The sequence below is a fragment of the Coregonus clupeaformis genome, chromosome 12 (genome assembly GCF_020615455.1).
Source record: "Coregonus clupeaformis isolate EN_2021a chromosome 12, ASM2061545v1, whole genome shotgun sequence".
NCBI lineage: Eukaryota > Metazoa > Chordata > Actinopteri > Salmoniformes > Salmonidae > Coregonus > Coregonus clupeaformis.
The window spans coordinates 5,891,118-6,035,296 of NC_059203.1; the positions used below are offsets into that span (position 1 = coordinate 5,891,118).

Below are 144,179 nucleotides of genomic sequence, written 5' to 3' on the forward strand. Positions count from 1 at the left end.
CAACAATATTCAAACATTTATTGAACTTAGTAAGAAATCAACTAAATCTATTCAACTTGTTAGAAAACGCATTCATTTGCCCAAGTCAATCATAAGACATGAACAAAATGCATCAGTGATTCGTATTTCCATGAACTTTCTGAAACGGCACAGGAATGCCCCTGTCTGTGTGCATGTGTGCGGTGCGCGCGTATGTCTACACTTTGTGTAGCCGTTAGCGATGATGCTAATGATAACCTTCTTCTGGTAGGGAAGGAATGGCTTTCCCCAAAACCTTCGCAAGTAAATGTTAACTACAAAGTAGCCTATGCCTGCATGGCAGAATTATACCGTGATCATTTGCATCACTCCAGTTGCCATTTGTTCTACAGCAACACCGCTTAACCAAACAAAGGTCTCTTCCTGGTGCATGCTTGCATTTAAGGGTAACTACACCCCAACATCTAAATGTCTTAAATTTTTTCCAGACCTCACAAATGGTCACCTGATAGGGTTTAAACATTGTTGTGGACATAGAACATCCAATTGTGCTGTTTTGCTATTAAAAAGGTGTACTTTTGAGAGCGAAAACCTGCCAAAACAGGGACAAACAGTCAACGGGGAAATCTAAACGGAGAAAAGGGAACTTGGGAGTTAACGGAATCAGGCAAAACATTGAAGGGATTGTATAGTGCCCTAATGGATTACAGACATTGACTGTCTCCTAGACTAAAAACAAAGGCTGCATGTACTGCCTATATTTTGAGGGAAACGCACTGTCCATTATTTGATTTGATTTGATCAGGGCAGGGCAGCACACAAACTGCATTTAGTCCAATAACAATCCATGATATTATTAGGGTGATAAATAAAAAGCAGTTGCTCCATGACACAAGAGCACGCTCTACTGGGACAAAAGCTTACAGCACCTGGTATTCCCAGGCGGTCTCCCATCCAAGTACTAACCAGGCCCGACCCTGCTTAGCTTCCGAGATCGGACGAGATCGGGCATATTCAGGCTGGTATGGCCGTAAGCGAGGGAACAACTCTTGGTACACTATATAAAGTCAATGTGTCACTCACTCTGAAAGGGACACAGAAACGTATCCACTTTGTGACACAAACTGAAGAAGCTCAACCCCTGCTTACATTTCCAATATATATATATATATATTTGAGTCTTGTTGGGGGGGGGGGAAGAGGGCATATCCTATGTTGATTTATGACAAGTTCATTGACTAGGGCCCTATAAAATAGGCGTTGCGGACCGAATCACGGAATCCAGACATTAAACCGAAATTCAACAATATTCAAACATTTATTGAACTTAGTAAGAAATCAACTAAATCTATTCAACTTGTTAGAAAACGCATTAATTTGCCCAAGTCAATCATAAGACATGAACAAAATGCATCAGTGATTCGTATTTCCATGAACTTTCTGAAACGGCACAGGAATGCCCCTGTCTGTGTGCATGTGTGCGGTGCGCGCGTATGTCTACACTTTGTGTAGCCGTTAGCGATGATGCTAATGATAACCTTCTTCTGGTAGGGAAGGAATGGCTTTCCCCAAAACCTTCGCAAGTAAATGTTAACTACAAAGTAGCCTATGCCTGCCTGGCAGAATTATACCGTGATCATTTGCATCACTCCAGTTGCCATTTGTTCTACAGCAACACCGCTTAACCAAACAAAGGTCTCTTCCTGGTGCATGCTTGCATTTAAGGGTAACTACACCCCAACATCTAAATGTCTTACATTTTTCCCAGACCTCACAAATGGTCACCTGATAGGGTTTAAACATTGTTGTGGACATAGAACATCCAATTGTGCTGTTTTGCTATTAAAAAGGTGTACTTTTGAGAGCGAAAACCTGCCAAAACAGGGACAAACGGTCAACGGGGAAATCTAAACGGAGAAAAGGGAACTTGGGAATTAACGGAATCAGGCAAAACATTGAAGGGATTGTATAGTGCCCTAATGGACTACAGACATTGACTGTCTCCTAGACTAAAAACAAAGGCTGCATGTACTGCCTATATTTTGAGGGAAACGCACTGTCCATTATATGATTTGATTTGATCAGGGCAGGGCAGCACACAAACTGCATTTAGTCCAATAACAATCCATGATATTATTAGGGTGATAAATAAAAAGCAGTTGCTCCATGACACAAGAGCAAGCTCTACTGGGACAAAAAGCTTACAGCACCTGGTATTCCCAGGCGGTCTCCCATCCAAGTACTAACCAGGCCCGACCCTGCTTAGCTTCCGAGATCGGACGAGATCGGGCGTATTCAGGCTGGTATGGCCGTAAGCGAGGGAACAACTCTTGGTACACTATATAAAGTCAATGTGTCACTCACTCTGAAAGGGACACAGAAATGTATCCACTTTGTGACACAAACTGAAGAAGCTCAACCCCTGCTTACATTTCCAATATATATATATATATATTTGAGTCTTGTTGGGGGGAAGAGGGCATATCCTATGTTGATTTATGACAAGTTCATTGAATAGGGCCCTATAAAATAGGCGTTGCGGACCGAATCACGGAATCCAGACATTAAACCGAAATTCAACAATATTCAAACATTTATTGAACTTAGTAAGAAATCAACTAAATCTATTCAACTTGTTAGAAAACGCATTCATTTGCCCAAGTCAATCATAAGACATGAACAAAATGCATCAGTGATTCGTATTTCCATGAACTTTCTGAAACGGCACAGGAATGCCCCTGTCTGTGTGCATGTGTGCGGTGCGCGCGTATGTCTACACTTTGTGTAGCCGTTAGCGATGATGCTAATGATAACCTTCTTCTGGTAGGGAAGGAATGGCTTTCCCCAAAACCTTCGCAAGTAAATGTTAACTACAAAGTAGCCTATGCCTGCATGGCAGAATTATACCGTGATCATTTGCATCACTCCAGTTGCCATTTGTTCTACAGCAACACCGCTTAACCAAACAAAGGTCTCTTCCTGGTGCATGCTTGCATTTAAGGGTAACTACACCCCAACATCTAAATGTCTTACATTTTTCCCAGACCTCACAAATGGTCACCTGATAGGGTTTAAACATTGTTGTGGACATAGAACATCCAATTGTGCTGTTTTGCTATTAAAAAAGGTGTACTTTTGAGAGCGAAAACCTGCCAAAACAGGGACAAACGGTCAACGGGGAAATCTAAACGGAGAAAAGGGAACTTGGGAATTAACGGAATCAGGCAAAACATTGAAGGGATTGTATAGTGCCCTAATGGACTACAGACATTGACTGTCTCCTAGACTAAAAACAAAGGCTGCATGTACTGCCTATATTTTGAGGGAAACGCACTGTCCATTATTTGATTTGATTTGATCAGGGCAGGGCAGCACACAAACTGCATTTAGTCCAATAACAATCCATGATATTATTAGGGTGATAAATAAAAAGCAGTTGCTCCATGACACAAGAGCACGCTCTACTGGGACAAAAGCTTACAGCACCTGGTATTCCCAGGCGGTCTCCCATCCAAGTACTAACCAGGCCCGACCCTGCTTAGCTTCCGAGATCGGACGAGATCGGGCGTATTCAGGCTGGTATGGCCGTAAGCAAGGGAACAACTCTTGGTACACTATATAAAGTCAATGTGTCACTCACTCTGAAAGGGACACAGAAACGTATCCACTTTGTGACACAAACTGAAGAAGCTCAACCCCTGCTTACATTTCCAATATATATATATATATATTTGAGTCTTGTTGGGGGGAAGAGGGCATATCCTATGTTGATTTATGACAAGTTCATTGACTAGGGCCCTATAAAATAGGCGTTACGGACCGAATCACGGAATCCAGACATTAAACCGAAATACAACAATATTCAAACATTTATTGAACTTAGTAAGAAATCAACTAAATCTATTCAAATCAAATCAAATCAAATCAAATTTTATTGGTCACATGCGCCGAATACAACAGGTGCAGACATTACAGTGAAATGCTTACTTACAGCCCTTAACCAACAGTGCATTTATTTTAAACAAAAAGTAAGAATAAAACAACAACAAAAAAGTGTTGAGAAAAAAGAGCAGAAGTAAAAATAAAGTGACAGTAGGGAGGCTATATATACAATAGAATAAAGTGACAGTAGGGGAGGCTATATATACAGGGGGTACCGTTGCATAGTCAATGTGCGGGGGCACCGGCTAGTTGAGGTAGTTGAGGTAATATGTACATGTGGGTAGAGTTAAAGTGACTATGCATAAATACTTAACAGAGTAGCAGCAGCGTAAAAGTATGGGGTGGGGGGGGCAGTGCAAATAGTCCGGGTAGCCATGATTAGCTGTTCAGGAGTCTTATGGCTTGGGGGTAGAAGCTGTTGAGAAGTCTTTTGGACCTAGACTTGGCACTCCGGTACCGCTTGCCGTGCGGTAGCAGAGAGAACAGTCTATGACTAGGGTGACTGGAGTCTTTGACAATTTTGAGGGCCTTCCTCTGACACCGCCTGGTATAGAGGTCCTGGATGGCAGGGAGCTTTGCCCCTGTGATGTACTGGGCCGTACGCACTACCCTCTGTAGTGCCTTGCGGTCAGAGGCCAAGCAGTTGCCATACCAGGCGGTGATGCAACCAGTCAGGATGCTCTCGATGGTGCAGCTGTAGAATTTTTGAGGATCTGAGGACCCATGCCAAATCTTTTTAGTCTCCTGAGGGGGAATAGGCTTTGTCGTGCCCTCTTCACGACTGTCTTGGTGTGTTTGGACCATGATAGTTCGTTGGTGATGTGGACACCAAGGAACTTGAAGCTCTCAACCTGTTCCACTACAGCCCCGTCGATGAGAATGGGGCGTGCTCAGTCCTCTTTTTTTTCCTGTAGTCCACAATCATCTCCTTTGTCTTGGTCACGTTGAGGGAGAGGTTGTTGTCCTGGCACCACACGGCCAGATCTCTGACCTCCTCCCTATAGGCTGTCTCATCGTTGTCGGTGATCAGGCCTACCACTGTTGTGTCGTCGGCAAACTTAATGATGGTGTTGGAGTCGTGCCTGGCCATGCAGTCATGGGTGAACAGAGAGTACAGGAGGGGGGACTGAGCACGCACCCCTGAGGGGTCCCCGTGTTGAGGATCAGTGTGGCAGATGTGTTGTTACCTACCCTTACCAGCTGGGGGCGGCCCGTCAGGAAGTCCAGGATCCAGTTGCAGAGGGAGGTGTTTAGTCCCAGGATCCTTAGCTTAGTGATGAGCTTTGAGGGCACTATGGTGTTGAATGCTGAGCTGTAGTCAATGAATAGCATTCTCACGTAGGTGTTCCTCTTGTCCAGGTGGGAAAGGGCAGTGTGGAGTGCGATAGAGATTGCATCATCTGTGGATCTGTTGGGGCGGTATGCAAATTGGAGTGGGTCTAGGGTTTCTGGGATTATGCTGTTGATGTGAGCCATGACCAGTCTTTCAAAGCACTTCATGGCTACAGACGTCAGTGCCACGGGTCGGTAGTCATTTAGGCAGGTTATCTTAGAGTTCTTGGGCACGGGACTATGGTGGTCTGCTTGAAACATGTTGGTATTACAGACTCAGTCAGGGACATGTTGAAAATGTCAGTGAAGACACTTGCCAGTTGGTCAGCACATGCTCGGAAGTACACGTCCTGGTAATCCGTCTGGCCCTGCGGCCTTGTGAATGTTGACCTGCTTAAAAGTCTTACTCACATCGGCTACGGAGAGCGTGATCACATAGTCGTCCGGAACAGCTGGTGCTCTCATGCATGCTTCAGTGTTGCTTGCCTCGAAGCGAGCATAGAAGTGGTTTAGCTCGTCTGGTAGGCTTGTGTCACTGGGCAGCTCGCGGCTGTGCTTCCCTTTGTAGTCTGTAATAGTTTTCAAGCCCTGCCACATCCGACGAGCGTCAGAGCCAGTGTAGTATGATTCAATCTTAGACCTGTATTGACTCTTTGCCTGTTTGATGGTTCGTCGGAGGTCATAGCGGGATTTCTTATAAGCGTCCGGGTTAGAGTCCCGTTCGCTTGAAAGCGGCAGCTCTACCCTTTAGCTCAGTGCGGATGTTTCCTGTAATCCATGGCTTCTGGTTGGGGTATGTACGTACGGTCACTATGGGGGACGACATCATCGATGCACTTATTGATGAAGCCAGTGACTGATGTGGTGTACTCCCCTCAATGCTGTCTGAAGAATCCCGAACATGTTCCAGTCTGTGCTAGCAAAACAGTCCTGTAGCTTAGCATCTCGCGTCATCTGACCACTTTTTATTAGCCGAATCACTGGTGCTTCCTGCTTCAGTTTTTGCTTATAAGCAGGAATCAGGAGGATAGAGTTATGGTCAGATTTGCCAAATGGAGGGCGAGGGAGAGCTTTGTATGCGTCTCTGTGTGTGGAGTAAAGGTGGTCTAGAGTTTTTTCCCCTCTGGTTGCACATTTAACATGCTGGTAGAAATTAGGTAGAACGGATTTAAGTTTCCCTGCATTAAAGTCCCCTGTGTGGACAACTACAAATATCTAGGTGTCTGGTTAGACTGTAAACTCTCCTTCCAGACTCACATTAAGAATCTCCAATCCAAAGTTAAATCTAGAATCGGTTTCCTATTTCGCAACAAAGCCTCCTTCACTCATGCTGCCAAACATGCCCTTGTAAAACTGACTATCCTACCGATCCTTGACTTCGGCGATGTCATTTACAAAATAGCCTCAACACTCTACTCAGCAAATTGGATGTTGTCTATCACAGTGCCATCCGTTTTGTCTCCAAAGCCCCATATAATACCCACCACTGTGACCTGTACGCTCTTGTTGGCTGGTCCTCACTACATATTCGTCGCCAAACCCACTGGCTCCAGGCCATCTATAAATCACTGCTAGGCAAATCCCCGCCTTATCTTAGCTCATTGGTCACCATAGCAACACCCACCCGTAGTCTGCGCTCCAGCGGGTATATCTCACTGGTCATCCCCAAAGCCAACACCTCCTTTGGCCGCAATTCCTTCCAGTTCTCTGCTGCCAATGACTGGAACAAACTGCAAAAATCTCTGAAGCTGGAGACGCTTATCTCCCTCACTAACTTTAGGCATCAGTTGTCAGAGCACTTACCGATCACTGCACCTGTACACAGCCCATCTGAAATTAGCCCGCCCAACTACCTCATCCCTATATTGTTATTTATTTTGCTCATCTGTACCCCAGTATCTCTATTTGCACATCATCTCTTGCACATCATTCCAGTGTTAATACTAAATTGTAATTATTTTGCACTATAGCCTATTTTATTGCCTTACCTCCATAACTTGCTAAATTTGCACACTGTATATTAATTGTATTTCTGTTGTATTTTTTTGATTTTTGTTTTGTTTTACCCCATATGTAACTCTGTGTTGTTGTTTTTATCGCACTGCTATGCTTTATCTTGGCCAGGTCGCAGTTGTAAATGAGAACTTGTTCTCAACTGGTTTACCTGGTTAAATAAAGGTGAAATAAATAAAAAATTAAGAAGGAAATAAATTCCACAAATTAACTTTTAAGAAGGCACACCTGTTAATTGAAATGCATTCCAGGTGACTACCTCATGGAGCTGGTTGAGAGAATGACAAGAGTGTGCAAAGCTATCATCAAGGCAAAGGGTGGCTATTTGAAGAATCTTAAATATAAAACATATTTTGATTTGTTTAACACTTTTTTTGGTTACTACATGATTCCATATGTGTTATTTCATAGTTGTGATGTCTTCACTATTATTCTACAATGTAAAAAATAGTAAAAATAAAGAAAAACCCTTGAATGAGCAGGTGTTGCCAAACTCTTGACTGGTAGTGTACATACTTCACTCTAACTTGTAAAATAATAAAAACTCTAGTTTTCCAACTTTTTTCCTGCTTCAGACGTGCTTGTCATTTAGAAATCCCACAAAGACACACCATTCTGACGGGTAAAGACGGTCACAGAAGCACCAACTCATATTTCCAAGCCATGCAGTGACATGGTGGGGTGTATGTGTGTGATCTCAGGGAACTGGCGGGGGCTGCACAAAGCCAAGGCCAGCCATGCCAGCGAGGCCCAGGAGGATGCTTTGAGCAGGGAGACCCAGGCCAAGGAGGAGCTGGCTCTGACCCTTGTGAAGTCCCAGGAGGAGGCCCGCATACAGCAGGATGCTCTGGTCAATCAGGTGGCTGATCTACGGCTGGCTCTGCAGAGGGCTGAACAGCAGCAGGCCAGGAAAGAAGACTACCTGAGGGAGGAGATCAGTGACCACCCGCAGGTAGGAGACACTCACACATGCCTGTTCTCTTCATTACTTCTTTGGAGTTGACTGTAAGGCGCAGCCATGCTTGTGTGATAGGGGTCAAAGGTTACACACTGATGTGTTTACCGGTTGTGTCTATAGAGACTGCAGGGGGCGGAGACCAGGAACCAGGAGCTGAGTCAGATTGTTACCTTGGCAACACGGCCCCTGCTCAGACAGATCGAGAACCTGCAGGCTTCGCTGGGGAGCCAGACGGCGTCATGGGAGGAGCTAGAGAAGAGCATTTCAGATCGACTAGGTGAGAACAGATGTCTCTGATGTCAAAAGTTACTTTAGTTTGTAACAACAGCTTTCTAAGTCTTGTCAGGACCAGATTGCTCCCACCCTTTAACTCAACAGTGGAGGCACAGGCCCAGCTGGCCATTGCCTTGGAAAAGGAGCGAACAGCAACTGAGGAGCTTCTGGCCATTAAGGCCCAGCTGGTCTCACTGGAGTCCCAGAATTCCCTGCTTCGCCAGGAGAAAGGGCGTCTCCACGGTCAGCTGGACGCAGAGAAGATCAGGCGGGAGAAACTGGATGACAGAAGCAGGTAGTGGAGGTCTTCCTGAATACAAAGTGATATGTTTGGAGCAAATCCTATACAACCCATTACTGAGTACCACTCTCCATATTTTCAAGCATACAATGCCTTGCAAAAGTATTATCCCCTTTGTAGTTTTTTATTTTGTTGCATTACAACCTGTAATTTAAATGGATTTTTATTTGGATTTCATGTAATGGACATACACAAAATAGTCCAAATTGGCGAAGTGAAATTTAAAAAATAACTTGTTTCAAAAAATTCTAAAACATCAATAATGGAAAAGTGGTGTGTGCATATGTATTCACCCCCTTTGCTATGAAGCCCCTAAATAAGATCTGGTGCAACCAGTTACCTTCAGAAGTCACATAGTTAGTTAAATAAAGTCCACCTGTGTGCAATCTAAGTGTCACATGATCTGTCACATGATCTCAGTGGTATATATACACCTGTTCTGAAAGGCCCCCAGAGTCTGCAACACCACTAAGCAAGGGGCACCACCAAGCAAGCGGCACCATGAAGACCAAGGAGCTCTCCAAACAGGTCAGGGACAAAGTTGTGGAGAAGTACAGATCAGAGTTGGGTTATACAACAATATCCAAAACTTTGAACATCCCACGGAGCACCATTAAATCATTATAAAAAAAATTGAAAGAATATGGCACCACAACAAACCTTCCAAGAGAGGGCCGCCCACCAAAACTCACGGACCAGGCAAGGAGGGCATTAATCAGAGGCAACAAAGAGACCAAAGATAACCCTGAAGGAGCTGCAAAGCTTCACAGCGGAGATTGGAGTATCTGTCCATAGGACCACTTTAAGCCGTACACTCCACAGAGCTGGGCTTTACGGAAGAGTGGGCAGAAAAAAGCCATTGCTTAAAGAAATAAATATGCAAACGTTTGGTGTTCGCCAAAAGCCATGTGGGAGACTCCCCAAACATATGGAAGAAGGTACTCTGGTCAGATGAGACTAAAACTGAGCTTTTTGGCCATCAAGGAAAATGCTATGTCTGGCGCAAACCCAACACCTCTCATCACCCCGAGAACAACATCCCCATAGTGAAGCATGTCACTGGTGGCTGCATCATGTTATGGGTATGTTTGTAATCATTAAGGACTGGAGTTTTTCAGGATGAAAAAGAAACGGAATGGAGCTAAACACAGGCAAAATCCTGAAATAAAACCTTTTTCAGTCTGCTTTCCACCAGACACTGGGAGACGAATTCACCTTTGAGCAGGACAATAACCTAAAACCCAAATCCAAATCTACACTGGATTTGCTAACAAAGAAGACAGTGAACGCTCCGGAGTGGCCGAATTGCTTGAAAATCTATGACAAGACTTGAAAATGGTTGTCTAGCAATGATCAACAACCAATTTGACAGAGCTTGAAGAATTTTGAAAAGAATAATGGGCAAATATTGTACAATCCAGGTGTGCAAAGCTCTTAGACACTTACCCAGAAAGACACAGCTGTAATCGCTGCCAATGGAGATTCTAACATGTATTGACTCAGGGATGTGAATACTTTTGTATATGAGATATTTCTGTATTTCATTTTCAATAAATTTGCTAAAATTTCTAAAAACATGTTTTCACTTTGTCATTATGGGGAATTGTGTGTAGATGGGTGAGATGTTGTATTTATTTAATCAATTTTGAATTCACGCTGTAACACAACAAAAGGTGGAATAAGTCAAGGGGTATGAATACAAAGCTTTGAAGCCTTTCCATTAATGGCCATTTTTTGTAATCCTGATGGTGTAGGGAGCATGTGGAGCTGGAGAATCTGAGGGGAGAGCACATTCGAACACAGAAGGAGGCCAAGAAGGAGAAGGTATGTTCCTTCCCCTGCCCTACTCACCCTGCAGTAACGTAACAACACTCCTCACACATCCTCAGAGCCTGGTTTCTTCCTAGTTTCCTGCCTTTATAGGGAGTTTTTCCTAGCCACTGTGCTTCTATATCTGCATTGTTTGGGGTTTTAGGTTGGGTTTCTGTATAGCACTTTGTGACATCTGCTGATGTAAAAAGGGCTTTATAAATACATTTGATTTGATTTAACCTCCTCTGTTCCTCCCACCAGCTACTCCTGACCAATCAGCTGGAGATGGAAAAAATGAAGGTGGAGCAAAAGAAGAAATGCTATCTAGCACAAGAGGCCCTCAAGGAAAAGATAGATCTATTTATTGATTTATGTTCTATATCAATGACCAGCCTTGTATGTCTGTTCTTAAATCAGTCTGTGTTGAAAGAAAATGACATGATGTGTATGTTTCTCTGTCATAAGGAGCGGAAGTCATTAGTTCAGTCTGTGGGTGAGCCCCCAGCCTTATCTACCCCCTCCCTGTCCCATTCCAGCTCCATCAGTGGGGTAGACCACACCTGCCTGCACTCCTCCTTCCCTCAGGTACTCGCCACAGGCACACTGTTTACCCTTTCGCACCCAGCCAACCTCCCATTTTTTGCCCAGAATTAGGGCTGGTGACCTCAGTAAAATGAATAGGGAACTTATGGCAAAGGGCCTAATCAGAACTAGTTTGCATATTTGTCTCTCTTGAGGTTGGATGGTTAACAAGAGAGACCTGTTTTGTATTTATAATAATAAATATATTGTATTTCATCAGCAGGACTCTCTGGATCAGTCATTGGGGACGATGACCATGTCCATGTCTTTGAGTGGGACCAACCTGTATGAGACGGCTCGGCTCAGTGGAGGCTCCAACATCATCGAGAACCTGCAGTCCCAGCTTAAACTCAGAGAGGGAGAGAGCGCAGCTACAGGTACCAGCTGCCTGCCTGACACTGCTTTGACATTGCTTTGAGGACTACCATTGGAAGAGTGTCCTACGTGCATTTCTTCAAATGCCTTCTAGTTTTCGATTAAGTGTCTGATTTACAAATATACTTTCTGATGGTTGTTGAAAAACTATGCTTGCCAGGATCTTACCTCTTTCTTTCCCTCGCTCTCTTTCTTTCTCTCTCGTCACCCCCCTCAGCTGGAGATCTCTAGTCTGGAGAGGACTCGCTCTTCCATGGCTGAGGAGATGGTCAGATTGACCAATCAGATTGAGGAGATGGAGGTCAGTGCGAAGGAGAACCCCAAACTGAAAGTGCAACTTCAGGTGAGGAGAGGATAAATTCATACAAGTACCACTAAGCCAGTTGAATCGTATTAGGGTAAATCCCTGTTGTGATTATTTAGCTTAAAACCAAGATGTTATGTGAGAACTAACATCTCACAAGATAAATTGCTGGCCAGAGATTTATAATCATCTAGTCACAGATGAAGGAAAGTCCACTAGAGTAAACCTTCTTGAGACTAGAGATCTAGTGTTGACCTCTGAGCCTGTGTTGTGTGACTGACTGTGTTTTAGGAGCTGGAGCAGAGACACAACACCATCCTCCAGATGTATGGAGAGAAGGCTGAGGAGGCAGAGGAGCTGAGTCTTGACCTGGAGGACGTCAAGAACATGTACAAAACCCAGATTGACAAACTGCTCAAAAAACAGAAATAGACTGATCTATCTATTTAGCGTCCATACACTAGAGACAGATACAATAAACTGATTTTTGTAGAAGTGCATTCACTGTAAAGGATGGGAAAATAGGAGTTCATGCCCCTTTTAGTTTTGATTAAAGAATAGTATTTTTTTTATTACATTCCATCGCTGTTTTTAAATGAAATGGGATTTGAGAATCTGTGATTTATTGTATTATTTTAATGATCCAAATCTAAGTATTTAAGAAGGAAATTATGAGAACATGTGTAACAAATAAATATCTTAACATTTATTTCTCCTTAACTCCAGCATCCTAATTGGCATCAGTATGTACCGGTATTTTTCTGAATACTGTACATCTTACATCAGGATGAAGGAACAGAAATGGTAGTAAAGATAGTATTTATTGCTTGCTTGCGTTTTTCTTCAGAGGTATTACATGTTGACAACCAAACCCTGCCCTTGGTGTTACTGTGTATGACTGGACTAGGAAATCTGTTGAATTGAAAGTTGTGTTGAGAGGCATTGCAAAGGTCACATGCAGATATCTCAGATGAGGCATTTTCCTTGGAATTAAAAAAGAAAGCTATGATTTCATCTCATGTAAACATGAATAATTTACAAGATGCTTCAATACCTATTTGGGGTTTAACATTTCTAACGAAATAAAATGTATTGGGATAGGTGGTGATTTATTGTTATTTTTTCAGAATTGAATGCAAAACCAACTGCAGATACTGCACTTCTCCAAGTCGGAACTACATCCTACAACTCCACCTTGTGACTAATAATATACTGCATGCCGGTGTTACCGGTGTTTCCGATGTTATGGCGACCTGGAGCGTCTATATTTTAGTTTGCAGAAGGTAAGCGCCAGGTTTAATAAATGTGCAGGTTATTCTTCCGATCGACCACAAACTTTTTATTATTCCCGATAAGTTTATTTTCGAAGTTAGAACCTTCAAACACTCACTTTTCTCGGAATGCATTTTACTGTATACCAGCCAAAGCAGTGCCACCAAAAAGTTACAACTGATATCTGGGAAGCCGGGCCGGGATGATTTGTCGACAAATGCGAAGCTACTAATCCAGAAATTGTATTAGGGGCGATTTGTAATGGTCGTGTAATAACATTGGTGCAACTTCGTAAGGAGCTCTAGAGCAGTGATAGTCGTACCCCGTAAGCTACAGATAATTATATATTGGTGAACTAGTGAAAATCGGACAATGTGTCAGTCACTGCGCGTATGGGCCATAGCGTGGGTTACATTGTAGCAATCAATAGAACTAGTGTGTTGTGGAAGCAGCAATTTATTTATTTGATACAGTAGCCGGCCTGGTACCGGAACACCCTGAGAAAAAAGGTGTCAAACGCAAAGTAGCAGCCAAGTAGCCTACTATCTATGGTGGTGAAACGGACAGCACTCTCAAGGTGCTAATTAGGGGTTTACACAAGTGCGAATTTCTTATAGCCTAATTTTCTAGACATCAATGTACAGCAACATTTTTAGACGACACTGCAGAACACCCACCATATGCACACATACTCAGCTGTGGGGTTTACAAGACCCGAATTTCATATAATTTTCAAGACATCAATGTAGCAGTAGAACAAATATCACCATATCGGAATATAACGTCAAATAAAATAAGTCAATGTAGGCTACAGCAGAACACGTATGAGAATATACACTGCTCAAAAAAATAAAGGGAACACTTAAAAAACACATCCTAGATCTGAATGAATGAAATAATCTTATGAAATAGTTTTTTCTTTACATAGTTGAATGTGCTGACAACAAAATCACACAAAAATTATCAATGGAAATCAAATTTATCAACCCATGGAGGTCTGGATTTGGAGTCACCCTCAAAATTAAAAAGTGGAAAACCACACTACAGGCTGATCCAACTTTGATGTAATGTCCTTAAAACAAGTCAAAATTAGGCTCAGTAGTGTGTGTGGCCTCCACGTGCCTGTATGACCTCCCTACAACGCCTGGGCATGCTCCTGATGAGGTGGTGGATGGTCTCCTGAGGGATCTCCTCCCAGACCTGGACTAAAGCATCCGCCAACTCCTGGACAGTCTGTGGTGCAACGTGGCGTTGGTGGATGGAGCGTGACATGATGTCCCAGATGTGCTCAATTGGATTCAGGTCTGGGGAACGGGCGGGCCAGTCCATAGCATCAATGCCTTCCTCTTGCAGGAACTGCTGACACACTCCAGCCACATGAGGTCTAGCATTGTCTTGCATTAGGAGGAACCCAGGGCCAACCGCACCAGCATATGGTCTTACAAGGGGTCTGAGGATCTCATCTCGGTACCTAATGGCAGTCAGGCTACCTCTGGCGAGCACATGGAGGGCTGTGCGGCCCCCCAAAGAAATGCCACCCCACACCATGACTGACCCACTGCCAAAACGGTCATGCTGGAGGATGTTGCAGGCAGCAGAACGTTCTCCACGGCGTCTCCAGACTCTATCACGTCTGTCACGTGCTCAGTGTGAACCTGCTTTCATCTGTGAAGAGCACAGGGTGCCAGTGGCGAATTTGCCAATCTTGGTGTTCTCTGGCAAATGCCAAACGTCCTGCACGGTGTTGGGCTGTAAGCACAACCCCCACCTGTGGACGTCGGGCCCTCATACCACCCTCATGGAGTCTGTTTCTGACCGTTTGAGCAGACACATTCACATTTGTGGGCTGCTGGAGGTCATTTTGCAGGGCTCTGGCAGTGCTCCTCCTGCTCCTCCTTGCACAAAGGCGGAGGTAGCAGTCCTGCTGCTGGGTTGTTGCCCTCCTACAGCCTCCACGTCTCCTGATGTACTGGTCTGTCTCCTGGTAGCGCCTCCATGCTCTGGACACTACGCTGACAGACACAGCAAACCTTCTTGCCACAGCTCGCATTGATGTGCCATCCTGGATGAGCTGCACTACCTGAGCCACTTGTGTGGGTTGTAGACTCCGTCTCATGCTACCACTAGAGTGAAAGCACCGCCAGCATTCAAAAGTGACCAAAACATCAGCCAGGAAGCATAGGAACTGAGAAGTGGTCTGTGGTCACCACCTGCAGAACCACTTCTTTATTGGGGGTGTCTTGCTAATTGCCTATAATTTCCACCTGTTGTCTATTCCATTTGCACAACAGCATGTGACATTTATTGTCAATCAGTGTTGCTTCCTAAGTGGACAGTTTGATTTCACAAAAGTGTGATTGACTTGGAGTTACATTGTGTTGTTTAAGTGTTCCCTTTATTTTTTTGAGCAGTGTACATTATAAGCCTCCTGCCTATGTGATAGTATGAAGCACATATTCAGATTACCAGAAAAAAAATCCTACCTTGGTTTTCAAAACATCCCACAATGACTCTCCCCATGTCAAGTCCATTTAACTCCTGAGAGTCAACTTTTTGCTCAAAGCCAGGAGCGGGACTGTGGCTGTGATGTTTAGCCTCCTTCTAAGGCTGTTCTGAAGACTGGCTGTAGTGTCTGTTATTATAATTTTCTTGAGTGTTAACCTGGGTGTCCTCTTTAGCCTTGTCTACGAGGCTTGCTGCCACCAAATACGCCTTTTTTTTTTTAGGGCTCGTTGTTGTTGTTTTTTGCGTCTGATGCATAGGATGTTAATTTACTGTACATTCCACCCACTCTTTTGCTAGTTTAATCCCTCCAGTCCTTTCTAGACCCAAGCTCCCTACCTTTTTGCATGTTGTATAGCCCAATTTTGAATTCAGCATGACAAACTAGGGTTATACGTTTGCTTGTTCTTGAACTGCAAGTTGCACCTGCTCCAATCACTTCGTAGGTGGATGCACTGTCCCCCTCCCCCCCAGCTCCCCATCTCCCTCTCCCGCTGAGTCTGAGTCGCTAGAAGGCCTACTAGCTAGTGGAGGTGCCGGTGGTGATGTTGAACTGGCGGGATTAGCATCGCCATCAGGAACAGTTTGCCCCTCACTCCTCTCCTCCATCACTGACAGTTCTCTGGCTCGTTCTGGGTTCGATTCACCATCTTTCTCTGGATTTTTGGACTTTAAATGAAAAAGGTCACTAATATTTCCTGCAACAGGACTACTACTATATGGAGTTCAGATCTGCCTCAAGGCAGGTTCCCACACTACAGTGGGGAAAAAAAAGTATTTAGTCAGCCACCAATTGTGCAAGTTCTCCCACTTAAAAAGATGAGAGACCTGTAATTTTCATCATAGGTACATGTCAACTATTTTGTTTCTGGTGTCCTTTGACAGCTCTTTGGTCTTGGCCATAGTGGAGTTTGGAGTGTGACTGTTTGAGGTTGTGGACAGGTGTCTTTTATACTGATAACAAGTTCAAACAGGTGCCATTAATACAGGTAACGAGTGGAGGACAGAGGAAATCTTGCTTGTTTGTAGGTGACCAAATACTTATTTTCCACCATAATTTGCAAATAAATTCATAAAAAAATCCTACAATGTGATTTTCTGGATTTTTTTTTCTCAATTTGTCTGTCATAGTTGACGTGTACCTATGATGAAAATTACAGGCCTCTCATCTTTTTAAGTGGGAGAACTTGCACAATTGGTGGCTGACTAAATACTTTTTTCCCCCACTGTATAGTCTATACCCACACACTTGTAAACTGCGGTATCCATCTCTTACCCTAGATTACAGGACTACTACTATATGGAGTTCAGATCTGCCTCAAGGCAGGTTCCCACACTATAGTCTATACCGACACACTTGTAAACTGTGCTATCCATCTCTTACCCTAGATTACAGTGTGTAGTAGTCCTGTAATCTAGGGTAAGAGATGGATACCGCAGTTTACAAGTGTGTGGGTATAGACTATAGTGTGGGAACCTGCCTTGAGGCAGATCTGAACTCCATAAAGTAGTAGTCCTCTTGCAGGAAATATTAGTGACCTTTTTCCTACCATTGTTAGAGCAATCATGGCTGGTATAGGGGAAATTGACATAAAAAAACAAGTGCAGGACCAGTATGACCAGTGCTTAATTTGAGCCGGATCCTGCCGGAACTGGATTCGGCACCTCTCAGATTTGACTTTGTTTGTTCCGGCACCTACAGTTGAAGTCCCTCCCTCCCTCCCTCCCTCCCTCCACAGAGTTTGCGCTGTGCTGTGAGGTAAGCCAAGGCTGGTAGAACTGACTATGCTGCGGCTGGTAGCACTGGTCATGGTCTGTACTTACACTGTGGTAGCTGCTGAGGAAGCTGAGAACACCAGCCACAGACCACCACTCCACTACAGCAGCCTCATGCTGCCACAGCACCATATCTCCTACTTCCTCCACAATAACAAGAGAGTGGCCAGGCTCTGTCGAGAGGACCCGCGCTGCCCTTTAAAGTAAGAACTGTACTTTCATTGGTTTTTAATAATACACGGTGAGTGTTATTATTAATTGTACCCGCCTACCTGTCAGACCTACTCTACCCCTATGAACCTCCACGCACCCCACGTTCAAGCCACGCAAAACTCATCCATGGGGGACTGTGCCTTTTCCTCCAATGCACCACACCTATGGAACTCCCATCCTTATAATCTCAGCGCTGTTCAGACTATTGTTTTTTTAAAAGCAGGCCTTAAAACTAATCTCTATTGGCTGGCCTACCATTATGTCCTTCCTCCTAGACTTTGAATGTTGCTTTCATGATATGGTTAGATATACTGTATTTATTTTGTTTTTTAAACTGTTTTTATGTTTCTATTTTATTTTATGCACTTTGGGATTATTCTTGTATAATGAAAGTGATTTGCAAATGTAATATATTATTATTATTAATGTCAGTAATAGGGCCCTTAGACTACCATGTTGGTTATCGTCATACACAGTGTGGAGGGGGATTAGCTCATTTTAACACTTGAATTTTCGTCAAGGTAAATGTCTTGGCTAAGCAGCCATAGTCTTGTGGACAGAAAGTAACACTTAATTTTAGAGCTTAAGTCTAAAACAATTGAAGCTTCCTGTGTTGGACAGTGACCACGTAATTATGTTTTGTGTGTCACGGTGGTACAAGAAAGCTGTTTTTAGTGGGGTCTTTTAAGTTCCATCCAAGTGTTTAGCACATCTTTAGTTTTTGCCTCCCCCTTCCCCACCCTTTAATGTTTTACAACAGGATGCTCTGCTGGATGTGTCGGCCTGCTGGGGGTATGAGAAGAACTGTGCCCCAGAGAACTGCTTTGGCTATCCTCTCTGCACACGGGTTGACTCCGGATGGTACAATACAATCCCCCTCTCTGCATTCACTAACAAGAATATTGTTTCCTTTTATTCATTAGCATAATGTGTCAAGCTCTTGTCATACATGTGGATGTGCATAATTTATTTCTGCCACTGGTTTGGCCTAACAGAGCTCTTCGTCCTCCCTATGGCCAGCTCATTGGAGGTAGCCCAGGAGCTGTTCTGGAAACAGGCAGACTTTGGTTACGTCAGGGAGCGCCTCAGTGAGATGAAGACTCTCTGCAAGGTCACCAATTCTGTAAGCCTTTCCTCTAGTGCAGCTGCACACAGGACTCATGAATCCACACAGATAAACAGAAAAGGCATTTGCTAAACGCTCACATTTTATTTCTAGGGAGACTCGTCTCTGAAATGCACCAGCCACACTCGCTTCTGCAGGGCAACCAATCTGTACTTGGACCTGCGGAACCCTCGCAGGGGTCATGTGAGGTCAGTGCACCCTGGGGGACACGTCTTGTCTAGAGCCCCATCTGGGTTCCTTGTTTTCCTGTGTGGGAAGAATCCTAGTAGTTTAGTTTTTATTGGGTCTTTCTTTAGTGTTTCTTACATTTGCTTGTCTCTTCATCGTCATTGACCTGAAAGGCGGGATAGGTGAAAGCAGTATGACAGACCCTCTTGGCCTAATGAAATAAATTATGATAAAATGAGAACTGTGGGACTCACCTGTGTTTTCTCTGCAGGTATAAGGAGGACTTTCTCCAGGAGGGGGAGATTGGGGGGCGTTGCAGTCTGAACAGCCGAGCGCTGGCTGCAGAAGGAGAGCACAAGAGCCCTCTGCAGTCCTGGTGAGACAAAACATAGACTCCTTATGACCCTCCCTGAACTGTCTGATTCATATCAAGGTTTCTTCTTACTAAGGACATTTCTCTCTGTAACAAAAGTAAAAAGGTTCAATTTGATTGATTGATGGTCACGTCTGTGAATATGAATAACACAGGCATGATATACAATGAAACACACTTGTTTTCCCTCCCAAGGTATGCTGAACTACAGACATAGCTGAACTTCAACCCCACAGGTGAAGAGCACTGTGACATCATCTTTGAGAAACCTACTGTATTCATGAAGCTTGATGCAGGTGGGCACGGTCTTCATGCCTTTTTAGTACAATGTCAAATAACACATTTTGTTTGTGTACAGTGTAGTGACAATATAGATAAAATAAATAGAACATGCTTGGAACCCTGGCAATTTGACTGGAAACTCATGGGTACACTCGCAATGGCTGCCTGGTATTGTGATGCAATAATTTCCATGATATTTTGGAATGTTCTATCAACTGATGCTGGATTGCCAAGGTAATGTAGAATGTTCATTCAAATGATGCTAACTGTTGTGGCTTATGCAATGGAATGTATTTTTTGCCATGTCAGTTGAGTTGTCTCAACAAATCACAGCACAGATTGAAGGGTAAACTTCCAGCTTTTACTTTCTGGCATGGGTCTAGGTTGAAGATTGAGAAGGTTAAGACAATGTAATATTTCCATGCAGAAGCGTTCTGAAATAAACAAATTCATTGGACCAGCACCGGAGCGAAAATAACTGGAAGTGAATGTTAGCAGTACAGAAAGTTTGCCATGAAAGTGGAAAATACACACAATCGTAGTGAATTTCAGCCAACTAGTCAGCAAACACATAGCCTAACTGTTTTAATGTCGTTCTATTTAAATGTCTTTCAAATGATCTACAGCCACTTTATTAATTGATTTCCCGACCGCATGTAATGTTTTCAATGCTAATCCTGTAGTATTAGCAATGGCACTGGTTCAATTAATGTGTTTATTTTCTAACGCTGATGAATTAAATTATAACGTTGTCTTAACCTGTATTGTTTCGACCTAGGAATGGGTACACTCAAAATGGCTGCCAGTCCACCCATTATGCCATCATTGACTTGAATGGAGATGGCCTATCTATTCATTCTATTGCTATTGTAGTGACACAGGAAAGCCGAGGTCACACGAAGCAATCTGGACAGTTGATGTTGTTGCATCTGGGTTGCTCCGTGTGTCACCCCCCAAACAATAGCCTGCAACTTAGTTGCATTGCATCGCAAGAGATGGAATCAATCCTATTTCACGCAACTGACTTTATACAATGTCCAATCAGTGAGCAGAAAAAAGTTGACATGACTTGTCAAATTGTTCCGTTCAGAACTTCGACCCAGTTGTCATGTCAACACAGCTGTCAGTGCTGCTGCAAACTGCGACAAAAGAGACATGCCAAATGGGAAATGCATAAAAAATTATAGATATCATGACTAGTCATGTATATGGTCTGCCAGTCAATAAACATTTTAAAAAGTGAACCCAGACCTTTCTCTGTCTAGTTTCAACTGAAATTGTCCAACATTAACTGCATTATCTAGCTAGCTTATTAGCTTGTCGCTAGCTTGGTTAGCTATCTAGCTAGCTTGGTAAAACTTGGTTGGAAAATAGGCAACCTTTTGCTAGCTAGGTAAATTGTACAGCCAGCATTTTGTCTATGTCGATGCTGTTACAATTAACAAACGTTTGGATAAACAAATCATTTATGAAACCGTGATGTATGACAGGATTGGATGTTGCATGCAATTTCAATTACGTTTGAATTGCTTTGTGTATCTGCAAACCTGCCTGAGATGATGTCACTTGCAACTTGCATCTGCAACAGAAATTGCATCCAAATTGCTTCGGGTGACACAGCCTTAATAGAGGTACTGACTGAGATGTGATGAGGCAACCTGAATGTGTCTTTTTGGCAGGAGTTAACATGTACCATCATTTCTGTGACTTTGTCAACCTGTACATCTCCCAGCACATCAACAACTCCTTCAGCAGAGACATCAACATCCTCATGTGGGACACGGTAAGTACAATATTCTGCAGCCCATCTCCATTTCACTGATCTGAGACGACTGAATAAGTGCAAGACATATGGTGATGGCTTAGCTGGGCCCTCCAATAGGCTACTTAAAGATTCCACCATGTTGCTGTCACCTCGCAAGCTGAATGTTTTGTCCAAAGCTGTTTGTACAAAAAGAAGCAAGAGTATGGTTGTTTACCAGTGTTGTGTATCGATGTGTTGTGTTTCACATTTGACCACTTGCTTGCGGAGGGGATTAAGGTGAAGCAGTAGGTGTAAAACAGAATGATTTATGGGAAACCTTATCCTGTCCAGTGTTCCCACCTCTGTCTGTGGAGGTGAAGGATAAGGGTAAAGAAAAAGGGGGAGAGAGAGAAAATGACAGCGAGAAGGAAAGGAATGGCCTTTCATCTGACAATAGTGTTGAGCGAGGTCTGTTCGGTTTCGGTTCGCACATTTTTGTTTTATCACGGTTTTCGATTTCGGTTTAGATTATTTTTTTAAACATTAAATGCACTGTGCATTATGTGGGTTGAATGCTGTAACAACACAGAATAAAACAATAATATTAAGTCCCGTGATGATAAGTGGTGGTAGTGATTGCCCATTACTGCTTATCAATTATTAACCATAAATTATTCACATTACTTTACTTTAATAAAATATTTCAGTTGTTGTGTATATTACATTTGTTTTCTTTGATGACCTTATTATTTCATTCCAAGTTATCATCTCATCTAGAGAACTGCTGCCTATGCTGTCTGACAAAATAACTTTTTTAGTAGTTCTTCAAAGTAAATAAGGCATACTTTTATGACTGCTGAATACCAAATATCAATCACTTAGATCATGTCTTTTCAGGTAGAGATACTTTTGTAAATATATAGTGTATGTGGACACCCCTTCAAATGAGTGGATTCGGCTATTTCATCCACACCCGTTGCTGACCGGTGTATAAAATCGAGCACACAGCCATGCAATCTCAATAGACAAACATTGGCGGTAGAATGGCCTTACTGAAGAGCTCAGTGACTTTCAATGTGGCACCGTCATACGATGCCACCTTTCCAACAAGTCAGTTTGTCAAATTTCTGCCCTGCTAGAGCTGCCCCGGTCAACTGTAAGTGCTGTTATTGTGAAGTGGAAACCTTTAGGAGCAACAACGGCTCAGCCGCGAAGTGGTAGGCCACACAAGCTCACAGAACGGGACCACAGAGTGCTGAAGCGCGTACCGTGTAAAAATTGTCTGTCCTCGGTTGCAACACTCACTACCGAGTTCCAAACTGCCTCTGGAAGCAACGTCAGCACAAGAACTGTTCGTCGGGAGCTTCATGAAATGGGTTTCCATGGCCGAGGAGTCTAAGATCACCATGCGCAATGCCAAGCGTCGGCTGGAGTGGTGTAAAGCTCGCCGCCATTGGACTCTGGAGCAGTGGAAACGAGTTCTCTGGAGTGATAAATCACGCTTCACCATCTGGCAGTCCGAATGACGAATCTGGGTTTGGCATATTCCAGGAGAACGCTACCTGCCGAATGCATAGTGCCAACTGGAAAGTTTGGTGGAGGAGGAATAATGGTCTGGGGCTGTTTTTCATGGTTTGGGCTAGACCCCTTAGTTCCAGTGAAGGGAAATCTTCACGCTACAGCATACATTGACATTCTAGACGATTCTGTGCTTCCAACTTTGTGACAACAGTTTGGGGAAGGCCCTTTCCTGTTTCTGCATGACAATGCCCCCGTGCACAAAGCCAGGTCCATACAGAAATGATTTGTTGAGATCATTGTGGAAGAACTTGACTGGCCTGCACAGAGCCCTGGCCTCAACCCCTTCTAACAACTTTGTGATGAATTGGAATGCTGACTGCGAACCAGGCCTTATTGCCCAACATCAGTACCCGACCTAATTAATGCTATTTTAGCAAGTCCCACAGCAATGTTCCAACATCTAGTGGAAAGCCTTCCCAGAAGTGTGGAGGCTGTTATAGCAGCAAAGGGGGGACCAACTCCATATTAATGCCCATGATTTTGGAATGAGATGTTCGATGAACAGGTGTCCGTGTACTTTTGGTCATGTAGTGTACCTTGTGAAGCAACTGCTCTCAATTCCTCTCAATCTCACATTCCACTAGAAGAGAGTTCTAAACCTCTCTGCCAATAACAGCTAATTTTCAGTTTTCCCCTCCCCTCTCAGACCACTCACAGAAAGTCTTAGCAAAATTCTTGCTTGATAATTTGCTCTTTGCTAAGAAGCTATTTTTGTTTCTTTTTGACAATTTTAATTTAAAACAACCACAGTAAGGTACTTAATAGTTACCCAGAAATTATTTGATATTCAGATAAAATCGGGTGCATTAGACCTTTAAACAAGTGGCTGACTGTTGGTCAAGTACAGTTCTAATGAAACATATACCATAATACAAACAGTGTTTCGTAATACTCTCCATGAAATCTGAAATTAAGTTTAGCCAGTTCGATGAAACAACTCAATTTCAAAGTAATCTTTCTGATGTATTTTTCTTGGATGGATCTGTTCAGTGAGACCTGGAAGGCTTGCTCTGACTATGACATCATCCATCTGAAAACTTTTGACACTAAAAGGGTAAGAGTGTGTGTGTGGCCGTACATGGTTGTATAACGTATCCATTACCTTGAAACAGGTGTGCTTCAAAGATGTCGTGTTCTCCCTGCTCCCCAGGATGAGATATGGGTTGTTCTATAACACACCTTTGGTTCGTATTCTGTCTATCTCTTTATGTGTAATGGAAATATAGAGATAGGATTGCGCCGCCTATGAGGAAATCTGAATCCATTTGAACTGCTTGGGATGTCCCTGCCTTTCTGACTCCATGCCTTTTCTAATTTTGATCACACAGGCTTTATGTCCGTGTTTTCTTTTCATGCTTCTCGCCTCATCATGCCGTTTTCCTTTATCATCTGATATCCAGCTTGGTCATGACTCAAAACATGCCATTTGGGTCAAATATTTATGCTATGTACTCATCATGTCCAGCTCTTAAGTTATTTAAATGATCATTTCAATGAGATTTATGTAAAGATGGTATCATTTAAATACGTAGGTCTAGGGGGTCAGCCTTGAGGTGTGAAATATTGATAGGTTAGCCTCATATCTGATGCCTTGGATTGCTCCTGCTGCTTATATCATGTTTATATTCATGTGCTTATATTTATGACTGCTGTGCTCTGGCCTGTAGGAGTGAATCGTAGACTTGTGCTAGGCATGGATTTAAATTATGTGTCTTTCCATGTGGGTATGGAATGTGTTTGGATTTGGCAGAGTTATATCAAATTACGATTTTCACTGTGTGTGTGTACGTGCGTGTGTGTGAGGAACATTGAGTGTGTGTGCGTGCGTGGGTCAGACAGATAGAACTGATGGATTTTTCTTGGTGTGTTAATGGCAGATATCTGACTGCCACAGTGAAGGGTTGTTCAGGGCCTTCTCCCAGCATGTTCTATATCGACTCAGCATTCCACAGGATGGACCCAAGGTAAGGAATACTTACCACACACATGCACACACACCTTTCCTCATTGGTCTGTAACTCACCGATACAGGCTTTACTGGTCTTTACGACCCCAGACTAAGTACATTTGGCTATATCTTTACGACCACTGAAGGCGGTTGCGAGGATGCAGCTCATTGTGTATTCACGGCTGATGCTAAGAATATGCTAACAGCCTTCCTGTGAGATGGCAGTGCTTGCGATACCGTCTCCCAGCTGAATAAGAGGTGTGCCCGGCCCTGACCGCCTCTCAGCTCCTCTCCTCCTTTCATCCCTCTGATTAATGGTTCAGGGAGACACCAGTCTGCTCCTCTCTGCCATTGTGTTCTACTCATCAGAATATCAGCTCTCCTTATGTACACACTGCTGTTTCATGTCATCCATCTAATATGCTTTTATAGTTGGGTAAATGCATTTATTTGGCATTATGTGGTGGAGTGTTCCCTCTGGGTTTCTCCTGACAGTCTGTGTGGCTTGTGATTGACCACTTCCACAGATTCTCTGTTTTTAGCATTAGGAGTTGTCTTCCTCAGGCTATTTTCAACTCAGATGGTACAATGCCAGTGAGACTGAAAGGGAGTTTTGTAGGACTTTTAGCCACTAGATGGTGATGCTGTATAGTATATTTGCTCTCTCACTTGTTATATCAACCCTCTGTGCTGTAGCTCAATCATCAAACAATATTTGTAAAAAATGTAGGGAGCCTGCCCCTTATTGGTCGTGGTCGTTTTCTACAAGTACATAACGTTGAGATTAAGGTCCTTGAAAAGCTATGGATGGGTTTACAGTTTTTCTCAATCATGTAAAAGCATCTTTGGGATCTGTGTTGAAACGTGTCTATAGCAGCAATGATCAAATGCTCAAATACTTTTACAGATCATTTTCTTGCCTTTGTACCTGAGTTGCATATCTTAGACCCACTTTTGCTCAACTTTAAATACAAATGTCATCATTGAATACAACATTGTTTTAATTGGAAGAGAAATGTGTGCAATTGTGTTCACTGTTTCCAGCAATCAGTGTCATACCATGTACTAGGGAAAGATCTAGGCAATGGGGACTAAGTTATATGATTTTTTACAATATTGTGGACATGCAAATATTCCCAATGGTGGAACAAGCTCCCCCACGATGCCAGGACAGCGGAGTCACTGACCAACTTCCAGAGACACTTGAAACCCTACCTCTTTAAGGAATACCTGGAATAGTATAACAGTAATCCTTCTACCCCCCTCCCCCACCCCCATAAATATTTTTTTTTTAAAGGTGGTTGTCCCGCTGGCTGTCCTAAGTTCAATGCACCAATTTGTAAGTTGCTCTGGATAAGAGCGTCTGCTAAATGACTTAAAAATGCAAAGATGGGACCTTCCATTATAGAGCTTTGATGTGGATTGAGGCCTATACATTCATATCAGCTGTGTTCTTCTGTTGTATTCACCTTTTCTTATTTCTATTGTGGATTGTGTTTCTGTGCGCCAATGAAAAGTCTACAAAACAATGAGCAAACCAACCTTTTGTATTGAATACATGGAATTGGATTGTGATAATACCGATGGATGAATCCTGCACACAATGTGCTTATTCTTTTCCACTTTTTATCAGGAATAATATTTGATTTGATTTATATGAAATTGTTTAGTCAAATATGCATAAAAGGAGAGTAATTGCCCATAATTCTACACCTTTGGATAGTTGTATTTCCAATGTTGATCATCATGATTAAGTGACTGCAAATAAAATGTATTGATCTATTGGGATTCTAAAAAGACAGACTAACTTTCTGTTTTGTGTGCTTGGACTCAAGAGATCTTTTTTCAGGCAGTCGTGTTCTTTTTATTAATGTATTTGCAGTTTTGATGGTGGGATATAATTTTTATGAATGTACTGTATTCATGTTTTGAGAAGGCAACTACATTTTGAAAGTGCATTTACTGTTTTGCAAAAGGACACAGAGTTCTGTGTCTTGTCGACTCTGTTTTGAAAATCAACAAAATTGTTCCAAGAAATGCTTGTACGCGATTGAAAAAAACGGTATTATGTGAAATGCTGGAGTTCATCTTCTGCAATTCCTGTTAATGGACCATATTCAATATACATGTCATATTTATATAATGTCAAGTATCGTAAGTATCATCTCACTACACCTGATCCTTATGCTCCTGTTTTCAGGAGGGGAGGATTCGTGTCACATTGTTGGCACGCAGCACAGACTACCGTAAGATATTAAACCAGGAGGAGGTGAGTCCAGTCTGAGGCAGCACTGCCCACTCTCTGCTCCTTTCCTTCCTCCCTCCCTCCATTGATTTACTGCCTCCTCCAGCTCTTAACTGGCCATTTAAAATCTTATTTCAACTGGCGGAGTAAAATACCTGTGATTTATGCGGCCAGTGTCTGTGTTTGTTCCTCTCATTGATCAGAGAATCCATCTCACTGTGTTCATACAGCTCATAAATGCCCTGAAGACCGTGCCTTTACTCGAGGTCAGAGTGGTGGATTACAAATACAAGTGAGTGTGAACAGTTTGTATTCTTTAGACGCATATAAAGGGGAGTATTGGTGGAGGAATCATATGGTACTGCTGGAGGACCTAAGGCTGCAGCACAAAGGGAATTGAGTAACAGGTGTATTTTATTGTCTGACACCTCTATTAGAGTGGGGTAAATATTGAATGTACAGTGAATGGTATAGTATGTTGGAGTGAAGTCAGTAGGGGCATTATGAGTTAAGTAGTAAGTTAAATAATTTAGCATTTGATGTGAGGGCTGCAGGTGCTAGGTGTGTGACATCTATCTATCAGTCTATCTGTCTTTTCTTGTCTTGTCTGTAGGGATGTCCCGTTCCTGGAACAGCTCAGGATTACCCACAACTCTGACATCTTCATCGGGATTCATGGGGCGGGACTTACTCACCTGCTCTTCCTCCCTGATTGGGCCGTCATCTTTGAGCTGTGAGTGACACTGTTCAGTCTGCCTGTGTGTGTCTAAAACAGCTTTATGTCTTTGGGTTTTTCTGTGTCTGTGTATCTGTCTGTTCCACTGGATCCTTGTCTGTCTGTCCCTCCATGCTCTGTGGACGGTGTAGTACGGGCGAACAGGGCAGAGCGCTCCCTGTGCCGTTTGTGCTGGATATAGTGATATCTGTGTGATGGGTCTGGCAGCGTGCTGTGCTCTGTAAGAGCTGTTAGCCCTTAGCCATTAAGTGCAGCAGTGAAATACGGCCTAATTAAACAGGCATTCCTCAGGCAGGGCCAGGCAGGGCTGGGAGGCATACTGAGAGAAGAGAGCAAGAGCAGGAGATAAAGTGTCTGCAGCTGTTCTCCACAGATATAACTGTCAGGATGAGAGCTGCTATCGAGATCTGGCTCGGCTGCGGGGGATCCAATATGCGACTTGGCAAAAAAGGGACAAAGTGCTCCCAGAAGATAAGGTGGGAAACTCTAGTGCCGCTCCTGCCACCTCCACCTAACTCACTGCCCCAGATCCCCAGAGACACCTTACCAATCCTCACCTGTAGCTGCAGCATGTATCACCAGACTCATCTGTCATTTTTATTTTAGTATATACACTCACGTTGCCTCGCACACACACTCACAAATCGCAGACCTGCAGTTCCCCCCCCCACACACACCTCACACACAGGGTCACCATCCCTCCCTGGGGGAGCATCCTAAGTTCACCAACTACTCCTTTGACGTGGAGGACTTCATGCGTCTGGTGCTGGAAGCAGCAGACTACGTCCTGAACCACCCCAAGTGGAAGCCCCAGCCCAGGCGTGATGAACTGTAAGCCCCAGCAGCAGAAGGAACACAGGACAGTCAAACCCCGGACTCAAACACAGCCATCTTAGAAATCTAAAAGTAAATTTGAACACTTAAGATGTTGAATATTGTCAAGGTTAAATGTAAGTTTACAACATCGCTTTTCAGTTATTTATTATCTGCCAACACAGCCCAGGGTACATCTCAATAGCGATAATAAGGACAAATCAAATGGCCTTGGCAAACCTTGTTAGAGAAACGTATGCACTCCTTACAACAATTGCCTATTTGTATTACATGCTGCCACTGGTATGGTTGCCAGAAAGATAATTTGTTTCATTTCTAAACAATGTGCTTATTTTCTGCATTTTCTGTTCAAAGTTATGTGTTGTAGACAGGCAGGGATGGAACTTTCAGCATGTTGTGTATGTGCCAATTTGATCAACACTTCAGAATCGTCTTTGCAAGTATTTTGTAGACACTGTCGCACATAAACTATCGAATGAATCTAAAGCTTGATGTTTTATTTATGAGAAAGGGAGTCAGACCTTTTGGTCAATGTTTTGCAAAGACTTGTAAGTCATTTTATATTTCAAGGCCATGGAAACATTTTGAATAAATATTTTCAAAAAAGCTGACACATCTCTTTTTTGTGTGCAATTTAACCCTAAAAGTGGCAACATATTTTTAGCTTAAAAGCACCAACTGGGGTCATTTTTGATGACCAAATTGGTAATGATTGCAAAGAAACACTGTCTGTCAAGCTGTAAAAAAATTATAAAAATGTAACCATTTGTAACACACTTAGATGGTTTTAATTCTGCAAAACAAGCATATATTTGACATTTTTCACACATTTATAGTCAAGTTTTATGTTTAAAAATATGTTTTTGTGTGTTTTCTATGTTTTTAACAGTTATTTTGATACATTTCACCCATAGCAACTGAACATGTTTCTGTTATTAATTCAAAGTGTTGTGTTTCTGTGATATTCGATGGCTGAGAAATTGCAGATTGAGCCAATCTGACATACCGGTATGACCTAAAATGGCAGCCGATATGGGCGATATGATCCGAATTTTTGGAAAGCTATGGGCTATCAACTCAGTTCCAATTGCATCTGAAAGATGAGACTCTCACCTTGGTATAGAGACATTGACTGGAAGCTAAATATGTATTTAAAAAAGTTAAAGTGACATTTTTGACATGTGTTTTTCTGGATTTTTTTGTTGTTCTGTCTCTCGCTGTTCAGGTGAGCCTACCATTAGAATTGTGGACTGGTTGTTTCTTTGTCGGTGGGCAGGTGTGCAGAATCAGCAGGGGATCAAATGCTTTTTTCCCTCACTGTATTTTTTTCTGTGATATTAATGACTTCTGCTGGAAGGTCAACGTGAAGCTTATGAATGTCTGCTGCTATTCCCATTAACCCTGAGGAGCTAAGGGACAGACACTGTTCATCCAATTTGTATGTCGCTCTGGATAAGAGCGTCTGCTAAATGACTTAAATGTAAATGTCAAATTTTAAATTTTTCTGTTTTAGTGACTGCCACTCCCCCCAGGGGCCAAATCTGGGGTGGCTCCATATCTATATATTTTCAGGGTACATGCATCTACTTCTGTGCTAAATGTGATGCTTTTATGACAAAGTGCGCACTTGAGTCAGATATATTTTTTTTATTTCTTCCATATTAACACAGAAATCATAGTAAATTGTGTTTATTTTTGTCGGTAACTAGTTGCTTGACAAAGTCTTACAGTTTCGGAAGGTTTCGAAATTATGATGTTTTTGACACTTGGGGTCAAAATGTACTCGTGGGCGCTATGCAACAGTGATTTTATTAATCACAATTTGAAGAATCTTTGATGGTGACCATGAACAGAAACACTCTTAACTTTTCCAAAATAATTGCTGATCTCAAACAGTTATTTTCTGTGGGTTTCATTGTTTTTGTTAGCTGGGGACTGGGGAGGAATGGCTCCCCACAAAGGGGCACTGGTTCAGATCTTTCTGTAATAATCATACATCTGGCTGACCTCAAAACCACCACGGCTGTGCTGTCGGTGACACCTGTTCACCGCTAGATGGCAGTAGAACACCACACATCTTTATATAGTCTGTTAAAATCCTGTGTAATCTGGGTCAGGTTTTATTCAGTTGATGCATCATATGAGAATGATAGATATGCTAGCTCTTAAATATGAAGCAGGCTACATAGCTAATGTTCTAAAGAGTTGTCAGCAGTTGTACCCCATTCAAAACACTACCACAGCAAATATCATGTAGGCAGGCCTATCTGAGCTGCTCTTGGCAGATGTTGTGGCTGAACTTTCCCAATATTGACAGACTGTCTGGGATGGACACTATTTATGGGTCGGCTCAGGTTACAGCCAGTGACCTCAAATAATATAAGAATCTCTATGCAGGGGATCAAAAGTAGCGAAACCAAGATGTCTTCCCTCATTAACCTTCATCGCAGCAGAGAGCAGAGGGGTTTCCTGTGAAGCTAGCTAGATCTACTCAGGGTTTTCTAAAGCTAACCAGCTTCAGTTAGCTTCACACTCAAGCACAGTCTTCATCTGCCTACGATGATGGGGTTATTGCTCCTCCACCTGCCACTAACTCTAGCAGGCTTGGAACTGCATGTACATGTCGCATGGCTAATCGAATGTGAACTCTTCATTGAGGGAATGTTGAAACATCAATCCATGGGCGAGTCAGTGCCACATTTTCATTTGTGCTGAAAAAAAGAAAGTTGTCTTGCAAATTCAACAGGCTATATGATGTGAAATAGGATTTTAGAAGTGCTGTCTTTATTTTATTAGTATATGAACATGGGAAAACAAAGTACCAAGAGCTATTGCAATTGATTGTCAATTAACTCAGAAAGTCAAAAATATCAGTAGTGTGTGTGTGTGTGTGTGTGAGAGAGAGAGAGCGAGCTCTGCCCCTTGGAAACCTGCGGTGGTCCATTCAGTGAGTAGTGTGTGTGTGCCCACCTCCTGTGTGTAATTAGGAAGGAAGCATGTGCTGGGTGATTTATGGTCTTACGGTCCAGTTGTGTCCCCAATCGTTATCTATGAGCTTTAGCCATTAGCGCTTATGACAGCAACTTTTGGATCTTTTCTTCAGGTGTCCCACGTGGTGCTTTCTAAACAGGGCTGCTTGGGTGGCCTTATTTCGTGTTAGAAGTAATGGTGTGTGTCTACCCTGGAGGTGTTGAATTATGGCCTCTTCTGTCGCTCTTAATGTGCGCCATATGGGGGGAGAAATGAGCTTGAAATATGCAAGGAGAGGGAGTGCTCCTTCAAAGAGAGCCTATGGCTTAATCATGGTGAAGTGTGATGGGCGTAAAGTCATTACGGCACATCTCATCCAGTGATTCAGACTAGATTAGGGAGAATTATTAAATTGCAGCTTTTGAGGATTGTGGTTTCACTGCCAATGCAAGGGAAATACACTATCTATACAAAAGTATGTGGACTCCCCTTCAAATTAGTGGGTTTGGCTATTTCAGCCACACCCGTTGCTGACAGGTGTATAAAATCAAGCACACATCCATGCAATCTCGATAGACAAACATTGGCAGTAGAATGGCCTTACTGAAGAACTCAGTAACTTTCAACGTGGCACCGTCATAGGATGGCACCTTTTCAATAAGTCAGTTCATCAAATATCTGCCCTGCTAGAGCTGCCCCGGTCAACTGTAAGTGCTGTTATTGTGAAGTGGAAACCTCTAGGAGCAACAACGGCTCAGCCGCGAACTGATAGGCCACACAAGCTCACAGAACGGGACCACCTTGTGCTGAACCGCGTAGTGCGTAAAAATTGTCTGTCCTCTGTTGCAACACTCACTACCGAGTTCCAAACTGCCTCTGGAAGCAACGTCAGCACAAGAACTGTTCGTCTGGAGCTTCATGAAGTGGGTTTCCATGACTGAGCAGCCACTCACAAGCCTAAGATCACCATGTGCAATGCCAAGCGTCGGCTGGAGTTGTGTAAACCTCGCCGCTATTGGACTTTGGAGCAGTGGAAACGCTTTCTATGAAGTGATGAATCCAGTGGAGGCTGCTGAGGGGAGAACGGCTCACAATAATGGCTGGAACGGAGCCAATGGAATGGCATCAAACCATGTGTTTGATGTATTTGATGCCATTCTACAGATTCCGCTCCAGCTATTACCACGAGCCCGTCCTCTCCAATTAAGGTGCCACCAACCTCCTGTGAATGAATCACGCTTCACCATCTGTCAGTCCGATGGATGAATCTGGATTTGGCAGATGCCAGGAGAACGCTACCTGCCCCAATTTGCATAGTGCCAAGTGTAAAGTTTGGTGGAGGAGGAATAATGGTGTGTGGCTGTTTTTTATGGTTCAGGCTAGGCCCCTTAGTTCCAGTGAATGGAAATCTTAACGCTACAGCATACAATGACATTCTAGACGATTCTGTGCTTCCAACTTTGTGGCAACAGTTTGGGGAAGGCCCTTTCCTGTTTCTTCATGACAATGCCTCCGTGCACAAAGCGAGGTCCATACAGAAATGGTTTGTCGAGTTCGGTGTGAAAAAACTTGACTTGCCTGCAGAGAGCCCTGACCTCGACCCCATCAAACACATTTGGGATGAATTGGAACACCGACTGCGAGCCAGGCCTAATTGCCCAGCATCAGTGCCTGACCTCACTAATGCTCTTGTGGTTAAATGGAAGCAAGTCCCACAGCAATGTTTCAACATCTGGTGGAAAGCCTTCCCAGAAGAGTGGAGGCTGTTATAGCAGCAAAGGAGGGACCAACTCCATATTAATGCCCATTATTTTGGAATGAGATGTTCGTAGAGCAGGTGTCCACATACTTTTGGTCATGTAGTGTGTATAGGCCTAATGCCACCCTAGTTCTCATTGCAGTTCAAACTTTATGCACAGAGATCATTAAAATAATCGGCATTGCATCCCTTGTTTTGCCAGTTAACTTGTCATATCATCCTCATGTCTTTTCTACCCAGGCCATAGATTTGATTTAGTCTTCATCATCTATCTCCTCTCTCATCCATTTCCCCTGGTCTTTTTGCACAATATCCATCAAATGTATGTTATAAAAAATATGTCTCACCACTGAATGGAGATAAATCATTTACAGTGTGCTCAACTTACATCACCACTTCTACAGGCGTCCAACAAAGCAGGAAAACCTTCTCTTTCAGGGGATAAATGTGGAAATATTGATTGAGTGGGAAGAAATATTCTTCAAGTTATGACCAGATATTTCCATCATGTTTCTCTCTCCGAGGCAACGATTATGGGGGGAAATAGTTCCAGAAGGGATCCTATTAACCCGAGACGTCTGGCCCTTTACTCCAATCTTACCCATTCAGCAGAATTTCCTCCATAAACCCTGGCATGCCAAATGAGATATTTGAAGTTGAAAGATATTATAAATATAAAACATGTGTCTTTATGATAACCTTGGCTTGGTCTCTTTGAAAATCACTGCTCTGGCTGAAAATACCCGTTTGTCTACCGCGCCATGCACCAAGACGACATAGGCCTAAATTGAATTTCACATTTAACCTCATACCTTGATGCCCAGCAAAGTTTGTTTTCCTCTCAAATTGGTTTGTTCCAATACAACCTGGCCGTTTGCGGAAGATGAGATAAGTGCTTTTGATGAAATAATATTAACGGAATGGTCAGCAGTTCGAAATGAACCCATTAGCCGTTTTCACACTTGTGCTAAAAGGCCCCACATCCACATCGCTGAACGCTGGGTTCATATTCCTCAAATCACATTAGCTCTCCCGTGGAGTTTCACACATTTATGTCAAAATATCTTGACATCATCCAGCTGGAGTTCACGTGGTTCTACTCTTACAACCGTTTCAGTTGAATCAAACAACATTTGGCGGCTGATCTGATCTGATCTGACAACTGAGCCAACGCAAACAACAGCGGGTTTGGAGTGTTCACGCGGGAGCTGTCCATGGTGCTGAAGTCCTATCGCGCGCCTCTGTCCTTTTCCGCGTTCCTAAATTCGGTTCATTTCTGTAGGCTGCCTCTGTTGGAAGTAGTAGAGCCAGCCCTCTGTTGAGTCAGTGAGGCAAAACTGCAACATTAGCTGACAAATCAACCATTTGAAGCTTGTAGTGTTTGGTGTTTCAGCACTTCCCATGGTTATTTTCAAAGTAGCACATGCTATATCTTCTTAGGCATATCGAAAATTATATTTTATGGAGACAGGTAGATTCATAAATGTAGGCCTAGTTTTAGTCCAGGTTAGCCTATAACCTCATCAGACCGAGATAATAAGTGGCCATGAGACAATTAGTGATCATGAGACTAGGTGATATGTGAAGACAGAGATAGCCTACACGTTGCTTCAACTGCAACCTTACAGCTCACATTCTAGATAAATGTCTGGGCAGGGGATGTGTAGACTACTCGATGATGGAAAGTAATCCCCACGAGAGAGAGATTGTACTGGCTGAATTGCACCGGCCGGGCCTAGCCACGTGTTTATCTGAGCACACTCAAAACATATTTTATTTCATGCTCTCTCCATCAAAGCTTCAGAATTGCAACATACAGTGCCTTGCAAAAGTATTCATCCCCCTTGACGTTTTTCCTATTTTGTTGCATTACAGCCTGTAATTTAAATTGATTTTTATTTGGATTTCATGTAACGGACATACACAAAATAGTCCAAATTGGTGAAGTGAAATAAAAAAAATAAGAAGACACAGTGAACAGATAGACAAGGCCCTCCATATATGATATGCCCTCGAATCCCTGACATGTGGAAAACATCTGAACACATCAGATCCTGCAGCCGATCCTCCTCACCTTGGGTCGTTTCGGACATCAACCTGTCCAAAGCCTAATGACTATAAATACTGCGCTAAGCAATCAATCGCAAAGCCTTCATAGAATATTCTTTGGGATCAAATAATTGATAAAATATGCCTATATCTTGGAGCATATCTGTGAGACGGAGGTGATTGAGTTTTTTAACATCACCTTGGGGGGTTACATTTACACACCTACGCACTTGGGCACAGAATCAAGTAGGCCTAGGCTGTTGATATTTATGCACCGTTTGTAATATGATGATCGAAGTGTAATCGATTCAATCGGTCAGTTGAGCAGCTGCCAATCTGTCTAAAACGGTTAGAGAGACTTTTGGATCGCATTCATCTTGTCATCGTCTCTTGCCTCTTGGTTTTCTCCTTGGACTTGCCGATGCATTTCAGCACATCCCTCACTTGGCTAATTGTAAACTATGACATCACTGAACGTAGACTTCAGACATGGCAAATGGGGCGGGTGCAGCGCAAGTGTTCAGAATGGGGAAGACTGCCTCACAATTCTCATGTCAAATCGATCCCAGCTCCGGAGGAGCGCGCGGGGGGAGCGCAACTATCATTCTACCATCACCATCACTCTCGCATCTCCAGCCGCTAGCGGACCCGTCTGACGGGCATTGGCGGGTGACCATTGCCAATAACACAATTAACTTGTGTGGAACGTTTAGAAAACAAGAGTCTGTGTTAGAGTCTTTGGATTTAATCACTTTTGATGACTTTTTTTTTATGCCATGAATGAGTTACCTTCCCATGTCTATGCCACTGTCCTCTTTTGGTTCTCTCTATTATGGGACTCAGTATGATAACTAGAGGCTGGATCCAGTCGATAACCAAACTCAGACAGCTCACCCGGCACCGGTGCGGTGGCACCCCGGCTTTAACCCACTCCGCTGCCCGAGTGTGGCCGGCTCCGCTAGATGGACAGGGAGCTGGAAGGATTGCCTAGTAGTCGGAAACCGGATTCAGTGGAGGGAAGAAAAAGCAATACACAGCAAGCGTGCTATCCCGGATTCCTAAACAATTTGATTATGCCATCGGTTTTATAGATATAGGTAAGGTGGTATTTTTCATTCTTAATTCCTTGCATTGATTTGAATAGATTACCTGCTTTCCTGTTTGTTCCGTGACTGTTCCATGGACTCGGACGCACACGGTCAATGATACACTAATGAAATAGGACCAGGGTCAGGAGAAGACTTTGCTTTTAGAAGGTGTAGGCACTATGCAGGCTACCATTTTTCATGCAGCACAGAGGAGGGTTGGTGACTGGTAAGGGGAAAATAACTTTGATGTTCTCGGTCTCTACAGTGTGGCCAATTTGTCAAATGACCACTCCGTGAGAGGACGTTTTAAAGAAAAGTACAGGAATTAAACAAATTATCCTCAATCTCTGACCATCAAAGTCACTTTGGATGGCTGTTTTCTTTAGATTGCTTAATCTAAATCGTTGCACTGAATTGCAATAGACTGTCTTAAATTAAAACGAGGGACCTTCAGAAAAATCCAATCCACTGTTCTTTGAATGTGTTCTCATTAAGGGCAGAGGGTGCGAGACGGAGAAGATTGAGGTGAGACTGATGCAGTGTTCACTGCAAGGTTAAATAAGCGATTGGTCGGGTCTTTGTGCTGCTTAGCACCTATTGAGTGGTCCGCGAGGCTGATCCGCTGATCTGGCTCTTTTACACGGGGCTACGAATGGATCCTGATCAGGTGGGAATAAAGAGGGGGCAGAGACCCGAACGGGCAGGGAGAATGCGCTGCTGAGTGCTGTCTACTCACAGCAAGGCTGGATTGAAGTGAGAGATATGTGCAGAAACAGACATCCTGCAACAGAGAAGAAATATTGAAATATTATTCACACACACACACACACACTCTCTCTCTCTCTCTCTCTCTCTCTCTCTCTCTCTCTCTCTCTCTCTCTCTCTCTCTCTCTCTCTCTCTTACACAAACACACACAGACACACACACACACACACACACACACACACACTAAGAGGAAAATGACTTGGTGCATGTTAATAGGAGCAGTAATGAGAGCCAACCCCTATTATGTTGTAATTGATAGTCATCCCACCCTCCTCCCCCCACCACCTCCTCTCCACTCTTCTCTCTCTTCTGCTCTGCAATTTGTACAGTATAGACAGTGTAATTATTTCCCCATTGTTTCTCTGTGCGGTAGTGGCACTCTGCAGAGACCGTGTCATTAGTGCAGAGCAGAGGATGAGATGGAGAGGGCCCCAGAGAGAGGAAAGGTTTGGGGACTTAATTCTCATTGACAGTGGATGGCCTGTCTCCCTGCCTCCCTGCCTGCAGCACACTCTTAATGTGCAGCACTCTCTTAATGTGCAGCACTCTCTTAATGTGCAGCACTTTCTTAATGTGCAGCACTCTCTTAATCTCTTAGTGATCTCAAGGAGATTACTCTAGCAAACCTGGCCTCCTCTTTCACTGAACCGTCATCAACACACCACACACACACACACACACACACACGCACGCACGTACGCACGCACACAGACACACACACACACACACACACAAGTTGTATCATTTCCTTGAGGGAAAGCGATACAATGAGGATTCTTACCAGCATATCTCCATGCTCCTTGCAGTGTGTGGCTTCCCCTCTGTCTCTATCAGCCTCTGTGGTCCCATTTCATCTTTTAAACCCCCTCCCCAAACCACCTCCCACATCCAGACTCATCACCGCCCTCTCAGGACCCCCACCAGACAGGGATAAGGCCTACACACACACCCCCATCCTTTCCCTGCAGGGGATTTATCTGGCTGAGTGATTGTGAATGATGAGGAGTGTATTGTGTGCATTTGTGATGAGTACAAGGCTGAGCAGGCAGGGAGGGAGACAGGCCATCCACTCCTGGATGATCCGCTAGATAAATAACACAGGAATCATGGGTAGCAGTGCGACATATCTGAGATCAGCTCTACACTGGCATTAGCAGATTCACTGTGAGCCCCTGTGATTGATGCAGTGCAATCCAGAGAGGAGGAGAGGAGGAGAGGAGAGATCATCCCAGCAGGAAGGCAGAAAGAGAGAGTGAGAGCGGGAGGCCTCTCATTTGTAAGTGAGATTGGTCCTGATGGCCATTCATCCTTTCCTCTTCTGCCCGAACTATACCATACTGTACTGGGTAGACTCCAGAGAGAGATCAGAGTCAAGCACAGCCTAATGCAGAACAGGAGCTGCACAAAACCTTCCATTAGAGTTTCCATAGAGGCCAGGCTGAGATGGAGGGTGCAGCCAGAGAGCAGTGTCACCTCTGGAGGAAGGTAGGACAGGGCAGATTAACATTAGAGGAAGTCTTTGTGCCTGTGCCATGAGCAGCAGGAGGCAGAGGAGGACACAATCCCTGTCATGAAGAGGGGCCATGGTAAGGGTAAAGGTCAAAGGGTACAGCAGTCAGAAGAAGCCTTGTTAACTGTGCACCAGGGTGACTGTGTCGTGTCCAGCAGTGTGATGTGTGAGTTAGAGTGAATAGTTAAGGAATCCAGTTGAAGAAAGATTGAATCCCCTGTGTTCTCTCCTCTCTCTCTCTCTCTCTGCTACTATCTCTCCTTATCTTCCCCCTCTCTCTTTCTTTCTGTCTCTCTCTCTCTCTGCTACTATCTCCCCTTATCTCCCCCCCTCTCTCTCCCTCTCTCTCTCTTTCTCTCTCTCTCTCTCTCTCTCTCTCTCTCTCTCTCTCTCTCTCTCTACTACTCTCTCTCCCCTTATATCCCTCCCCCTCTCGCTCTCTGCTATTCTCTGTCTCTGTGCCCCAGGAGGCTGCAGTAATACAGTTAGGGAGATGAAAATGTGTGGTGTGCAACAGCTTAGAAAATAAGTGTGTGAATGAGGAAGGCGAGCCCTGGAGGACAGAGGCAGAACAGAGGGAGGAGAGAGATATTGCACCGTGGTCCATTGAGCTGGTTCTCCTTCGTTTCTCCTGCATGTGTTCCACTTCTTCCCAGGGTTCTGTGTCTGCCCTCACACTACATAATGGAGTCGGAGGTGCTGTTGTCTCAGGCAGGGCTGTTTGGCTCAGGCCAATCTAACAGGGCTGGCCTTGATTTAGAAAAAGAAAGCACGAAGGTAGATTTGTTTGTGCAGGTAATGTATTTTGGTAAGTGTGAGTTTTGAGGTTGAAAGAAAATAACAACTTCCTAAATGTATTCAGTCCAGATCTTGGCTGATCACAGAATCAACCCACTTCCCTCAACATTTTCTCCACAAATCTCACATTGGTACAGACTTTCTTATCAGCAAAGTCTATGAAAGTCTTTCTCTGTAATTTCACATCTCCCTCAGAAAATAGCACAAATTTCATCGTATTATACTTTTTTGGACTCAAAGTAAAAAAAATATCCTTGTGCACTGATAACATTCATTGTGATGATGACAGATCCCCTGTAATGATTATAATTGAACAGACACAGCTTCTACCCATGGTGCAGTATATATCACCCAGGATGCAATCTGCCGCTGTGGCAGCTGGCAGATGTGCAGGTACGCGTGAGCGACATTGTGTGTGTGGGTGATTATTAAAGGCTCCCAGTGTAGGCCTACCACGGGGCCACTGTGAAGGGCTGCAGAGCAGACTAACTCCACTGGTAGTCAGCCACAACAGCACCCAGAGTAACACTACATGCTGTTGGGGGATTTAGCTCTGTGGGACTAAAGACTGAAATGGAAAGATGGAGGGTGGTTTATTCTTCCTCTGTTGGTGAGTATGTGTGCGTGTGAGAGAATGTGATGGGTGTTGTCTATTGTGTGTGCATGCATGAAGGAGGTTGGTACTGTATGTGTGCGTGTGTGTGTGTGTGTGTGAGAGTGAGTGCATGAGAAGGAGATTCGTTTTTGTGTGCGCGTCTCACTCTCTCTCTCTCTCTAGAGATCTCTCTGAGTATTGCGGCAGTGTGTTTGAAGTGATGGCTTTGTAATGAGAGCTCCAGACTGCCACTGGTCAGGAGACTGTCTCTGAGGAGGACTGATGTCACTCACAGGATCAGTGGACAATGCCCTGCTCGGGGGATGTTAGAGGATGAGACGTAATTTAATGTGTTTGTGTTTGTGTGTGGTGTTTTTGTTTCTGTGTGTGTGTGTTTGTGTGTTGTGTTTCTGTCTCTGGATGTGTGTGTGTGTGTGTGTGTTAGCATACACAATGTGTATGTGTATGAGTGTGAGGGTTAGCGGCCTCTTGTCTCGAGGGGAACAGAGCAATATGGTGTCATGCTCTGGAGACCCACAGACAAATTAATTCACTTATTGACACCACTGACATGTCTCAGTGACTTTGTAAAATGAAGATTGATCAGTCTCTCTCTCTTTCTCTCTCCAACCCCCCCTCCCCTCTCTCTCTCTCTCTCTTTTTTCTCTTTCTCGCTCCCCCCCCTTTCTCTCTATCTCTCTCCTATCTCTTTCTCCCCCCAACTCTCCACGCCTCTCTCCGACCTCTCTCTCTCCCTGGCCCGCCCATTTGCACGCGTGGCACGTTTGGTCATTAATATAATTATGTGCTAGCCGGCACCAGCCTGGTCATTAGCAGCAGAGGGGCCTGAAATAATCCGGATGTTGGCCGTGTGTGTGAGGGCTTAAGGCCGAGGACTCAGCCCCCTCTCCTCTCTCCATGAGACGAGGCCCATTGATTGGTCTGGTCCATAGGCATACAGCACGTAGCCAGCTGGGTGGAGGAGTCAATGAGCCCAGTGCTTTCCTCACCGCTAAAGACCCAGGATTAGCTCAACTTCAGAGGGGCTGTGGTGCCGCGCATAGAAAATCAAACCTAGCTCCACATCAAGGTTGTTTATTTTCCATTAATCATAATTTGGACACAAAGCACAATGAATTGCCGTGGTTCTTGGGCGATTTGCCTGTCAGGGCTTCTTTTGGCTTTGTTTTCTCTGAAGTTGCTCGATGTACTGCGGAAGACTGACTCTCTCTCTCTGTCTTTTTCCCTTTCTTGATCTCTCTCTCTCTCTCTGTCTTTCTCACTCTCTCTCTCCGAGGTGTTGGAACAGCGATCAGTGATTCAATGACTAATTGTTGAACATTCTCTCTGTATCTTTCATCACACCCTCCGTAACTACCGCTGCTCGCTGTATAGTGTAGTTCACTGCCTCTCTCAGAACTTCTAGACCTTTGGATCCTTCACCTCCATGGGGTGAAACCATATAGAAGAGATGAGACGAGAGATATAGAAAAAGAGAGAGAAAAGAGATAGATAAATATATAGAAAAAGAGAGATAGAGAGGGAAAGTCAAAGACAGAGAGAGGAGAGGGAGAACAAATAGAGAGAGAGATAAAAAGAAAGGAGGAAGGGAGAGAAGGAAGGATGTAAATATGTAAAGAAGGGCAGGAGGGAGAGAAGGAAGGAGGTGTCTCAGGGAAGACAGACAGAGTAGTCAGAATGAGTCAGAAAGCAGCACTGTGAGGACATAAATACTGTTCTTTCACTACAGTGTTGAATCACTGTGCTTACCAGAATGTACAATCACTGCCTTTGGCAGGAAAAGAAAGAGTTGCAAATCAAATGTTATTTGTCACATGCTTCATAAACAACAGGCGTTGACTAACAGTGAAATGCTTACTAGCAAAGACAGACAAAGATTTCAGATGTTTATACAGTCTCCCAGCTGTCTACAGTATAGTGGATGCATCTAAAGTAGCAACATAAGGATGGGAGTCTGGTGTTTGGACCCAGTGTTTGTCTCCCATCCATATCTGTGTCCTAAGGGACGCTGACTTTTAATGGTCTTTTATTGCTTTATTAGAGAGTGCTGGATTTATGTCGTGGGCCGTAACTCTGTCTGTCGGAGCGCTGTAGGAGCTGCTCTGATCTATGTCAGGCCACACTGGCTGTCTGGGTTTAAAATGACGCCCTCGTAAAGAACACAGCAGTGGAGCTGGGTACGGCTGGGCTGAGCTGGATACGGCTGGGCTGAGCTGGGTATGGCTGGGCTGAGCTGGGTATGGCTGGGCTGAGCTGGGTATGGCTGGGCTGAGCTGGGTATGGGGCTGCAGGCATGTTGGCTCCGTAAACTAATGTTTATTAGCCTGTTAGTGTCTGTTGTTCCATAAAGCATGGAGCAGGAGGAATCCAACTATCCCACTCTCAACTGGAGAAGACTTTCCCTTACTCCCAGCTAGCTGCTTTCTGATGGATGATTGTTGGCCTCTGAAATGGACTGTCATGTCCAACCAGGGAAAGATACATGAAGGATGTTGTACACACACTCTCTCTATGCATGTGTAGTTTGTGTGTGTGTGTTTGTGTGTGTGTGTGTTGGCAGGGTGTCCAGACTCCCTAGAGCTGCCGGTAACCTGAATGGACACATGAAACACACTAAGGGACTCTGGTCACGTCTGCTTTTCATCCTTGGTGCAGAAAAAGGAGGAGGGTGAAAAAAATAGAAAACCATAAGAATAAAAACACAAAGACACACATCTGGTCGAGTCACCGGATCTGGGGGACGGAGTCTCTGGTCTGTGCAACAGGGTCTGGATTGGACTTAAGTGCAGGCCGATCAATTGTGCTGTAATGGTACCTTACCACCACCGCCATCTCTGAGCCCTGCAGTCAATACCTGGAGGGGGGCACTGCAGGTAATGGCTCTGGTAATGGCCATTCTCTCCTTGTTCTGAGACATTTCTTCACAGCCAGAGGGTGATCCTAAATTAATAGCTTGTAAGTGTGAGGGAATGCCTGCCAGCGATGCCCTTTGACCTCTCTGGCAGCCTACACACAGCACAGACCAAGCCATCTGACTGAGGGAAGTTTTATACTCCATTTAAATGAGCAGAGTAGAGGTCTCTCTCTCTCTCTCTCTCTCTCTCTCTCTCTCTCTCTCTCTCTCTCACACACACACACACACACACACACACACACACACACACACACACACACACACACACACACACACACACACACACACACACACACACACACACACACACACACACACACACACAGGAACCTAGGAAGGAGGCAGAAAAATTGTTCTGCCATGATTAGGAATACCAGTGGAGAGATATTGAGTTTGAAGCAGACGGAAAACAGTGGGAGAGGCAGAAATACTCAGCACACAGATAGAGAGAGAGAAAGGAAGAGAGAGGAATGAGAGAGATAGAGAGACAGAGAAAGGAGGAGGAGAGGAGAGATGGAGAGAGAGATAGAGAGGAGGAGTAGAAAAGTATATAGACAGGGACAGAGAGAGGAGAGGAGAAGAGCGAGAGAGGGAGAGAAAGATAGGAAAAGAAAAGAGCAAGGAAAATGGGACAGAGTGAGGAAAGATTGTGAGCGAAAGAGAGAGAAAGAAAGAGGAAAGGAGAGAGGAGGAGGTCATGGTTCATAAATGCCTGTTGTCCAGAAAATGCCTGTTGTGTTGGGCTCTATGTGTGATCCGGAGGAAATGGAAGAGAACAGCATGTTGTAATGGGCTTGTTTCAGAGGCAGATAAATGCAGATAAAATATGTTTAATATTGTGCACATCTGCACACTTTTAAGAAGCTTGTATCAGGCTCTGTCTCTGTTCAGTTCATTTTCCATGTCTCTATGGCTGTGGGAACACCCAGTTGTCTTTCACAGATAAGGTTTTGTGTGCTCTGTTTGTGTCCAGACTCGTAAAACCAGCACTGATATGTCTCTGGACAATGTAGTCTTAGAGCTGCTGTAGAAGAACATGGAGAATATTTAACTTTATATTATCATGAACGTTGTTGATTTATATTCTTTTTTACAACAACCATGTATTTCGCAATGGATAGGTGACATTTGAAGCTTTATTTGTAGAGAAACAACAACCTTTCAAATTTCCCCAGCTGCTGCTTTACAATCCTGTTCAGAATGAATATGGGAGGAGAGGGATATTGCCCGTGTATAGTGTTTATGTTCAATACACTGACGTATAATACTCTCCTCTCTCCATCCACTGGGAGTACAGGGCTCTGTACCAATGCAAAGCCAAAAGGCCCCAGGATAGGATCTATGTGTCCAATACCTGGAGGGTGTATGTCACCGTTAGTAGGTCGACACACACTCCTCACCACTCACTTCATCTACATTCACACCCACTATCATAACGGGAAGATTGTGGCACACAGATTTCTTCTAGGTGCAATATCTTGTTCTAGGTGCAGTATTTGTTATTCAAATGTGTTGCTTGTGTGTGATGTGTGCTGTTTATGTGTGCAGTGGCGTAGCGCAATTCTACACATTTTTGCCATGAGGCAGAGAGAAATATGCAGTTTTATAGCTAATCTCATGCCTATTTTACCCATTTTGCAATGAGGCTGAAAGAACATTTTGCGGTTTTAAATCATTTTGCCATGGCTTATGGCTTGTTCATATGCTATCTGGGGGGGCCCAAAATCTTTTGGTTGGGGGCACCCTAAAGCTCAGGGGGCACCCTGTCTCACGGGGCTGCAGGTGTGCGTCCTACGCCACTGTGTGTGTGTGCCGTGTGTGTGTGTGTGTGTGTGCCGTGTGTGTGTGTGTTTTTGTGTTCAGGGAGTGCTGACAGATGATGGCCTTTGGATACAAGGCACACAGATACATTTCTGACAGAGGTGGGATTTGTCTCACTGCATGTCAATGAGGCCCTTGTGTCACTCCTGTGTGATTACAGCATAAGCCAACGCAAATCAACAAAATCTCTTCTTCAGCCCAGAGAGAGACAGAGAGGTTTGAGAGAAACAAAGAGAAAGAGAGCGATAAAGAGAGAGAAAGGGCTGATCCCTCTTCAGATAATCCTGAACTCTGCTGTGTGTTTACGTATGAATGTGTGTGTGTTCCTGAGGGTTCCTGTGTGTCCCTCTGTTGCCTTAAGAGTCTTCACTATGCACTGCCAAACATAACAGTCCTCAAAAGCTGATGCATGTAGCTGTGACCTGCTACATCTGCCTCATCTGCCCCAGGACATCTAATGTGTGTGTGTATGTGTGTGTGTGTGTGTGTGTGTGTGTGAGTGTTTGTGCTGATGGATCCATCTTAAATGTGTATGCGCACACGTTGTGTTTGTACAGTATAAACTGTGTGTGTCTATGTGTTTGTTGAGAGATTAACTTTGAGTGTTATAAGAGACAGCAGGGGGTTGTCAGTGTGACTGACAGTACTCATTGTCCCTGTAGTCCCGAGGACAATGAGGTACATCTGGAGAAAGGGACAATGCCAAACACACATGCACACACACACACACACACACACACACACACACACACACACACGCACACACACAAACACACACACGCACAAACACACACACAGCATTGTGCTCTTTTAATGAACGTGTCAGAGAACAAAGCTGATAAAAAATGCACACCATGGACCTGCCAGAAAGTGAATAAGAATAGACCGGAAATGTGCTACTGTGCTGTGGTGCAGCATGCATAATCAGCTCTCGCACACTACATATACACTAAGCACACACACACACACTCTCACGCATCTCTCACACACACATACACATGCTTACACACACACACACTGTCCTGTACATGGAGATACACACATAATGCTCATGCAGCTGTAGCCTCTGTGTACACACATACAAGGACACCCACGTTTCCAAGTGTGTGCAAAAAATATTTGTAGGCATACTTTCCACAACATCTATTCCCTATATATATGAAGTTTACATATACAGTATATATTCTTGAAATCCTCCTTATTGACTGACCTTCATGTCTTAAAGTAATGATGGACTGTTGTTTCTCTTTGCTTATTTGAGCTGTTCTTGCCATAATATGGACTTTTACCAAATAGGGCTATCTTCTGTATACCCCCCCCCCACACACACACACACCTTGTCACAACACAACTGATTGGCTCAAACACATTAAACATTTAAGAAGGCACACCTGTTAATTAAAATGCATTCCAGGTGACTACCTCATGAAGCTGGTTGAAAGAATGCCAAGAGTGTGCAAAGCTGTCATCAAGGCAAAGGGTGGCTATTTGAAGAATCTCAAATATAGAATATATATTTTGATTTGTTTAACACTTTTTTGGTTACTACATGATTCCAAATGTGTTATTTAATAGTTTTGATGTTTTCACTATTATTCTACAATATTCTACACTTTTGACCGGTACTGTATATACAGATCATGTTTTTTTGTGTGAAATAGTTTGACATATTCACGGATCATGGTTTTATTTGTGAAACATTTGAATGTATTCACAGATCATGTTTTTATTAGTGAAATCTTTTGATATATTCACAGATCACGGTTTTATTTGTGAGTTATGGTAAATGTACACATGGATCGTGGGACATTATACTGAATATTTACTACAAAATATTTAGACTATTCTGGCCCCATACAGTCGGGGCCGAGTCACCGTCTTTGTTCGCTCGCAGTAATGGTCTCTATTCACCAACAACAGTATCTGCTTGTGTGCTACTTTTGACTGGTAGTGTACATATACATAGTCAGAGCTACAGTTATACAATCCTGTCATTTCTGGGTGACTGATCTCTTCACCACTCATCCCCCCCTCTTTCTTTCTCTCTCTCTCTCTCTCTCTCTCTCTCTCTCTCTCTCTCTCTCTCTCTCTCTCTCTCTTCCCTCCCTCTTCTCCTCTTTCTCTTCTCTTCCCTTCCCCTGGCTTTCTTTGTACCTCTATTGTTTCTGTATCCTCAACCCCTTCTTTTCCCATCCCTGCTTAACTAATTGAAGCATTTTCATTGTTAGTTTACACCTGTTGTTTACAAAGCATGTGACAAATAAAATATGAATTGATTAGAATTTCCATCCTCTCTCTTGTTCTCTCTCTCTTGTTCTCTCTCTCTCTCTCTCTCTCTCTCTCTCTCTCTCTCTCTCTCTCTCTCTCTCTCTCTCTCTCTCTCTCTCTCTCTCTCTCTCTCTCTCTCACTCTCTCTGTCTCTCTCTGTCTCTCTCCCCCTCAACCTAGATCCATATTTTCTCTCCTTATCTCTGTTTTTCTCCCACTTTTCTGTCCTTGCCCCTCTCTCTCACACTCTATCACTTCTTTTCTCTCTTCAGTGACTTGTGTTATCAGTGGTTTTTCTCTGGTCTTATCGCTAATGACTTGCACTAACAGAACAGCGTTTTATTGTCTGGTTTTATTCTACCACAGAGAAGGTCTCAAATAATACCACCAGGGGGCAGAAGCATCACATTCAATGGCTCACAGGAGAGATTATCGTTTCAGGGGGTGAATACTTGTCTACCTAACATAGCGTACACAATATTCCAGAAGTCCTCAAAAGAATAGTAAAACAAGGAAAATTCGGACAAGGAAAAAGGCTATTTTAGGCTTAGGGGTTAGGTTTAGTGTTAGGGTTATAATTAGGTTTAGGGTTAAGAGTTAGGTTTAGGGTTATGGTTAGGCTTAGGGTTAGGGGTTTGGGGTTAAGGTTAAGTTAAGGGTTATGTTAAGGGTTAGGGAAAATAGGATTTTGAATGAGAATGAATTGTTTGGTGCCCACAAGGATAGTAAAACTAACATGTTTGTGTGTGTGTGTGTGTGTATGTTTGTGTGTACAGATACAGGCATTTTATAGATTTATTTTTATTTATTTTTATTTCACCTTTATTTAACCAGGTAGGCCAGTTGAGAACAAGTTCTCATTTACAGATACAGGCATATAGGAGGCTGTCACTCAGCTGTAATTAGAGGTAGTCTCCTGCTGTCCTCCAGTACCCAACCAACAGTGTGTTTTTGTGTGCGTGTGTTTTGGCTTGTTTTATCTGACTGTTAGAATCTGTTCCTGCATCTATTAATGATGATATGTTTTTGGTGTGTAGTGTATATGTCAAGGTGACGTGTATGTGGGAAACGAAGTCAAGCGCAGGACACCGAACTACTGGCAGAACGTACTTTACTAAACACAGTAAAGAAAGTACAAAACAAAACTCCAAACAGGGAGGAACAATAAATGCATACAACCAGCACTGCCGACCTGACGGAAAACAATCACACACAATAACCAATGAGAGACAGGGGGTTATAAAGGGAATACAATATAACATAATGGGAAACAGGTGAAAACAATCAGGACAAACTAGACAAACACCGAAACATAGATCGGTGGCAGCTAGTACTCCGGGGACGACGAACGCCGAAGCCTGCCCAAGCAAGGAGGAGGGGCAGCCTCGGCTGATTCCGTGACAGTACCCCCTTGACGCGTGGCTCCAGCCGTGCGCCGACCCCGGCCTCGGGGACGGCCAGGAGGACGCGGAGCAGGGCGAGTCGGATGACTCCGGTGGAAGTCCCTCAACATGGAGCGATCTAGGATGTCCCTCCTAGGGACCCAGCACCGTTCCTCCGGACCGTACCCCTCCCACTCCACGAGGTACTGCAGGCCCCCCATCCGATGCCTCGAATCCAAGATGGAACAGACTGAGTACGCCGGAGCCCCCTCGATGTCCAACGGGGGCGGAGGAGCCTCTCGTATCTCACGCTCCTGGAGTGGACCAGCCACCACCGGCCTGAGGAGAGACACATGGAACGAGGGGTTAATGTGGTAATTAATGGGCAGTTGTAACCATTAGCATACCTCGTTCAATCTCCTCAGGACTTTAAATGGCCCCACAAACCGCCGACCCAGCTTCCGGCAGGGCAGGCGAAGGGGCAGGTTTCGGGTCAAGAGCCAGACCCGATCTCCCGGTGCATACACCGGAGCCTCACTGCGGTGGCGATCGGCGCTCGCCTTTTGCCGCCTGATAGCCCGCTGCAGATGGACATGCGCAGCGTTCCAGGTTCCTTCAGAGCGCCGAAACCACTCGTCCACCGCAGGGGCTTCGATCTGGCTCTGATGCCAAGGTGCCAGGACCGGCTGATAACCTAGCACACACTGGGAAGGCGTAAGGTTAGTGAAGGAGTGGCGGAGTGAGTTTTGGGCTATCTCTGCCCAGGGAATATATCCTGACCACTCCTCCTGCCGGTCCTGGCAATAGGACCTCAGAAACCTACCCACATCCTGGTTCACTCTCTCCACCTGCCCGTTACTCTCGGGTGAAAACCTGAGGTAAGGCTAATCGAGACCCCCAGACATTCCAGAAACGCCCTCCAGACTCTAGAGGTGAACTGGGGACCCCGATCAGACACTATATCCTCAGGCACCCCGTAGTGCCGGAAAACGTGTGTAAACAGGGCGTCAGCAGTTTGTAGGGCAGTAGGGAGACCTGGCATAGGAATGAGACGGCAGGCCTTCGAAAACCGATCCACAACGACCAAGATCGTCGTGTTCCCCTGGGAGGGGGGAAGGTCCGTGACAAAATCCACCGATAGGTGAGACCACAGCCGTTGTGGAACGGGTAGGTTTTGTAACTTCCCTCTGAGCAGGTGTCTAGGCGCCTTACACTGGGCGCACACCGAGCAGGAGGAAACATAAACCCTCACGTCCTTAGCTAAAGTGGGCCACCAGTACTTCCCACTAAGGCAGTGCACTGTCCGACCAATACCAGGATGACCAGAGGAGGGTGACATGTGAGCCCAATATATAAATCGATCGCGAACCTCGAGTGGCACGTACCTCCGACCCTCTGGACACTGTGGGGGAGTAGGATCGGTACGTAACGCCCGCTCGATGTCCGCATCAACCTCCCACACCACCGGTGCCACCAGACAAGACTCCGGGAGTATGGGAGTGGGCTCAATGGACCTCTCCTCTGTGTCATATAGTCGGGACAGGGTGTCTGCCTTAGCGTTCTGTGACCCTGGTCTATAGGTGAGCTTAAATACAAATCGGGAGAGAAACATAGACCACCTTGCCTGGCGAGGGTTCAGCCTCCTCGCTGCCCGGATGTACTCCAGGTTACGATGGTCAGTCAGAATGAGAAAAGGGTGTTTAGCCCCCTCAAGCCAATGCCTCCACACCTTCAGGGCCTGAACCACAGCCAACAGCTCCCTGTCCCCCACGTCATAATTGTGCTCCGCGGGACTGAGTTTTTTTAGAATAGAAAGCACAGGGGCGGAGTTTTGGTGGCGTACCCGAGCGCTGAGACAGCACAGCGCCGATCTCAGCCTCGGACGCATCCACCTCAACTTGGAACGCCAAAGAGGGATCCGGATGTGCCAGCACCGGAGCCGAGGTAAACAGGTCCTTCAGCTGTCTAAACGCCCTGTCCGCCTCAGCCGACCACTGCAGACGCACCGGACCCCCCTTTAGCAGGGGAGGTAATGGGAGCTGCTACCAGTCCAAAGCCCCAGATAAACCTCCGGTAGTAATTGGCAAAACCCAAGAACCACTGCACTTCCTTCACCGTGGTGGGAGTCTGCCATCTCCCAGGAAGGAGATGGACTCCTGGAAGAACAGACATTTCTCCGCCTTCGCATACAGGTCATGCTCTAACAGTCTACCAAGCACTCGACGCACCATGGACACATGCTCGGCTCGTGTAGCGGAGTATATTAGAATGTCATCAATATACACCACTACACCCTGTCCATGCAAGTCCTGGAAAATCTCGTCCACAAATGATTGGAAGACTGAAGGAGCATTCATTAAACCGTATGGCATGACGAGGTACTCATAGTGACCCGAGGTGGTACTGAATGCTGTCTTCCACTCATCTCCCTCCCTAATGCGCACCAGGTTGTACGCGCTCCTGAGATCCAATTTTGTGAAGAATCGCGCCCCGTGTAATGACTCCGTCATACTAGCAATCAGAGGGAGAGGATAGCTGTATTTGATGGTGATCTGATTGAGACCATGGTAATCAATACACGGGCGTAAACCCCCATCCTTCTTCTTCACAAAAAAGAAACTTGAGGACGCAGGGGAAGTGGACGGCCGTATGTATCCATAGCCGCCGTCTCCTCCTGAGACAGAGGATACACATGACTACGCTGAAGCGCAGCGCCTACTTGGAGGTCTATCGCACAATCCCCCTGTCGATGAGGTGGTAATTCAGTCGCCTTCTTTTTACAGAAGGTGAGTGCCAAATCGGCATACTCAGGTGGAATGTGCATGGTGGGAACTTGGTTCGGGCTTTCCACCGTTGTTGCCCCTACGGAAACATCTACACACCGCCCAAAACACTGATCAGACCATCCCTTGAGAGCCCTCTGTTGCCATGAAATATTGGGGTCATGAGATGTTAACCAGGGAAGCCCCAACACCACGGGAAACGCAAGAGAATCAATCAAATACAAACATAGTACCTCCTCATGACCCTCCTGCGTTTTCATCCTGAGCGGCGCTGTGACTTCCCTAATCAATCCTGACCCCAAAGGGCGGCTATCTAGGGCATGGATGGGGAAGGGCACATCAACAGGTACAATAGGAATCCCTAACTTATAGGTGAATTGGCGATCGATAAAATTCCCAGCTGCGCCTGAATCTACTAGCGCCTTATGCTGGGAGTGAGGAGAAACCTTGGGAAACACAACTTTAATACACATATGCGCAACAGAGAGCTCTTGGTGAGTTGGGTGCCTACTCACCTGGAATGACTCATCAGTGCACTGCCTACCGCCTCGATTCCTAGGAGACCCTCCTGGTCTCTCTCCTGGTCTCCCTAGCACCAGCACCCCCGAGCTCCATAGGGGTCGGCTCGGAAGTGCTGGGGGATGGAATGGACGGCCCTGAATCCGGACGTCCGCGGGTAGCCAACAGGGTATCCAGGCGAATGGACATGTCCACCAGTTGGTCGAAGCTGAGGTTGGTGTCCCTGCAGGCCAATTCCAGACGCACGTCCTCCCTCAGGCTGCATCTGTAGTGGTGGATGAGGGCCCTCTCATTCCATCCCGCGTTGGCAGCCAGCGTCCGGAAGTCCAGCGCGAACTCCTGTGCGCTCCTCCTCCCCTGTCTAAGGTGGAATAGACGCTCACCCGCCGCTTTACCCTCTGGTGGATGATCGAATACTGCCCTGAAGCGGCGGGTGAACTCCGCATAGTTGACAGTAGCGGCATCTATTCCCCCCCACTCTGCATTGGCCCACTCCAGTGCCTTGCCGGACAGACAGGAGATGAGGGCGGACACGCTCTCGTATCCCGAGGGCCCCGGGTGGATGGTTGCTAGGTAGAGTTCAACCTGGAGCAGGAAACCCTGACACCTGGCCGCTGTGCCATCATAAGCTCTCGGGAGCGAGAGCCGAATCCCACTGGACCCCGGAGGTGAAGCGATGGGCATGGCCGATGGGCATCGCCGATGGTGGTGGTATCGTTGGAGAAGGCGTAGGCAGACCCTCTCTTTCCCATCGCCCAATAGTGCTCACCACCTGTTCCATGGCGGTGCCGAGAGCCTGGATCATGGCCGCTTGGTGTTCGACGCGTTCCTCCATTGATCCAGTTGGCACCACCGCTCCTGCTGACTCCATGAGTGGTGTGTGATTCTGTCAAGGTGACGTGTATGCGGGAAACGAAGTCAAGCGCAGGACACCGAACTACTGGCAGAACGTACTTTACTAAACACAGTAAAGAAAGTACAAAACAAAACTCCAAACAGGGAGGAACAATAAACGCATACAACCAGCACTGCCGACCTGACGGAAAACAATCACACACAATAACCAATGAGAGACAGGGGGTTATAAAGGGAATACAATATAACATAATGGGAAACAGGTGAAAACAATCAGGACAAACTAGACAAACACCGAACATAGATCGGTGGCAGCTAGTACTCCGGGGACGACGAACGCCGAAGCCTGCCCGAGCAAGGAGAAGGGGCAGCCTCGGCTGATTCCGTGACAGTATAAATGCAAGTGTGCATATTCTTGTTTGGTGTAGGTGTATGGGATTCTCTGTGCTTTTGTGTGTTTCTTATGTGTAATTTAGTTATTGTGTCTGTGATATTCTGAGTTTGTATGTGGCGTGATACTCTCTCTCTTTGTGTGTGTGTGTGTGTGGTGTGTTTCTCTCTGTGTGTGAGTGTGTGTGTGTGTTTGTGTGGTGTGTTTGAGCTTGCTGCCTGCCTCTCTGCTGGATTCTTCTCTCTGAAGCTGTGTGTGATGTAGAGGGGATCACGTAGAGCCTGGGGGTAGGTGAGCCCACTGTAAACAATGAATCTGTGACAGAACCCTGTCCCTCACATCTCCTCTCCAGCAGGGTCTGGAGACAGGGCTAGGGGACACACACACACACACAAGGGCCACTAGGAGCCACCTTAGGGACTCTCCCTCTGACCACCCCCTCTGTTTCCCCAGGGGCCGGCGCTGTGTGAGAGGAGGAAGAGGAGGTGCAGGGGGAAGAGGAAGAGAAGGAGGACGTGTGTGCAGTCATGACAGTGACCCTCATCCCATAGAGCATCCTGCTCAGATCAAGACTGACCAGAAAGGAGAAGAACAGACAGGACAGGTAGGTAAGACTGGTTCTATTTCATTGTCTCTTCCTTTTTGAAGACCCCTCTCCTCTCTTACATTTCCAAAAAGAGGAAAAACTATTGTTTTACTTTTTCCCTATCTCTCTCTCTCTCTCTCTCTCTCTCTCTCTCTCTCTCTCTCTCTCTCTCTCTCTCTCTCTCTCTCTCTCTCTCTCTCTCTCTCTCTCTCTCTCTCTCTCTCTCTCTCTCTCTCTCTCTATCTCTATCTCTCTCTCTCCCTGTCTCTCTGTCTCTCTTTCTCCCTGTCTATCTCTCAGGATGAAGCTGTGGGGGATGTCAGCTTGGCCGTTGCAGGTGGCCTTCCTTGTCGCCGTGGTGATGTTCTGCAGTCGCCCGGTGTCTTCTGGCACCCGTAACCATCGGGGACAGGCAGGTACAGTAGTCCCTGCTCTCGCCCTAAACAACACATGAGGTTAATTAGGTTTTCACTGACGCCACATGTGTGCTATGTGTCTGTCATTAAGCATGCCTCCTCAGTGACACTTCATTTGTCCCCATGACAGCACACTGGGATCTAGGACCTGTTTTTGAGGCTTGCGTGCAAACATCACTTCATTGGATAACACAGCCCACAGCAAATAATATTTTAACTGTCATCTGCCAACTATCACAAATTAATGAGTTTGTGATCTGAGATCCATTCAGGGTTGATAGACGAGGCTATTCCTACACCATTTCCCTTTGCTTGACTCATAGATTGTTTAGTGCTACTGCAGTACATATATACTTACAGTATGTAGTGATGCCTGCCTTAGTAGGAGAGTGTGAAAACTGGCCCAGTAATAAGTATATTAATATGCATGACTTAAACTGATACAGTAATACGTTCTCCTCCCAGAACTGACCCCACCCACCTTATTTCCATTATCACTCCCCTCAGAGAAAGATCCTGGCCAGGGCTAAAACATGTCCGCCACCCAACACTAATTGACACCCACAAGCTAAGGCGTTGTGATTTGCATAATTCATTACCATGGTTCCCCTTGTGGCCACAAAAGTGACCAACACAACCCCATCAATATTTCAGAATGCCAGGGGGTCGCCATGGGGACAGTAATGCTGAGTCATAGCCTCCCGCGGCATGCCCGGGCCTAGCGCCCTCCTAGCACCCTACACCTCCCCCAGGGTTACTGTTTCTCACTTAATTAGGACTATTTATTTAATTATCCCTTGCCATTTTTTCTCTCTTCCTCAAGTTTTTGCCTGGGATCCAAGGTAACCTTTAGCTGGCACAGAAATTCCACCAGCATCCAGTGGTGGTGACTGATGCAGGCACTGGCGAGGCAGTTTTTTTGGTGGCAGGGCAAGCGCAGCTCTAATTGCAATCCCAGTCTGTTGTGAAGGTCAGCTGGGGTCTCCTCTCCCCTCTGAATTTGCACGTTGCTTTCATTCCCCAACAACAGCAGCCAGAAGATTCAGTTCCTACACTGCAGCGATTCGTTAGAGCTTTTCTACTAATTGGGAGAAGTTTAGGACTTGTTTGCTGTAATGCTGCATGTTATACAGAAAGGAGTTCTAAGAGAGAAAAATAATTGGTCTGGCCTACAGCAAAAAGTATTTTCACTGTCATCTGCCATGCATTTGTTTTCCTCTGTTTTTCACTTAGTTTCACTGTTATGTAGTATTGTAGGCTGTGCCGTCCTGTCCAATCACATGTGGCCACATGGTGGTTCTGGAGGTCAAAAAATACCTCACTGAAGGGCTGCTGTTTTTTCCCTTAGGCTCATTTACTCAATGTCATTCACAGTGGCACTCTGTCATTTTGAAGGTTCTCACCAGGAAACAGTAACACTAATAGGAACGGAGAGACTAAATCTCATCTAACCATGGAGGGCAGCTTTGACTAACAGGAAGAATAGATATGAAACATAACAGCAGCTTTTTTTTCTTGCTTCCTGTTAATGTTTGCAGGGCCATGAAAGACAGTTATATGGGGGCAGAATAGTCTCAATATTTTGTCCGTATAATGTCCCAGGATCCGTGTGTACATTCACCATAAGTCACAAATAAAACATGATCTGTGAATATCTAAAAATACTTCCCAAATAAAACCATGATCTGTGAATACATTAAAATGTTTCACAAATAAAACCATGATCCATGAATATGTCAAAATATTTCACAAATAAAACCATGATCCATATATTCAGCATAAATCACATAAATAATCCATGATCTGTAAATATATTCAACATACAGTAGCTCACAAATAAAACCACAATTTGAACAAATGTAGAATGATTTGTGAGCAAATACCTAACATCTAAAACTGTGGAATGTGCATTTGCGCATCAAAATGTGTGTCTGGATCTCTATTCTTTGTTTACAGAATTGTAAGACTCTTTTTCCACTGGAAAAATCTGCAAGATCAACAAATGTGTTGCTTCAGATGATAGTCCAGCCAGCCAATCACGTAACATGCAGTGTGATGATGTAATGTATTATTGGATTGAACCAGAGTTGGGTTGAACCAGAGAGGAAGAGGTGAAGAGGAAGTAATTTCTGCAAAGTATTAGGTATTCCTCAGCCTGAAGTAATAGAATAAACTCTACTTGAAGGTAAGCGTTTCGTTTATATGTGTAGGGTCTAATTAGCCCCTCCACCCTCCATAATTTCCACTTCCTCAGCTTTGGGACACTTGTGTGAAGGCGTGTGTGACGGTGTGTGTGAACGCGCAAACGAGGGCCGAGGGGTGAGGGGATGGGGAGATAATACACCCCATGTATTCACCTAAGATTGTACTTTTCTACGTATCGTATGACTGTGTACAGAATCAAAATGACCTTATATTTGTGCATACAAAGTCTGCCAATGTTAATACTTGATATAATTGCAACACAGAACTCAAATACATTCTGACTCTACATAGAGAGCTGTATTTGTGTGAATTCTCAGAAAACGAGTTATTCTAGGGCAAATCGAAAAAAGTAGTTACTTGAAACCAGGTTTCTCTGGAAGCATAATATTAAGTTATACGTATCCTCAGAGGGTGAAAGGTGACCTGTATCATTGATTTTGACCAGATAGACAGATAATCTGCAGAGAAGGAGCACCTTATATACTCGCCTATAGTTATAACAGGTTCTAACTAGGTATGACCGTGTACAAAATAAAAATGCCTTCAGAAAGTATTCATACCCCTTGACTTATTCCACATTTTGTTGTGTTTCAGCCTGAATTCAAAATTGATTAAAATGTTTTTTTTTGTCTACAATACCCCATAACAACAAAGTGAAAACATGTTTTTAGAAATGTTTGCAAGTGTATTGAAAATTAAATACAGAACTATCTAATTTACAAAAGTATTCACACCCCTGAGTCAATACATGTTAGAATCACCTTTGGCAGCGATTTCAGCTGTAAGTCGTAAGTCTCTAAGAGCTTTGCACACCTGGATTGTACAATATTTGCACATTATTCTTTAAAGAAAATATTCAAGCTCTGTCAAGTTGGTTGTTGATCATTGCTAGACAGCCAAGTCTTGCCATATATTTTCAAGCCAATTTTAGTCAAAACTGTAACTAGGCCACTCAGAAACATTCAATGTCTCTTGGTAAGCAACTCCAGTGTATATTTGGCCTTGTGTTTTAGGTCATTGTCCTGCTGAAACTTGCATTTGTCTTCCAGTGTCTGTTGGAAAGCAGACTGAACCAGGTTTTCCTCTAGGATTTTGCCTGTGCTTTGCTCTATTCCATTTATTTTTATCCTAAAAAACTCCCTAGTCCTTGCCGATGACAAGCATACCCATAACATGATGCAGCCACTACCATGCTTGAAAATATGAAGAGTGGTACTCAGTGATGTGTTGTGTTGGATTTGCCCCAAACATAACGCTTTCTATTCAGGACATAAAGTTACATTCTTTGCAACATTTTTTGCAGTTTTACTTTAGAATATTTTGATTCTGTACAGGGTTCCTTCTTTTTACTCTGTCAATTAGGTTAGTATTGTGGAGTAACTACTGTCACGCCCTGGCTCTGGGGACTCTTATATGTTGAGCCAGGGTGTGGATTTTCTATGTGTGATTTTCTATGTTTTGTTCTAGTTCGTGTTTTCTATGTTGGCCAGGGTGGTTCCCAATCAGAGGCAGCTGATTCTCGTTGTCTCTGATTGGGAACCATACTTAGGCAGCCTGTTGGCACTAGTTATTTGTGGGATCTTGTTCCATAAGGTTTGTTTTGGTGTATTAACCTAGGACTTCACGTATCGTTTGGTTTGTTGTTTTGTTCGTGTGTACACTAGAAATAAAAGATGTACGCTTACCACGCTGCGCCTTGGTCTGCTGTTTATAACGATCGTGACAGAAGATCCCACCTCGACTGGATCAAGCAGCGTGACGAGGAGAGAGGATGGACCTGGGAGGAGATGAGTGAGAGTCTGGCAAGAGGGATGGAGGCCATGAGCACGGGGGAGAGACAAGCCCCCGAAATTTTTTTGGGGGGGCTCACGCCGTGGACGACGAGGCAGCAGGAGGCCGCGATAGAGCGGTTCAGCCGGTTAGCAGAGGAGGCCGCTAGGTTACGGGGGTCACTGGTCATGAGGGAGAAGGAGAGTGTGGAGGCACGGCGAGAGGAACTGAGTAGGCAGCAGAGGGAGCGGAGGTTTAAGAGGAAACCCAGTCCCGCTCCTCGCACCAAGCAAGTGGTGTGTGTCACCAGTCCAGTCCGGCCCGTTCCTGATTCTCGCACAAGGCCAGTGGTGTGTGTTCCCAGTACGGTCAGGCCCGTTCCTGCTCCCCGCACTAAGCCTGTGGTGCGAGTCGCCAGCCCGGTCCGGCCTGTTCCTGCTTCCCGCACCAAGCCAGTGGTGCGCGTCGCCAGCCCGGTCCGGCCTGTTCCTGCTCCCCGCACCAAGCCAGTGGTGCGCGTCGCCAGCCCGGTCCGGCCTGTTCCTGCTCCCCGCACCAAGCCAGTGGTGCGCGTCGCCAGCTCGGTCCGGCCTGTTCCTGCTCCCCGCACCAAGCCAGTGGTGCGCGTCGCCAGCCCGGTCCGGCCTGTTCCTGCTCCCCGCACCAAGCCAGTGGTGCGCGTCGCCAGCCCGGTCCGGCCTGTTCCTGCTCCCCGCACCAAGCCAGTGGTGCGCGTCGCCAGCCCGGTCCGGCCTGTTCCTGCTCCCCGCACCAAGCCAGTGGTGCGCGTCGTCAGCCCGGTCCGGCCCGTTCCTGCTCCCTGCACCAAGCCAGTGGTGCGCGTCGTCAGTCCGGCACGGTCCGTGCCTGTTCTACCGGTGCCTGGTCCGGCACCGGTCAGCTGCTCCACACCGGAGCCAAAGCAATCCGCTCCACCGATGTCCAGTCCAGCTCCGGCCAGCGGGACCAGACCGGGGGCGCTGCGGGGGGGGGTAGGGAGAGAGTGGTGGTCACGCCCGGCCCCTACCCTATTGTGTTTGGTTGGCGCGGTCGCAGTCCGCGCCTTTGGGGGGGGGTACTGTTACGCCCTGGCTCTGGGGACTCTTATATGTTGAGCCAGGGTGTGGATTTTCTATGTGTGATTTTCTATGTTTTGTTCTAGTTCGTGTTTTCTATGTTGGCCAGGGTGGTTCCCAATCAGAGGCAGCTGATTCTCGTTGTCTCTGATTGGGAACCATACTTAGGCAGCCTGTTGGCACTAGTTATTTGTGGGATCTTGTTCCGTAAGGTTTGTTTTGGTGTATTAACCTAGGACTTCACGTATCGTTTGGTTTGTTGTTTTGTTCGTGTGTACACTAGAAATAAAAGATGTACGCTTACCACGCTGCGCCTTGGTCCGCTGTTTATAACGATCGTGACAACTACAATGTTGTCGATTCATTCTCAGTTTTCTCCTATCCATGAGCGGTTTCCATCCTCTCTGGCAACTGAGTTAGGAAGGTAGCCTGTATCTTTGTAGTGACTGGGTGTATTGATACACCATCCAAAGTGTAATTAATAGCTTCACCATGCTCAAAGGGTATATTCAATGTCTGCCTTTTGAATTTTTTACCCATCTACCAATAGGTGCCCTTCTTTGCAAGGTAATGTAAAACCTCCCTGGTCTTTGTGGTTTAATCTGTGTTTGAGATTCACTGCTCGACTGAGGGACCTTCTTTTTTTTTTGTCATTTAGCAGACGCTCTTATCCAGAGCGACTTACAGTTAGTGAGTGCATACATATCTTTTTTCATACCTTACAGATAATTGTATGTGTGGGGTACAGAGATGAGGAAGTCATTCAAAAATCAAGTTAAACACTATTATTGCACACAGAGTGAGTCCACGCAACTCATTATGTGACTTGTTAAGCCCATTTTTACTCCTGAAGTTATTTAGGCTTGCCATAAGAAAGGGGTTGAATACTTATTGACTCAAGACATTTAAGCTTTTCATTTTTTATTAATTTGCTAAAATGTCTAAAAACATAATTCCACTTTCACATTATTGGGTATTGTGTGTAGGCCAGTGACACAAAATCTCAATTTAATCAATTTTAAATTCAGAATGTAACACAACAAAATTTGGAAAAAGTCAAGGGGTGTGAATACTTTCTGAAGGCCCTGTACTTAGTGTAGTTGCAGTCAAAACAGCTCATAAAAGTCTGTCAGTGGTATGAATACTTGGTAGAACTGTAATGCAGAAACCAGCTACCCTCTAAATGTACACACAGTGATGTATTGGTGTGTATTCTCTGAAAAATAGTTATTCTATCAGAAATTCACATAATATCCACCAATATTCTATATGTGCAACTTGTTATGGTATTTGGGTTGCTATAACATTTGGTTTAAAGTTACTTTGAGGATTTGGGCATGCTTTTTGAAGAATCCTGCCATAGGTCCTACCACTCCCATTGTTTCAATAGCAGCGATGCTGGCAGTGGGGTAAGTAAATAAATAAAACTGAGCCATATTCTTTGTTATTTTGTCTCAGGATCAATGGATGAATCCGTTTTTGTCAATAAAATTAAGTATAAAATCTAATCAGGGTAAATCAACTGTTAAGTACTTGTATGGATTGTAATTTGGAAAAAAGCTGCACATTATTTAAGATATTTTATTTTATTTTCATTTGACAGAATATGCAAATTTGCTGTAATTTTGCTAAAATAGCATTCTGTTTTTTGTTTGTTCAGATAACATTATTTACATGTCTAATGATGTTTTGATAAGAATGAAGTTGCTATTTTGCTATGATTGTTGCTTTTTCCAATAGTTTCTTATTGGGGTCAAAATGACCCCAGTTGGTCATCCATATATGTAAAATATGTTGGTAGTATGAGGGTTAAGTTACTATAGTAGTTAGTAAAAATATGAAGACCAACAGTCTATGAAAAAGTTACATTCTTTTGTAACCTAACTATAATTAACATGCGTAGTTTGTACATAGCTTTATTGCATTTGACTTTAAAAATCATAAAGGACTTGGGTTGATGCATCTGAACATTAGGAGCTTACATCCTAAACTGGATTACATCAATATCTGGGCTATGCAGACGAATCCAGACATTCTGGTATTGACTGAAACTTGGATCTCTGGGGACATTCTGGACTCTGATCTTAATATTGAAGGTTATAATTGTGTTCTGAGCTGATAGACAGGGTAGAGGTGGTGAAGTGGCCATTCTTATAAAAAATAATTTATCTGTCTCTTTACTGAAATCAATTTCCCTTGCCAACAAACTTGAGCTATGTATCCTTAGCTGTCGACCGTCCTCCCTCAGCTAACCTTTGTGCACTCAAGGAGTTAACTAGTTTGTTGTCTTCTTTTACTAAATCAGAAGTTATTATCCTGGGTGACCTAAATTATGATTGGGCTTCAGACAATCTAAAATACATATTTAATGATCTAAACCTAACCCAGCTGGTGACTAAGCCTACATGGCCAACTCTAAAGATCCTTCAAAGTCAACTCTCATGGATCTTATTTTAACGAATACACCAGATAAATATGTTTCTACTGGTGTTTTCACCCAAGATATTAGTGACCATTGCCCAGTTGTTTGTGTTAGAGATGTGGGAATACAAAAATCTAAGCCTCATGTAATCACAAAGAGGAACTTTAAAAACTTCAGTGAACAGACTTTTTTACATGATCTTTATTTTAGTGATCTTAATTGTATTTCAGCTATCCCTGAACCATTGAGCCTTTTTGCAGATGTCTTCAATACTATTGTTGTTAATCATGCTCCCTTCAAAAAATTAAGCATTAAAGGTAGATTGAATGCCTGATACCCTCCAAAATCATTCATAAAAGAGATGATTCTTGGGTCAAGGCCTGGAACACAGGCTTAGGCATGGACTGGCAAGCTTTTAAGCAACTGAGGAATCATTATGTAAGACAAATCAGAAAGGCTAAATCTGATTATCATGTAACCACTCTTTCGGATTGTAATGGGAACCCGGCTAAATTCTAGAAACTGTCAAATCCCTGAAGCGTTCCACTTCCTCCTCTCTGCCACAACAAATTAATTCAGACACGGGCCTCATTACAGATGCATTTAATCATCTCTTTGAAATAACTTCTAAGCCTATTCACAATGATATTGGGCTGGATGCTGATAGGGGAAACTTGCTGAATGATCAGAGAAAGGATAGTCAAAGCATTTCTTTTCAAGGCATCTTATCTAGTTAAGATTCTTGAATCCTTGGTATACAGTGCATTCGGAAAGTATTCAGACCCCTTGACTTTTTCCACATTTTGTTACGTTACAGCCTTATTCTAAAATTGATTAAATTGTTTTCTTTCCTCATCAATCTACACACAATACCCCATAATGACAAAGCAAAAACAGGTTTTTAGACATTTTTTGCAAATATGTTTAAAACAAAAACTGAAATATCACATTTACATAAGTATTCAGAACCTTTACTCATTACTTTGTTGAAGCACCTTTGGATTAAAGCCTTGAGTCTTCTTGGGTATGACGCTACAAGCTTGGCACACCTGTATTTGGGGATTTTCTCCCATTCTTCTCTGCAGATCCTCTCAGGCGCTGTCAGGTTGGATGGGGAGCGTCGCTGCACAGCTATTTTCAGGTCTCTCCGGAGATCGGGTTTAAGTCTGGGCTATGCCTGGCCACTCAAGGACATTCAGAGACTTGTCCCGAAGCCACTCCTGTGTTGTCTTAGCTGTGTGCTTAGGGTTGTTGTCCTGTTGGAAGGTGAACCGTTGCCCCAGTCTGAGGTCCTGAGCGCTCTGGAGCAGGTTTTCATCAAGGAAATCTCTGTACTCTGCTCCGTTCATCTTTCCCTCGACCTTCAGTGCTGCCACCACCATGCTTCACCGTAGGGATGGTGCCAGATTTCCTCCAGACATGTCTCTTGGCATTCAGGCAAAAGAGTTCAATCTTGGTTTCATCAGACCAGAGAATCTTGTTTCTCATGGTCTGAGAGTCTTTAGGTGCCTTTTGGCACACTCCAAGCGGGCTGTCATGTGTCTTTTACCCTCAGTGGCTTCCGTCTGGCCACTCTACCATAAAGGCCTGATTGGTGGTGCTGCAGAGATGGTTGTCCTTCTGGAAGGTTCTCCCATCTCCACAGAGGAACTCTGGAGCTCTGTCAGAGTGACCATTGGGTTGTTGGTCACCTCACTGACCAAGGCCCTTCTCCCTCGATTGCTCAGTTTGACCGGAAGAGTCTTGGTGGTTCCAAACTTCTTGCATTTAATGATGGAGGCCACTATGGTCTTGGGGACCTTCAATGCTGCAGAAATATTTTGGTACACTTCCCCAGATCTGTGCCTTGACACAATCCTGTCTCGGAGCTCTACGGACAATTCCTTCGACCTCATGACTAGGTTTTTGCTATGACATGTAGTGTCAACTGTGGGACCTTATATAGACAGGTGAGTGCCTTTCCAAATCATGCCCAATCAATTGAATTGACCACAGGTGGACTCCAATCAAGAAACATCTCAAGGATGTGGCACAGTGGTCTAAGGCACTGCATCGCAGTGCTAGCTGTGCCACTAGAGATCCTGGTTCTAATCCAGGCTCTGTCGTAGCCGGCCGTGAGACCCATGGGGTGGCGCACAATTGGCCCAGAGTCGTCCAGGGTAGGGGAGGGAATGGCCGGCAGTGATGTAGCTCAGTTGGTAGAGCATGGCGTTTGCAACGCCAGGGTTGTGGGTTCGATTTCCACTGGGGGGGGCAGTATAAAAATAAAAATAAATAAAAACATTAATAATGTATGCACTCACTAACTGTAAGTTGCTCTGGATAAGAGCGTCTGCTAAATGACAAAAAATGTAAAAAATGGAGATGATAAATGGAAACACCTGAGCAGGATGCACCTGAGCTTAATATCGAGTCTCATAGCAAAGGGTCTGAATACTTATGTAAATGTCATATTTCCATGTTTTATTTGTAATACATTCGCAGAAATTTCTAAAAAACAGTTTTTACTTTGTCATTATGGGGTATTTTGTGTAGATTGATGAGGGGGAAAAACAATTTAATCCATTTTAGAATATGGCTTTAATGTAACAAAATTCAAGAGGTCTGAATACTTTCCGAATGCACTGTATGCACTCACAACTTTGCTCTTTTTTATATGAGAAATGTATATTGAATGTAAACCAATTAGGGTTTAGGCCTGGGCATAGCACTGTTACAGCAACCACTTTAGATGTTAATGATCTTGTCAATGCTTTAGGCATTAAAATGAAATGTGCTCCTCGATAGGCCTGAGCTCTGATGCCTGTTCATGGTTTCATGATTATTTTAGTGACAGAACAAAGGCCATCGTGACTGACGGAGTTAAGTCCACATTTCTTGAAGTACATAAAGGTGTTCCACAGGGGTCGATACTAGGACCTGTTCTTTTCACTATTAATATAAATGTTATACATCAATCTGTTAAACATTTTACATTTCATCTGTATGCGGATGATACCATTATGTATGCAATTGCCCCAACTGCTGACCTGGCTGTGACAAGGCTATAGTCCAATTTTGCGGTTGTGCAGGAAGCCCTTACTGATTTAAAACTCATACTTAATACGGGCAAAACTAAATACATGTTGTTTTCAAGTTCTCTGAAGATTGTCTCAGATGGATTACATCTTTACTGATCAGATGGTTCTATAATTAAACAAGTCCCTGCGTACAAATATCTTGGTATTTGGATCGACAATTATTTACTGTTTAAAAAACATATGACTGAGCTTGTTAAGAAAGTGGGCATTTTTCACAGAAACAGATCTTGTCTCTCTCTAGTCAGCAGGAAGCAGATCACGCAGTCAACCTTTCTACCTGTTCTTGATTATGGTGATACTATTTCTCAAAGTGATTAATAGTAGCTGCCTCTACTCTTAAACACTTGGATGCTGTTTTTCATAGCGCCCTTCGTTTTATCACTGTATTTTTACCAAAAGGTTGGCTGGATCTCTTTGAAGTCACCTAAATCACATCATTAGACATCACTGTTAAGATTTAAAATGACAAGTTATTAAACCCGTTCACAGGGTTGGTTATTCCTGGAGACTCCTTTGGTGTCTAGAGAGTTAGGTAAATCAGCTTTTAATTTCCTTGCACCTTACGTGTGGAATGATTTACAATACACTTGAAAATAGGTGGAATTGGTGCCACTAGGGCATTTCAGACGGTTGTTATGGGACCTTTTTACTGAAGAATGTGTCTGTTTTTTATGATTGTGTTTTGCTTTTTGTGTATTGTTGTGTATAATAATGTCAATTCTTTTGTGTATATGAATGTCTAGTTTAATGTGTTTATTGTATTTTGATGTGTGTCGTGGTGCTATACAGGGCTCATCTGGAAAAGACACCTTGGTCTCACCATTGACTCCATGTCAAAGTAAAGGTTAAATAATAAATCAATAAAAATGTGTCATCCCCCAAATATGGCCATTGGAAGCCTTGATAGTTGCATCCCTCCTCAGGGAACGGCCTGCTGACAGCTGACAACAGGGTGGCATTTTTTAAATGTGCTGCTCTAGAGTTCCATGGCCCAGTAGACTCACCTGGGGACAGGGGGAAGTACACGCTAGTTTTTATTAAAGTCTGGGAGACTTTTAGAGGGAGGAGAGAGCATGAGTTTTGAAGTGAGTACAGTCAATCCAATCCAATCAGTGACCCCTGATAATATGCTATATGATAACCACTTTGACCGAGCCAGCAATTCTGCCGGCTTCAGAGCGAAGTGGAATCCCATTAGGCACCGCATTATTTTTGAGTTTGCATTTCACACAAAATAATGGAAAGGAGTGCGTAATTATATGCCACGTGCACTTGTTTATGTCGAATTTTGAGACTTGACACATGTAAAATTAAATGTTTAACTGTTACTGAGGTTTATATCTTGTAAAACGACAGGGGGGATTTGTTAATGGGAATTTCATGCTCATTTTATTGTTTAAAAGTGGAACATGAATTACATCATTCAAGTCACGAGTATGTCCTGAAGTTGATGGGTTTATTGATCCCCTCGCCACTCTCTGAAAGTCAACCTCAGAGTTTCATCAGCAACACGTTACAACGGTGGTTTGGGATAACCCATTGCAGATTTTTCCAGCTGAAAAATAATCTAATATTTCTGAAGACATGCACATTTTGATGCGGACACACATTCCACAGTTGTAGATGTTAGAAATTTCTGAACATTTGCTCACAAATCATTCTATATTTGTTTAAATTGTGGATTTATTTGTGAGCTATGTTGAATATATTTACGGATCATGGATTTATTTGTGACTTATGCTGAATATACAGTACCAGTCAAAAGTTTGGACACACCTACTCATTCAATGGTTTCTCTTTATTTTAAATATTTTCTACATTGTAGAATAGTAGTGAAGACATCAAAACTATGAAATAACACATATGGAATCATGTAGTAACCAAAAAAGTGTTAAACAAATCAAAATATATTTTATATTTGAGATTCTTCAAAGTAGCCTCCCTTTGCCTTGATGACAGCTTTGCACACTCTTGGCATTCTCTCAACCAGCTTCATGAGGTAGTCACCTGGAATGCATTTCAATTAACAGGTGTGCCTTCTTAAAAGTTAATTTGTGGACTTTCTTTCCTTCTTAATGCCTTTGAGCCAATCAGTTGTGTTGTGATAAGGTAGGGGGGTATACAGAAGATCGCCCTATTTGGTAAAAGACCAAGTCCATATTATGGCAAGAACAGCTCAAATAAGCAACTCATCCCAAACCATCTAAATTTGGTTGAGGTCGGGTGATTGTGGAGGCCAGGTCATTTGATGCAGCACTCCATCACTCTCCTTGGTCACATAGCCCTTACGCAGCCTGGATGTGTGCTTTAAGGTCATTGTCCTGTTGAAAAACAAATGATAGTCCCACTAAGCCCAAACCAGATGGGATGGCGTATCACTGCAGAATGCTGTGGTAGCCATGCTGGTTAAGTGTGCCTTGAATTCTAAATAAATCACAGACAGTGTCACCAGCAAAGCACCCCCACACCATAACACCTCCTACTCCATGTTTATGGTGGGAAATACACATGCGGAGATCATCCGTTGACCACACCGCGTCTCACAAAGCCATGGCGGTTGGAACCAAAAATCTCAAATTTGGACTCATCAGGCCAAAGGACAAATTTACACCGGTCTAATGTCCATTGCTCATGTTTCTTAGCCCAAGCAAGTCTCGTCTTCTTATTGGTGTCATTCAGTAGTGGTTTCTTTGTAGCAATTCAACCATGAAGGCCTGATTCACACAGTATCATCTGAACAGTTGATGTTTAGATGTGTCTATTACTTGAACTCTATGAAGCATTTATTTGCGCTGCAATTTCTGAGGCTGGTAACTCTAATGAACTTATCCTTTGCAGCAGAGGTTACTCTGGGTCTTCCATTCCTGTGGCGGTCCTCATGATAGCCAGTTTCATCATAGCGCTTGAAGGTTTTTGCGACTGCACTTGAAGAAATGTTCCGTATTGATTGACCTTCATGTCTTAAAGTAATGATGGACTGTCGTTTCTCTTTGCTTATTTGAGCTGTTCTTGCCATCATATGAACTTGGTCTTTTACCAAATAGGGCGATCTTCTGTATACCCCCCTACCTTATCACAACACAACTGATTGGCTTCCTCATTAAGCTGGTTGAGAGAATGCCAAGAGTGTGCAAAGCTGTCATCAAGGCAAAGGGTGGCTTTTTTGGTTATTCCATGATTCCATATGTGTTATTTCATAGTTTTTATATCTTCACTATTACTCTACAATGTAAATAATAGTAAAAATAAAGAAAAACCCTGGAATGAGTAGGTGTGTCCAAACTTTTGACTGGTACTGTATATTGGTAATAACAGTGGTCATCTCCCTCTTATAAGCAGGACTCATATTGCATCTCTTATGTAATGACCATAGTAAAAGATAATGTCCGAGCTCAGGGAGCTCACAACTGATACTATATCAAACTCCATGGCTGTTCTTTCAATACTAGTTGTCTGTCACAAGCTGCATAAACATTGTTATTGTATGAATAGCACACGTTGGTCTTTGTTCAAAGTGTCTGTTATTGTAACACATTGAACTGTGCCCAGGTAGCTGCTACAGTTATGATACCAGGGCATTATTCAAGCCACAATTAACAGAAACAGACAAAAAGAGAGGATTTGTGTTAGAATGAGAAGTGTTTCTCTGTGCTTGAGCGTAAGCGTGTGTGTACGTATGTGAGAGAGTGTGTTTTTTCCTCCTTGACAAACACTGATTTGCGGTCACAGTGAGTGGGTTTTATTGGGGATAGATTTGCGTATAAATGAGGTCCCTGCATAGGACCACTCAGCAGTACAAACAACCTGTTAAATTAGAATACATCTGTGGACAGGGCCTGATTTGGGCCTGTTAAACACAGATAATGTCAACCTGATTGATGGGCTGTGCAGGATAGGACCGTTCACAGCCGAGTTGGAGAGAGAATGGAGAGGAAGAGTGGGAGTGCAGGATAAGAAGGTAGGGTGTGATGGGAGTGGGGGAGAGGAAGGTAGGGTGTGATGGGAGTGGGGGAGAGGAAGCGAGAGTAGGGTTGAGGATGGGGATGGGGAGAAGAATAGTGCAGGGATGGGAGGGGACGAATGGGTAGATGGAAAACAAGGGAGATGGTAGAGAGGGGTTAGAGGTGTGGAAGAGGAGGATGTGGATGTGACGGGGGAATGGGGAAGATAATAATATTTACTCAAACAGGGTTAGTTCATATGGAAGACAAGGTAAACATGTGTGAGGCAGTGGAGCCATTTTGTGATGTTCCTCCATTTTACAAGAGCAAATATATCCAGACTTATTATGTTTATTCTTAGTCATTCAGATTTTATGAATTAAAGTCCTTATCGGTTCAATTCTGTAATTGTCTTGGATGGAGCTCATGTTGTTGTTGTGCTGTGGCTGCAGTCTGTGTCTGTCCCCGGCATCGACTGAGCTCCCTCAGACAGAGACAGCAAATGTTTGGCCTTTCGTAGCAGACATGCTAGTCAGTTATTGACAGGGTAAAGACAGACTTTTTTATAAATTGCACATGGTCCGGGCCGCTTCTGTCTGTCAGAATACATCAGTCGGCTGGCTGCTCCATCAGTTCAAGTTAGTGCTGCTTAGTTTGCCGCCCAGCAAACACTTGCTTGGCTGCCACAGGAATAGAATCCCTTAGCCATGCTTGAAATTTATTTTTCTTTCAGCCTGAGCTGAGGTTTATTACGTTAATACTGCCATAACACCACTTTAAGATCCTGAACAAGACGGTTCAAGCAGAGCGCTGGGATATTAGTTCCAATGCTCTCAGATACTGCTGTGACTTCTCTGACTCAAGCCACTGTCCCAGAATCATCCTTACAGATCAGGGACAGTCAAGACAAGAGGTTACTTTATAGTTACAGCAGTAGTTCTTAAAAAGATATGCATACATTATGGAATACTCTACTTTGCCTCTACACCCTGGTAACACTCAGAAGTTCAGGTTTACTTTCCTCTCCTATGGTCGGATTTAGACTCGTGCAGTATAGATTGGTGGATGAGTAAAATACTGTAGAGAGAAAAATGAATGGATAAGAGAGAGAGAGAGAGAGAGAGAGAGAGAGAGAGAGAGAGAGAGAGAGAGAGAGAGAGAGAGAGAGATGCTGCTCTGACCCTGTGACCTCATTATGCCACCAGGAGGCAGTGTGCTCTTTGTTCTCCTTACTGCCTGTGACAGATCCCCCCACCCCCAGCTCCCTGCATCACACACGCACACACACACATCGTCTCTCTCTCTCTGCTTCACTTTGCTCGTGGTAGCATCACACTAACAAGATGCTTGTTTTTTGGATGGGGGCACTAGCTATCCCTGTCTTTACCCAGGCATTGGTATGCAGACTGTGGTACAGGATGCCACACTAACAAGGGGATGGTTTTTGAAGGGAATTTTGTTTTTGAGATAGATGGAAGAAATTGGATGGTGTGTGTGTGTGACTGCATTATTAAGTAGATAGTGCATACTGACAAAGACGCCCTCACTATTGACTAGATTTCTTTGTCTCAGCAGCATTCCTTATTTCTTCAATTTCTCCATGCTCCAAGTATGGTTTCTTTTTTTTCCCTGCCTGGGATATATATATGTGTGTGTGTGTGTGTGTGTGTGCATGTGTAGGGATAATCCACCAGCTCCCTGTGCCACTGCGGAAATGAAAACAGGGGGATGAGGCGGAGAAGTGCCCTGTGAGAGCGAGGGATCATTGAGAGGGCTCTCTGAAGAAGAGAACAAGCAAACTTTAAATCAGGAAGGATGAGAGGGGCCTCGGCCTGCCGAAGCGTGTGTGTGTGTGTGTGTGTGTGTGTGTGTGTGTGTGTGTGTGTGTGTGTGTGTGTGTGTGTGTGTGTGTGTGTGTGTGTGTGTGTGTGTGTGGTTAGCCTACTAATGTCATTCAACTTAGGATTGAGCATGAAAAGTTTGGAACTTTTAATCAAGTCTGACTTTACAGTAGATGTAACATACTGTAAGTGGGTTTCTTTGGAACATTTACAGAGTTTGCATCCCACAGTCAAACATATGCCTCTTGTGTTGTCCCACAAATGCATGTTTAAACATATTGAGTGCGGACTACTATAAACCCACACAAGACATCTGTGTAGAAATGAAAACTGCTGAAAGTTACATTCATCAATAAGAAATAGCCACCAGGGAATTAAATCCATGGAGTTAAACAGAAGAGTAAAACTGTTGAGCTTCATTATGTGGAGGTTGGTGTATTGTGTTGTTCCAAGATGCTTTGGGTGGAACTCCAGCAGAGAGCAGCACAGAGCTCCAGATGCTTGTTAAATGCTGCCTCATGCAATATGGATGCTGCTTCTCTACTGCTATCAGGTGGTTAATTATGACTAAGAGAATTCCACTGAAAACTAAGCTTTTGTTTGTTTATTTACTTATTTAAATAACGTTAATGGGATTTTCTTTACAAGATAACCCTGCACACAATGAAAGGGCAGGCTTTTAACGTTAATGATGCCATGGAGCTGAGAAAGGATCAAAATGTTGGCATAAATGTATAGTCTTGTATTGAAAGTGAAACTGTCTGCATCTTTAGAATAATTCCTGGTGTTTATACAACTATAAATAATTCAGCAGTTTTTTTCTATTGTATAAACTCTGAATTCTCAAGTGTGGCTTTTTCCTTTCTTGTATTTTAAGAAGCTGCTGTTTTTAAATGCATATATTGAAATACCACTGTACTACTGCAACCACATTGAATACTACAACCTCTCTCTCTCTCTGTCTCTCTCTCTCTCTCTGTCTCCCTCCCTCTCTCTGTCTCTCAGCCTCCTACCAGGTGAAGCAGGGGACCTGTGAGGTGGTGGCCATCCACCGCTGTTGTAATAAGAACAAGATTGAGGAGCGCTCTCAGACGGTCAAGTGCTCCTGTTTCCCAGGCCAGGTCGCTGGCACAACCAGAGCCAGGCCCTCCTGTGTGGAAGGTAAACTTACATTGTGTGTGATCTGAAGAAGATCCTTGCAGGATCGAAACGTTGTTTGTTTATTAATAAAGGTACGTGGTGGAGGCTATGAGTGTGCGGGCTATATTTCTTTCATACCGGCCCTGCACCCCACTAAAGGCAGCGCACAATTGGCCCAGCGTCGTCCGGGTTTGGCCGTTGTAGGTCGTCATTGTAAATAATAATTTGTTCTTAACTGACTTGCCTAGTTAAATAAAGGTTAAATAAATAAATAAATAAAAATAAAAAGGATATGCGTGTGATCACGCTTGACTACTGTGTGTGTGTGTGTGTGTGTGTGTGTGTGTGTGTGCATGTGTGCATGTGTGCATGTGTGCATCTGGCACAGGAGGTTGGTGGCACCTTAATTGGGGAGGACAGGCTTGTGGTAACGGCTGGAGCGAATACAGTGTAATGGTATCAAATACATCTAACACATGGTTTCCATTTGTTTGATGCCATTCCATTTGCTCCGTTCCAGCCATTATTTTGAGCCGTCCTCCCCTCAGCTGCCTCCCCTTGCATGTGGGTGTCATTTATTTTAATTTTTTTGTACATGGATATATCCAATGTATACCAATGTAGTTTTAGAAGCTGCTCTGATAGCTGTGTTTGAAGGACTTGTTGAAATATTTACCACACAGCCAGACATAGCCACTTCCTGCACGGACAGGAAGCTGGCACAAGCTCTAATAGTCTCACAAAGTGCTTCATGATAAAGTGGGTGTGGATTTCTCTGTGGTGCAGTCTGTCCTGTTTATAGTAGATTGTGTAACATTAAAGGTTAGGGCCACATCAGACTAATGCAGGTAATGGAGGATCACTCTGCAGTGTCACCTTCCTTCTCTTATCCTCTAGAGGAATATGAAAGGAGAGGGAAATATACTACATCTGGCAGCCTCTGAAGGTTTGGCCCAAGGCCTGAAATAGAAAAAACACAATTTAAAAGGGATTATTTCATTTGGGAAAGCATTCCATTTCACATCTATTCAGGCCTTTCGACCATATATCAGATGGTAATATATATATATATATATATATATATATTTTTTTTTTTTTGTTCCCTCGCACTTTGTCATATCTCTAGACTCAACATTGTTGAATCAGGTTTCCACAAATAAAACCCTTAGTAAAATAGATTATATTTCATTATAAAAAAGATTGTGGGTGTTTGTGTGTGTGTATGTGAGAGAGACAGAGAGAGAGAGAGAGAAAGAGAGAGAGAAAGATGGAGAAATGGAGCAAGAGAGTGCAAGGCCAGGCGTTATGAAGGGGATGGTGTTGTCTTAGCGACGATAGAGAGAGAAAACCCAGGAGTCATTTTGATCGACTTTACATTGCCTGTCCGCTCAGGATGGAGAGACAGAGCCTCTGAGTGTCAACTGACCCTCATCAGACAGGCCTCCCCTTCTCCCTTCTCCCTATCCTCTGACACACACACACACACACACACTCCAGATGAATCAAATAGAACAGAGACAGACCTGCAGGGACTGGTGAAGTAACCTCAGGCTCAAGCTTTAATTTCTCTGTTTAGCTGCTTCCATGTCTCTCTCTCCTGTTCTTTCGTTTCTAAGAAATAGGTTGTTCTGCGCTGGTCAGTGCAGACTGAACTTCCAGTCACAGAGCTGCTTTATGTCTCAGATACAGATGTGGAGACCTTGGATGGCATTGTACTATATAAGAATAACAAAAGTATAGTAATGATGGGAGATTTTTACAGTGAAGCAACTTACAGTAAAGTACAGTTGTTATTTGTACATTATGTACTTTTTTATGACAAACTACCATAACATTGTCAATGTTCAACATAAACTATTGCATAGGGACCACACTATGTATGTGGTCATATGAATGCATTTTCTCAGAGTGTCTGCTAAATGACTACAATGTCAATGTATCCATTTTCACTCACCTTAAACCAGTGCTTCTCAATTATTTTCTGTTACGCCCCCCCTAGGAAGAAGTAAACATTTCGCGCCCCCCAACTCTCCGCCGCGACTGTAAATAGTATCATTTGTCTATAAAATTGTTATAAGTACACCTCTGCATAACATTGTATCCTTATTAACATTAAAGAAAACAAAAAAAGAAAAAATAAAGAAATATAGATCAACTTACAACAAAGAATAACTTTATTAACATTGTTTTTTAGTCTGTAACCGAAAAGACTTAAAGTGCATCAATTTGCCTGAAATTAAAAAAAAATGTAAATCCTTATTTAAACTGTAAACATTTTTTGACCATTTGATACTGAAAAATAAAATTCAATATAATCAAGAAATAATAATACATTCAAATTGATCAGCAACATTAACTCAAGAGCACAATATATGAAACACTTTGACCTATAAAACAAAAATGAATAAAGCAATTTGTGCTGATTTAAAAAAAATAAAAATGAGGAAGTCAGGATTAATGGCTACAATGAGCACGTTTTGCAGTGCACAGCTTTTCGAAGCGGGGTTTGAAGCATGATACTGGAACTCTCAGCTCCTGCTAAATGTTTAGCTGGGACCTGTACTTGATCTTCAGTGCAGCAACAGCAGAGAAGCCAGTCTCACAAAGATAAGATGTTGCAAAAGGAAGAAGAATGCCCATGGCCCTCTGCCCTAAGAGTGGATACTGCCTCTCTACATTCAGCCAGAATTCACTCAGTGTCTGTGATGTGAACCTCAGTCTCAACGTGGAGTCAGACGTCATATCAATGAACTGGCGCATTGAAAAGATCTCTCACCCAGTCATATTGGGAACTGTTTTCAGGGAAGTACTTTTTAAAGAATCCCATCAGTGATGAAATATGCTCCTTAATTTATGGAATCACTGAGGTGGCATCATAGTCAGTAGTGTCAACAAATTCATGCAGGTTCTCGAATGAATCAGTATTTCCTTCATCAAGTCGCTTGCCCCACATTGCAAGCTTTCGAGTGAAAGAGCTGATCTTGTCTGTGACCTGAGGGAGGTGTTTATCTTTCCCTCGAAGCTGTAGATTTAGTTCATTTAGCTTTCCAAATATGTCACTCAGGTAGGACAGTTTTGCCAGGAAGTTCTCATCACTAAATTTGTCTGCGAGGTCATACTTGTGCTCCTGCTCCAAAAACATTATTATCTGCTCTCTGAGCTCAAAAACTCGGGACAATACTTTTCCTCATGACAGCCACCTCGCTTCACTGTGAAACAGCACAGCTTGATGTTCAGCTCCCATCTCCTCACAGATAGCAGAGAAGACTCTTGTTTTTAGTGGTCTGGTCTTTATAAAATTGACTACACCTACAATGTCTGTCATAACCTCACTTAATTCAGAGGAAAGGTGCCTTGATGCCAGTGCTTCTCTGTGTATAACACAGTGTGTCCACTCAGCATTAGGTGAGGCCTTCTTGATGAGTGCCCAAAGTCCTTTTCTCATCCCTGCCATGGTCTGTGCACCATCACTGCAAACACCAATGCAGTTCTCCCACTTTAGCCCATTCTCAGTCAGGAAGCAGTCCAGCATTTTGAATAGCTCTTCAGCTGTGGCTCTGTCTGTGACATATTTACAAAAAAGTAGATCCTCACACAGGGAGTTTGTCATGTCAAAACGTACATAAGCGATAAACAAACAGTCTTTGTTGCTGTCAGTTGCTTCATCGAACTGTAAGGCAAAACGTTTGTCTTTGAGTTTATCTACCAGTTGTTCTTTAAGATCGTTAGCAATGTCATTTATATTTATCATTGGACAGAGGGATAGTTTTTATTTTTGCAGCACTTGCGTCATCCAGCATGACAGAGACCATGTCTAATGCTGCAGGCAGTATCAGCTCCTCTGCTATGGAGTGGGGCTTTTTGCACTGAGCAATTTGGTACGCCACCTTATATGATGCTAACAGTGCTCGCTGGTTTACTGAAGTAGCATTCACAAAGCGGGACGATTGTTGGCAATATTCGGCACGTTTTCGCTGAAAAAACTCAAGCAGCTTATCAGCGTGATTGGGGTGTAATGTCTTTAAGTGACACCTTAATTTATTTGGCTTCATGCTGTCTGCTGCCAACATTTTTAGACACAGTAAATACCGGTCTTTCCTCGTCTCCCACCGTAGTCACAGTGAAGCCAAGCGCTACATACGCTTCGTCATATTTCCTCGTCTTAGCTTTCGGGAGACTTACGTTTGTCTCATTATCTCCGTCTCTCTCCACCTTTCTTTTCATCCCTGTTAAATATTTTTCCATGGTGTCTCTTAAGGGTGCTGTGTGCTCTTGTTCGGTGCAAAAAAAACCTACTCCCTGCGGCAAAAAAAAGCATGTTCCCCGGGGTCACACGCGCCCCCCCTGGCATCGCTCCGAGCCCCCCCAGGGGGGCGCGCCCCACTATTTGAGAAGGGCTGCCTTAAACACATGAGATACAGTTCCTGTGACTGACCAATAGAGGGCACTGTTCACCAGTCATGTGTCTTATAGGAGCCTGCTAGTACCTAAGGCTAGGGAGCAGCCAGAGTTTTCTCATGTATCTTTCGGGGGGGTTTCTGATAGGAAACATAATAAATATAAATAATATAACTATTTTTTTAAAAGTATCTTAGATATTGGTTTAGAACCAAAGCCTACAAAAAGGAGAATTCTGGAGAAAGCTGCAAAGCCCTGAAAAAATACACATACAGTACATTCAACACACAGAAAAGCCCTTACCCCTCACTACATCCCACATGTCTAACCCTCCTAACATAAAAAAATGCCCTAGAGAGCTATTCCACTGCAGACATATCTATTAAAACGTCATTAGAGTACTGCGAGGCACTGTGTCCTCTCAGGCAATGGACAGAGAGAGGTTCTTTCCAGTATCCTCCATTTTGTTCTGGTTTAGTCCCTCTGGGGTAGCTCTCTCTATGAGGGAGCTGACTGGACTGAAGAGGAGCCCTGAGGACTCTACTGTGCTGCTGTGTTTAACGCTGACCCTCAGGTGGGGTCAGGGGTCTCAGAGAGAGCCTTCTGGGGGCCATCTGCCCACTGAATAATGCACTGTTGCAACAACAATTTACAAACTGCAAAATAGCCATAGACATGTAACAGTGCAAGTCTTTTTTTTTATCTCTCAATCTCATTCCCTCCCTAAATGTATGTAGGCCTATATGGTTAGATAGATAATGACTGTAAAGGTGAAGAGCAGTAAAAATATGTCTTGTTTACCACATTCACAATGTAGATACTGTCTCCACTGGGTGAGTGGCACATCACTCACAATCACAGTCCTGGCCTAAAAGCTCAGAGCTATAAAGTATCCAGGCAGAATGATGTCCCTACTGTCACCAGCCAGATGGCCATTCCTCCCCTTTTATTTTAATACCAGTGATGAGTGTGGTAAGGTTTAGATGAGGGACATCTCCATTGACCATAAAATACATCAATTTCCAACAGCTCTTCATTGCAAAGACATTCTGAAAAAACATATTATTGAGAGAGGTGTGATGAGTCACAGCACCCAGTAATGGAGCAGACCATTCATCACACCTCTCTCTATAATATGTATTTTGAGAATGTATATTATACAGAGTCCAGTGAATGGAACGACCTGATTTCAGTCTTAACTCAATTTTGACCAAAAGTGTAGTTACTGCCTTTTGCCTTTGTAGGGCAGAATGTTGTGCTCCATTACTGGGTATTGTGAAGTCATTATCATTATCATAAAGACCAATGGCTGACATTTTCCTGGATTACTGCATCAGCATCTCACTGCTTTTTCCCTCTCCTCTTTTCGTCTCTTTTTCGGTAGAGGTTCATCTTGAAGCACATTCCCTTCAGGCTTTATATGGGAATTACTGGAGATTGTCTTTAGCTGTGTGATGGATAATAAAGGCTGTGTTGGAGTTAGAAGCAGAGAGTGGAACGTCCCCTGATGACTTCCTTCTTGCTGTGCAGCTCTTAGATTCAGTCTGTGGAGTGGAATTCATAATGGCCAATAAGCAGTGGGGATGTCCACGTGGAGAGGTGGGCGCTCGGTGCCTGCACTGGATTATACTGCATTATTATACAACATTAACCTGTGTCAATGTCAGCTTTACCAACCTGAGTCAATATGGGTCTAAATCAGGCCATTTCAGGCGGTGCAGGGTGGGATAGGAGAGGCAGGCATAATCTAACAGAACGGCGTAAATGGATTTAAATTGTTATTGCTGAGTTTGGCCTCCGATGGGGGGGAACTCGTCTTAAGGTGCTGTGTTATTGAGCTCTCCACTGGAGTGGGGTTAATTCAACTGGATAGGCTGTGCGACAGAGTTAGAGTTAGAGTGTGTTTGTTTCTGTGTGTGTGTGGTGTTGTGAGTGTAAATCTGAGCAAGCATCTACTTTCTATACCCATGTGAGGTGCTATCTTTTTCTGTGTTGTGTTTGCTGTTTTCTTGCTAATACTGTATGTTAAGTTCATCTTGATATCTGGCAAGTATATTGTTCAGGTGTGTGTGTGTGTGTCTGTGTGTGTGTGTGTGTGTGTGTGTGTGTGTCTGTGTGTGTGTGTGTGTGTGTGTGTCTGTGTGTGTGTGTGTGTCTGTGTGTGTGTATGTCTACGTGCTTGCGTGAGTGCTCGGTGCGTGTGTGTGACACTTGAACACAGATAGGTTTTTACTTAATCATTTCTGAAAGAGATGGATGCTCCTTTTCTGCTACGACTATGCAGTGAGTCCAGTGAAAGGAACGACTTGTACGCCAGGGGGGCTTCTGCTGCTGAATCCTATTTTGGAAGTCAGCCAGTTGTCAATTAAATCCATGCCCTCCGTGTGTGTGTGCATGTGTGCGTCCGTGTGTGTTTGAGCATACAGGTACTCCATATTGCCTTTAAATGTTAATGATGTGGAACGACATAGAACCGTTAGTGTAAAGCTTAGACATCCAACATGTATAGTGCCTCCCACATGCATGCACTGCTCACATATAGTACACATGGGGACTGCTTACATACAATACACATGGGGACTGCTCACATACAGTACACATGGGGACTGCTCACATACAATACAAATGGGGACTGCTCACATACAATACACATGGGGACTGCTCACATACAATACACATGGGGACTGCTCACATACAGTACAGTGCACATGGGGACTGCTCACATACAGTACAGTGCACATGGGGACTGCTCACATACAGTACAGTACATGGGGACTGCCGATGTAAATTAGCTGTCAGTTAAATCTGGTGTAACACATCACTTCTCAAATTCTGAGATGTATGTTTTGTTGTACATTGTCCCTACCAAACAAACGCAATAGATAAAACATGTGAACCCCTTGTCCACCCACAAACACACACTCACACATGCACAGACGCAAGCGCGCATAAACACACAGTGGAGGCTGGTGGGAGGAGCTATAGGAGGACGGGCTCATTGTAATGGCTTGAATGGAATAATGGAACGGAGTCAAACATGTGGTTACCATATGTTTGATGTGTTTGATATCGTTCCATTTATTCCATTCCAACCATTACAATGAGCCCGTCCTCCTATAGCTCCTCCCACCAGCCTCCACACACACACACACACACACACACAAAAACACGCGCACACACACACACACAAACACGCGCACACACACGCTCGCACACACACACACATCACACACACACACACACACACACACACACACACACACACACACACACACACACACACACACACACACATACACACAATACATCTACCCCACTGCCACCACATACTCCCTAGGCCTGTGATGACATATAGACATGCATAATATTACATCATTGTACTCACAGTTCTACCACAGCATTTGTTAAGTATTAATTGATGAACACTCTAAAAGCCTCATGCTTGGTTGCATTTTGTATCATGCCTTTGCAGTCCATTGGGATCAAATTTAGTCAATGTAGCCTTCAGGAAAATACCTAGAATAATATGACTTGTCTGCTGTTATGTTTACAAGACATATAGACGAAAGGGGAGAGGTTGAATAACTCTAACTGAAGTTGAATTGTAAATGATATATTGCTATTTGTATTTTTATTAAATGCATTACATTACTCAGGTCAAGTAGCCTACATTAGATTTGAATGAACAGAAACATCATGTATTATGTCATGCACATTTTGTTTTGTTTGTGGTAAAAACTAATTATCACACATTATAACTGGAACACAGACGGAAACAGGCCCACTAGCAGCAGATGGGCAACTGTTGTTCTTCCATTCTTTCACCAATAAAGGCCTGTTAGCAGCTAGCAGACAGTAATGAGACAGCCTATATGACAGTGTGTGTGTGTGTGTGTGTGTGTGTGTGTGTGTACCTTCAGAGAACAATGTCTTGTGAGACTCTCATTTTGTGGCTGTTAACATGTTGTTAGCACAGTGTAACACAAAACACATCAGTTAGGATAGTTTAATCTATGTTGCCATGGGTGATGCTTGTTGTATTTAAAAATATATATATTTTGTAACTTTTTTGGGGGGGTAAATGAGCTTTAAAATTGCAGTTAGATTTTAACTTCCATCAATGTAATTGTCTGCATCACTTCCAATCCCCCATATGTTTTTTTATCTCGCAAATATTTCCCTTTATTACTTTCCAACCCCACTACCCCTTCCCTAATTGGAGTAAACTAGTGAACAACAACGCTTAGGCCTCTACTTCCAGCTTATACATACTATATACATTTTATGAACACAGTCAATTTTTACAAGCATTATATTTTGTTTGTTTTTACTCCTGAACTTCCTCTACCCTCAACCTCTCTGATCATTGTCATGATGTCCATCCGGTTTGCTTCTATATGCCATATCTCTCCAACTGTGCTCCTTCACAAAAGCTCTCAACCTATAACCTATATACTTATTATGGACACAGCATGCCCTACATTAGTTATCTTACTGTTATTAGTTGTTGTTAGTTGTTATTAGTCCTATCCTTCAACTCCATTCAACACCTCCCATCTATCTCTTAACACCATCCATATTGGATTTCTATTTGCCATATATTTTTCAACTGTACTGTGATGTTTCACAATAGTTCTGAACCCTTCTATTCTCATTGTTTCTACAGATTGTAAATTGAAAATAAACATTTTTGCTAAAAGTATTATTATATTATTGATCGATTGACAATGACTTTTCAGATCACCCAGTAGTGCTATCTGCAGGGTTAGCTCCAGGTAAATATTCCAATCCTTCAGCCATTCTTGGACCTGTGACCAAAAACAAGCCACAAATGGACAGTACCAAAACAAATTATCAAATGATTTGGTCTCTTCGCAGCAAAATCTGCAGAGCTGGGAAGATTGTATCCCCCATATAACTAACATTCTATTGGTAGCAAGAATTTTGTATAATAATTTAAACAGAAAAATTCAATGTTTTGAATCTGGCGTCGTTTTGCGTATCAGTTCATAAACACTATGCCATGGAATCGGTACGTCAAAAATCTCTTCCCAACTATTTTGCAATCTATATGGGACGGCTGTCAATCCTTTGGTCCTTAAATGAAACTGGTATACTTTTTTATTTATCACAATTTTCTTTAACCAATTATGTTCTTTAATGCAGGGCCAACAGACGAGTTCCTTACTTTTTCCCCCTTCCACTTTCCTCTTCCATTTTTGCGGTAATGCTGCAATTATTTGGTTGTAATTTTGGGTAGAGCAGACATTTCCATATGTTTTTGTTAGCTGCATGTGCGACGTAACTCCACCAGTCCTACCGATGATATCATATACAAGATTATACCTTTTTAAAACATTTTTTATCAATTAGTATATTTGAGTTTAACAACAATATTTGTTGCATTATTTGTTCTGTCATTTCTGGAGGATTCAATTGAAATTGCAACCAACTTTCTATGGCTTGTTTTTTAAATAGTGATATTTGGGAGATTATTTCCTTTTCAAATAACTGGAAGTGAGAGGTTGTAATCTGAATATAGGGGAAAAGGCCATTATTAAACATGGGGTGAGATAATTTTTACATTACATTTACATTTACGTCATTTAGCAGACGCTCTTATCTTACCAATTTGCTAGAGAACCAGTTCGGATTTAAGTATAACTTTTGTATGTCAACTAATAGTCTTGGAAGGATCCTGCTTGATTCTGTAAGTGGAATTGTTTTAACTTGTAAACTGTGTTAGTTCTGTCTGTCTGTCATAGTTAGTAAGCTACCCAGTCTGCTTAAGAAGCGATTGCTACCCATTCACACTGGACGCAGGTCCAGCCACTTCTTTTGTTCTCTGCAGGTTACAACTCAATAGGAGAGGGAGTGGCTACACTTGTGCTAGGCAATTAGCTTAGTGTTATTAGCACAACCTCTTTGTTCAGCGGCAGCTGTCCCCAAAACAAAAACTATCCCTGAAACAAAGACAGTTCTGCCAAGTTGTTCTGCGGGAGTTAGTCGAGGGAGGCCCTGCTCTCTCGCTTCCCCAGATGTTTAGTTAATTTCATTCCGATCTCTTTTGCATTATTGTAGCCTTTTCTGTAGCCTGTCAACTATGTGTCTGTCTATCCCTGTTCTCTCCTCTCTGCACAGGCCATACAAACGCTTCACACCACGTGGCTTCTACCACTCTAATCTGGTGGTCCCTGCGCGCACGACCCACGTGGAATTCCAGGTCTCCGGCAGCCTCTGGAACTGGCGTTCTGCGGCCAACAAGGCAGAGTTCATCTCAGCCTATGCAACCCTCCAGTCTCTCGACTTCTTGGCGCTGACGGAAACATGGATTACCACAGAAAACACTGCTACTCCTACTGCTCTTTCCTCGTCTGATCATGTGTTCTCGCATCCTCATCTCTCCCAAGTGGACATTCTCTCTTTTCCCCCTGACCCATCTGTCTATCTCCTCATTTGAATTCCATGCTGTCACAGTCACTAGCCCATTCAAGCTTAACATCCTTGTCATTTATCGCCCTCCAGGTTCCCTTGGAGAGTTCATCAATGAGCTTGACGCCTTGATAAGTTCCTTTCCTGAGGATGGCTCACCCCTCACAGTTCTGGGTGACTTTAACCTGCCGACGTCTGCCTTCGACTCATTTCTCTCTGCCTCCTTCTTTCCACTCCTTTCCTCTTTTGACCTCACCCTCTCACCGTCCGCCCCTACTCACAAGGCAGGCAATACGCTTGACCTCATCTTTACTAGATGCTGTACTTCTACTAATCTCACTGCAACTCCCCTCCAAGTCTCCGACCACTACTTTGTATCCTTTTCTCTCTCGCTCTCCTCCAACACTACTCACTCTGCCCCTACTCAGATGGTAATGCGCCGTCGCAACCTTCGCTCTCTCTCTCCCGCTACTCTCTTCTCTTCCATCCTATCATCTCTTCCCTCTGCTAAATCCTTCTCCCTCCGGTCTCCTGATTCTGCCTCCTCAACCCTCCTCTCCTCCCTTTTTGCATCTTTTGACTCTCTATGTCCCCTATCCTCCCGGCCGGCTTGGTCCTCCCCTCCTGCTCCGTGGCTTGACGACTCATTGCGAGCTCACAGAACAGGGCTCCGGGCAGCTGAGCGGAAAATGGAGGAAAACTAGACTCCCTGCGGACCTGTCATCTTTTCACTCCCTCCTCTCTACTTTTTCTTCCTCTGTTTCTGCTGCTAAAGCCACTTTCTACCACTCTAAATTTTAAGCCTCTGCCTCTAACCCTAGGAAGCTCTTTGCCACCTTCTCCTCCCTGCTGAATCCTCCTCCTCCTCCCCCTCCCTCCTCCCTCTCTGTGGATGACTTCGTCAACCATTTTGAAAAGAAGGTTGAAGACATATGATCCTCATTTATTAAGTCAAATGACACCGCTGGTCCTGCTCACACTGCCCTACCCTATGCTTTGACTTCTTTCTCCCCTCTCTCTCCAGATGAAATCTTGCGACTTGTGACGGCCGCCGTCTAACAACCTGCCCGCTTGACTGTATCCCCTCCTTTCTTCTCCAGACCATTTCCGGAGGCCATTCTCTCTTACCTCACCTTGCTCATCCTTGACTGCTGGCTATGTCCTTTCCGTCTTCAAGAGGGCGAGAGTTGCACCCCTCCTCAAAAAACCTACACTCGATCCTTCCGATGTCAACAACTACAGACCAGTATCCCTTCTTTCTTTTCTCTCCAAAACTCTTGAGCGTGCCGTCTCTAGCCAACTCTCCTGCTATCTCTCTCAGAATGACCTTCTTGATCCTAACCAGTCAGGTTTCAAGACTGGTCATTCAACTGAGACTGCTCTTCTCTGTGTCGCAGAGGCTCTCCACACTGCCAAAGCTAACTCTCTCTCCTCTGCTCTTATCCTCCTAGACCTATCTGCTGCCTTTGATACTGTGAACCATCAGATCCTCCTCTCCACCCTCTTCGAGTTGGGCATCTCCGGCGCTGCTCACTCTTGGATTGCGTCCTACCTGACAGGTCGCTCCTACCAGGTGGCGTGGCGAGAATCTGTCTCTGCACCACGTGCTCTCACCATTGGTGTCCCCCAGGGCTCAGTTCTAGGCCCTCTCCTATTCTCTCTATACACCAAATCACTTGGCTCTGTCATATCCTCACATGGTCTCTCCTATCATTGCTACGCAGACAACACACAATTAATTTTCTCCTTTCCCCCTTCTGATAACCAGGTGGCAAATAGTATCTCTGCATGTCTGGCAGACATAGCAGTGTGGATGTCGGATCACCACCTCAAGCTGAACCTCGGCAAGACGGAGCTGCTCTTCCTCCCGGGGAAGGACTGCCCGCTCCATGATCTCTCCATCACGGTTGACAACTCCATTGTGTCCTCCTCCCAGAGTGCAAAGAACCTTTGCCCTGGACAACACCCTGTCGTTCTCTGCTAACATCAAAGCGGTGACCCGATCCTGCAGGTTCATGCTCTACAACATTCACAGAGTACGACCCTACCTTACACAGAAAGCGGCACATGTCCTAATCCAGGGACTTGTCATCTCCCGTCTGGATTACTGCAACTCGCTGTTGGCTGGGCTCCCTGCCTGTGCCATTAAACCCCTGCAACTTATCCAGAATGCTGCAGCCCGTCTGGTGTTCAACCTTCCCAAGTTCTCTCACATCACCCCGCTCCTCCGCACACTCCACTGGCTTCCAGTTGAAGCTCGCATCTAGTACAAAACCATGGTGCTTGCCTACGGAGCTGTGAGGGGAATGGCACCTCCTTACCTTCAGGCTCTGATCAGACCCTACACCCAAACGAGGGCACTACGTTCATCCACCTCTGGCCTGCTAGCCCCCCTACCTCTACGGAAGCACAGTTCCCGCTCAGCCCAGTCAAAGCTATTCGCTTCTCTGGCACCCCAATGGTGGAACAAGCTCCCCCACGACACCAGAACTGCGGAGTCACTGACCACCTTCTGGAGACACTTGAAACCCTACCTCTTTAAGGAATACCTGGAATAGTATAATAGTAATCCTTCCACCCCCCATTTACTACCACTGTCTTTTGTCTAAACTAACACCTGACTTATTTCACCTGCTAGCACTGACTTGTTTAAAGAAATGTACTTATTGTGATCGAGATGTAGTTGTCCCTGATTGCACTGACTTTGCTCACAGCTGCTTGTTTGAAGAAGTGTACTTACTGTGATCAAGATGTGGTTGTCCCACTGGCTATCCTAAGTTGAATGCACCAATTTGTAAGTCACTTTGGATAAGAGCGTCTGCTAAATGACTTAAATGTAAATGTATGACTGAAGCCTTTACTGATAGGTCTAATGCTTTAATATTTAATAATTTATGTCCTCCGAATTCATATTCATTATATAAATAGGCCTGTTTAATTTTGTCTGGCTTGCCCTTCCAAATAAAATTGAATATTTTTTCTCATATAATTTAAAAAACTGTTCGCTAGGCGTAGGCAAGACCATAAGCAAATAGGTAAACTGGGATAATACTAAAGAGTTAATCAGGGTGATTTTTCCACAAATAGACAGGTAGTTACCTTTCCATGGTAGCAAGATCTTATCTATTTTTGCTAACTTTCGATTAAAATGTATTGGAGTGAGATCATTTATTTCATTTGGGATATGTATTCCGAATACATCCACATCACCATCAGACCATTTTATTGGTAAACTACATGGTAATGTAAACATTTTATTTTTTAGTGATCCAATACGTAATATAATACATTTATCATCATTTGGTTATAATCTAGAGAGGTTAGAAAATGTATCTAGATCCTCTATGAGGCTGTGGAGGGATTCACGTTGTGGATTTAAAAGAAAACATGAATCATCAGCGTACAATGACACCTTTGTTTTTAAGCCCTGGAATTCTAATCCCTTGATGTTAATGTTGGATCTGATTTTAATAGCTCACATTTCAATGTCCATAATAAATAGATATGCCGATAGTGGACAACCATGGGTGATACTTCGGTAGGAGAACAGAAAAGAGCAGCTGCAGTTTCATCTTTGTCCACATGATGTCAGAAACATTTCAACACCAATGCTGGCTGGAGTCATGGAAACAAACAGGGACAAAGGAAAGTGTGGTACGATCCAGCTCTGGGTGCTGACGCACGCACGCAGGCACACACACAAACACACACACACATTCTTAACCTGATGTTTTGACAGGCAGTATATTCACAGACTGATTGAATCTGTTGTGAGCTGTGACGTGTCAGTGCTGCGGTGGATTGGCATCATCTCTGTCTAATCCTCTAGGCAGCCTTTAGGCATGGCTCCCCACATACCTTATTTAGAAACACCCCCTGAGACAAGCAACAAAGCTAGGGATTTGAGAAGACAACACTAACTTGCTCATTGTCATGGCATTCACAGAAGTCTCTATTACAATACAATTTGATTTGACTTAATAACAACTGCTCTCAACAGACATAGTGATATTTCCTGGAGAAGTTTAGACTAATTTCTGAGTGAAGCTTCAGTAGTCAGATGTTTCATGACACGTGGATTATGGCTTCTGGATGGTAGCTAGCTATAGTAGCGACACACTGCTCTCTGTGAAATAATGGTGGTCATTCTGTCGATAGACTATCAGACTCATCACCAACTGCTGATGAAGAGAGATGGATCTCAGTCACACCTGTCTGTCTCTGGGAGAAGAGATTCTGAAAAATGTGGTTCATATTTCCAGACAGACCCCAAATTAAGTTGCTTTATTTGCACACATCACTGACATGATACATGGATGAGTAAGTGCAGTGCACCTTATGTGGTAGCCTATGATGAACAGATAGGCTATTTGACCCTGCTGGTCATCTACGAACATTTGAACATCTTGAAGAACAATCTTGCCTTAATGGCCATGAACTCTTATCATCTCTACCGGGCTCAACCAGAAGAGGACAGGCCACCCCTCAGAGCCTGGTTCCTCTCTAGGTTTCTTCCTAGGTTCCTGCCTTACTAGGGAGTTTTCTTAGCCACTGTGCTTCTACATCTGCATGGCTTGATCTTTGGGGTTTTAGGCTGGGTTTCTGTAAATGCACTTTGTGTGAACTGCTGATGTAAAACAGGCTTTATAAATAAATTGGATTGATTGATTGAATTAATGACTAGTCCATGTCAGCACCTCTCAGGACTTACCTTTATTACCGTAGTTCATCAGCGCTCCTCTAGGTGTTCTGTTGTTGCTATCCATCCAACAGCCACTGACTGTACCATGACATCATAAGGTATTAGCCACTCCTGTCCATTCTGCAGAATGACAGGCAGGTCTGCGATGTCACAGGACGTGAGATGAAGTCTCTGAGAACTCCAACTCTAATGGCTCTTCTTCAGGCCATGCTCATTAGCTCTAAATAACATGGTGGTAGCGTAAAGCACCACGGCAGACACCATAATGGCAACATTAACGACCATTACACAGTCATTGGTTTTTAGAACCCTTTACTGCCACCGAGCTCGTGCGTCATAACAGCATGTTCTCTGGAGTGCCCTGCCAGGCTAAGCGTAATTTATGGAGGGGACTCTTAGTCTTCATGAAAGGTATCGTCCTCTCGCTCCCTCGTTTATGCTCTCTCTGTTTCTCTTTCTTTCTCTCTGCATCTATCTCTTCCGCTCTTTCACCCTCAATTTCTCTCTCTCTCTCTCTCTCTCTCTCTCTCTCTCTCTCTCTCTCTCTCTCTCTCACTTACTCACTCTCTCTCTTTTGTTCTCTCTCTTTCTTTCTCTCTTTCTTTCTGTGCATTCATTCACTCCCTCACTCATTGGAAAGAAGCAGTCTTGGTGAACTCCTCCAGTCATCTCTATCTCTCTCAGTCGGGGGTTCTTACACGACGCTTGAGAGGATTTGCTCATGACTTTTGCATAATTCCATTTAAATCCCATTTTGCTGCAGATTTCACCCCCTTCTCTTCCCTTTGTGAGGAACAATGTGCTGTAAAACAGGACTCGATGGGAGACTCCCTCTAAACCACAATAATTTGCCTCTTCTAATTGATTGGCTTATCAAAGTTGGATTCGTACTCGAGAGTACACACCATGACTCCCTCATTCCCCCATCGCAGTAGTGAAGAAGGAAGAATAGCTAGATGGATGGAAACAGATCTTCCTGCCTGGTTTTAGCCGTCTAGCCATCTAGATAGGAGGTCAGATGGGATGGATCACTGATTGGCCTGAGAGGCTGGACAGTACAAGGCAGAGCAGTATGAGTAGACAATCAGATTGAGAGGAAAAAGGTCTTTGCATAGAAGTAAAGATCTGTGTCAGTGCCTATTGTGCTGATATTTATAGGTTAACCTCTTAAGGATCGGACCCTTTCTTTCAATTTTAGCCTAAAATGACATACCCAAATCTAACTGCCTGTAGCTCAGGACCTGAAGCAAGGATATGCATATTCGTGATACCATTTGAAAGGAAACGCTTTGAAGTTTGTGGAAATGTGAAATTAATGTAGGAGAATATAACACATTAGATCTGGTAAAAGATAATACCATTATTTATTTATTTTTTTCATCTTTGAAATGCAAGAGAAAGGCCACAATATAATATTGCTGTTTAGGCGCAATTTAGATTTTGGCCACTAGATTGCAGCAGTGTGTTTGCAAAGTTTCAGATTGATCCAGTGAAGCATTGCAATACTGGTGTCACGCCCTGGCTCTGGGGACTCTTATATGTTGAGCCAGGATGTTAGTTTCTATGTTTAGTGTTCTATGTTCATGTTCTAGTTCATGTGTTTCTTTGTTGGCCGGGGTGGTTCCCAATCAGAGGCAGCTGTGGCTTGTTGTCTCTGATTGGGAACCATACGTAGGCAGCCTGTTTTGCACTTGTCATTTGTGGGATCTTGTTCCGGAGAGGTTTGTGTTTTGTTAACCTTAGGACTTCACGTATCGTTTTGTTGTTTTGTTGTAGTGTATAAAGTACTCATTAAAAGATGTACGCATATCATGCTGCGCCTTGGTCCGTTGCTTACGACGAGCGTGACAGAAGATCCCACCAATTAAGGACCAAGCAGCGTGTCCAGGAGCAAACGCCGGAGGTAACGCTAGTGGATGTCCTCCTCGGTTGGGGGAAGATCACCGAGGAGGATGCCGTCCGCTACCGGAGGGCGATGAGGGAGGATGTCCAGGCAGGAGAGGAGAAGCGGCGCCAACCGGGCCGTCGTCGGACAGGCGAGAGGCAACCCCAAGAAAATTATTTGGGGGGGCAAACGGCATGGACGACGGGGCTGCTGGAGGCAGCTACAGGGCGAGTTTGTGGACTAGGAGAGGAGGCCACCAGGTTACGGGGGCCATTGGTCAGGAGGGAGAAGGAGAGTGTGGAGGCACGGCGAGAGGAACTGAGTAGGCAGCAGAGGGAGCGGAGGTTTATGAGGAAACCCAGTCCCGCTCCTCACACCAAGCAAGTGGTGTGTGTCACCAGTCCGGTCCGGCCCGTTCCTGATTCCCGCACAAGGCCAGTGGTGTGTGTTCCCAGTACGGTCAGGCCCTTTCCTGCTCCCCGCACTAAGTTAGTGGTGCGTGTTCCCAGTACGGCCCAACCCGTTCCTGCTCCCCGCACTAAGTTAGTGGTGCGTGTTCCCAGTACGGCCCAACCCGTTCCTGCTCCCCGCACTAAGTTAGTGGTGCGTGTTCCCAGTCCGGCCCGACCCGTTCCGCTCCCGCACTAAGTTAGTGGTGCGTGTTCCCAGTCCGGCCCGACCCGTTCCTGCTCCCCGCACTAAGTTATTGGTGCGTGTTCCCAGTACGGCCCAACCCGGTTCTGCTCCCCGCACTAAGTTAGTGGTGCGTGTTCCCAGTACGGCCCAACCCGTTCCCGCTCCCCGCATTAAGTTAGTGGTGCGTGTTCTCAGTACGGCCCAACCCGTTCCTGCTCCCCGCACTAAGTTAGTGGTGCGTGTTCCCAGGCCGGCCCAACCCGTTCCTGCTCCCCGCACTAAGTTAGTGGTGCGTGTTCCCAGTACGGCCCATCCCGTTGCTGCTCCCCGCACTAAGTTAATGGTGCGTGTTCCCAGTACGGCCCAACCCGTTCCTGCTCCCCGCACTAAGTTAGTGGTGCGTGTTCCCAGTACGGCCCAACCCGTTCCTGCTCCCCGCAATAAGTTAGTGGTGCGCGTTCCCAGGCCGGCCCAACCCGTTCCTGCTCCCCGCACTAAGTTAGTGGTGCGTGTTCCCAGTCACGGCCCATCCCGTTGCTGCTCCCCGCACTAAGTTAATGGTGCGTGTTCCCAGTACGGCCCAACCCGTTCCTGCTCCCCGCACTAAGTTAGTGGTGCGTGTTCCCAGTACGGCCCAACCCGTTCCTGCTCCCCGCAATAAGTTAGTGGTGCGCGTCGCCAGCCCGGTCCGGCCTGTTCCTGCTCCCCGCACCAAGCCAGTGGTGCGCGTCGTCAGCCCGGTCCGGCCTGTTCCTGCTCCCCGCACCAAGCCAGGGGGTGCGGCGTCGCCAGCCCGGTCCGGCCCGTTCCTGCTCCCCGCACCAAGCCAGTGGTGCGCGTCGCCAGCCCGGTCCGGCCCGTTCCTGCTCCCCGCACCAAGCCAGTGGTGCGTGTCGCCAGCCCGGTCCGGCCTGTTCCTGCTCCCCGCACCAAGCCAGTGGTGCGCGTCGCCAGCCCGGCCCGGCCTGTTCCTGCCCCTCGCACCAAGCCTGTTGTGCACGTCGCCAGCCCGGCCCGGCCTGTTCCTGCCCCTCGCACCAAGCCTGTGGTGCGCGTCGCCAGCCCGGCCCGGCCTGTTCCTGCCCCTCGCACCAAGCCTGTGGTGCGAGTCGCCAGCCCGGCCCGGCCTGTACCTGCTCCCCGCACCAAGCCAGTGGTGCGCGTTGCCAGCCCGGTCCGGCCTATTCCTGCTCCCCGCACCAAGCCAGTGGTGCGCGTCGCTAGCCCGGTCCGGCCTGTTCCTGCTCCCCGCACCAAGCCAGTGGTGCGCGTCGCCAGCCCGGTCCGGCCTGTTCCTGCTCCCCGCACCAAGCCAGTGGTGCGCATCACCAACCCGGTCCGGCCTGTTCCTGCTCCCCGCACAAAGCCAGTGGTGCGCGTCGTCAGTCCGGCACAGCCCGTGCCTGTTCCACCGGTGCCTGGTCAGGTACCGGTCAGCTGCTCCACACCGGAGCCTAAGCAATCCGCTCCACCGATGTCCAGTCCAGCTCCAGCCAGCGGGACCAGACCAGGGGCGCTATGGGGGGGTAGCTAGAGAGTGGTGGTCACGCCCGGAGCCGGATCCGCCTCCGAGGCGGAATGCCCACCGGCCCCTCCCCTGTTGGATTTAGTTGGCGCGGTCGCAGTCCGCGCCTTTGGGGGGGGTACTGTCACGCCCTGGCTCTGGGGACTCTTATATGTTGAGCCAGGGTGTTAGTTTCTATGTTTAGTGTTCTATGTTCATGTTCTAGTTCATGTGTTTCTATGTTGGCCGGGGTGGTTCCCAATCAGAGGCAGCTGTGGCTTGTTGTCTCTGATTGGGAACCATACTTAGGCAGCCTGTTTTGCTCTTGTCATTTGTGGGATCTTGTTCCGGAGAGGTTTGTGTTTTGTTAACCTTAGGACTTCACGTATCGTTTTGTTGTTTTGTTGTAGTGTATAAAGTACTCATTAAAAGATGTACGCATATCACGCTGCGCCTTGGTCCGTTGCTTACGACGAGCGTGACAACTGGACTATTTTGTATCAAGACTGCCCAAATGTGCCAAATTGGTCAACTGAATGTAAGTACATTATTTACCTTCAGAGGTAAATGTACCAAACCAGTTGCCGTGATACGTTTTATGTTGTTGTGCACTCTCCTCAAACAATAGCATGGTCTTTTTTCACTGTAATAGCTACTGCAAATTGGACAGTGCAGTTAGATTAACAAGAATTTAAGCTTTCTACCCAAATAAGACATGTCTATGTCCTGGAAAGTTTGCTGTTAATGACAACAGTCATGCTAATCACGTTATCGCACGTTAGCTCAACCGTCCCGTAAACGGGACACCGATCCTGTAGAGGTTAAAGGAGAAGTTCATATTTTATATAACCAAATCTCTATTTTGGTTGATTTCACTTGGTTTTGAGAAACCTACCCCAACCAGCAATAAACTTCCTCATGCTCGTTCTGCAGTACCAGGGTGTGGATAAAACATGAACAAAAGCTGCAAAAACACCCAAATATGTCCTTTTAGAAATGGCAACGCTTTCAGTATAGGGATGCAGGTCTTTAGATGTTGTACACATGAAATTGTGTCATTCCAAACTTTATCCGCAATGGTATGTTCTATTTTGTGCCACTCTAGCAGTTTACCCTATCAATCTGTGATACTTCTCTGTATAGCACGTGCCTGCGCATACAAAAAAGAATGGCTCGAGTTGCACAAAATGGAATATAACGTTGTGGATAAAGTTCGGAATCACACAATTTAATGTGTACAACATCTAAAGACCTGCATCACTATACTGAGAGCGCAGCCAATTCTAAAAGGACGCATTTGGGTGTTTTTTTAAGCTTTAGCTCATGTTTTATCCACGCCCTGGCACTGCAAAAGGAGCATATGAACTTCTCCTTTAAAATCTAACATGTCATACACATACTGTTTTTTTGGTGTGAAGACAAATCTGTTTGTTTGTCTATGAATGTTGTTGGAACTGTGCGTGTGTGTTTGTGTGTTTGTGTATGTGTGTGTGTTTGCTTCATTGTATTTGAGAAAAGTGATTGAATGTGTTGTGCAGTCATGTTACTTTTGTCTGATCTGACATCATACCAATGAAATGGATCATGTTTAACTATGTCTTGAACAGACACCTTTCATGTTATATTGAAGTATGTCATGGTTGTAATTGGTACACACCAGGTGATACTGATTATGTGACATGCAAAAGCCTTGTAAAATAATACAGTGGGGAAAAAAAGTATTTAGTCAGCCACCAATTGTGCAAGTTCTCCCACTTAAAAAGATGAGAGAGGCCTGTAATTTTCCTCATAGGTAAATGTCAACTATGACAGACAAAATGAGAAAAAGAAATCCAGAAAATCACATTGTAGGATTTTTTATGAATTTATTTGCAAATTATGGTGGAAAATAAGTATTTGGTCACCTACAAACAAGCAAGATTTCTGGCTCTCACAGACCTGTAACTTCTTCTTTAAGAGGCTCCTCTGTCCTCCACTCGTTACCTGTATTAATGGCACCTGTTTGAACTTGTTATCAGTATAAAAGTCACCTGTCCACAACCTCAAACAGTCACACTCCAAACTCCACTATGGCCAAGACCAAAGAGCTGTCAAAGGACACCAGAAACAAAATTGTAGACCTGCACCAGGCTGGGAAGACTGAATCTGCAATAGGTAAGCAGCTTGGTTTGAATAAATCAACTGTGGGAGCAATTATTAGGAAATGGAAGACATACAAGACCACTGATAATCTCCCTCGATCTGGGGCTCCACGCAAGATCTCACCCCGTGGGGTCAAAATGATCACAAGAACGGTGAGCAAAAATCCCAGAACCACACGGGGGACCTAGTGAATGACCTGCAGAGAGCTGGGACCAAAGTAACAAAGCCTACCATCAGTAACACACTACGCCACCAGGGACTCAAATCCTGCAGTGCCAGACGTGTCCCCCTGCTTAAGCCAGTACATGTCCAGGCCTGTCTGAAGTTTGCTAGAGTGCATTTGGATGATCCAGAAGAGGATTGGGAGAATGTCATATGGTCAGATGAAACCAAAATAGAACTTTTTGGTAAAAACTCAACTCGTCGTGTTTGGAGGACAAAGAATGCTGAGTTGCATCCAAAGAACACCATACCTACTGTGAAGCATGGGGGTGGAAACATCATGCTTTGGGGCTGTTTTTCTCCAAAGCGACCAGGACGACTGATCCGTGTAAAGGAAAGAATGAATGGGGCCATGTATCGTGAGATTTTGAGTGAAAACCTCCTTCCATCAGCAAGGGCATTGAAGATGAAACGTGGCTGGGTCTTTCAGCATGACAATGATCCCAAACACACCGCCCGGGCAACAAAGGAGTGGCTTCGTAAGAAGCATTTCAAGGTCCTGGAGTGCCTTAGCCAGTCTCCAGATCTCAACCCCATAGAAAATCTTTGGAGGGAGTTGAAAGTCTGTGTTGCCCAGCGACAGCCCCAAAACATCACTGCTCTAGAGGAGATCTGCATGGAGGAATGGGCCAAAATACCAGCAACAGTGTGTGAAAACCTTGTGAAGACTTACAGAAAACGTTTGACCTGTGTCATTGCCAACAAAGGGTATATACCAAAGTATTGAGAAACTTTTGTTATTGACCAAATACTTATTTTCCACCATAATTTGCAAATAAATTCATAAAAAATCCTACAATGTGATTTTCTGGAATTTTTTTCTCTCAGTTTGTCTGTCATAGTTGACGTGTACCTATGATGAAAATTACAGGCCTCTCTCATCTTTTTAAGTGGGAGAACTTGCACAATTGGTGGCTGACTAAATACTTTTTTCCCCCACTGTATATCTGATTCTTGATCCAAATACCGTCTTTTATGCATAGATTCCTGCCAAACACACTGGGCCCTCCAAGAAATGCAGGCATTGAAATGTTTCCATTTCACAATGTTCACTTAATAAGGTTGTATGATAGAATGCTTTTGTGGTTTTAACAGATGGACGTCTGTTATATGAATGGGTAAATACATACTGATTGTGGCTGAACCAATCTACTCCTACTTCCAGATTTCTCTCCTCTCTATAGAATCTATTCTCTCCATACTAACCATGCCAGTTCACTTCTGCACACTGCTCTGCCCTGAACTGTCCACCCTCTCAGTATCAGGTCTCAGTGCTCTCTCTCTCTCCTGCCCCCTCTTCTCCAGCCTCCATCGTGATTCAGAAGTGGTGGTGTCAGATGAACCCCTGCATGGAGGGAGAGGAATGTAAGGTGCTCCCTGACCTCACCGGCTGGTCCTGCAACACTGGGAACAAAGTCAAAACCACCAAGGTGAGAGGACAGGGTCCTTTTCCACTCTTTCTATCTCTGTGTGTGTGTGTGTGTGTGTGTGTTTGTGTTTGTATGTGAATGATTATGGGGGCGAGAGAGAGAGAGAGAGAGAGAGAGAGAGAGAGAGAGAGAGAGAGAGAGGTTCCTTGGCTTGTCACTATTTTTTACTTTGGTGATACTGAAGAATACTTGAGCTTCTATGATTATTATTTAGCAATTAATTAATACAGTATTTGATAATGACAAAATAAAAATGATGACAAAATAATATTCCTTCATGAATCAATATCCAATCTGAAAACAGCACCAAAAGAAAAGATCCTATCAGTATTTACAGCAGAACGTGTCCCTTGAGGAACCCATGAAGTCCACACAGTATTTAGGAAAAGCTTGAGGAACCCATGCAGTCCATACAGTAATTAGGAAAAGCCTGCTAGTTCTATCACATTCTCCAGCTTGAGTAATGTTTGATGTCGATTAAATTGACAACCTTTCTCCCATACAGCATCTTTTCTCAATTACCGTCTCGTAAACACGCTTTTAAGATGAGGAAGCTTACACTTGTTTTCATGTTTTAAAAGATAGCAAAAATTGGACAGAAGTGTAGGTACAGTAGTGTATTAGGCTAATCCTCTAAATACAGGATGGTTTTTGGTTCTCCCGAGTGGCGCAGTGGTCTAAGGCACTGCATCGCAGTGCTAGCTGTGCCACTAGAGATCCTGGTTTGAATCCAGGCTCTGTCATAGCCGGCCGTGACCGGGAGACCCATGGGCGGCGCACAATTGGCCCAGCGTCGTCCAGGGTATGGGAGGGAATGGCCGGCAGGGATGTAGCTCGGTTGGTAGAGCATGGCGTTTGCAACGCCAGGGTTGTGGGTTCAATTCCCACGGGGGGCCAGTATGGAAAGAATTAATAAAATAATAGTAATAATAATGCATGCACTCACTAACTGTAAGTCGCTCTGGATAAGAGCGTCTGCTAAATGACTAAAAATGTAAAATGTAAAAATGTTTGATCAGAAATAGCCAATAAAGCCCCAATTTATGTGACATAAATGGGAAGACTATGGAAGAAAATAGCATTGTTTGTAAAGATGTGGAGCCCCAAGTGAGCATTGTTTGTAAAGATCTGGTAAGAGGGATGGAACATGGATGGCACAGACAAGACAAAGCTGCACATACTGTATGTACAGACTGTAACAGTAAACCAGACAAGCAGTATGGTAATCACTGTTGTTTATATGAGATAAATTGATTTTAATGAAGGCCCTTCACAGCCTTTCTACAGTAATAGTTTGATGTGTGAAAGTTAATTTGAAGGGACTGACTGATGGACGGGGTGTGGGTGTGTGTATTGTGGGATGGAGCAGGTGTGGTTTACTCACAGGTGAAATATAAAAAGAAAAACAGTTGTGGGGAGCATACAGGCACAATAAGAGTAATTGCTCAGAGAGACGGAATAACAGCCGAACATCTGTCGCATTCATTAGAAAGCATTATGGCTAGGGGATCCATGGAGGCTTTCAAATTAAGTCCTAATTATATTGGTGAGGGGGATAGACGGAAGGATGAATTGCCGCTAAGAGACTGCCGTTAGAATTAATAACCCTGGGTCTCTGAACAACTGAAAGACTGAAAGGTGACGTCATCACCATCCTCTATCGCTTTTTCTCTCACTCTTTGACTGTCTAGCCAATCAGCTGTTGAGGGAGGGTAAGGGAGCGAGGGGGAACTGTGCTTCATCAATGGACATTAATTCTGCATTTGCTCAGTGTGGAATAGGAGCACAGCTATTAGGAGACTTGGTGGCAGATGTCACAGGAGATTGCTGCAACGAAACCGACTCCACGGCAACTGTTCCTTCCAGCGACTCGCTACCTCTCTCTCTCCCCCTGTCTATCTGTAACCTTCTTTCTCTCTCTCTCTCTCTATCTATCTCTGCGTTCGATGTGTGTGTGTGATGCTAACTCTCTTTCTTTGTCTCTCTGTCTCTCTCTCACTTCCACGTTGCAGGAGTGTAGATGCCTGAGGGCGTCTAGCTCTGATGGCCCTGTAGAATGAAGGTTATCACTTACACAGTGGAAATACACTGGTTCATAGACGTCAGTTCCAACTACCATCATTGGAGGGGGGCTGTGGGAGGTTTTATATTGTAGCGGTGCCTGCTGTGTCATTTGCTAAGTCACTCAAAGATAATTGTATGTTTCTGTGTCACTGGTTCAACTCTCTTATCTTCTGCTCTTTGCTTTCTCTTTTGTAGGTCACACGATAGCAAGAGAATCACTAAGCAGCGACATCACCAAATCTCTCTACTATTAATTCCATATGTAAAGAAAGGACGGCACTCATATCTGAGACACTTAGACTGTCGACTGACGGAAGACTGTCAGTCATCCCATTATACCAAGGTGTGACAAAAACGGAAGAACAATAAAAAACACTCTCTGATGGACAGAGACACCGAGGTAACGTGTCACACGTACTGCCCAAAACTGCTATGGACTATAGACTTCATAGATACCCAGGGTGTATACTTTATGGTCAATAAAGACTACGTCTGAAGACTTTTGGGAAGCCTGCATCTGAAGACATTCGGCCTGTTAATAGACAAATGGGGAGATCCAAATAGGGGTGGTTTTGACCAGTGTCTGAGGAGTTGTAATCTATGGCTGTTTTGACGAAGCATTTGTGAATGTGTTGGCACCAGAGCCGCAGACAGCGTGTTAGTGTGTGTTTCTTTGGCTGTTGGACTCGATCCTGAACTACTCTGATTATAGAGTGGAGTGTCGCTGCTCTATCAGGATTACTTTCTATTCATGAGCTCGGAGGGGGAAGAGTTCATCACTCGTGAATCGCAAATTATTGTCAAATTACTCTTGTGGGTCAGCTCATTACCATGGAGATGTTTCGAGTCATTTAACAGTTCTAATTAGGGTTGCTAAGAAGGATCATAACAACATATAAAAAATTCATGTAAGATATTTGCACTAGTAGAAGACCGTTTTTGGAATGTTTTTTTTGTTGTTGTTATTTCTAGTCTTTTGCTGGTGATGTCACATTAAATTAAAGAGAGGAAGATATTTTTTAAGAGTTTTGCCTCTGATGTTGTAGAGATGACACCGTCCTTCTCCCTGGTAGAGTTGCAGGTTAATACAAGTTAATCCATGGCTCAGATTAAAGAGATAGTTCACCTTGAACATATTTAACTATATACTTTCATTAATTGATAACAAGCAAGTAATCTGGACATCATTTGGTCACTGACTCTCTAGAACTGAAGGTTACTTTCTAGTTTTCCATAAAATAAGGTAAATATTTGTGGGAACTAAACCTTTAAAGAGCCTTAAATACTGCTTGTCACTAACTGTGGACTGTCCAGAAACATTTGAAAGCTGAGAGTGGATACCTGTGACATCTCTTATGTAAACTGTAAAATAGAGCACCCATAAACCATTAAAACATGGTTCTGCTTGTGTCGTGTTTCAGTTTGACAAGGAAATAACATGTTTTTAATCTCAAACTAATCCTTCTCTCCATCCATTTTTTAAACAATATTTTTGGTAACTCTTTATTTTACAGGCCACTGTTTGCTTGCATTTTCATCCAAAATGTTTTCTCTCTCCATCAATCTTCCCTTATCCCGCCTCTCTTTCTCTCCATCTCTCTCTCTCTTTTTGGTCAGACCCAGGGCCAGACCTGTGATGGCTGCCCTTCTCAGAGTGAGAGGAGAGGCCCTTCAGACTGGCTGCTTTGAGAGCTATGATAAATCTATTTGAGCTGGTGCATTTCCAGTGCTGAGCCATGGACCAGAGGGAGCTGGGGACAGCAAGGCTAGTGGCAGCTCCACTCTCTCATTACCCAGGCCTGGATAGCACTAGCCCTCTCCTGGGACCACTGACATGTATTTTTAGGTTCTACTGTATAAGGGGCCTTATTGTCACAATGCCACACTCTTTCCCCCTCTCTCAACTCCTTTGGTCCATTTCAAGTCCACACACGTGCCTGCAGACACACACACAAGTGCACACACACACAAATATTCATACGGAAAAACAGTACTAAACACAATTTGAAGAGACTGCAGATTGTTTGTACGCTTGAGGTCTTGTGTTTGCTCTGCAAAGTTAAGCCAGAGGATGGCTCTCTTTCTCTCCTCCCTCCCCCTCATTCTCGCTCTCTTTCTTTCCTCATCTCCCCTGCTCTCTGGAGGGATGTTTAGTGGGCTGTGGGCTGTAGATGAGCCAGGTGCATGGGTCCGTCCGACACGGCTCTCAGCAGCAAAATCAATATTTGAGGACAATTTGCGCGCCGCTGCCACCAAGTGGCCGGGGCCTGACACTGCAGCTCCAGTCAGGCTTGGAGAGGGAGCGATGAGACCTGCCCGACGACTGTCACAGGCAGCCCATCTCAGGTCACCATTATTTCACTGGGAAACTGCACAGCACACCATGTATACAATTACCACTGCTGTGGAGCAGAGACACCTCTGCAGCAAATAGAGGAACTCTGCCCTGCTTTAGCCAACAGCCATCACATGAACACAACCCTGTGCAGGATGCACTGGCCCCATTCAATAACCTTTACACATCCAGGTGGGTTATTGAGAGTCACCTCTCTTTTATTGAAGGATGTGAATACAGTGGGACTACATGATAAGACATTAAATAGTAGAAAAAAAAGAGTGTCTCTGTGGGCAGGTGTCTGAACTGAATGTCTGATTTCAGGTTAAATGTCCCGTGGCGATTGGTCCCTTTAATCTCTCTGGGTAGCCTATGAGGCAGGTGACCATGAGAACAGGACTCACAGTAGCAAACACACAACATGAAGGAGTTCAACTAACTACAGATCAACATGCTAATGAGAGAAGCAGTGTGAGAGAGAGAGACAGATAGGAAAATTAGGATAGAGTGATGGAGGGACAGAGTGGTAGAGAGTGGGGAGATGGGTAAGATGGAGAGATATTGGAGTTAGTGAGAGGGACCAGAGGAGAATTATAAAGTGGGTGAGAAAGAGAGTGCGACTGTGAAGCGTATTTTAAGTATGCTGTTGTTTATGTTCCAAGCTCAGTGGATCCCGAGAGGCCACTTGCATTGGCAAACCGTGCACCTCCGATGGTCCATCATCACTCTCCCCGGGAATTTACACAATCACAACTTGAGGGGGGAAATCAGCCCAGGAAGCACAGCTACTTTGACTTTTCATTAATCTGTTGTCAAGTCCAGTTTGTATTAGCTACCCTCCAGCCAAATTCTGGAAATGCGGGGCGTATTCATTTTCAGTGAGAATGGTAATCTTCTGATGAACAAGTGATTCTATCATAGGCACTGAAATGTATGTGACTATTCAGCTCTGCTCTCTGAAATTGGGTTATCATAGATGGAAACTACAAACCTATCTAGCATGTTAGTTGGTATAATGTGGGACCAGTATCACAAGGGACTTAACTGTGAGCATGATTACATTAATTGTATGGACAAACAGACTTTGTAGAGTGATGTCCATTTTATTTACACCCGCATTCCCAATACATTCTTTATCGAGAATGGTGCATTCATGTCATGTAATTACATTTCCTTGAGGGATATATGACAGTATGACATGATCCTACTGGCTAACCACCCTGTTAGCCTTCAGGTGATGGCATGAACATTAATTACATTAGTCACACTCTCTTAACCACCACAGAATATATGACAAAAGCACAACACAGGATATTTGAATTCAATCAAACGTTGCAAAATGCCAAACAATCAGGAGCTTTTATGATTAATTTGCACGGCGGTGGTGGCCGGCGAGGTGCTGATATTAACGCTGGAGTGACTGAGGATTCATTAAGTTCCTCTCCCTTCTCTGTCTGCTCCAAGAGCCTCTCGCTGCTGCATCATCAAACTCTGTTATCTCTCCAAACCAAAGCAATTAGCAACTGGAGGCTCCATTGACCTGGGCCATTGTTGGAGCAGGCTGCTACATTAGCATGGCCAGAGACTGGGAGCCTTGGCGCTGCCAGAGGAGGTGCCAATGTGACCAGCACCGATAAAGCGGAGCCCTGCAGCGGGCGTGTGTGCAGGAGCTACATGAATATTAACTGGGTACTGCCAGCGTGTCCAATAGGATTTAAGCAGTCAGAGAGGCATTTGTTATTACAGTGTTGTTTGTGTGTGCCAGGGAGGGATACAAAGAATACAACTAAGTAGGCAATGTAAGCGATTTGTAATTCAGATGGGGTATGATCAGGATGAGTGAAGTGTCCATGGTGTGTGTGTGTGTGTGTCTGCATATGTGTCTGCCCTACACATCACTGACAAACTGAAATCAAATCAAATCAAATTATATTTGTCACATGCACCGAATACAACAGGGTAGACTTTACAGTGAAATGCTTACATACAAGCCCTTAACCAACAATGCAGTTTTAAGAATGAATACCAAAAAAAATCACACAAGAAAATACAATATAAAATAATAGGAATAATGAAAGAGCAGCAGTAAAAAACAATAGCGAGGCTATATACAGGGGGTACCGGTACCGAGTCAATGTGTTAGTCGATGTAATAACAGTAGGGAGGCTATATACAGGGGGTACCGGTACCGAGTCAATGTGCGGGGGCACCGGTTAGTCCAGGTAATTGAGGTCATATGTATATGTACTGTAGGTAGAGTTATTAAAGTGACTATGTATAGATAATAAACAGAGAGTAGCAGCAGCGTAAAAGGGGAAGGGGGGGCAATGCAAATAGTCTGGGTAGCCATTTCATTAGATGTTCAGGAGGCTTATGGCTTGGGGGTAGAACCTGTTTAGAAGCCTCTTGGATCTAGACTTGGCACTCCGGTACCGCTTGCCGTGCGGTAGCAGAGAGAACAGTCTATGCTATGACTAGGGTGGCTGGAGTCTTTGACAATTTTTAGGGCCTTCATCTGACACCGCCTGGTATAGAGGTCCTGGATGGCAGGAAGCTTGGCCCCAGTGATGTACTGGGCCGTACGCACTACCCTCTGTAGTGCCTTGTGGTCAGAGGCCGAGCAGTTGCCATACCAGGCAGTGATGCAACCAGTCAGGATGCTCTTGATGGTGCAGCTGTAGAACTTTTTGAGGATCTGAGGACCCATACCAAATATTTTCAGTCACCTTAGGGGGAATGCGTTTTGTCATGCCCTCTTCACGACTGTCTTGGTGTGCTTGGACCACGTTAGTTTGTTGGTGATGTGGACACCAAGGAACTTGAAGCTCTCAACCTGCTCCACTACAGCCCCGTCGATGAGAATGGGGGTGTGCTCGGTCCTCTTCTTTTTCCTGTAGTCCACAATCATCTCCTTTGTCTTGATCACGTTGAGGGAGAGGTTGTTGTCCTGGCACCACATGGCCAGGTCTCTGACCTCCTCCCTATAGGCTGTCTCGTCGTTGTCAGTGATCAGGCCTAACACTGTTGTGTCATCAGCAAACTTAATGATGGTGTTGGATTCGTGCCAGGCCATGCAGTCATGAGTGAACAGGGAGTACAGGAGCGGATTGAGCACGCACCCTTGAGGGGCCCCTGTGTTGAGGATCAGCGTGGCAGATGTGTTGTTACCTACCCCTTCCACTTGGGGGCGGCCCGTCAGGAAGTCCAGAATCCAGTTGCAGAGGGAGGTGTTTAGTCCCTTAGTTCTTAGCTTAGTGATGAGCTTTGAGGGCGCTATGGTGTTGAACACTGAGCTGTGGTCAATGAATAGCATTCTCACATAGGTGTTCCTTTTGTCCAGGTGTGAAAGGGCAGTGTGGAACGCAATAGAGATTGCATCATCTGTGGATCTGTTGGGGCGGTATGCAAATTGGAGTGGGTCTAGGGATTATGGGATAATTGTGTTGATGTGAGCCTTGACCAGCCTTTCAAAGCACTTCATGGCTACAGACGTGTGTGCTACGGGTCAGTAGTCATTTAGACAGGTTACCTTAGTGTTCTTGGGCACAGTGACTATGGTGGTCTGCTTGAAACATGTTGGTATTACAGACTCAGACAGGGAGAGGTTGAAAATGTCAGTGAAGACACTTGCCAATTGGTCGGCGCATGCTCGGAGTACACGTCCTGGTAATTTGTCTGGCACTGCGGCCTTGTGAATGTTGAACTGTTTAAAGGTCTTACTCACATCGGCTACGGAGAGCGTGATCACACAGTCGTCCAGAACCGCTGATGCTCTCATGCATGTTTCAGTGTTACGATCATAGAAGTAATTTAGCTCGTCTGGTAGGCTTGTGTCACTGGGCAGCTCGTGGATGTGCTTCCCTTTGTAGTCTGTAATAGTTTGCAAGCCCTGCCACATCCGACGAGCATCGGAGCCGGTGTAGTACGATTCGATCTTAGTCCTGTATTGACGCTTTGCGTGTTTGATGGTTCGTCGGAGGACATAGCGGGATTTCTTATAAGCTTCCGGGTTAGAGTCCCGCTCCTTGAAAGTGGCAGCTCTACCCTTTAACTCAGTGCGGATGTTGCCTGTAATCCATGGCTTCTGATTGGGGTATGTACAGTTGAAGTCGGAAGTTTACATACACTTAGGTTGGAGTCATTAAACTCGTTTTTCAACCACTCCACAAATTTCTTGTTAACAAACTATAGTTTTGGCAATTGGAGGTGTACCTGTGGATGTACCTTCAAACTCGGTGCCTCTTTGCTTGACATCATTGGAAAATCGTTTTTTCAAAACGCCTGAAGGTACCACATTCATCTGTACAAACAATAGTACGCAAGTATAAACACCATGGGTCAACGCAGCCGTCATACCGCTCAGGAAGGAGACGTGTTCTGTCTCCTAGAGAAAAGTGCAAATCAATCCCAGAACAACAGCAAAGGACCTTGTGAAGATGCTGGAGGAAACAGGTACAAAAGTATCTATATCCACAGTAAAACAAGTCCTATATCGACATAACCTGAAAGGCCGCTCAGCAAGGAAGAAGCCACTGCTCCAAAACCGCCATAAAACAGCCAGACTACGGTTTGCAACTGCACATGGGGACAAAGATTGTACTTTTTGGAGAAATGTCCTCTGGTGTGATGAAACAAAAATAGAACTGTTTGGCCATAATGACCATCGTTATGTTTGGAGGAAAAAGGGGGTGCTTGCAAGCCGAAGAACACCATCCCTACCGTGAAGCTTGGGGGTGGCAGCATCATCAATCAATTTTATTTTATATAGCCCTTCTTACATCAGCTAATATCTCGAAGTGCTGTATAGAAACCCAGCCTAAAACCCCAAACAGCTAGTAATGCAGGTGTAGAAGCACGGTGGCTAGGAAAAACTCCCTAGAAAGGCCAAAACCTAGGAAGAAACCTAGAGAGGAACCAGGCTATGAGGGGTGGCCAGTCCTCTTCTGGCTGTGCCGGGTGGAGATTATAACAGAACCATGCCAAGATGTTCAAAAATGTTCATAAGTGACAAGCATGGTCAAATAATAATCAGGAATAAATCTCAGTTGGCTTTTCATAGCCAATCATTAAGAGTTGAAAACAGCAGGTCTGGGACAGGTAGGGGTTCCATAACCGCAGGCAGAACAGTTGAAACTGGAATAGCAGCAAGGCCAGGCGGACTGGGGACAGCAAGGAGTCACCACGGCCGGTAGTCCCGACGTATGGTCCTAGGGCTCAGGTCTCTCAGTTGGCTTTTCATAGCCGATCATTAAGAGTTGAAAACAGCAGGTCTGGGACAGGTAGGGGTTTCGTAACCGCAGGCAGAACAGTTGAAACTGGAATAGCAGCAAGGCCAGGCGGACTGGGGACAGCAAGGTGTCAGCATGCCCGGTAGTCCTGACGTATGGTCCTAGGGCTCAGGTTCTCAGAGAGAAAGAGAGAACGCAGAGAATTAGAGAGAGCATACTTAAATTCACACAGGACACTGGATAAGACAGGAGAAGTACTCCAGGTATAACCAACTAACCCCAGCCCCCCGACACATAAACTACTGCAGCATAAATACTGGAGGCTGAGACAGGAGCGGTCCGGAGACACTGTGGCCCCATCCGAAGAAACCCCGGACAGGGCCAAACAGGAAGGATATAACCCCACCCACTCTGCCAAAGCACAGCCCCCGCACCACCAGAGGGATATCCTCAACCACCAACTTACAATCCTGAGACAAGGCCGAGTATAGCCCACAGAGGTCTCCACCACAGCACAAACCAAGGGGGGGCGCCAACCCAGACAGGAAGATCACGTCAGTAACTCAACCCACTCAAGTGACGCACCCCTCCTAGGGACGGCATGAAAGAGCACCAGCAAGCCAGTGACTCAGCCCCTGTAACAGGGTTAGAGGCAGAGAACCCCAGTGGAGAGAGGGGAACCCATTTTGTATTGACCGAGTCACTGGTGCTTTCTGCTTTAGTTTTTGCTTGTCAACAGGAATCAGGAGGATAGAATGATGGTCAGATTTGCCAAATGGAGGGTGAGGGAGAGCTTTGTACGCGTCTCTGTGTGGACCACCCACACAGACTTTGTGGTGAAGAAGGCGCAACAGAGCCTGCTGTGGGGGTGCTTTGCTGCAGGAGGGACTGGTGCACTTCACAAAATAGATGGCATCATGAGGAAGGAAAATTATGTGGATATATTGAAGCAACATCTCAAGACATCAGTCAGGAAGTTAAAGCTTGGTCGCAAATGGGTCTTCCAAATGCACAATAACCCTAAGCATACTTCCAAAGTTGTGGCAAAATGGCTTAAGGACAACAAAGTCAAGGTATTGGAGTGGCCATCACAAAGCTCTGACCTCAAGCCTATAGAACATTTGTGGGCAGAACTGAAAAAGCATATGCGAGCAAGGAGGCCTACAAACCTGACTCAGTTACACCAGCTCTGTCAGGAGGAATGGGCCAAAATTCACTCAACTTATTGTGGGAAGCTTGAGGAAGACTACCCGAAATGTTTGACCCAAGTTAAACAATTTAAAGGCAATGCTACCAAATACTAATTGAGTGTATGTAAACTTCTGACCACTGAGAATGTGATGTTAGAAATAAAAGCTGAAATAAATAATTATCTCTGCTATATTCTGACATTTCACATTCTTAAAGTAAAGTGGTGATCCTAACTGACCTAAGACAGGGAATGTTTACTAGGTGTATGTAAACTTCCGACTTCAACTGTACGTACTGTCACTGTGGGGACGACGTCATCGAGGCACTTATTGATGAAGCCAGTGACTGATGTGGTGTACTCCTCAATGCTATCGGAAGAATCCCGGAACATATTCCAGTCTGTGCTAGCAAAACAGTCCTGTAGCTTAGCTTCTGCTTCATCCGACCACTTTTGTATTGACCGAGTCACTGGTGCTTTCTGCTTTAGTTTTTGCTTGTCAACAGGAATCAGGAGGATAGAATGATGGTCAGATTTGCCAAATGGAGGGTGAGGGAGAGCTTTGTACGCGTCTCTGTGTGGACCACCCACACAGACTTTGTGGTGAAGAAGGCGCAACAGAGCCTCTTCAACCTCAGGAGGCTAAAGAAATTTGGCTTGGCATCTAAAACCCTCACAAACTTTTACAGATGCACAATTGAGAGCATCCTGTTGGGCTGTATCACCACCTGGTATGGCAACTGCACCGCCCGAAACCGCAAGGCTCTTGAGAAGGTGGTGCGGTCTGCATAACGCATTACCGGGGGCAAACTACCCGCACTCCAGGACACCCACAGCACCCGATGTCACAGGAATGAGAAAAAGATCATCAAGGACATCAACCACCCGAGCCACTGCCTGTTCACCATGCTATCATCCAGATGGCGAGGTCAGTACAGGTGCATCAAAGCTGGGACCGTTAGACTGAATAACAGCTTCTATCTCAAGGCTATCAGACTGTTAAACAGCCATCACTAGCACATTAGAGGCTGCTGCCTATAGACACAGACAAGAAATCACTGGCCACTTTAAGAAATGGAACACTAGCTACTTTAATAATGTTTACATGTCTTGCATTACTCATCTCTTATGTATATACTGTATTCTATACTATTCTACTGTATCTTAGTCCATGCTGCTCTGACATCGCTCATCCATATATGTACACTACCAGTCAAAAGTTTGGACACACCTACTCATTCAAGGGTTTTTCTTTATTTTTTACAATTTTTTACATTGTAGAATAATAGTGAAGACATCATAACTATGCAATTACACATATGGAATCATGTAGTAACCATGAAAAAGTGTTAAACAACTCAAAATATATTCTATATTTGAGATACTTCCAATAGCCACCTGTTGCCTTGATGACAGCTTTGCACACTCTTGGCATTCTCTCAACCAGCTTCATGAGGTAGTCACTTAGAATGCATTTCAATTAACAGGTATGCCTTCTTCAAAGGGGGGTATACAGAAGATAGCCCTATTTGGTAAAAGACCAAGTCCATATTATGGCAAGAACAGCTCAAATAAGCAAAGAGAGATGACAGTCCATCATTACTTTAAGACATGAAGGTCAGTCAATACGGAAAATGTCAAGAACTTTTAAAGTTTCTTCAAGTGCAGTCGCAAAAAACATCAAGCGCTATGATGAATCTGGCTATCATGAGGACCGCCACAGGAATGGAAGACCCAGAGTTACCTCTGCTGCAGAGGATAAGTTCATTAGAGATACCAGCCTCAGAAATTGCAGCCCAAATAAATGCTTCACAGAGTTCAAGTAACAGACGCATATCAACATCAACTGTTCAGAGGAGACTGTGTGAATCAGGCCTTCATGGTTGAATTGCTGCAAAGAAAACACTACTAAAGGACACCAATAAGAAGAAGAGACGTGCTTGGGCCAAGAAACATGAGCAATGGACATTAGACCGTTGGAAATGTGTCCTTTGGTCTGGAGTCCAAATTGGAGATTTTTGGTTCAAACTGCTGTCTTTGTGAGACGCGGTGTGGGTGAACGAATGATCTCCGCATGTGTAGTTCCCACTGTAAACCATGGAGGAGAAGGTGTTATGGTGTGGGGGTGCTTTGCTGGTGACACTGTCTGTGATTTATTTAGAATTCAAGGCACACTTAACCAGTATGGCTACCACATCATTATGCAGTGATACACCATCCCATCTGGTTTGGGCTTAGTGGAACTATCATTTGTTTTTCAATAGGACAATGACCCAACACACCTTTAGGCTGTGTAATGGCTATTTTACCAAGAAGGAGAGTGATGGAGTGCTGCATCAGATGACCTGGCCTCCACAATCCCCGACGTCAACCCAATTGAGATGGTTTGGGATGAGTCGGACGGCAGAGTGAAGGAAAAGCATCCAACAGGTGCTCAGCATATGTGGCAACTCCTTCAAGACTGTTGGAAAAGCATTCCAGGTGAGCTGCTTGAGAGAATTCCAAGAGTGTGCAAAGCTGTCATCAAGGCAAAGGGTGGCTATTTGAAGAATCTCAAATATAAAATATATTTTGATTTGTTTAACACTTTTTGGGTTACTACATGATTCCATATGTGTTATTTCATAGTTTTGATGTCCTCACTATTATTCTACAATGTAAAAAATAGCAAAAATAAAGAAAAACCCTTGAATGAGTAGGTCTGTCCAAACTTTTGACTGGTACTGTATATATTCTTAATTCATTCTTTACTTAGATTTGTGTGTATTGGGTATATGTTGTGAAATTTTTTGATATTACTTGTTAGATATTACTGCACTGTCGGAGCTAGAAGCACAAGCATTTCTCTACACCCGCAATAACATCTGCTAAACATGTGTATGTGACCAATAAAATGTGATTTGATTTTATTCAATTTTATTGTGACTGTGTCTGTGAAAGTGGTACGTCTGTAAAATCACATCAATCACAGCACAACAGAGGTCACCACTATTTTCACTCACTATTCTTTCATGTTCATGTTCACTGCAGTCAACATGCTGAGTTTTACCAGAATTACATCTTCAGAACACCATAATGAAAACAGACAATGCCTCGTCAAGCCCTAGCTGTATGGTTTATGACAGATAAGGTGAATTTAGATGAAAAGAGTATGATAAGATCAATCTGCAAAATATACTATGTTAATTTAAATGAGCTGCAAAACACAGATCTACAGTATACAATAATGAGCACAACTTGTGTTTGCGTGCCAGTATGTCTGCGCCACCTGTGAATCTAGCATGCCTCTAATTTGTGGAAATAGGATTTACTGTCGTACTCCATCATAGTCAAACAGAGTGTCACATGACATGAGAAAGCACAAAAACAGCACAACCCAGGGCAAGAATACAGAGAAATAACCCAAAGAAACTGCCAGGAAAATGACTGCAGTTTATGCAAAACAGAGGAATGGTTTGCAAGCAAGTGTTTTAATGTTTTTACCGGTGACAACAACATAGCATGCATTATTCATAATTAATACACAGTATGGCTGATTCCTCTTCCTTATTTACCAAATTAATGGTTTATTTTAATGGCAACATCTCCACTCTATTGCGTGGGGTGGAGAAAAGGCTTGTACATTCAGGCGGTAGGTGAAATAGAGAGAGAGAGAGTGACTAGGCACATTAGGGGAAGTACCAACAAGCAAAAACCATTAGTTGTTATTTCTTGGGAAACTGATGGGAACATTTCTAGTCAGAAAAACTACAGTACAGTATGCATGGCTCATTCTGAGAGCTTATTAGTATTGTAGAATGTACTGAACACACATTATTGGTAACCCCTGTTGTCTTCTAGTCCAATGTTATGTAGTGTGGATTGGTATTCTGGTCTCTCTGTCAGTGTCAGTCACTCAAATAAAATAAAATGTTATTTGTCACGTGCTTCGTAAACAACAGGTGTTAACAGTGAAATGCTTACTTACGGGCCCTTCCCAACAATGCAGAGAGAAAAAATAGATAAATTATAGACAAATTATAACACTAGGAATAAATGCACAATTAGTAACGATAACTTAGCTATATATACAGGGTACCAGTACCCAGTTGATGTGCAGGGATACGAGGTAATTGAGCTAGATATGTACATATTGGTAGGCAAAAAGTGACTAGGCAACAGTATAGATAATAAACAGTAACAGCAACGTATGTGATGAGTCAAAAGAGTTAGTGCAAAAAGGGTCAATGCAGATAGTCCAGGTAGCTATTGGTTAACTATTTAACTAACTATTTAGCAGTCTTATGGCTTTGGGGTAGAAGCTTGTTCAGGGTCCTGTTGGTTCCAGACTTGGTGCATCTGTACCGTTTGACATGCGGTAACAGAAAGAACAGTCTATGACTTGGGTGGCTGGAATCTTTGACAATTTTTAGGGCTTCCTCTGACACAGCCTGGTATAGAGGTCCTGGATGGCAGGGAGCTCAGCCTCAGTGTTGTATTGGGTCGTACACACTACCCTCTATGCTCTCAATGGTGCAGCTGTAGAACTTCTTGAGGATCTGAGGGCACATGCCGAATCTTTTCAGCCTCCTGAGGTGGAAGAGGTGTTGTCGTACCCCTCTTCACGACTGTGCTGGTGTGTGTGGACCATAATAGATCGTTAGTGATGTGGACACAGAGGAACTAGAAGCTGCTGACCCGCTCCACTACAGCCCCGTCGATGTGGATGGGGGTGTGCTCAGCCCTCAGTTTCCTGTAATCCACCATCAGCCCCTTTTGTCTTGCTCACGTTGAGGGAGAGGTTGTTGTCCTGGCACCACACTGCCAGGTCTCTGACCTAATCCCTGTAGGATGTCTCATCGGTATCGGTGATCAGGCCAACCACCGTTGTTTCGTCAGCAAACTTAATGATGGTGTTGGAGTCACGCAGTCGTGGGTCAACAAGGAGTACAGGAGGGGACTAAGCACGCACCCTTGAGAGGCCCCCGTGTTGAGGGTCAGCGTGTGTTGTTGCCTAACCTCACCACCTGGGGGACTGTACAGGATCCAGTTGCAGAGGGAGGTGTTCAGTCCCAGAGTCCTGAGCTTAGTGATGAGCACCATGGTGTTGAATGCTGAGCTGTAGTCAATGAACACCATTGTCACAAACACTCTTAGAAAAAAAGGTGCTATCTAGAACCTTAAAGGGTTATTCGGCTGTCCTCACAGGATAACATTTTGATAACACAGGTAGAACCCTTTTGGTTCCATGTAGAACCCTTTTAGGTTCTACAGAGGGTTCTTCATGGAACCCGAAAGGGTTCTACCTGGAACCAAAAAGGGTTCTACCTGGAACCAAAAAGGATTCTACCTGGAACCAAAAAGGGTTCTCCTATGGGGACAGCTGAAGAGAACCCCTTTGGAACCCTTTTTTCTAAGAGTGTAGGTGTTCCTCTTGTCCAAGTGGGAGAGGGCAGTGTGGAGTGCAATAGAGATCTTGTCATCTGTGGATCTGCTGCGGCGGTATGCAAATTGGAGTGGGTCCAGGGTGTTTGGGATGATGGTGTTGAAGTGAGCCATGACCTGCCTTTCAAAGCATTTCATAGCTACAGATGTGAGTGCTACAGGGCTGTAGTCATTTAGACAGGGTGTTGTGGTAGGGCCAGTGGGCATGGCAGGCAGATGCAGCCCCCTTGCCCAGACCCTGACCCCACTGTCTGGCCCTCTTTCTGGCTCTGTGGGCAGTGACTGGCACCCTGAACTTCCACCAACCCGGGCTTGCCCGCCTCACTGCCTGACAGATGCCCTGTCAGGTGGCCAGTCTGAAGAGGTGTATGTAGGGCAAAACAGGGCAGGACAGGACAGGACAAATAACGTGTAATAAACAGGGGCATGGTGGGGAGGGGGATCTGCAAGCAAACAAACATTTAAAAATCCTTCCCTCCCTTTTTATCTTTAATTTCTGACTTTATGACTCTCTCCAGTCCTACTTTTTGTTTCACTCACTCCATATCTTTGGGTCATGTTCTCTACCTCTCTGTCTTCCACTGCTCTTCCTGGTCTCCTTTTGTCTGCTTTTCTGTCTGAAACTGTGTGGCTGCCACCATGCTCCAACCTGCCAGAATGGTAAATAGCAACATCACACAGGAGATAAAAACAAAGGAACAGATGGTGGTAAAGAGAGAGAGAGAGGAGGAGGGAGGGAGGGATGGAGGGAGAGAGAGAGAGAGAGAGAGAGAGAGAGAGAGAGAGAGAGAGAGAGAGAGAGAGAGAGAGAGAGAGAGAGAGAGAGAGAGAGAGAGAGAGAGAGAGAGAGAAAGAGAGAGAGAGAGGGAGGGAGGGAGAGACAGAGAAAGTGATGAGGGAAGGCAGGGGGAGACAGAACAGATACGAAGGGAGAGAGACAGACAGTAAAAGCAAACCCACTGGGCACACCACATCATTTCAACGTGGATAATTGGGTAATATTTGGTAGATATTGTACATTGAGATTCCAACCTATTTTCACCCACTCAAAAAGACAGCCACAAGTTTGTTGAAGTTGATGGAATATTCTGCATGACTGTCTTTCCCCACTGGGCACAAACTGGTTAAATCAACATTGTTTCAACATAATTTGTCAACGTATTGTGACGTGGAATCTATGTGGAAAACACATTGGATTTGAAAAAAGTTATCAACGTAAGCTGTTGTTTTGAAGGTAAAATTTCAACCATATAATTATGTCTACGTGGTAACCAATGCTCAACATAGACAAACCTTGAATAAAAGATATACAATTTCTACCTTTGGAACAATGTCAGATCTTCAACGTAATATTCACTATAAGAATACAATAGGCTGGGCAGCACCTCCTACTGGAGAGTTGATCTATCTACAGCTAGCACTTTGGTCTCCCATCAAGGATTTTAACCTGCTTAGCTTTGATATTTGCCACTGACACTACCAATGTGCTATCTTGAGAATGATTGTTTAGAAATCTCCAGTTAATAGATTCACTGTTGCTATCGAAGTCATTCCAAAGTCATTGCAAAGTGTAGGCACAACAGAGCAAATTAAATGTAACCAGACTTTATCAATCATATATCATCAATGATATATAGCATTTGGGAAGTCATCAACAGCTACTGTTTAAATTCAGCTCAGGATTCAACTAAAAATAAACAATCATATAGGCCTACGGTTTCAAGCTTTGGTTGATTTCCAATGGAATCTACAAGTTAATAATACATTTGTTGGATTCACGTCTCCATCTCAACCAAAAATAAAAGTTAAAGAATAAGATCAAATCAAATCAAAACTGTATTTAAAGTGCATTAAAAGTTGGATTTGATTTAATTTAGTCCTGACTCTAACATATCAATTATTAATTTGCAGACAAACTGGAATTAAAGCCAGACTCAGTTGATATTTGGTTGCGTTGACAACCAAACACAATTCAATATAACTTTTGCAATACTGTATTAACTTGTTGACAAGTTAACAAATAATACTCTATGTTGGATTCACTTCTCCAACTAAACCAAAAATAAAATTCAAAAAATAGTATTAAGCCAGTGGCTCATATGGAACTATCCAACCAGTAGATACATCTCCTTTAAATGTTGATATTTGGTTGCATTGTCAACCAGGCAACAATAAAAAAAAGTACTTTTGTAAGACAGTAAATAGCCTAAAGTTTACAAACGAATGTAACAGTATTTATTCAACCTTAAAATTAATAACACATCCATGGCCATATGTTGAGGTTACTGTAACAATAAATGTCTACTTATGTAACCATAGAACACGTGCATGTTCAGGGTCGCAGGTCTGTGGAAATCTTCACAATTGCTATAATAATCTGCAAAGAATCTCAAACGACATTGATCACTTGCACCGTTTACTTTAATAATCTCAATTGCAATCCAAGTCATTTGGTTCTGCAATTAGATGGGGCACAGTAATAACACATTAAGTTGTTGTATAAATAAACAAAATATCTGACATTGTATTCCCATTTGATCTTTGGTGTGCTTTTAAATGGTTGAAAGTGCAGTGAACTGTCTGTCTGTCTGCTCTGGTCCATGACTAATCATATGAATTACTCTATTCCAAGAAGTGAACCAATACGGTATAATATTTATTTATGCGTGAGGTTAAACTTTTTAGCCAACAATAACCCATTTTTCGGGATTTAGTTTGAAAATAATCTAATTCAGTTGGATAGACGAGGATTGGCACGGTACTTCAAGAAGGACCACAGTAGTCACTGAGGCGTGTGTGTAGTATGGTTGTATGTGTGTGGGTTACATCATCCAGCTAGCCTCACGGCCATCCCTCCTCTGTGTTGACACAAAAACGATGTGCAAAGACCCTCATCAGAGGAAATGAGCTCAATAACATTGAAATGACTAGCATTTCACTATAGCCACTGGCACAGCTAAATCATTAAATGTTTTCTCTGGGTTGGACCCAATTATTCTCAGCATCCACTTCCAAACCAAATTGCATTATTACAATTATATCCCCTTTGTGACATAGAGGAAAAGGCGTGTGAAAGAGAGAGAGAGAGGAGAGGGGGAGGAAATTCTATAGTGGCAACAAGAGGCAGTACATGTCTTTATGTTGCCTGGGCCAGTCTTTAAAAGGTTTTATTGATTGTGTTTTTATTGTAATGGATGTTTACATTTACCCCATAAATGCCTCACTCTCCTTTTCTCTCACTTTCTCTCATTGATTAAGGAATTCTAAGTCTGTCTTTATTATCCAACATGTCTCTCCAAGGCATGGTCTCTTGCCGTCTCTCTAATGCTGTCCCACCTCATTACATTTTCATCTTCACCTCATCTTCAGCTGACGCAGGATGTCATCACACCATCACTTTGAATGTGACAGGGCTGGTGATGGTGACTAGTGGAGGTCATTGGTCTGGCCTATGGATGTGTGTTCTGCCAAAGAGTCCTACCGTCTAATGGAAATAGAGCTAGACATCATCACACAGCATCATGTCAACACCACCAGGGTTCATGACCAACAACACTTGCTACACTTAGATCATAGAACTGTGAGTCACCATGCTGTCACTGTGGTGTCACATAATCACTCTAAGGTTTTGTGGGCCGATGCCTGTTCCACGATAGTATGAGATCAACTGTATGTTTCTGCCCACTCCTACTAAATTGTGCCATTAATACACTCCAATCACAGTTGGTAATTTATGTAAAAAAGGAAGCACAACTAAAAAGTTCCCTCTCTGTGTGAGTTGACTGACGTTGGCTTTAATTAAGGGCCGTGTCTGTGTGTTACCTCGGCTCTCCCCTGTTCCTGGCGTCTGGCAGTGGGGTGTGCAGCGAGACCTTGGACCCAGATGTAATTAGACTTGGTAATGACTATGGCCTGTTTACAGCGTAAGCCTCTGCTAATGATAAATGCAGCTGACTTATGGAGTCCGGACTGCACTTCAAACATGACTTATGGAGTCCGGACTGCACTTCAGTCTGTGTGGCTGAGGTCCATATCAATTAGCCACCAAACAGTAATATATCATTCACTTATATCCTGGACACCCTGCACACAAACATTTTCACCTAGAGGCGTTTTCATTTTTAGACATATTACTCAGCAATAAGGTTTGGAATCACTGAACTGAAGACCCTGTGGTAAATAGTGTAAATTGAATGCAGCCTCTGTAGAATGGAGCCATTTCCTCAGCCTGGCCTCAAAGACTAGACATAACATAGTAAATGTACATTTGTGACCCTCCAATTAGTATGATATGTTATGTTTGGTATGGTTAAGTAAGACAGAAGGTTACTTAAGCCAAAAGTTAAAGGAGGGAGGTTGGTCGGGGAGGATGGGTGGGCGTATAACGCGAACTTCTGACAACCCAAAGGTTGCGTGTATGAATCTCATCACAAACAAATTAGCAACTGTGCAACTACTTAGCATGTTAACTAACCCTTCCCCTAACCCTAACCCTAACCTTAACCCCCAAACCATAACTCCTAACCCTAACCTTAACCTTAACCCCTAACCCCAGTGCTTTATTTGTAAATCGGGAGGTGCCGGAACCAAAAGTGAGTGCGAGAGCGGGGTGACCTGGGGGGCTCTGGGGGGCTCTGAAGTGCAATTCGTAACATATCATACGAAATGGATGATGGACATCCACAACTTAAAACATACAATACAAAACGTGACATAGCATTATAAATGGAGAGGACAAATTTACATTTACTGTGTTACGTCTACTCCTGAGTCTAGGTTGCTAGACCGTTTCACTTTTTCATTTAATAGACTTAGCTTTAGCAGACCATAAAGTTATATAAACTTTGGTTTAATGTATTTGTCTGAACTGTAATAAGCACTATATTTTCCTCATGGTTACATTGAAGTGTCCTCGTGACAATGCCCATAAAGAATGTGTATTTCCCTTGGCCCTGTGCCTGGGAAGTGACATTCGTAAAAATAAGGAGAGAAAGAGACAGATGGATAAAAAGTAAGAGGGAAGAGAGCGAGAGGGGAAAGAGAGACAAACAGACATAATGTTTGTGAAAAAGAGAGAGAGAGGAAGAGAGAGAGAGAGAGAGAGAGAGAGAGAGAGAGAGAGAGAGAGAGAGAGAGAGAGAGAGAGAGAGAGAGAGAGAGAGAGAGAGAGAGAGAGAGAGAGAGAGAGAGAGAGAGAGAGAGAGAGAGAGAGAGAGAGAGAGAAAAAATGAAGTAAGAGAGGAAGATAGAGAGCGAGAGATGAAGAGAGAGTAAGAGAGAGCGAGGGCATCCTCAGTCTGGCCTCAGTCAGACCCCTGGACACCTGCTCTGCTCTTCAGAATGCCAAGCTGCCTGGAGGGGGCATTCTGGACAGACACACTCATCAGTCAGGAAACCTATACCAACACACTGTATGCTGAGTCGCATGTTTCCCCTCCCTCCTTCCTGTCCTGCACCACACTCCATCCCCTCATTACCTGCCAGAGTGGACAGAGTGCATGGCGTTAAGGGCAAGCTGCCTGATGATGTGACAGTAGAGGGGCAGCGCTGGGCCTACTGCTCCAGCTCCATCTGCACCACGCCTTCTGTTCCTCTGCTGCATGACCTTTGACTGTCTTTAGGACTTACATGGCAAGGGAATCTGTGCCATGTCACATTACCTGGGGTTACCTTGGCCGTGTGTGAGGAGTGTGTGAGATGTACATGCACGTCCCTGGACAAAAACAAACCTCAGGGCCAAATGTGAACATTTATGTAAATGTTTGAAGAGTGTTAGATATTTTATGATCCACAGAGAATATTATTTTACCCTCTGCTGATGGGCTACACCACGGGTTGGCAACCCTGTTCCTGGTGTGCCGCAGGTACTGCAGGATTTTGTTCCAACGAGGCACCACACCTGACCAACTGTCTGAGCTAATCAGTTCAGTGACTGCCTAAATTCAACACACACGGGCCCGGTTTCCCCGAAAGCATCTTAAGGCTAAGTTCATTGTTAGTACATTCATAGGAGCATCGTTAAATCTACAAGCTGTTTCCCAAAACCATTGTTGCTAAAGTTGCTCTTAAAAAAAAGATTATTATTTAATGACTGCCTCAGACCAATCAGGATATTTATCTGTCTTTCTGTGACTGCAGATAACTTCAGAATGAATGTGACCAGCTACAAATACAAAGTTGCCAATTTCTTTGCAATTGTTACTAAGAAGTAAATGACATAAAGCAGGGATGACTGTATTAAAATAAAAATACAGTATAGGCTAGTCCTTTATATTTCAATGATATTGAAATCAATTTCAGTATTGTGGAATAATTCTAATGTTATCGCTGATCCGCCAGCACTGCCTTTCTTTTGATCCTATCAGTATCTCTTCTCGTGGTGTTTTGGGAAACGTATGTTACATCTTCAGTCGTTGTAGGAATGCTGTATTAAAACTCTCGGAGGCTTAAGTTCCATCGCTATCGGGAAACCGGGCCCAGGTCTTCCAGGTCGATTAAATCAAAATAAAAACATGCCTACCCATGGGCTACACAGTAACACAGTGATCCATTTAAAGAAGATCTCAAATCTGACCCAAACATTCCAGCACAACAGAATGACAGCTCACTAAGCAGACATTTGCCTCCCAGTAGTAATACAACAAAAAGCTATCACTTTATTGCCATGGTTTGGGCACATTAACCCAAAGTCAGGCAATTCACAGAGGAGAGAGAAAGAAAATTAAGCCTCTGTCTCATTTCCCAAACTAGCTTTTTGCCAGACTCATTCAAAACAACTGTGCTACAGCTAATCAGCACGGAGAAACAACCAGTTGTTAAAGGGGCAATCTACAGTAGTTACATACATTTTTGGACTTATAAATCTATCATGTGTACCCATTCATTCTTGAAGAATATAACTTATAAATGCCTCATGAGCTTAGTTGAACTGTCACACCCCATCAGAACGTAAAATATATATGTATATATGTTTTTAAACAATTAAAATATAAACAAACACTGTATAGCCTCAAAACATGGCTAAAACTATCATTTTGATATCATTGATGGTCAGTCCTTGCATTCATAGCTCTGTCTATGAATTTGAGAGTGGTTACATTTCTCCAGCCCCATCCCTCAGCTTTTTAGCGAAACGGTGGCGGGGGACTCATTTGTTACTATTTCAACTGCTGATTACCACTTTAAATGGGTGATACTGTATGAGTAGACTATGACATGGTATTGAGTATGCCAGGCAGGCTTACAACAGTGGCCACGTCCTGTCGGGAGGCTTTTGTAATGGGAGCAGCCTGGCAGGATTTCTAGCTACTGTAGGTCACTATCGGGACTTCCACTGTGACTAACACAATGGCCTGTTTGTGTGTTTGTGTGTTTGTGTGTTTGTGTGTGTGTGTGTGTGTGTGTGTGTGTGTGTGTGCGTGTGTGTGTGTGTGTGTGTGTGTGTGTGTGTGTGTGCGTGTGTGTGTGTGTGTGCCACAGTGGAACTATGACTGGGATGATGGCTAGCCGCTACTGTTTACAGACAGGGGGAGGGACGGAAGGACTGGGGAAACCAAATGCTATAAAAGCTTGCAGATAAAGAGGTTAGAGTGAGTCAGAGGAATCAATTAGCTTTTGGGGAAGGTCTTAAGATTCATTAGTGACAGCTTAATTACAGAGGAACAATGTGCCAATAATTACATTGCCAATAATTAACACACTTAATGTAACAAAGGGAGCGTTGAGAACATAGTCATCGGCTAATAGGTTATTACTGAGTTGATGTAATCAGCAATTTCGTAATGTAGCACAGTCCCAGAAAACTTTGTTCAGCATGAATAACGACGGTATCATTTCCATGGGGTTTTTGAACAGCACATTAAACCAGTTATTTGACAGTTTCATTGGTTTAGGCAATTCATTCCTTAGAGTCTAAGCTGACATATAGAATTGTTTAAAGATGGTCATACTATGGATCGTTTAGCTATTTGATTTTGAATTTTAGGACCCCTTTAGGTATAAAAAAATACATATATTTGATAAAATATTGATTTTGGCCTTTACTACTAAAGCCCATAGAAACGCAATGAGTAACACATTCATAAATGGCAAAAAGTACAGTCAAAAAATACATCATAAGAAATAAAAGTTTTAAAGTATCTGTCCTAAAACCCAGGATATGTATATATATATATATATATATATATATATATATATATATATATATATATATATATATATATACACCTATTTAACCCCTTTTTTGGGGGTAGGCACAAAACTACTTTCATACTTCCATTTGTATTTTTTTATCCGGTACTGTTTACCTTCACACGAGTTCTGTGACAATTGTGGGGGTCGTAGAGCAAAAACCATCATGTTCTCCCCTTTCCATAGAGTGGTCATAATAGTTTGTAGGTCAAACCGTTCGGACGCTACAGATGTTTTCGTGAGAAGACCAATTTTTGGGATGTCTCATGGTCTGACAAACACTGCTCTGCCACCTTTCACCGCAGATGTGGAAGTGCAACACTAGCGGATGCGGTGGATTGATGCAGCCAATGCAAAAAAACAGATACTGTATCTCTAAACTGACTGATTTTTAGTTATGTAATTTAGATTGATGCAAATCGACTTTAAGGGGTTAAACAAGTGTCCTCTATCACTGTTGATTTGATGTATTTCGGGGAGATTAAAAATAGGCTAACTGCTTTCGCCCCCAATTTATGTTATTCTATTTGAAAGGAAGGCCGCTATCAAGGCACTGCAGCTCTCTCTTGAGTGTAATTTATTCCAAATAGGTAACTGTAATTAATGTTGGCTGTGAATGGGAGGAAGGCATTTTTTATTGATTGATGTGTGCTTAGCTGGAACAACATATGAAACACAGAATCATGAACAGGGGAACAATACACAGGCCTACTCATCAGGTGTTCTAAGCAGAATTAGCAGTCCATAGTGTACTGTAGCTGTACAAACCGTACATCCTTTTATTAAATTATTCAAGGTGTTAGGGGGGGTAAAATATTTTTTTTAGCACTGAACCGACACACACACACACAAACAAGAGCAGAAACATTTCCTTCTGAAAACATCACCCTGGAAAGTACAACTCAGAATGTGCATAAATTTTTCCTTGTCTATCACCTAATTCTGGGTGAGAATGCTGTGAGCCATGCAGTTGACTGAGGCCAGGTCTTCCGGGGATATTTACTCACATTCACAGGACATATCTCTGTGTTTGTCCAGGGTAAATGTTAGAGCTATGGCCATGCTTGACTGATGCCGCCAATGTTCCTTCGACTAAAGTAAATATTCCCCTGGCGAGCTTCCCTGGGCTGTCGACAGGACAGTCACAGCTCTATTAGACCAGGAGCCAGCCTGGCCCGGCACAACACAATCCTCGCACAGCGCAACACTTCCTATACACACACTCTTCCAGCCTCGTCGTACAATCATGCATTCTACTGAGCATTAAACAAATGAACAGTGAGATTAAATGGTTATTTTTTACATCTGCGTGTAACTACGGTACAGGCCTAATGTACAGGTATACAATTAAGATGACTTCACTATAACATTAACCTGTCGCTTGATCTTGGTTAAACAATGTAATCTATGCCTCTCGAGTGGCGCAGAGGTCTAAGACCCAGGTTCGATCCCAGGCTGTGTCGCAGCCAACTGGGAGACCCATGAGGCAGTGCACAATTGGCCCAGTGTCGTCCGGGTTAGGGGATGGTTTAGCCGGCCGGGATGTCCTTGTCCCATCACGCTCTAGCAACTCCTTGTGGCGGGCCGGGCGCATGCACGCTAACTTCGGTTGCCAGTTGTACAGTGTTTCCTCTGACACATTGGTGTGGCTGGTTTCCAGGTTAAGCGAGCAGTTTGTCAAGAAGCAGTACGGCTTGGCAGGGTCGTGTTTCGGAGGACGCATGGCTCTTGACCTTCACCTCTCCCGAGTGCGTACGGGAGTTGCAGCGATGGGACAAGACTGTAACTACCAATTGGATAGTTTCACACTTACTTATACATTAGGATTGAACATTTTCCCGGTATTTTACAAATAATCCATCCTGAGAATAAAGCACATTTATCCCGGGAAACCCGTTTTTTCCTGCCAAAACCGGAAGTGTCATTCAAAAGCCTTATAAACCATCTAAATATGTCTGGATTTGATTAGAGCTTTGATCAGCATGTAAATTCAAACCTGATGCTACATGAGCCTACTGAGCCATATGTTAAATACATTTTATGAGCCATAATTTAACAACATTTAATGAGCCCAAGCCCAAAAAAGCACAAAGGATTGAGTCGTTATCCAATACATATATGATATAGGCTACTGCACATTACGCATGACAGAAAAAAATAAGAGCCCATAGATGTAGCTAGCTATGTGCTCCCTTGGGTAAATCAATTAAACTAGCTCCAATAGGCTAATCTTTTTGAGTGTGAAATGTATTACTGTACTGTATTGTATTATATTGTATTAGTTGAACTGGAATTACGCACATTGTTCAAACCATGATAAAGCTGAAGAGAACATGCGATTCTTGTGCAGCACATGCAGCCTACAAAGTTACAAGTATAGGCTAGCGAATTTGATTTTAATTTTGAAATATAATAGGGCCTATTTGTACAGTTGAAGTCGGAAGTTTACATACACTTAGGATCGAGTCATTAAAACTCGTTTTTCAACCCCTCCACAAATTTCTTTTTAACAAACTATAGTTTTGGCAAGTTGGTTAGGACATCTACTTTGTGCATGACACAAGTCATTTTTCCAACAATTGTTTACAGACAGATTATTTCACTTATAATTCACTGTATCACAATTCCAGTGGGTCAGAGGTTTACATACACTAAGTTGACTGTGCCTTTAAACAGCTTGGAAAATTCCAGAAAATGATATCATGGCTTTAGAAGCTTCTGATAGGCTAATTGACATCATTTGAGTCAATTGGAGGTGTACCTGTGGATGTATTTCAAGGCCTACCTTCAAACTCAGTGCCTCTTGGCTTGACATCATGGGAAAATCAAAAGAAATCAGCCAAGACCTCAGAAAAATAATTGTAGACCTCCACAAGTCTGGTTCATCCTTGGGAACAATTTCCAAATGCCTGAAGGTACCATGTTCATCTGTACAAACAATAGTACGCAAGTATAAACACCAGGGGACCACGCAGCCGTCATACCGCTCAGGAAGGAGACGCGTTCTGTCTCCTAGAGATGAACGTACTTTGGTGCGAAAAGTGCAAATCAATCCCAGAACAACAGCAAAGGACCTTGTGAAGATGCTGGAGGAAACCGGTACAAAATTATCTATATCCACAATAAAATGAGTCCTATATCAACATAACCTGAAAGGCCGCTCAGCAAGGAAGAAGCCACTGCTCCAAAACCGCCATAAAAAAGCCAGACTACGGTTTGTAACTGCACATGGGGACAAAGATCGTACTTTTTGGAGAAATGTCCTCTGACGAAACAAAAATAGAACTGTTTGGCCATAAAGACCATCGTTATGTTTGGAGGAAAAAGGGGGACTTGCAAGCTGAAGAACACCATCCCAACCGTGAAGCACGGGGGTGGCAGCATCATGCTGTGGGGGTGCTTTGCTGCAGGAGGGACTGGTGCACTTCACAAAATTGATGGCATCATGAGGAAGGAAAATTATGTGGATATATTGAAGCAACATCTCAAGACATCAGTCAGGAAGTTAAAGCTTGGTCGCAAATGGGTCTTCCAAATGGACAATGACCCCAAGCAAACTTCCAAAGTTGTGGCAAAATGGCTTAAGGACAACAAAGTCAAGGTATTGAAGCCCTGACCTCAATCCTATAGAAAATGTGTGGGCAGAACTGAAAAATTGTCCTACAAACCTGACTCAGTTACACCAGCTCTGTCAGGAGGAATGGGCCAAAATTCACCCAACTTATTGTGGGAAGCTTGTGGAAGGCTACCCAAAATGTTTGACCCAAGTTAAAGGATTTAAAGGCAATGCTACCAAATACTAATTTAGTGTATGTAAACTTCTGACCCACTGGGAATGTGATGAAAGAAATAAAAGCTGAAATAAATCATTCTCTCTACTATTATTCTGACATTTCACATTCTTAATATAAAGTGGTGATCCTAACTGACCTAACACAGGGATTTTTTACTAGGATTAAATGTCAGGAATTGTGAAAAACTGAGTTTACTTGGCTCATCGCGCTCTAGCGACTCCTTGTGGCGGGCCGGGCACCTGCAGGCTGACTTCGGTTATCAGTTGAACAGTGTTTCCTCAGACACATTGGTGCGGCTGCCTTCCGGGTTAAGCAGATGGGTGTTAAGCACCGCGGTTTGGCGGGTCATGTTTCGGAGGATGCCTCTCCCGAGCCTGTTGGGGAGTTGCAGCGATTAGACAAGATTGTAATTGGATACGACAAAATTGGGGAGGAAAAGGTTGCAATACTCACTACCGAGATCCAAACTGCCTCTGGAAGCAACGTCAGCGCAATAACTGTTCATCGGGAGTTTCATTAAATGGATTTCCATGGCCGAGCAGGCCTAAGATCGCCATGCGCAATGCCAAGCGTCAGCTGGAGTGGTGTAAAGCTTGCCGCCATTGGACTCTGGAGCAGTGGAAACACGTTCTCTGGAGTGACTCACGCTTCACCATCTGGCAGTCCAATGGACAAATCTGGGTTTGGCGGATGCCAGGAGAATGCTACCTGCCCAAATGCATAGTGCCAACTGTAAAGTTTGGTGGAGGAAGAATAATGGTCTGGGACCTTTTCATGGTTCGGGCTTGGAGAAGGCCCTTTCCTATTTCAGCATGACAATGCCAAAGTGCACAAATCGAGGGCCATACAGAAATGGTTTGTTGAGATCGGTGTTGTAGAACTTGACTGGCTTGTACAGAGCCCTGACCTCAACCCCATCGAACACCTTTGGGATGAATTGTAACGCTGACTGCGAGTCAGGCCTAATTGCCCAACGTCAGTGCCCGACCTCACTAATGCTCTTGTGGCTGAATGGAAGCAAGTCCCCGCAGCTATGTTCCAACATCTAGTGGAAAGCCTTCCCAGAAGCGTGGAGGCTGTTATAGCAGCAAAGGGGGGACCAACTGCATGTCAATTCCCATGATTTTGGAATGTGATATTCGACGAGCAGGTGTCCACATACTTGTGGTCATGTATGAAAAATGTATGCACTCACTAACTGTAAGTCGCTCTGGATAAGAGCGTCTGCTAAATAACTAAAATGTAAAATGTAGTGTATAAATCTAGAACAGGATTATCTATTTTGGATGCAATTTGAATGGAGTTGAAGGAGAGAGAGAGAAAGACTGCGAGAGAGTGCTCGCGTGTGCACTGATTTAAAGCAACGATATTCGAGTGATAGGCTGTTTTAAAACTCTTAAGCTGCAATTAAACAATCTATAATCTTTACAATTAAAAAACAAGGTGACCCCCGAAAGCCAGATGGAGATGGGTAAATTAGACTGTACTACTGTAGCATAGGCTTTGCTGCAGCAAATGTAGGCCTGTCACAAAAAAAATAAGTTACCATGATGAGTTGATACATAGGTCACAGGAATTGTGAACTGTGCTCCATACTGAGTGCATACAGTATTTATACAGTGCATTCGGAAAGTATTCAGACCCCTTTACTTTTTCAAAATGTTGTTACGTTATAGACTTATTCTAAAATTGATTAAATCGTTTTTTTCCTTCATCAATCTACACACAATACCCCATAATGACAAAGCAAAAACAGGTTTTTAGAAATTTTTGCATATGTATATATATAAAAAAAATTACGAATATATCACATTTACATAAGGATACAGACCCTATACTCAGTATTTTGTTGAAGCACCTTTGGCAGCTCAAGGACATTCAGAGAGTTGTCACGAAGCTACTCCTGCTTTGTCTTGGCTGTGTGCTTAGGGTCGTTGTCCTGTTGGAAGGTAAACCTTCACCCCAGTCTGATGTCCTGAGCGCTCTGGAGCAGGTTTTCATCAAGGATCTCTCAGTACTTTGCTCCGTTCATCTTTCCCTCGATCCTGACTAGTCTCCCAGTCCCTGCCGCTGATGCTGCCACCACCATGCTTCACCATAGGGATGGCGCCAAGTTTCCTCCAGATGTGACGCTTGGATTCAGGCCAAAGACTTTAATCTTGGTTTCATCAGACCAGAGAATCTTGTTTCTCATGGTCTGAGAGTCTTTAGGTGTCTTTTGTCAAACTCCAAGCGGGCTGTCATGTGCCTTTTACTGAGGAGTGGCTTCCGTCTGGCCACTCTACCATAAAGGCCTGATTGGTGGAGTGCTGCAGAGATGGTTGTCCTTCTGGAAGATTCTCCCATCTCCACAGAGGAACTCTGGAGCTCTGTCAGAGTGACCATCGGGTTGTTGGTCACCTCCCTGACCAAGGCCCTTCTCCCCCGATTGCTCAGTTTGGCCGGGCAGCCAGGATCTTGGTGGTTCCAAAGTTCTTCCATTTAAGAATGATGGAGGTCACTGTGTTCTTGGGCACCTTCAATACTGCTGACACTTTTTGGTACCCTTCCCCAAATCTGTGCCTCGACACAATCCTGTCTCGGAGCTCTACGGACAATTCCTTCGACCTCATGGGTTGGTTTTTGCTCTGAAATGCACTGTCAACTGTGGGACCTTATATAGACAGGTGTGTGCCTTTCCAAATCATGTCCAATCAATTTAATTTACCACAGGTGGACTCCAATCAAGTTGGAGAAACATCTCAAGGATGATCAATGGAAACAGGATGCACCTGAGCTCAATTTCGTGTCTCATAGCAAAGGGTCTGAATACTTATGTAATACTTCTTTTTAATACATTAGCACACATTTCTAAAAACCTGTTTTCGCTTTGTCATTATGGGTTATTGTGTGTACATTGATCAGGATTTTAAAAAATTTAATCCACTTTAGAATAAGGCTGTAACGTAACAAATTGTGGAAAAAGCCAAGGGGTCTGAATACTTTCCGAATGCACTGTACATCACCTAAAAATACACTAGTTTACATTTCCACAATCACAAACACACTAGCGGTATATACTTCACAGTGTGTACGTGTGAGCTTGAGGGAATATGGTTTGCTGCATAAGTTCAATGGGTATGTTCTCTTAATTAGACAAGGAAATCATATGAGATATTCAGCGGCAGTAAGTAAATGTCCCTTCCACACCAGATCCCAAGACCCATAGAGATCTGGAGCGACTCACAGCAACCTGCCTCTCTACCACCAGCAGACCTCCCTAGCCCTGCCAGGCCCCCTGCTACCTTTCCCCCACTCCCTAAGCACTGGCTGACCCTGTCAACCCCATCCCACCTGGCATATTAGACATAGGTCTGGGCTGGACTTTATGGGTTTTAGGGCTCCTGAGACGCTGCAATGGGGCATGTGTCTGTGTGTGTGTCTGTGTGTGTGTGTGTGGTTGTGTGTGTGTGTGTGTGTGTGCGTGTGTGTGTGAGTGAGTGAGTGAGTGAGTGAGTGAGTGAGTGAGTGAGTGAGTGAGTGAGTGAGTGAGTGAGTGAGTGAGTGAGTGAGTGAGTGAATGTGTATGAGTGAGTGTGAGTGTGTGCGTGTGTCTGTGTGTGTGAGTGTGTGTGAGTGTGTGTGCGGTGTCAGACCTGTTTGTATGTGTGCAGTGCAGCAGAGCCCCTCTCTGAGGGCATTGATGGAGTGTGTGTACAGTCTAGCTATGTGTATGTGTGAGAGCCAGCCGATACAGAGAAATCAATTTGAGGTCACCTCGGGAGGGATTTCATACTGTTTGTTATTAATGCTGAACTCTCAGCTTCCTGTCCTCCACCATGCCTTTGATTTAACACCACCATGGGGAAGAGAGGAAGGACCAGGGGATTCCATTGGACATGTCCACCAGAGAGATACTGACAGGGTGGGCCTCCCCCCATGCATGGATAAACCTGCTATGCATAAGCTCTGAGCATATTTCTAGTGTGAGGCCTGAGTTTGATGACCTTTGCAGCTGTGGCTGGTTGTGTGCACCAGAGAGAGGCCTTTCTCCCTGGTCTCTGGGCTGAGTAAGCAATGATTAATGCCCTCCACTGTGACTCAATGCTGCCAGGCCTGTCACACACACTACACTCCTGGACTGCTGGGTTGAACTAACCAAATGCTGAATGCAGAGATTTCTATTCACTTTTTCCTTCAAATCTGTGGAATTTCACTTCTAACAAATGATCTTTGTGGTATTTGTATTGAGAGGGAATTCCGAGTGGGTTGTGTTGTTGCAACCCTTGTTGGGAGCCTGGTGTTGGAATGCAGTGCAGACTAGTAGTAAGAACCTGACTCAGATCACACAGTCGGCTCTCAGGTGGGTCTCAGGTGTTAAATATACTGTCCTATAAAGACTTTACTTTACTTTAGTGACCTTTTGTCCCGGAGGCAATCACACACTTAGTCATTGTCTTACCATCTTATCACCCCCAGACTCAGAGTAGAGGGACTCACCTTTCTCTCTAAATCCTCAGTATTCATGTTTTATTAATGTCATATGCTCTTGAGTCGGTCTTTCTTAACTGACTTAGCAGGTCATCCCGTTCCTTGTTACAAATCAAATTAGCTCAGCCGGCGATTAATCTTGTGCTGGTGCAGCCTCTGCTAGGGAGCTGACACCTTATTCATTTTCTTAATTAGATCTCTTATTAGGTGTCGGAATCGTCACCTCTAATTATGCGTTCTTTGACACTTACACTTTCACCTGGCTACGCAAATTATTTGTGCAAAGTGAAATATTTAAATGGATTTATTTAATATAAGTGAGTGTGATAAATGTATGAAAGTGAAAAGGGAGGATTTTTCCTCCCCTACTGCATACAGGCCAATATGGATCCTTTAGGCCTGCAGTAAGTCTAGAATGGACTTAAAGACAGAGTGATGTTAGCAGATAGTGATTATGGCTGTGTTTTATTTCACAAAGGAGTCCCATCTTTTTGTGTCTCAATACTCATCCAAAAGGCAATTACTGTAAAGATAATCAACACAAATGTTATTTGCCACATGCGCCGAATACAACAGGTGTAGACATTACCGTGAAATGCTTACTTACAGACCTTAACCAACAATGCATTTATTTCTTAATACAAAAGTAAAATAAAACAAGAACAACAAAAAAGTGTTGAGAAAAAAAGAGCAGAAGTAAAATAAAATAACAGTAGGGAGGCTATATACAGGGGGTACCGGTGCAGAGTCAATGTGCGGGGGCACCGGCTAGTTGAGGTAGTTGAGATAATATGTACATGTGGGTAGAGTTAAAGTGACTATGCATAAATAATTAACAGAGTAGCAGCAGCATAAAAAGATGGGGTGGGGGTGCAAATAGTCCGGGTAGCCATGATTAGCTGTTCAGGAGTCTTATGGCTTGGGGGTAGAAGCTGTTGAGATGCCTTTTGGACCTAGACTTGGCGCTCCGGTACCACTTGCCGTGCGGTAGCAGAGAGAACAGTCTATGACTAGGGTGGCTGGAGTCTTTGACAATTTTGAGGGCCTTCCTCTGACATCGCCTGGTATAGAGGTCCTGGATGGCAGGAAGCTTGGCCCCAGTGATGTACTGGGCCGTACGCACTACCCTCTGTAGTGCCTTGCGGTCGGAGGCCGAGCAGTTGCCATACCAGGTGGTGATGCAACCAGTCAGGATGCTCTCGATGGTGCAGCTGTATAACTTTTTGAGGATCTGAGGACCCATGCCAAATCTTTTCAGTCTCCTGAGGGGGAATAGGCTTTGTCGTGCCCTCTTCACGACTGTCTTGGTGTGTTTGGACCATGATAGTTTAATGGTGATGTGGACACCAAGGAACTTGAAGCTCTCAACCTGTTCCACTACAGCCCCGTCGATGAGAATGGGGGGCGTGCTCAGTCCTCTTTTTTTCCTGTAGTCCACAATCATCTCCTTTGTCTTGGTCATGTTGAGGGAGAGGTTGTTATCCTGGCACCACACGGCCAGGTCTCTGACCTCCTCCCTATAGGCTGTCTCATCGTTGTCTGTGATCAGGCCTACCAGTGTTGTGTCGTCGGCAAACTTAATGATGGTGTTGGAGTCGTGCCTGGCCATGCAGTCATGGGTGAACAGGGAGTACAGGAGGGGACTGAGCACGCACCCCTGAGGCCCCCCGTGTTGAGGATCAGCGTGGCAGATGTGTTGTTACCTACCCTTACCACCTGGGGGCGGCCCGTCAGGAAGTCCAGGATCCAGTTGCAGAGGGAGGTGTTTAGTCCCAGGATCCTTAGCTTAGTGATGAGCTTTGAGGGCACTATGGTGTTGAACGCTGAGCTGTAGTCAATGAATAGCATTCTCACGTAGGTGTTCCTCTTGTCCAGGTGGGAAAGGTACCATGGTTTAGGCATTATGTTATTATTCAGTGATACACACTCCAGATAAAGTGTTGGGTAAGACCAGTAGACTATACTGTTGCTGCCATTGTTTGTGTTTGGATGGCAAATGTGAAGGTGATGAAATGAAAAAGAGATAGTGTATGGCAGAACACTCACACACCACAGACATATGCATTATAGGCTGACGATACTGCTAGGAAATTAATTCATAACTCATTCATAGAGCATTTAAATGTTCATTCTGATCAGTTTGAGATAAATGTGATGCCAATGGTAAATGATATGTCTGGTTGTAGAGGGCCCTCACCTTCTATGGATATGTCTGGTCTTCCTCCTATGGACAGGTTTGGTCTTCCTCCTATGGATATGTCGGGTCTTCCTCCAATGGATATGTCTGGTCTTCCTCCTATGGATAACCTTGACAAAGAAAGCTCGGTCCAGTTGCTGCATATTAGAGCTAGTAGAACATGAGAAATCCAGTGGATTGTCAACTAGAAGTCAAACTAAAGCCTTGTTTATACCTGGTGTATCCATCTACACTTGTAAGATATCCAGAGACAATGCGTACATTACTAACTCCGGAGGTGGTCATGAAGACCTGATCACAATCAGATCACAATGCGTCTTTTAATCGTCTACACCTGTATTTAAAAGAATGTGGGCACAATCAGAATGTGGACAAGATCAGGCATGCACACTCACCGGACTCTACCCACACACTCACACATACTACACTCCAACACACACATACACACACACACACACCCACACACACTATTCTTGTGGGGACTTCTGGTCCTCACAAGAATAGTTAAACACACACACACACACACACACACACACACACACACAGACACACACACACACACACACACACACACACACAGACATAGACACACTTTCACACTATTCACATATGCTGCTGCTACTCTATTTATTATCTATCCTGATTGCTTAGTCACTTTTACCGCTCCCTACATGTACAGTGTATTCGGAAAGTATTCAGACCCCTTGACTTTTTCCACATTTTGTTATGTTACAGCCTTATTCTAAAATTGATTAAATTATTTTAAATACATTTGCTAAAATTTCTAGAAACCTGTTTTTGTTTTGTCATTATGGGGTATTGTGTGTAGATTGATGAGGGGGGAAAAAACTATTTAATCCATTTTAGAATAAGGCTGTAACGTAACAAAATGTGGAAAAAGTCAAGGGGTCTGGATACTTTTCAAATGCACTGTACATATTACCTCAATTACCTCAACTACCTCGTACCCCTGCACTTTGACTCGGAACTGGTACTCCTTGAATATAGTCTCGTTATTGTTATTTTATTGTGTTAATATTTCCTTTTCTATTTTAACGAATTGTTCTTACTTTTTAACTCTGCATTGTTGGGAAAAGGCTCGTAAGTAAGGATTTCACTGTAAAGTCTACACCTGTTGTATTCGCCGCATGTGACAAATACAAATTGATTTTATTTGATGAGGGTGAGTATTAAAACAGGCCAGCCAAAAGGATCCTCTTTCTGGAGCTGTTGGCAGCGAGCTTGCATGTGTAATATATTACAACTATAAGACTGTTTCTAAACCTAAGGTAACACACAGAGAAACAAGTCAAGCATACAGTATATATCCCCCAGCTGTACTTACCTGCTTGTCAATTGCATTGCGCCTGCAGTGTAACTTTAGATTCGGGACCTTTCCTCAAAATGTCTGATTGGATAATATAGCAGAGAATGTCTTTGTGAATGTAACAAAAATAACCTATATGGGCAAACCACATTGCGCTTCAGTAAGCATAATAAAACCAGTGTTTATACAGCCATCCTGTCTGTTTTATTGTCTGTCAGTACAGAGCAATGTTCCTCGATGTGGCCTGACAAATAGAATCCATTGCTTTGATGGCTCAGGTAACAGCATCTCACATCCAATGTAAATCAATGGCCATCGCCTTGAGACACAGACACCATTCTATTTGGGATGATAGTTTGGGAAAAACAAGGTGAGGAAAGTAATACAAAATAGAAATACTCTGCACAGTCATACCTGGGAACTGTCATGGGGATACATCTAAATAGATTTTTGCACTGTACCCATGTTAACATTCCATTGGATCTGCCACAGAGGCTATTTTCTATCTTTTATACAGAGCCTGCTGTTTTGTCGTTTGGTATTCTTACCGTTAGGTTAGGGTGATTTGCAAGGCAGGTAGCTGGATTGTATTAGACAGCACATTATGGGGATTCATAGCAAAATGATAAGAACTCCATAGTTCCTTCTACGAAACATGCCTGGATGCATGTCAATTCTGAAAAGTGTTAATAGTACTTAGATTTCACCTACTTGATTCTGTCCATGAAAGGGTGCTCCACTCCCACCCTGCCTCAAAACTCTGTCCTTTACCACTCCCAGCATGCCCTTGTGGTGCTCATCTGCACACCACCCAGATACAAACAGCCTATTGGCTGAGGATAGAATTGGAATTGGGCATAATTGTTCCTCAACATTAGCCTCCCTATTACCATTAATCCAAACAAATCACACTGCTGAGCGCTACTCTGACCATTACTGCAACATAGCAATGAGCTATGCTACAAGAACATTTACTGTACTGCAACAACTCTATTATTGACACGCGTCCTCAGAGCATGTGCAGAACAGCTGGCTGGAGTCTTTACGGACCAGCTGGCTGAATGGTTTACGGACATATTCAATCTCTCCCTATCCCAGTCTGTTGTCCCCATTTGCTTTAACTTAACTAAATTACTATCGCCTCGTAGCACTCACTTATGTCATCATGAAGGGCTTTGAGAGGCTAGTTAAGGATCATATCACCTCCACCTTACCCGACACCCTAGACTCATTACAATTTGCATACCACCCCAACAGATCCACGAACTACGCAATCGCCATTGCACTGCACACTGCCCTATCCCACCTGGACAGGAGGAACACCTATGTGAGAATGCTGTTCATCGACTACCGCTCAGCCTTCAACACTATAGTGTCCTCCAAGCTCATCACTAAGCTCAGGGCCCTGGGTCTAAACCCCTCCCTGTGCAACTGGGTCCTAGACTTCCTGACGGGCTGCCCCCAGGTGGTGAAGGTAGGCAACAACACCTCCACAACGCTGATCCTCAACACGGAGGCCCCACAGGGGTGCATGCTCTGCCCCCTCCTGTACTCCCTGTTCACCCATGACTGCGTGGCCACAACAGTGGGTGGCAGGTAGCCTAGCTGTTAAAGCGTTGTGCTAGTAACCGAAATGTCGCTAGTTTGAATCCCTGTGCCTACAAATCTAACGATGTGCCCTTGAGCAAGGCACATAACTCTTATTGCTACAGGGTCACTGTTGACCCTGGCCGTAACCCCACTTTCCGAGGGTGTCTCAGGGAGAGTTGGAATATCGACGGGCCGCAGTGGAAAGGGTCAAAAGGAGGCTGAAGAAATTTGTCTTGGCCCCCAAGACCCTCACAAACTTCTACAGTTACACCATCGAGAGCATTCTGTCGGGCTGTATCACCACCTGGTGCAGCAACTGCACTGTTCACAGCCGCAGGGCTCTCCAGAGGGTGGTGCGGTCAGCTAGATATTACTGCATTGTTTAAAATCAACCTCAAACGGAATTGGGAGTCATTTGATCAAAAGTGCTTCCAATAGAAACCTTTGAACCATTCAACAGTGAAATGTACAACACTGGAGAACATTGTAGAACTATTTCTTTTAAAATGGTAAAAAACTTGGAAGATTATGTGATTTTCACATACTAGACGGTTGAACTGTCCATTACATCTAGTGCTTTTCTCTAGGTTTGATTGCAGGCTGAGTCACAGTGAGTCAGTCACAAGGTGTGGTACACTGTGATTATTAAGGTATGTAGGCTTATTTCCTATTCAGAAAAGTAAATCGCTACGCAGAACCAGCTGCAGCTGTATGTTAAAATACACTGCGACTTGTGAAAAATGTACACTGTGTACATGTAAGTATCTCAGGGTCAATGCACAGTATTAGTTTCTCTCTCTCTCTCTCTCTCTCTCTCTCTCTCTCTCTCTCTCTCTCTCTCACATTCACTCCCCCCCCCAGTTTGGAACAGAGCTCTGGGTCATTAACTCTCGAGTGGCAAACGATTGAGAGTCACTATGCTGACGTGTGTCTGATTCTGTGGAGACATTGTGATGAAAAATGGTCTCTGTTTAATGGGAAGTGTGAAGTTTGAAATCTCCCAGGAAGCTGGGAGCACTGTTGCCCCAGCACCCCTTGTGGAACAAGCCCTGTCATGTACTGCACATAACCATTCATGAGGAACATGATGGATCTCGTTGTTGGGCCTGTCTCAGGGTAGTGGCTTTTGGGTTGACTTTGCTTTCTGGGGAGAAAAAATGGTGGAGAATTGTCATCGCGGATTATCATTATCATCGCGGCTGACAGTCATAGACTGGCAAGTCATTTGACTGTAAAGTGTGTTGGCGGTTCGTGGTCATTGCGCAGTGTCAAGGGAGGCAGACAGTGATGTATTGGGTGTCTATTAGAGTGTGCATTCATTTGTCACAAGGAATTGTGTTGTAACAGTGCAGCAATCTGTTTCAGATTGTATTGTGTCAAGTTGTGATTTTGCCCAAAACTTTGGAAACTACAATATGGCTGTGTGTGTTACATGTGGAAAATTGAGTTTGGGCAACTTAAAAATGTCACTGCAAAACATATGTTTATGTTATCTCCTTCATGCACTGTAACATATACACTGAGTATACAAAACATTAGGAACGTCCATGCCATAGACTGACCAGGTGAATCCAGGTGAAAGGTATAATCCCTTATTGATTTTACTTGTTAAATCCATTTCAATCAGTGTAGATGATGGGGAGGAGACAGGTTAAAGAAGGATTTTGAAGCCTCGAGACAATTGAGACATGGATTGTGTGTGTGTGCCGTTCAGAGGGTGAATTGGCAAGACAAAATATTTAAGTGCCAGTGAACAGGGTATGGTAGTTGGTGCCAGGTACACCGGTTTGAGTGTGTCAAGAACTGCGAGGCTGCTGGGTTTTTTATGCTCAACAGTTTCTCGTGTATATCAGCAATGGTCCCCCATCCAAAGGACATCCAGCCAATTTGACACAACTGTGGGAAACATTGGAGTCAACATGCGCCAGCATCCCTGTGGAATGCTTTCGACACCTTGTAGTCCATGCCTGACTAATTGAGGCTGTTCTGAGGGAAAAAGGGGGTGCAACTCAATATTAGGAAGGTCTTCCTAATGTTTTGTACACTCAGTATATATTTCACCTATATAAGGGAAAATTATGTTTTACAGCAAAATATCAACACACATACTATCATTCATAAACTATTGTTAGGCCTGCTACGTTTCTATCTTCACAATTATTCAAAAGTCAAGATGACTGCAATTGGCTATTGGAGTGAATAAAGACTTTAGATCTACAGCAGCTTAGTCATGACAGCTGTACTATAATAATAATCCCATTTGACTTTGCTTGCTCTGTGATAAAGATCTCAAAATCAAGTATACTGTGGCCACTTTATTTCTCTGATGTCTTTACCTCACCAAATGGATCTGGGCTAATAACTAGCCATCAAAGTCGAACGTTTCAGCCACTGAACAGCTGTCATTAAGAAGACGTTTTCGGTTATTAATTATGTTTGGGAGACTTTAGATATCCGGCAGAGATCAGTGGAAAGGTGACATTTGGGGTGAGTTACTGTTGTTATAGATTAAAAAGACTACTTTACAGGTTTTGAAGACACTGAACTCAAGACTACCTTTCACAGATTGAACTCATGGATCATTAAACTCACAAATTATAGTCTGATAGAAGTGGATTTACCAGATACAGCCAACTGTATTAGTGGTACCTATAGAAAGTTAATGGAAGTTGTGTTGGAAGATCCAATCCATCCCATTGAAAACTTGATCAGTGTAGTGTTCCATCAGTGTAGTGTTCCATCAGCGTAGTGTTCAGCAGTATTCCATCAGTGTAGTGTTCCATCAGTGTAGTGTTCAATCAGTGTAGTGTTCAGCAGTATTCCATCAGTGTAGTGTTCCATTAGTGTAGTGTTCCATCAGTGTAGTGTTCCATCAGTGTAGTGTTCCATCAGTGTAGTGTTCAGTGTAGTGTTCCATCAGTGTAGTGTTCCATCAGCGTAGTGTTCAGCAGTATTCCATCAGTGTAGTGTTCCATCAGTGTAGTGTTCAATCAGTGTAGTGTTCAGCAGTATTCCATCAGTGTAGTGTTCCATTAGTGTAGTGTTCCATCAGTGTAGTGTTCCATCAGTGTAGTGTTCCATCAGTGTAGTGTTCCATCAGTGTAGTGTTCAGTGTAGTGTTCCATCAGTGTAGTGTTCCATCAGCGTAGTGTTCAGCAGTATTCCATCAGTGTAGTGTTCCATCAGTGTAGTGTTCAATCAGTGTAGTGTTCAGCAGTATTCCATCAGTGTAGTGTTCCATTAGTGTAGTGTTCCATCAGTGTAGTGTTCCATCAGTGTAGTGTTCCATCAGTGTAGTGTTCAGTGTAGTGTTCCATCAGTGTAGTGTTCCATCAGTGTAGTGTTCCATCAGTGTAGTGTTCAGTGTAGTGTTCCATCAGTGTAGTGTTCCATCAGTGTAGTGTTCCATCAGCGTAGTGTTCCATCAGCGTAGTGTTCCATCAACGTAGTGTTCCATTAGCTCTATGAGGCTGTGAGGCTGTCGTGCTGTCGACTGTAGATTAGCGGTACAGGTTGATGCTGACATGGCTGCTTCTCAGAGGGAGGCTGGGGGACGTGATTGACGTGTCTCCTGTGAAATTGTAATAATTATGTGGAGAGGGAGAGAACCGAGGTCTGTTATCTATGCAGGTTGCGTTCAGCTCTACTCCGCCTAAAATGGAGCAGGACCTCCCTCCACAGCATGACTCCATCATCTCTGCACAGGAGTGGAGTGCATAAAAGAGAAAGAAGAACGAACATATCTACTTCTCTGCCTTCTCTGCCAGCACTTATCCCAGAGCACAGTTTAAACACAATCCACTTTAGAACCTGTATAAACAAGGAGAGAAAAACCCTTTGATTTGTACATCCTCATGCATTTAAGGATAATCTTCACAGTATGTCACAGCGCCATATCTTTCATTTATAAACTTTAGATTCTCCCGCTCCTCTCACTGCAATATACACACTCAGTCATGTTGTTCTGTACAGACACAATGACACCACGGGAAGCTCTGAATCCTATTAGATATGAAACAAACAAAGAGGAGAATGGGAACGGCTCATTGAGGAAGAGAAAACACACATTCCATCTCTCTCTCTCTGCATATCCTCCTGTGTGATTTTGGCAAGACCGCTGGGAGATTGATGTGACTGTCAGTTTGATACCTTCTGTGACTGTTCAGTGAGGATCCAAACGATACAAAAAAGCAGAATTTCTAAATGACTAAATGTCTGTAGGGAGATGAGACAACTTTGTATCAACTGATATAGCTGGGCACGATATTGGAAATCTTTATTCTAATTGCATAAATTCATTGAATGTGCTATTTTGATCAATTCTCTTTGGCACCAAGGGAGTTGTGTAAATGAACAATTACAGACTAATTTGTGTGTTTGTGTTTGTGTTTGTGTTTGTGTTTTGTGTGTGTGTGTGTGTGTGTGTGTGTGTGTGTGTGTGTGTGTGTGTGTGTGAGAGAGAGCATGTCTATGTGTATGTATATTTCCACCAGTCATTTTAATATTTGTTATAAGTGTTGTTGACTGGTTGTTGACTCAGACGAATGGTATAATACGCATCTGTTCACAATATAGATGGGACTTAGAGGAAATAATTAATGTATGCACCACATATTAAGAAAAAACATTTTTAGTAAAAGGAGACAGGAAACTCATTATAGAAAACCGTTTTAATTCTGATAAGACTGTATGTATATCTAATGTGGGGACTGCATGTCTGTCCAACGTGGCTAATACTTTCTCAATTTATTTTTCAAAATGTCCTTTGGGAAGTCTTTCAGTGTGTCAATGTGGAGTCTACACACAACAAGCAAAGTCCACAACCATTCTCAATAGCAGACACAGGACATAAACTAACTCTCAGATACTTGGCCCAGTTGCACTGTTATTATCTATAATTTTGATGCTTGTTTCTTTTGTGAGGCAGTTCTGTACAGTGGTTTTTATCATCTTTACAGAAGCTACAGGGATTCCTGTTTTCCAAGCACATCACTGAAAGGTGAATGAGACCAATACTTTCTCATTATGGTCCCGCAAAGTCTATTCCAGAGATTCTCAATGCAATCAAACACTGCAAACAGTCCTATACACAGAGAGGATATTCAACCACTACCTTTGACTAGGAATTCACTGTACTTCATAATCAGGGATAGAACTGAAGAATTCCATGGATCTCCTTGCAGGATATGTTTACTGAATAAGGGAGCCCCCAAACTGCATTTTTATCCTATATTTACAGTATATATATACACAAGTATCTTATGTACAAAGAAAAAGCTCCAATGAATTACATAGAGTGTGCCAGCAAAGAACAGTTCTGAATGACATGTCAATCATGGACAGTGACTGTGGGCCCCTGGGTTGACCACTGTGACCACTGAGTGTCTGTTTAATCAGCACTGTGTTGTTGTTGTTCCTGGGGGCATTGCGTTGCGTTGGCAGAGTCAACAGCATTCAGGGTCACTGCCCAGGCTCTGCACATTCACAGCAAAGCTGGCATGCTGAGATGTTGCTTCTAAGATGGATGCCGATGACAAAGATTATTGAAAAAGGTTAAATCGATCCCCACATAATGTCCCTCCAACGTGCCACTGATCCTGTAGGATCCCCTGCTCAGTGGCACTGAGGCTCAGTGAGGATAATACAGTTTACCTTTGGGGAGGCGTTAGTGTCTTCAAATAACGTTTTTACAACCTCTAAATAACCCCCGCTAAGCTGTTTTAGTTTCGAAAGGGAGAAAAAAAGAGCATGTAGGAAATTGGCCATGGTTGTTGTGGAGGAGAGTCCCGACGTGAGGCTCATTGATCAAAAAAGGGATTAGTCTGGTCTAAAATCCTTGGCACCACGCGAGCAAAGCTGTTTTATCTAGGAGGATATCCTTTTTTGCAGTCACAGGTAATCCAGTCAGTCGCCGTTGATGTAATAGTTTTAGTCCGTTCGGAGGGAGGGAATCCTGGTTGGGAGCCTTTCAAGGGAGCTCTTTGTTAGGTCCTGGGGTGAATCTGAAACATACAGGGAAGAGGAGAAGAGAAACAAACACACACTTAGATAGAACAAAGGCATACAAGTATGTGAGGATTACACCCAGAGGAATTCTCCATTCCACATGTCAAAACAAGAGGTCTCTCTCACCTCCACTCTGCTGTTATTGCTAAAAACAGACAGCTTTTGTGAGAGTGAGCGACTTTGAAACTGAGGTACATTCTCATCCATAAGATATCAGAGAGTTTCGGTGCAAAAACCTTGGTGTGGTTCCATGCTGTGTTTATCTGCTCTGGGTAATATCACTGTGGCATATTTTTAGCTTTATTACTTCACACTTTTGTTACCCACGATCAACGTCATTGAAAAGCCTGTGCTTCCTCAAACAGAACCAGCCAATCATCTCTCAGTATTTTAGCCCATCTATCTGAGCTCAGTGAAAGGACTTTGGTTCTGCTAAAAGGGATGTAAGCCTGACTGTCTCCCTGTGATTTAAATTCAACAACTCTTTTTAGTGTCAGTCGTGAATCTCGCTGGATTTCAATGGCACATTGTGCAGCCCTCAGACAGCTATAGAAGGCTTTTCAGAAGGCTGAACGAGGTGCTCAATATGTTCATGAAGAACTAGACTGCTCAATCTTTACCTACTGCATTCCCTTTGTCTTGTCTTGGTTACACCCACGGCATGTTTCCCAAGGTTGACAGTGTGTCTCAATATATCATCTAAACGTTAATATCTCCTCAAAAATGTGATATTATGTTTGATATTTACTCATATGCACATTTACCGAAATCAACAACATTCACAGCAATCAATCTCACTAAAACTGTGACTCTGATAAATCCTGTCTAAGAATCAGAAATGAGGACAGAGAATAGGGGATACCCTGCACACCGTGGAGCTAATAAAAAGCTCTTACCACAGGTCTCTGCTGGTGGTGGCAGCCAGGTGTGTGTGTGTGATTGAGACAGGGGCATGACCCTGGGGGACCCCTTGGGGCCCTGGGCACAGCTCATACTAACAGGTCTGTCGTAATTTGGAGATTGTGGGGGTGGATGGTGGAAGGATGTGGAGGCTTATAGCCTTTCTCTCTCACAGTCCACATTTTGTTACGTTTCAGCCTTATTCTAAAATGTATTAAATAGTTTTTTCCCTCATCAATCTACACACAATACCCCAAAATGACAAAGCAAAAACAGGTTTTTAGAAATGTCATGAAAATATTACATTTGCATAAGTATTCAGACCCTTTACTCAGTACTTTGTTGAAGCACCTTTGGCAGCGATTACAGCCTCGAGTCTTCTTGGGTATGACGCTACAAGCTTGGCACTTCTGTATTTGGGGAGTTCCTCCCATTCTTCTCTGCAGATCCTCTCAAGCTCTGTCAGGTTGGATGGGGAACGTCGCTGCACAGCTATTTTCAGGTCTCTCCAGAGATGTTAGATCGGGTTCAAGTCCGGGCTCTGGCTGGGCCACTCAAGGACATTCAGAGACTTGTCCCAAAGCCACTCCTGTGTTGTCTTGGCTGAGTGCTTAGGGTCGTTGTCATGTTGGAAGGTAAACCTTCACCCCAGTCTGAGGTCCTGAGCTCTCTGGAGCAGGTTTTCATCAAGGATCTCTCTGTACTTTGCTCCATTCATCTTTCCCTCGAGCACGACTATTCTCTCAGTCCCTGCCGCTGAAAAACATCCCCACAGCATGATGCTGCCACCACCATGCTTCACCGTAGGGAATGGTGCCAGGTTTCCTCCAGACGTGAAGCTTGGATTCAGGCCAAAGAGTTCAATCTTGGTTTCATCAGACCAGAGAATCTTGAGAGTCTTTAGGTACCTTTAGGCAAACTCCAAGCGGGCTGTCATGTGCCTTTTACTGAGGAGTGGCTTCCGTCTGGCCACTCTACCATAAAGGCCTTCTGGAAGATTTTTCCATCTCCACAGAGGAACTCTGGAGCTCTGTCAGAGCAACCATGGCTTGGTTTTTGCTCTGGTATTTATTTATTTTATTTTTAGTACATCTGCAAAAAAATCTAGAAAATCTGTTTTTGCTTTGTCATTATGGGGTATTGTTTGTAGATTGATGAGGGAAAACATTTTTTAAAATCAATTTTAGAATAAGGCTGTAACGTAACAAAATGTGGAAAAAGTCAAGGGGTCTGAATACTTTCCGAAAGCACTGTAAATGCCATATTGGAAAGCCTGATTTCCTGTAGCATGACGACTCGATCATTCCCATTCAAAGATAGTTTGACTCTCTTTTCTCTTTACCAGGCCACAACCTTACAGTAGCAGGTACCATGTGTACTCTCTCCCTTCTCTTCTCTCTGTACAGAACCAGCCCCTTTGGTCAGAGATCCAATCCTTAGGGCTTAGCTGTCCAGCATTTGCATATGTTTCATCTCTATCAATCAATGAATAGCAAAATGTCACAGTTTGTTCCAGCAGAAAGTGACCTCTAATATAACAAGCGCAGTTGTCATTACGCCTGCTTCTCCCACAGAGAGACAGACTGAATCCCATAGAGGTTTGTTACACTATATGCACATGCTGTCATTTCAGCTGTCTGTTCTGTCCCCTTCTCTGGAAAGGAACAGAGCAGCAGCAGGTAGGGATGGATTGGAAAAGGATTTCCTAACTATTATACTGGTAACCAGAGTCGTTTAAAATGAATTCAAGACATGGGTGACTAGTTAACGTTAGCTTGGCTTTCTCTGTGTGTTTCATACCGTGGGAGGAGGGGTTGGTTCGTTAACAGAGAGCGATGGCTAGCTAATATGCTAACTATTCTAGCTAGCTAACTAACTGGCTGAATAGATTGACGACGTACTCACTCAAACTGTCAAAACTAACCCAAAACTTTACACAACGTTAGACACAGAGACTAATGATCTGTTTAGTGTGTTAACACACTATTGGTAGTTTGTTGTAACCAAGTATTGGTGCTAAACCGTGTGTTATTGGAAGCTAGCATGCTAGTTAGCTATGGCGTCATAGGATATAGTACCCTGGGCGGTTTTCATGGAAGAATACTGTACCAAGTTAGCTAGCTGAATAAACTAAGTTAGAGTCTATTCCTAGAAAACATTGAACCGCTGTAGTTTACAACAATTATAATTTCTAAAGTGGAAGTTGGGAGAGTTAAATTTGAGTGTTTCAGTGAAAGTTAAGTGAGGGAGGCCCCGCTCTCTTGCTTCCCCAGATGTTTACTTAATTTTATTCTGATCTCTTTTGCATTATTGTAGCCTTTTCTGTAGCCTGTCAACTGTGTGTCTGTCTATCCCTGTTCTCTCCTCAGGCCATACAAACGCTTCACACTGCGTGGCTGCTGCCACTCTAATCTGGTGGTCCCTGTGCGCACGACCCACGTGGAGTTCCAGGACTCCGGCAGCCTCTGGAACTGCCGTTCTGCGGCCAACAAGGCAGAGTTCATCTCAGCCTATGCTACCCTCCAGTCCCTCGACTTCTTGGAGCTGACAGAAACATGGATTACCACAGAAAACACTGCTACTCCTACTGCTCTTTCCTCGTCTGATCATGTGTTCTTGCATACCCCGAGAGCATCTGGTCAGCGCGGTGGTGGCACAGGAATCCTCATCTCTCCCAAGTGGACATTCTCTCTTTTCCCCCTGACCCATCTGTTTATCTCCTCATTTGAATTCCATGCTGTCACAGTCACTAGCCCATTCAAGCTTAACATCCTTATCATTTATAGCCCTCCAGGTTCCCTTGGAGAGATCATCAATGAGCTTGACGCCTTGATAAGTTCCTTTCCTGAGGATGGCTCACCCCTCACAGTTCTGGGTGACTTTAACCTCCCTATGTCTGCCTTTGACTAATTTCTCTCTGCCTCCTTCTTTCCACTCCTTTCCTCTTTTGACCTCACCCTCTCACCGTCCCCCCCTACTCACAAGGCAGACAATACACTTGACCTCATCTTTACTAGATGCTGTTCTTCTACTAATCTCACTGCAACTCCCCTCCAAGTCTCCGACCACTACTTTGTATCCTTTTCTCTCCCCTCCAACACTACTCACTCTGCCCCTACTCAGATGGTAATGTGCCGTCGCAACCTTCGCTCTCTCTCTTGCTACTCTCTCCTCTTCCATCCTATCATCTCTTCCCTCTGCTAAATCCTTCTCCCTCCAATCCCCTGATTCTGCCTCCTCAACCCTCCTCTCTGCATCTTTTGACTCTCTATGTCCCCTATCCTCCCGGCCGGCTCGGTCCTCCCCTCCTGCTCTGTGGCTTGACGACTCATTTTTTAAAGTTTAAATTTTATTTTACCTTTATTTAACTAGGCAAGTCAGTTAAGAACAAATTCTTATTTATAATGACGGTTTACACCGGCCAAACCCGGACGATGCTGGGCCAATTTTACGCCGCCCTATGGGACTCCCAATCATGGCCTGTTGTGATACAGCCTGGAATCGAACCAGTGAGTCTGTAGTGACGCCTCAAGCACTGAGATGCAGTGCCTTAGACCACTGTGCCACTCGGGAGCTCATTGCGAGCTCACAGAACAGGGCTCCAGGCAGCCTAGCGGAAATGGAGGAAAACTAGAGTCCCTGCGGACCTGTCATCTTTTCACTCCCTCCTCTCTACATTTTCTTCCTCTGTTTCTGCTGCTAAAGCCACTTTCTACCACTCTAAATTTCAAGCCTCTGCCTCTAACCCTAGGAAGCTCTTTGCCACCTTCTCCTCCCTGCTGAATCCTCCTCCTCCTCCCCCACCCTCCTCCCTCTCTGTGGATGACTTCGTCAACCATTTTGAAAAGAAGGTTGACGACATCCAATCCTCATTTATTAAGTCAAACGACACCGCTGGTCCTGCTCACACTGCCCTACCCTATGCTTTGACTTCTTTCTCCCCTCTCTCTCCAGATGAAATCTTGCGACTTGTGATGGCCGGCTGCCCAACAACCTGCCCGCTTGACCCTATCCCCTCCTCTCTTCTCCAGACCATTTCCGGAGACCTTCTCCCTTACCTCACCTCGCTCATCTACTCATCCTTGACCGCTGGCTATGTCCCTTCCGTCTTCAAGAGAGCGAGAGTTGCACCGCTCCTCAAAAAACCTACACTCGATCCCTCCGATGTCAACAACTACAGACCAATATCCCTTTCTTTTCTCTCCAAAACTCTTGAGCATGCCGTCTCTAGTCAACTCTCCTGCTATATCTCTCAGAATGACCTTCTTGATCCAAACCAGTCAGGTTTCAAGACTGGTCACTCAACTGAGACTGCTCTTCTCTGTGTCACGGAGGCTCTCCGCACTGCTAAAGCTAACACTCTCTCCTCTGCTCTTATCCTTCTAGATCTATCTGCTGCCTTTGATACTGTGAACCATCAGATCCTCCTTTCCAACCTCTCCGAGTTGGGCATCTCCGGCGCCGCTCACTCTTGGAT

At 44.1% G+C, this 144,179-nt stretch overlaps 3 protein-coding genes, 3 non-coding genes and 1 pseudogene across 9 annotated transcripts in view; 3 read left to right on the forward strand and 4 right to left on the reverse strand.

The window, feature by feature from the left end:
- Positions 1–896: 896 nt before the first annotated feature.
- Positions 897–1,015, reverse strand: LOC123492120. Its single transcript, XR_006661631.1, has one exon. It is a non-coding gene; the product is annotated as a 5S ribosomal RNA (ribosomal RNA).
- Positions 1,016–2,177: 1,162 nt separating this feature from the next.
- LOC123492129 lies at positions 2,178–2,296 on the reverse strand. The gene has a single exon (XR_006661640.1). It is a non-coding gene; the product is annotated as a 5S ribosomal RNA (ribosomal RNA).
- Positions 2,297–3,453: 1,157 nt separating this feature from the next.
- Positions 3,454–3,572, reverse strand: LOC123492130. The gene has a single exon (XR_006661641.1). It is a non-coding gene; the product is annotated as a 5S ribosomal RNA (ribosomal RNA).
- A 4,367-nt stretch (positions 3,573–7,939) lies between these two features.
- On the forward strand, positions 7,940–12,971 carry LOC123492107 (annotated as a pseudogene).
- Positions 12,972–17,430: 4,459 nt separating this feature from the next.
- Positions 17,431–29,092, forward strand: LOC121578471 (EGF domain-specific O-linked N-acetylglucosamine transferase-like). The gene is given in 16 exon segments (XM_041892844.2): positions 17,431–17,624; positions 18,256–18,262; positions 18,395–18,497; positions 18,651–18,757; positions 18,854–18,948; positions 19,200–19,304; positions 19,497–19,597; positions 21,263–21,371; positions 23,875–23,962; positions 24,021–24,092; positions 24,786–24,872; positions 27,057–27,125; positions 27,332–27,393; positions 27,715–27,834; positions 28,211–28,313; positions 28,526–29,092. Coding segments are annotated over 16 exon segments (1,569 nt in total). The 3' UTR covers positions 28,673–29,092.
- Positions 29,093–36,008: 6,916 nt separating this feature from the next.
- Positions 36,009–98,450, forward strand: LOC121578200 (chemokine-like protein TAFA-4). Of its 2 annotated transcripts, none has more exons than XM_041892395.1 (6): positions 36,009–36,546; positions 53,614–53,768; positions 54,047–54,162; positions 71,503–71,658; positions 94,864–94,988; positions 97,248–98,450. In XM_041892395.1, the coding sequence occupies exons 3-6, from the start codon at positions 54,048–54,050 to the stop codon at positions 97,257–97,259; spliced, it is 408 nt and encodes a 135-aa protein (XP_041748329.1). In that variant the 5' UTR covers positions 36,009–36,546; positions 53,614–53,768; position 54,047; the 3' UTR covers positions 97,260–98,450. The 2 variants fall into 2 exon arrangements, with proteins under 2 accessions (XP_041748329.1, XP_041748331.1); XM_041892397.1 differs by having other exon boundaries at positions 53,614–53,764.
- A 39,018-nt stretch (positions 98,451–137,468) lies between these two features.
- The window catches only part of LOC121578197 (chemokine-like protein TAFA-1), a 300,081-nt gene continuing 293,370 nt past the window's right edge, over positions 137,469–144,179 (reverse strand). For all 3 annotated transcript variants that reach the window (XM_041892394.2, XM_041892392.2, XM_041892391.2), the window contains exon 6: positions 137,469–138,798. The gene's annotated coding sequence lies outside the window, so the exon portion shown is untranslated. The remainder of the gene's footprint in view (positions 138,799–144,179) is intronic.

Bases quoted from the DNA above. Each gene is read 5' to 3' on its own strand.
- LOC121578200 (XM_041892395.1), top strand. From the start codon at position 54,048: ATGAAGCTGTGGGGGATGTCAGCTTGGCCGTTGCAGGTGGCCTTCCTT. The intron at 54,163-71,502 runs GTACAGTAGTCC...TCTGTCTCTCAG, and splicing joins TAACCATCGGGGACAGGCAG to CCTCCTACCAGGTGAAGCAG. The intron at 71,659-94,863 runs GTAAACTTACAT...CCTCTTCTCCAG, and splicing joins CAGGCCCTCCTGTGTGGAAG to CCTCCATCGTGATTCAGAAG.